General features: G+C 32.3%; 5 protein-coding genes across 8 annotated transcripts in view; 4 read left to right on the top strand and 1 right to left on the bottom strand.

The window, feature by feature from the left end:
* LOC143053985 (methyltransferase HEMK2-like) overlaps positions 1 to 8672 on the top strand; it is a 9010-nt gene extending 338 nt beyond the window's left edge. The window contains exons 2-6 of the mRNA XM_076226813.1: positions 402 to 488; positions 3533 to 3623; positions 4681 to 4764; positions 5572 to 5713; positions 8046 to 8672. Coding sequence (XP_076082928.1) covers positions 402 to 488; positions 3533 to 3623; positions 4681 to 4764; positions 5572 to 5713; positions 8046 to 8158 — 517 coding nt within the window. The 3' untranslated portion in view covers positions 8159 to 8672. The remainder of the gene's footprint in view (positions 1 to 401; positions 489 to 3532; positions 3624 to 4680; positions 4765 to 5571; positions 5714 to 8045) is intronic.
* Positions 8673 to 20504: 11832 nt separating this feature from the next.
* LOC143055345 (uncharacterized) lies at positions 20505 to 62556 on the top strand. The gene is made up of 9 exons (XM_076228475.1): positions 20505 to 20738; positions 43395 to 43457; positions 46871 to 46988; positions 54314 to 54556; positions 55131 to 55337; positions 56054 to 56196; positions 56933 to 56978; positions 57625 to 57753; positions 58405 to 62556. Exons 1-9 carry the CDS (start codon positions 20664 to 20666, stop codon positions 58566 to 58568), a joined length of 1188 nt encoding a protein of 395 aa, XP_076084590.1. The 5' UTR covers positions 20505 to 20663; the 3' UTR covers positions 58569 to 62556.
* Positions 62557 to 67457: 4901 nt separating this feature from the next.
* LOC143055343 (uncharacterized) lies at positions 67458 to 85354 on the top strand. 2 transcript variants are annotated; one of them, XM_076228471.1, is made up of 8 exons: positions 67458 to 67554; positions 72541 to 74525; positions 76331 to 76543; positions 78617 to 78741; positions 80942 to 81030; positions 81738 to 81821; positions 83410 to 83492; positions 84605 to 85354. In XM_076228471.1, the coding sequence occupies exons 2-8, from the start codon at positions 72591 to 72593 to the stop codon at positions 84920 to 84922; spliced, it is 2847 nt and encodes a 948-aa protein (XP_076084586.1). In that variant the 5' UTR covers positions 67458 to 67554; positions 72541 to 72590; the 3' UTR covers positions 84923 to 85354. The 2 variants fall into 2 exon arrangements, with proteins under 2 accessions (XP_076084586.1, XP_076084585.1); XM_076228470.1 differs by having other exon boundaries at positions 67458 to 67574.
* A 268-nt stretch (positions 85355 to 85622) lies between these two features.
* On the bottom strand, positions 85623 to 117751 carry LOC143055342 (protein smoothened-like). Its single transcript, XM_076228468.1, has 12 exons — positions 117735 to 117751; positions 108843 to 109713; positions 105509 to 105721; positions 100693 to 100865; positions 99620 to 99839; positions 98474 to 98597; positions 95997 to 96089; positions 95539 to 95647; positions 94672 to 94860; positions 93739 to 93875; positions 92336 to 92473; positions 85623 to 91690 (listed from the first exon to the last, which is right to left on the bottom strand). Exons 2-12 carry the CDS (start codon positions 109266 to 109268, stop codon positions 90600 to 90602), a joined length of 2913 nt encoding a protein of 970 aa, XP_076084583.1. The 5' UTR covers positions 109269 to 109713; positions 117735 to 117751; the 3' UTR covers positions 85623 to 90599.
* LOC143055344 (tRNA-splicing endonuclease subunit Sen2-like) lies at positions 117749 to 129573 on the top strand. Of its 3 annotated transcripts, none has more exons than XM_076228473.1 (10): positions 117749 to 117877; positions 118530 to 118742; positions 120456 to 120577; positions 121206 to 121324; positions 122615 to 123399; positions 124176 to 124229; positions 125088 to 125226; positions 126967 to 127127; positions 128069 to 128158; positions 129440 to 129573. In XM_076228473.1, exons 2-10 carry the CDS (start codon positions 118557 to 118559, stop codon positions 129503 to 129505), a joined length of 1722 nt encoding a protein of 573 aa, XP_076084588.1. In that variant the 5' UTR covers positions 117749 to 117877; positions 118530 to 118556; the 3' UTR covers positions 129506 to 129573. The 3 variants fall into 3 exon arrangements, with proteins under 3 accessions (XP_076084588.1, XP_076084587.1, XP_076084589.1); XM_076228472.1 differs by having other exon boundaries at positions 122585 to 123399; XM_076228474.1 differs by lacking the exon at positions 118530 to 118742 and having other exon boundaries at positions 117781 to 117877; positions 122585 to 123399.
* Positions 129574 to 144179: the final 14606 nt, after the last annotated feature.

Here is a 144179-nt window from a genome sequence, read left to right as displayed (position 1 = left end):
TAACAAAACAATGTTCATACTTATATAGTGTGACAGCTATAATAAAAACTCGTACAAATATATATAGGAAAATAGAAACATAAAAACTAATATTTTATTAACTGTACTGATAAACCATGAATGCTGCTGTATGAAGCATATTACTCAATTATTTTACAACTATAATGCAACAGTTTGATATCTACAAGGTGATAGATATTACATGTGTTACCATTATTTGACAAATTTTAATAAAACAGTGATATCTTTGGAGAAAGTAAAACTCCAACTAACCCTTGGTAGTACATGGTATAACATTGTATAATAGTAATAGATGAGGTTAAAGTTTCTTATAGGTGTAGATGGTAAATATATTTTTTTTAAACAATGAAATTCATTAATCGCACTGTTTTTCATTGTAGACCAAGTATTTGTGTGGAAGTAGGGAGTGGATCAGGTGTTTGTATTACATTCCTAGCTAGGGTACTTGGAGAGTCTGCAGTTTATTGGTTTGTATGATTCATTACTGGATTCTACTTGAACTTGAAAATCCATCCTCTTTTTTTTAGCTCCCTTGGCCCAAAGGGCAAATTGATGTTTTTCATCACTTGCCTTCCGTGTCCTGGTCAAGAGACATTTTTATGTCCCATTTTATGGGTATTCTATATGTTATCTGGTCTATGTGTCCACTAGCCTTGCGTTAGTTTGTTTGTTTGTCTGTCTGTCTGTCCATCCCACGTCAGGTTAAAGTTTTTGGTCAAGGTAGTTTTTGATGAAGTTGAAGTCCAATCAACCATAATAATAATGTTCCTTATGATTTATGATATATGATCTCTCTGATGTTAATGCCAAATAAGAGTTTTTACCCCAATTGCACAGTCCACTGAACATATAAAATGATAGTGCAAGCAGGGCATCCGTGTACTACAGACAAATTCTTGTTTATCATAACTTTGTCCCAATCTTTTTTTGCCTTGAAATGATTCTTCTTATAAAAATGTCACTTGAATTTGTTTCTATATATTGAATTTTATTTAATTTGAATAGAAAGGTGCCTTGTCATAATAATGCAGTCATACATAGTTATAACAAACATAGTATCAATAAGGTGCAATGAATAAAGTGTCAATATGAATTACCTGAACCAGAAACAAAGATAATAAAACAAATGAAAAAATATCAAATACATGATTAAATGTGACTGGAACCTGCCTCTCTTGCTTGAAACCCAGATGAAGTTAGAAGGGGGGCAAATCTACAACAAGGCATTATCAATTAGGTACAATAATTGAGAATGGAAATGGGGAATGTGTCAAAAAGACAACCAGTGATTTTGCTAGCGCTTGTCACTTTTGTAATTTACGAAACGATCTTCGCATTGACAAAAGTATTTCAAATCAATTTCGTGACTTAAATTTTGAAAGTTGAAAAAATATTTTCGTATTAAAATACTATTAATCTACCTGTCTTTATGTTTTTGACAAGTTTATGATCCCCAGGTAATTAACATTTGCAACAGGTGTGACAAGTTGTCATTTCAACTAATCAGCTTATCGCCATTGGATGGGTCACTAATCCGTTAATTAAACCTCATAATTGACCATCATAATTATTTTCCCAAGGAATATCAGTCAGTCGGCATTTAATCAACTAGGACTATAAAAAAAAGTTTCGTCATTTGATCAAAATCGATTCCGCCAGCCATTCGCATTTCAATTTCTCTCAAACGATAACAATTTGATGTTCGTTTGTCGTAGATTCGTCATTTGAACGCATTTTCGTCATACTTGATATAAATTTTTATCAAAAACTTTCGACAAATTCCATTTAAAATATAAAACTTTATTCAAAACAATCAGAAATGTTTTCACGAGTCAAACAGGTGCTTCCTGTACTGTGTGCTATGCATGCGTGAAAGTATTCCTTTGACTATTTATAGACAGCTAAAATGTAAAATACGAAATAATTTAGTATGAATTAAATGAAACGAATATATATCTCTAACTAAAGGAATTTAAATCAAAAAATGATAATTTCCTGATGAATCAATCCAGACTTGTTTTGAATTTATTATCCACGTGTCTTCTTCTTCTCTAGGAAAATTCCTCTGCAACGGAGCACCTTTGTCACATGGTAAAAAAAAAAGCCCTTATTTTTATTTAAAATTGTTTAAAAACATGGAACAGACTAGATTAGAATAAATACAATCCTTACAGAAATATTGTTGTCCTAAAATCATGTAGTAATGTAAAATCTATCATAAAAATATTTACACCTACTATTTTATGTTCATTAAGCATAAAATATTGTTAGTCAAGATATCTTAAAACGCACAGATTTAAAAGGAGTGGAATAGATATAATAGTAAGAAATAAAAGTACTCAGTTGAGTTTATTTATTTCTTGACAGAAATATAAAAGGATATCGTGTCACTTCCCGTTTTCATTTATTTTTAAAACTGAAAGTAGAAAACGTGATCTATTCTTGATTTGTGTACAACCTCCTTACACTAAGTTACAGTAATTATAATCGTTCCAAAAAGGATTTTATTCATTTCCATTGTAATAGAAATGATTTCCAAATATCGATTTAGACGTTTAATAAGGGTAATGGTTATGCAGTGAGATAATCATTGCAAGTTAATTTCTGCTGTGATTTCTTGTTTAAAAAAAATGGAATCTAACTTTTGTTGATCAGGAATGTCCTCTGGAACAAACTGTAGAGAAATTGTGAACTAAATTTCCAGATCCCATGTCAGAATCTTTCCTAATAAGAGCCAATACAGCCAAATCATACAATAACTGCCAATCATGCCTAAGTCCTGTAAAGACCCCTTTAAAATCTGACAAAGTTAAAGATCAAGCTAGTAATATACATCCGTTGGTCTTTTCTGTTGCACAAAATTTTTTAATAGTGCGCAAAAGTGACTTAAGTCCTCAAAATCCTAGCTTAAACCCTGGAAACAACCACCCGACCATAAAACAGACAACAGCAGAAGGTCACCAATAGGTCTTCAATGCAGTGAAAAATTCCTGCATCCAGTGGCATCTTTCAGCTGGCCCCCAAACAAACACATACACTAGCTCAGTGATAATGAATGCCATACTAAACTCCAAGTTATACACAAGAAACTAAAATTAAAAATAATACAAGACTTACAAAGGCCCTCCCCCATACCTCTAGCCAATGTAGAAAAGTAAATGCATAACAATACGCACATTTAAATTCAGTTCAAGAGAAGTCCGTGTCTGGTATAAGAAGATGTAACAAAAGAAAATAAACAAAATGACAATAATACATAAATAACAACAGACTACTACCAGTTAACTGACATGACAGCTCCAGACTTCATATTGAGTATACTCTCATTCTCTCAATATTGAATTTTATTTGGTTCCAATAAAATCCAAGAAAAGAAGAATTATATATATATGTAAATTAATAACAGAAAAGGAAAATCATTTGCCATTCAGTTTTAATAAAATATAGTATATACATGTACATGTATAAAGCAGATTAACATATATAAGTAATATGTCAATGAACATTGTAGGTCAACAGATATTAACCCAGTGGCTGCTAGAGTAACTAGAAAGACAGCAGAGAGTAACAATGTACAGGTGGAACCAGTCATCACAGATTTGGTAAACTTAAATTTGTTAGTAGACATAAGAAGATGTGGTATGAGTGCAAAGGAGACAACTCTCCATCCAAGTCACAATTCATAAAAGTAAACCATTATAGGTCAAAGTTCCATCTTCAACACAGAGCCTTGGCTCACACCAAACAGCAAGCTATAAAGGGCCCCAAAAAATTACTAGTGTAAAAACCATTCAAACAGCAAAACCTACAGTCTAATCTATAAGGAAGAAATTGTATTAAATATTTACATTTATCCATCTCCTCACATGTAAGGTAATAATTTTTCATTGTTTGGTTGTTGTTTGCTTGACATTTAGTTGCAAATATTTCATGGATGTTGAGGACAACTTTTGTATTGATATTCTAGCAGATCATGTCTGTGGTACATATATATATATGTCTTTTAGCTGAATATTTCTATTTGTGACAGCTTTGTCCAATCTTTCTTTCATTTATATTGCATGTAAATTAAGAAATTGAGCGTATGTTTATATTATTGTAAAAATTGCAATGAGATAGGTGTTTCACAAATAAAAACTCAAAATAATAAATACATGTAATTATTTTTTTGAATTTACAGTAAGCTAGATTAGAAGCATCAATTGCAACTGATAAAAAGTACTAAAAAATGCAGAATTGACACCTAATAATGTTTAGCGAAAGGTGCTTTATTATAACAATGCCATTGTATAGTTAAACCAAACATGGGACAAATGTATCAATAAGCGGAAAGGAACAATATGAAGCACCTGAACCTAATTTGGGTAATGATAAAGATAATTAAAAAAAAATTAAAATGAATTAATGAGGGAGGGGGACAATCTATTACAAGGGGTTATCAATTAAGTACAATATGAGAGTTGCCTCCCATTGTAAGCAATTTCCCTTCTATAGCACCTGTCTGACCTGATTTACAATATCTTGTTAACCAATGGATAATTTCTAAATTTGAGGTTGTTTTCCATGTACCGGTAGTGTCTTGTAGACCAAGCATGTTTTTTTTTACTTTTTGATGCTCATTCATGACTATATTTAAACAGTCTTATTTTACGTTTTCAGGTTACAGGATTACTACCAAGGCTATATAAGAGTGTAGATGTACTACTGTTTAACCCTCCCTATGTTGTGACCCCTCCTGAAGAGGTAATTAAAACTTAAATTATTCCTCTACAAATTTATGAATTGGTTTATTTCAATATATCACTTAGTCGATTTGAAAAGCTTACTAGCACTTGTGTTTATGTAGTTAATTGAATATCAACTATAAGGTTAATAAAACTTTAAATTGAATTGAGTTAATACAAGTTAGCACGACTGATATCAATTTTGTACAGACTGGCCTAATAAAAACATTGAAAAATGACCTCAAGTAATTCTATTGTTATTCAACAAAATTATAGGGAATTTTTATTGATTTACTTTAGTGGTTGAGTGTTTAAAATTAGTGTATTCTGATTTGTGCTTATTGGCAAGTTAAAATTTGTTATTTTATGGTTGATTAACTATACATCGCCATCAAACGTATAAAATAAATCAAATTATCTTTCAAATGCAGATCCAGGATTCTGGAAGAGGTTGGGGCAACTTTGATGCAGTATGACCCTCAAACAAGATTTACCATAAATTTAGCTCCATTGAGGGCTAAGCACCCCCTTGCCAAATGTACCTCTCTATATGTAATGAACCCTTATACAGTCTTACTCCTGATGATCTGATTCAGATTTTATATACAAGAATAGTAACATTATATAAAAGAGGATGTGGTATGATTTTAAAGTTTTGGGCTCTTTATAGCCTGTTGTTCAGTCAAGGCTATGTGTTGAAGGCCGTACATTGACCTATAATGATTTACTTTTATAAATTGTGACTTTAGATGGATAGATATCTCATTGGCACTCATACCACATCTTCCTATATATATGATTGTATGTTTGTTTGTTTGTTTGATAGGTTGGTAGTTACTCTATAGAAGCATCATGGGCAGGTGGCACTGACGGCAGACAAGTAATGAACAGATTATTTCCCAAGGTCAAGGACATCTTATCACCAAAGGGAGTCTTCTATCTGGTTATAGTTAAAGAGAATAATCAAGGTGCTTGCATTGTTTAAATACAAGTGAATGGGATTGTTGCAAATGATATATTTTTTGTGATTCCAAAAATACTGAACTTTAAAAGTCACAAATATTTTTTAAAACTTTGTTTACTGATCTGGAAAGTAAATATCTTTGAAAAAATTGATATACAAAAAATAAATACAGTTAACTCTCGTTGACTTGAACTCGGTTGACTCGAAATTTCAGATGAGTTGAAGTTTTCACATGGTCCCGAAATTTGTTTCATATAAATGTAAGTAATTCAACTCCTGATGAGTTGAAATTTTGGTTGAGTCAAACTAAATTTACAGTCCCAAGGTTAACAAAAGCATTCAAAATTCATTATCTATCTCGAACGAATACACATATGTCAAAAACATGAAACGTATGAAAATGTATTTAAAATGTTTACAAAGCAATTAATTGTCATTTACACTAAGGAGCTTGGGTGTGTATAAAGTAAGGATTATGACTTCCGTTGATGATTGATCAACTCAATCGACGTCTTGTTGTATTTTCTTTCAAAAAGAAAGAGTGAGATAAAACAAAATGAAGAGAAATCTAAATTTTCTAAAATCTCTTGTATCCCAGAATAAACAATTTTGTCAACTATAAACAACCTGAATAACGAAACTATCGATTGGAAATTACTTTCTCGGATAAAAGCCATCGGAAAAAATTGTAACTGAAACAATTGAATAAGTAAAAATAGATTTATTATAATAATGAAAGACTATCAATCTAATACCAGAATATCGATCCCCTTCTCATATTCACCTCGATTTATTTTAGCTTTACCAAGCTAAGCAAGAGTTGTGTCCCTTGGTTTGTCAAATTTCCGGTTTTTATACGCCCGTTGTCTTTTAGACGGGACATATTATGGTATACCGTTGTCCGTCTGTCCGTCTGTCCGTCGTCCACACTTCGGACAATAACTCAAAAACACTTTCACCAATTTCCATGAAACTTAAGTGAATTGTTTATATCTATTGACGTAAGCTCCCTTTGGTTTTTTTTTAATTTCAGATTTTAAGTTTTGGATTTATGGGGCTTTATTCATAAAAAAGGGGGGATTTTTTCAACACTTCGGACAATAACTCAAAAAGGCTTTCACCAATGTCCATGAAACTTTGGTGAATTGTTTATATCTATTGAAGTAAGCTCCTTTTCAATTTTTATAAATTTCAGATTTTAAGTTTTGGATTTATGGGGCTTTATTTATAAAAAAAAGGGGGGATTTTTAACACTTCGGACAATAACTCAAAAAGGCTTTCACCAATGTCCATGAAACTTTGGTGAATTGTTTATATCTATTGATGTAAGCTCCCTTTCTATTTATATAAATTTCAGATTTTAAGTTTTGGATTTATGGGGCTTTATTCATAAAAAAAAGGGGGATTTTCAACACTTTGGACAATAACTCAAAAAGGCTTTCACCAATGTCCATGAAACTTTGGTGAATTGTTTATATCTATTGATGTAAGCTCCCTTTCAATTTTTATAAATTTCAGATTTTACATTTCTGTGTTATGAATTTTTATGCTTAAAAAAGGGAGGATTTTCCAATTTTGGGACAATAACTAACACTTTCACAAAATTTTATGCAACTTTGATAAATTGTTTATATTTATTGACATACGCTCCCTTTCCATCTTTATAAATTTTAGATTTTACGTTTTCTTAAGTAATGAATTTTTATACTTAAAAAAAGGGGGATTTTATGAAACTTTGGTGAATATATTAATGTAACATCCCTTTTGATTTGTATATATATTTCTAGTTGATCATATAAATTCATTTAAAGCATAAAAGACAAGTTAAAAGAGCAAAGGGCGTATCATGCGCTAAAGCGCAGCCCTTTATTGTTTGAGTCGAACTATGTGTATCTCAAAATATTTCTCTGGTCTGGCTGACTTCGAGATAACGAGAGTCGACTGTAACAATAAAACTTGTATATTTTTTGCATTTTGTCTGATTGCACTTTGTGCTGATTTTTAAGCTAGTATTTTGTTTTACTGTGCATTCATTTGTGCATACCAATTTTTCGCGGATCAAGGAAAACTTACAATTTCTTAGATATTTAATTTCTTGGTTTTGCCAAAGTCTGCATATATAGGCATATCGATAATTTGGAATTCGTTGGAACATTTAATTTCGTGGTTCACCTGTCACACTGTGTCCACAAAATCCACGAACATTGATATCCAACGAATATTAATGAATCCACAGTATGAGCCTTCTTATTGACCCCCTGAAATAAAATCATATACGTTAATCTGTGTTCTTGCTATTTCTAAATGAAGTATATATTGTATTTTTCTTTTTACAGATGACATAGAGAAGATAATGTTGAATGAAGGCTTTAAAATGGAAAACATCCTTACAAGGAGAACTGGTCCTGAGTTACTGTCTGTGTTAAAATTCACTAGGTTGACTAGATAGTGCATTATAATAAAAGTGGAAGGCTCACCATGATGTTGTCAGAGATACAGTATTGCATTATAATCCAAGCGAAAGGCCTTGTCATCATAGGGTCAGAGTTACAGCCAAGAGGACTCACCATTACAGGGTCCAGAGCTGAGAATCCATTTATAATTAGGTACACTTCTCAATCAGGTTCTAGCAAACAAACCACTGGTGGTACAGCAGCTAAGTCCTGGCAGTATAATAAACATGTTCTGAGAAGGAAGTGCTGGATTTGAGATCTAAGTTTAAAGTCAGATTTGATAACATCTCACTAGTGTACTGGTTAGAAAATCAGTTGATGACCAGTATTTCTAAAAGCTGTTAAGCATAATTAGGCATAAGAAGAAAATTGATGCAGAATATCAATTCCCCCAACTGTTTTTGGGAGAGATTACAGCATTTATTGAACTTGAAAGTTGATTCTATCTATCATGACTTTGATAAGCTGATATTGAATGTACTTGTTTAATAAACTTGATGAATTCTCTTAGTAGTGACACTGAATTGTGCCAAGTTATTCAGATATTTTCAATAAAATCTATTTTAGTACACATTTAACATAGAGTTATTCTATGCGGTCAAGTTTTGCTCATTGGTGAAGGACGTATGGTGACCTATAGCTTTTAATTCCTGTGTCATTTGGTCTGTTGTGGAGAGTAGTCTCTTGACAATCATACCACATCTTCTGTCTCATATTCAATGTAAGGATAACAATGAAGAATGCAGTTTATTTTTCCTGTTGTTTCTTAGAAACAAACATGCAATATATAATCGGTAAGGCTACAGAATAATAAAAAGATCTACAAAGCTTATTTTGAATGAAATATGAGTAAAAAAGTATAGAAAACCATCATTTTGTTATAAAATTGAGAATGGAAACCAGAATGTGTCAAAAGTAGTGTTGTCAAATTGTACACTTTTTCCTAACCGGTTACTCGGATAAACTTTCGACCGATTAACCGGTTAACCGGTAGTTTAAGTTGGTGTTTGAAAGCTTTATCAATAGTAACCTACCCTTATATAAGATGAGGTATGAGAGTCAATTTGACAACCTTTCATCCAAGTCATAAATTTACGCTTATGGAATTGAAGTTTGTCCTATGGCATTATAAGGCTTGTCTGTGAGGATTCCTGCATGGCGAAGTTTGACTTCTAATAATCGAATACACCGTATCAACTATATAGCGATTGTACCAACTTCAGATTGAAAAATAAAAAATAAACTTCTTGATCTCGTAGAATTGAATATATCTGAAACCGATTATTCTTTCCTTTTCTCTTGTTGTCTCCGAAAATAATGTGGAGTGTTTCAATTTGAAATGATTAATTATTAAAATAAAAAGAAGATGTGGTATGATTGCCAATGAGACAATTCTCCACAAGAGACCAAAATGACACAGAAATGAACAACTATAGGTCACCGTACAACATGTTTCTTAACTTTGTTTACTTGTTTCTTTAAGTGCGTTACCCGTACTATCACGTATACATTGAGTACATTCACATTTGTTTGCATTTTACAATTTTTGAGTTAGTATTTCGTTTAAAATAAGACTAAGCCTAGCACTACGGAGGTTGCACATTTAGATGTAGGTTTACACAATATTAAATCAAAAACGAAACAATGAAGTAATTAGTCAAATTTAATCGCATCACTGATTTAAAGTTACGGTTAAAAAAACATGTATACTAATTATGTTTCTTTAAGATCCTGCCCGAGCTCTAACCAACTTTATGTTTTAAGGATTAACTATAGCAATCAATATACTGGGCAATTGATCTGTCAAATTAATTACCACGACCACATTTTTTAAATAAAACATAACTATTTATTGATTTCAATACAAATTTATATCAAATCTATCAAAATTGAAAATAAGTCTGGTTAACCGGTTAGCGCTTTTGGTATTCGGTATTTGGTCGTTCGACCGGTTAACCGGTTAATCGTTGACAACACTAGTCAAAAGGGTCAAAAGCTTGACCAAAGAGCAGGAACAGCCCAAGGCCACAAAAGAAAGGGTCACAAAAGTCACCAAAACTGTATTAGCTGAAAAAGAAATGCATGGAAACTTTACATAATATAGGAATTAAAACAGAGACCCTGTATTAAATAGCTGAACAACACGAGGGCATGTTTATCATATTTCATATAATTTTGTAAATACAAAGAGAAAAAGAAGAAGAGACAAAATGGGGAAGGGGGCAATACAATTAAACTACACCATGCCAAAATAAACAAAGAAAGATTTAAAGGACAGCAACCCACAATACCACACAAATACTAAAGATTGGCCAACAAAAACCCTCTTAAAAGCAGTTGGTGACCCAGTTAAAGCTTTAAAAGGGTCAGTAGATTCTTCTCTATTAAAACCCACAATGGTGTCACTAGTGATTTAATTCTAGAGCATTACAGATTTGCATTTTAGTTGGGTTTTTTTTGGGGGGGGATGGAATGACCTATGTAATAAGGTAGCTCTATGGAAATTTCTTGATCTGCCACTGGAATGTTTAATTGTTGCAATTTCCAACCATTACTGGATCGAACATAAGAAAAGATATTTTAAAATTTGTATTTGTTACTTTTCCAAGAGACTAGTATCTGTCAGGATAACAAACAATGACTGGTTGACTCATAGTCGGACATTTAAGTCAAAGAATGTTCAAAAGTTTTTTTGGCAGACTTTTACCTCTTTTAAAAACAGTCCTACACGCTATAATGCATTTGACTTCATTAGAAATGCTCAAAGCCAAATATTTGAATATAATGGATATTTTGTTAATTAAAAAATCTAAATTTAGATGCAAGATTTTAACGAATTAAGAAAAATTTCCATGACATATTTGCCACTGAACAGTAAACCAAGTGTATCAATCTAGTTGACAAATATTCTTGCACTTGTGTTTTTTTATCCAGACATCATTAATATCTTATTAAATTTGTAATGGTAATCTTTATGTAAGAATAATGTTTGGATGGCCATTTATTTAAATTACAAATACTATTTGATTCTAAATGTATAAATTCGTCTATAAACTACATGGCAATTTTTTGTTTTTTTATTGTACTAAGTGGGAAACCTTTTGTAATGATTGGTATAAACTTGTAGATGTTTTGGCATTGAGACAGCTACAAGACATGCATATTTGTTAACTGAATTTTAGAGAATACTAAAATCTGAATTAGTGATGGATGCGATTGTAAATATTGCTATCATGAAAGTATACAATACATTTCCAATCAATAAAATCCACCTCCCAGTAGTAATGTATTCTATTGTAACAGGAGAGCATGATTCTTAGACCAAATAAAAAAATATGTGTGGTTCCAGTTACCCTATCTACCCTTCTTTTTTGTCCTAATATCAGCATTTGTCATTTTCCATTAAGCACTGTTAAAGTCAGAATGTTGCTCCTATAGACTCAAGGTAAATAAAAAACATAGAATAAAAAAAAAAATCCCTACCTACCTACCCTAACTTTTTTACAGATGTAACTGGAACCACACATACTATTTTATTTGGCCTTATGCAGCAGTCACAATGTCTTCACCAGAACCTCTGTGCTACAAGGGGTTACTCTAATGGGAGTGTCTCATTGGCACTCATTCCACATCTTTTTATATCTATGAGCTAAAGAAGTGCTTCCCTAGCTCAACCGCTTACCGCTGGCCAAGTATCTACTACACATTCTAAGGGAAGCAAATCTGTCACACCAGTAACGCACTTTGATGACTTTGATGACTGCAGTGTGATATAAATATAGTGATAATAATACCCTTTCCTGTAAAAACATTTTTAGTATACTGCTGTTTAAGTAATTACAATTTATTTAGTCTTTGTTGAATTCACTGGCTTCTAACTACCATATTAACTCTGTTATCTAATGTGACAAATAGTTTAGCCTTTTTGGTGGAAATCTGCTCTGAGACCATCGGTTAAACTTGGAATGATGGGGATTAAATAAGTGTTATCACAAAGATATGTCTCACTTTTTTGAAATTTTGATAATTCAAATGTTGAAATAAAAATAGCAACACTTTAACATGCGAGTTTAGCAAATATTCAAAGTCAATGAACCATGACTGAAGGTACATGGCTAAACAATCTCGTTGGAAATGAGATTTGCCAATGCCTATACAAACAAACAAATATTTTACAGCTGCATATCAAATAGCATTGACTTATCATAAGAAGTTCGCTTTGACTAAACCTAAACACAAACTGATACATTAAAACCAAGCAGAATTTCAAAGTCAATAATCCATAACTGAGGGGGGCGGGTAAAATAATTTCCATGGTAATAAGATGTGACAATGCTAATACAACTGCATATCAAATATCATTAACTTACCACTAGTGATTCCTCATAAACTGAACTAATCACAAACTAATACATTAAAACTAAGCCAAAGTTTCAAAGTCAATAGACCAGGACTAAGGGATCGGGGCCAAATAATCTCCATTGAAATGAGATATGCTAATGCTTATACAACTGCATACCAATTATCATTAACTTACCACTAGTGGTTCCTCATAAACTGAACTAATCACAAACTAATACATTAAAACTAAGCCAAAGTTTCAAAGTCAATAGACCAGGACTAAGGGATCGGGGCCAAATAATCTCCATTGAAATGAGATATGCTAATGCTTATACAACTGCATACCAATTATCATTAACTTACCACTAGTGGTTCCTCATAAACTGAACTAATCACAAACTAATACATTAAAACTAGACACTGGCTACGGTTACATGGAAATGTAACAATAATAAAAATATTATTGTTACATAAGAGACTAAATGCCGGAATGCAAAGTCGGGTAAGGAACTGATTAATTACGAATGTAACAATAATTACTGAGGCTACGGGTACATGGCGTTATTGTTACATGAAAAACAGCAATATACGATGGGTCTATTAAAATGTACTAGATAATAAAAATTAAAGACATTTATTTTATATTTACAATACATACAATTATTAAATATTAATTCTTTAATTATTTATTTGCAATGACATTTTCTACATATCCAGTAAGTGGTTTTTGGAGCATTTCTGAGTCCGACACATTTTTGGTGAAACCACTCCAAGCAGCCATCACACACCAGTGAATGATGCCGCACTGTGAATGTCCGTATCACATACTGTACAGTTCCATTCTGCGATATCCCTTTTTGATGATAATGCAACCTTTAATGTTTGCCATGCTTCCGGTGAGAAATATTTTTTCACTCGAGCAATGTTTATGTTCTCATCTAATAGTTTGGTTGGAAGCATGTGATGTAGTTTTATGTCATCTTTCAGTATGGTCACATTGCCGTCCATAACGGATGTAAGGTTTATCTCGGATTTCAGTATCCAACTAAGTTTAATGATTGCTGTTTTTCATGTAACAATAACGCCATGTAACCGTAGCCTCAGTAATTATTGTTACATTCGTAATTAATCGGTTCCTTATCCGCCTTTGCATTCTGGCATTTAGTCTCCTATGTAACAATAATATTTTTATTATTGTTACATTTCCATGTAATCGTAGCCAGTGCCTTTGAAACTTAGGCTTAGTTTTAAAGCCTAAGTTTCAAAGTCAACAGAAAATAACTGAGTGTCAGGGCCAAACAATCTCCATGGTAGTGAGATGTGCAAATACTGATACAACTGCATACCAAATATCTTTGACTTACTACAAGTGGTTCACCATAAACTAGACCTAATCACAAACACGTACATTGTTGACGCCGCCGTAACCGCCGTTGCCGACGTCGGAAACAGCATACCTATGTCTCGCTTTTTTACTTTTGGTGTCTTTTGTTGGGTGTGTGCCACACTCTCTTTATGTTTCAAGGCAAAATTTCTGTACCAATTAACATTTCATCTATGCCCTCTTTTCAAGTAGCAGTCTAGTCTAATTAATGTATTTGCAAAAAGCACATGCATGCTATGGTAATCAAAACATATATTACACATGTATGACACAATGATAAACAGCAGAAACAACACACATCATACAATGTTAAGTAAGAATTTGAAATCTCATTTTCCATATTGCATTTATAAAAGATAATTACATAATTTTATAGTCGGAGTTTTATAAGCAGCATTTAACAAATTTTCTAGTTACTGGTAATAAATATTTGGCCAAGAACAAACTGAGTATTTTTTTAAATGATGCGACCTTTTTAGTCTCTTTGGTCGTTTGATTTTTGTCTCTTTTGACACGTTCCCCATTTCCACTAACCTTTGACAGTGGTGTAACAGTACAACATAAGAACACACTATACAAATCTATTAAAAAGGGATTAACTCATCAGATCGATACTAAGCAAGCCGTTCTCGTCAAAACTATGTTTAAACCATTTTTCGAAAAATTTACACACTGAGAATTACAACAAAGCACACTGAGATTTAAAAACTTCAAAACGCACACTGAGAATTGAAAATTACACACTGAGAATTGAAAATTACACACTGAGAATTGAAGATTACACACTGAGAATTAAAAATCACACACTGAGATTTCATAAAGACGCACTGAGATTACAAAAATGAAAAACGCACACTGAGAATTGAAAATTACACACTGAGAATTGAAAATTACACACTGAGATTTCAAAAAGACACAATGAGAATAAATAAACTGAAAACACACACTGAGAATTTGAAATTACACACTGAGAATTTAAAATTACACATTGAGATTTGTGCGCACTTTTTATGCGCACATATCTAATTAGCATACTTAATCTGAATCTATTACAAGCTTAAAACAACAAGGGGACATAACTCGTTAGTCCTTCGATTTGGTTCCAAATTATTAATAAAAAAAACTAGAAATACAAGAACAAGAAAAATACCCACTTACTCTTATTACAAAATATAACCAAATGGTGAAAAACTTTATTAAAATTATAAGAAAACATTGTAAAAATCTGCAAAAGAATGCAGTGAAATTTTTACTTAATTGTCTATATAAACGTAACAAAAATATGAAAGATTAACTAGCGAAATCAGGGAAACAGTTGGAAGACTTTTGAAAAGGGACACATGTTTAATTACTGGTAGTAATGATCTGAATTATAGGCAACAAACATATGAATATGAGCGATGTTAAGTCTTGAAATTTATAACGAATGTTGGTTGAAGGAATCGCATTTCATTATAATGACAAGAGTTCTTGAGATCAAGATATGCATCTGTTGAATGATTCATCTCATGAATATTCATTAGTAATTTGCATATTAATCTCAGTGTGTATTTTTAAAATCTCAGTGTGTAATTAACAATTCTCAGTGTGTGTTTTTCAGTTTATTTCATCTCAGTGTGTCTTTTTAAAATCTCAGTGTGTAATTTTGAATTCTCAGTGTGTGTTTTTTATTTTTTTAAATCTCAGTGTGTAATTTTGATTTCTCAGTGTGTTATTTTAGGTTTTTAATTCTCAGTGTGTATTTTTTTTCGAAAAAAGGGTTTAAACATAGTTTTGACGAGAACGGCTTGCCATATTATCGTACATGTTCTGTTAGTGGGGTCTTAAACCCTAGTAAGGTTTGATGAGATGTTCAGTATAAATTAGTTGTGGGTCCCTCGTTATTCTCAAAACCCCCCTGTAGTATTTTCTACTGTTTGTTCAGGTTTCTGTCCCTTTGACACATTCCCCAGTTCCATTCTTAATTTTATTTAGTAGACTGTTATTTATTCGTCGTTTTCCTCATTTGTTTGCCATGGTTTTATTTCTATTAGTTTTAGTTAAAACATTTTAATCGTTCCTTTGGTATCTCCGCCTCTTTTTTAATCGTTTAACTAATATAGTATTAAAGTTGTGACTACGTGCAAAATTGTTCGACTTGTTACATGAAATATGCATATTATTACATGTAATAAAACACAATTCCTCATTCATAAAAAAAACCAACTCGAATAAATGAACGTATTGTTCCGTCAGTTATTTTTTGCATATTTTAATCCGCTAGATGTCATTGATGAAAATAAACGTAACTGTTAAATCAAAGATTATATCTATACAGTTTGCAATATAATAAATAGTAAAAATTCTTGACATACATAAAGTTGTGATAAACATTAGAAAGGTTACACAAACGGGAACGTCAGTAAAAAAAAATGACTGAGAATTAGAGCTAATTTCCTAATGCTTGTAGAGTAAAACTTTGATTGTCTTGCTTGCTTTGTTTGTATAAACGTTTAATTAAGATTGCCATCTTGAAAAAATATATATAAGCCTATATAATATATTTGCATTTTATTGAAAGTTATTCAAATTATTGTACAATATACAAACAAGCAATCAAGTTAACCAAAGTCTTGCTCTACATGCAGTAGGAAATTAGCTCTAAACTTGTTGTCTGTCGTAGGATACCCTGCAGCTGTTTACATCTAAAACCGTTTTGGTAGATGATTGTCTCATTGGTAACTATGCTAACATGTATGTTTAACCCTGTCATATTCTGTATCTGCCTGTCCCAAGTTAGGAGCCTATAATTCGGTGGTTGTCGTTTTTGCTGTGTTATTTGTCTTTTGTTCATTTTTGTGTACATAAATTAGGCCGTATGTTTGAATTGTTATATTTGTCATTTCAGTGTCTTTTATAGCAGACTATGCGGTGTGGGTTTTTGCCTGAGACTACTATAACACAATGTGTGTTATAGTAGTTTCAGGCTTTGCTAATTATTGAATTCCGTACGGTGATCTATAGTTATTAATTTCTGTGTCATTGAGGTCTCTTGTGAAGAGTTGTCTCATTGGCAAACATACCACTTTTTTATACAAACTCTATATGTGTATATGTATTTCGGGAATGGTATGGTATTGGTATATGATTTAATTGGTCTAATTTTAGATTTAGAACCATCTTGAAACTTTTACTTTGGTGTATGGTATATGTGGTGGTCTGTAGGACATACACCATACAGTTACGAATCCAGGGGCGTAGACCTACGTACGCCTCTTGATCGCCAAGAAATTAAAAAACATCATGTTTTTCATATATTTATGTAATTTTCAGTATAATATTTGTCTTCAGAAATAACAAAATAAAAACCGGCTGCATGGCGCTATATTTTCAAAAATCAGTAGTTTTAAGAAAAACATGTTCCTTGTAGAACGAAATTTAGTTTACGTCATTAGGTTGCTAACAAGTGGAAATATGACCCACGTTTTATTTATTTAGATTGTTTTACCCTCAGATTGAATAATTACGGTGGAATTAAAAAAAGAGAGGCTAAGGATACCAGACGGACATTCAAACTCGTAAGTCGATAATAAACTGACAACGCCATGCCATTGGCAAAAAAAAAAAAAGAGCGCTAGACAAAGATGATAACAACAAAACACAAAATAGAAATCTAAAGACTGAGCATCATAAACCCCGCCAAAAACTAGGAGGATCTCAGGGGCTCCAGAAGGGGTAGCAGATCCTACTACACATGGTGCACCGGCATGTTATACAAACTTGTAATGACTTAATTACTTCTGTATATAGAATTTCGAGAGGGTGACTTCATTAACTTCAACACATTGAGCATTTGGTTTGATTGCTTCTTACGAGCAGCAAAAGTATAGCAAGCAAATCTTGAAAGGAAATGCAATCACTTGGATAGCGTATCAACTGGGAGATATATATATACTCCATATGCAGCTTCTGTTGCAATGTTGAAACATAAAAATGGAACGTTTGCAATCAATTGAGAAATTGAAATCATCTCTTTTTTTTTTGTAAAGTTTTGTTTTAAACCAACTCTAAAGTATAGCGGAAAGTGAAGTTCAATGATATTGCTTCTTCTTTGCATCATTACCAAGATGTTCCGTATGAAATCAGCCTCGAACAAAGAAACCGGTCGGCAAGAAGAGGAGCACAGTTGATTCTCATGGCAATGCTGATTGTTTGTTGAAAAACACGTCCTCCAGAAGTTAAACAAAAATGTTGTCAATCAAGAAATCAGGCAACTTGAAAATAGGATCACACGTTAAACGTTGATTTTGATATGAAGATAAGGAGATGTGGTATGATTGCTAGTGAGACAACTCGTATGCAGAGATCTATTGACATAAAAGTTTACAATTATAGTTCACTGTGTTGCCTTCAACAATGAGAAAACCCCAAAGAAGAAAAGAAGTAAGCAGTATCATTTAACTTTACTGTCCACTTTATCATTAGTTAATGTTGACTATGTTGAACATATATATCCCAGCGAACTTGGGATAAAAAGAAACAACAGATACAGTTGAGTCTGCCTCATATCTTGACTTACATCTAGAAATTGACAACGATCGAGGGTCTACAACAAAAACAAAAATTTAAGTAAAAACAAATGATTGTAGATTCATTATTGTGAACTTTCCATTTCTTTGTCGCAATATTTCTGCAGCTCCTGCATACGGAGTATATTAATTTTCCTATCATAATTATCTTAGGGGTTAATAGGGCAATAGGGTTGCTGTTAACAAGGAAGCTATTTAACCAAGACGGGTTGGTTGACTGTTATTACATCCAAGATTCTTTGTTCAACCATGCTAAAAGTCTTGAGTACTCTCAGTTACTAACAACTAGTTAAATGCCACTAACGACTAATAAAAAAATCATGCATATAAGACGAAATGTTTATTTAACTGATCTAAAATAGGTTGGATGTAAAATAGTTATCCCAATCGGGCTTGGTGTGTCAGTATGGGATAACTATTACTGGAATATCAAGTGAACTATCCGTTTCATGCACCTAATGTCGTTATAACTACAATCCCGTCCCCTCTTTCCGAATTTGACCTACCGAATCAGACTTCTACCCGGTTTGAAATAACATGAGCAATATGACGGGTGCCACATGTGGAGCAGGATCTGCTTATCCTTCAAGAGCACCTGACGAATCGGGACCTGAGACCCCAAGTTTTAAACAAAATTTAAAGTATGGAAAACAAAACATTACAAAAACTAAAAAATAAATAAAACTGCAATAAGGAACGTATTTAAACTTAATTCCAAACGTGACACTTTGACGGTACATGTATTGTGGACTCCAGGGATTTTATCACACGACAGTAAATAGACTACAAAAGAAAACAGTAGAAAGTTCGAACCAAAGCCATCCTGCATGTCTATGTCTATGTGAAAGACGCGTACCTGGATGATTCGTTGGACATGCAACCAATTCGTGCCAAGTTGCTTGGTTAATTCGTTCCAACTTTTAAAAGAATATTGTTTAACCATATGACTATCAAAATTACCTTATAACATTTATTTTAGTGCTATACGTAAACATGATGTAAATAAAATGTGTGTATTATATATAAATATATTAATTGATAATAAAATCAATGAAAAATCAATTTTGAAATGAAATAAAGGCTATATTATCAAATTCCAAATATTATTACATTCCATCATGGAATCTTTTTGTGTTATTTGTCGTCGTTTCAAATGCACAAGACAGATTATTTTAAATTATAAGTGAAAAAACAGATCACACAATTTATACGTTTTTTTTTTTAAAGAAACTTGAAATTGGTTATTGCAAAAACGTAGCTTTATATCTGAGACTACTATAAGTAGTCTCAGTTTATATGTAATAAACTGCAAAACATTGGAAGTGAAAATAACTTTTGCACTGGACACTGATATCTGTTAATATCCGTAGACATATACCCTACATAAAGAAAAATATCATTGACACATGGTTTAATTTCAGTTATATATATAACGAAATCATAAAAACTCTATTTGAACGAAGTTAACCATTGACTTGGACCGAATTGACCAAATCTTGGAAATGGACGAATTGACTTGGAACAGATTGGACTTGGAACGAACTATCCTAAAGATGCTATGTAGTAGAATGTCTGTTTGGTATCTGTTGGTTCATTTTTAATTTCAGTTTTTTTTTCTGGGATACTATCCTGTAACAGTTTGTGAACTAAGCCGTGGTCCAGGTTTTGTTCACTCCAAATACAATTTATTCATTAATTTTCACATACTTCAGTTCAATACAAATTCGTTCATAAACGTTTGTCCAATAAAGAGTTTATTTGATTATTATTGGCTGACGGGTAGCTTAAAAAATATTAAAATTGGGATTCCCTTTAGTTGTAACTTTTTCATGAATGACATTCCATCGGAAGTGCCGATTCGGTTTTTCACAATATATCTTTGTTTAATCCGCTATAATGTAGCTATTTAAACTAAAGCAAGAATTGAACATTCATTTCTAATTTTATAATCGTGTGCACGACAAAGTTATTTTAACTTAATTATTTTAGAAAATTGGAATCACATGACAGTAAATCGTGCAGTTCTAAAAATATCTACGCGGAGGAATATATACCAAATATTAATAGTTCCGGAAGCCATTGGGGGAAGTGTCGAGGGGATTTATACAAGTAACAATAAGTGTTTATTTCCGATTTGTTTAGGAATATACTTACGTGAGATAGACACAAGGGATCATCATTTTATTCTGACTATTGATAAACGTTGTGATGAAGTTACACAGTTCGTTGTGGATTACAATTTTTGGACTGTTTTTATTTGTGTCCATATCAAATTCTGAACAGGTAATACACAAAAATGTTGACGAATGTAATACACACGTGTAGATAAAACACTACGATCGACAGATCGTTTATTTAAAATTCTACTGAATATATTTGAAAATACTGTAACAAGAAGGGTCTTTTTGTTTATTATACTAGTCCAATAAACGCACAAATACAAGCACTCTGTAAACAAAGCATTTTTAGATGAGTCACCCATGGGGTGGTATATGATTTAGGACTACTCAGTGTCCATGTACCCTGAAAACAACAGGGATAGGTGCATTGTGCTCTCATTATAACCATGCTTTGAAGGATGAAATGTACATAGAGAATTTAATACACAGGTGGACTAAATGATGATCATTTGTAAAAGGAACAGAAATGTAGAAATTAGAATAAGATAAGAACTGTAAATCTTAAAAAACAAAGACCACTCTTCATCTTGTTGGTTATTTATTTGATTTTCATATACTTGGGGAAACTGCCTTTTGATGAGTGGGTGGGTGTTTAAAGTTGAAAATTTTCAGTTACAGTTGCTGAAAGTGAAACCTTTGTGAAGCCAAAATAAACCAATAACAAACATGTACTTACTTATTTAACTGTACAGGGGTTTCATTATCTTACATGTTGACTGGTACTTTCCACGTTTCTAGGTGGTACTTTTCAATTTTTTCCATGAATATCTTATATAAAAATTCCTACATTTAGGCGGTACTTGTGTAAACAATAGCATAGGAGGGTAAAAGTACCAGGTACCACCTCCTAATGAATGGCCTGCTGTAATTGCCAGATTTCAATTTCTTTAATATGTTCTAAATATTGATACAATTGGATGTGATGTTTAAAGGAAATCTATTCTTCTTTTTTCAATCTCATTTGCTCTCCAACTTTGTACTTTATTTGGCATTTTTTTTTATAACTTTTTTGGGTTTCGAGCATCACTGATGAGTCTTTTATAGACAAAACGCGCTTCTGACATATATAAAATTTAGTCCTGGTGTCTATGATGAGTTTATTTACATATTCAACATAATTGCGTTTCTATCTCTTTTTAAGGAATATTTATAATTTAAGTTTTGTATTTTTGTCTTTTCTATAGTGTCTATAGTGTATGTTATTAGTATAGTACTAGTGTTTAAATGAAGTAGATAAGCACATGAAGCAGGGGAACATTTTCTGTCTCTCACTCTATACATGTATTTGAACTAAAAGGCACACAAGTTGTTTGTGAAATGTTCTTAAGGTTGGCTATCCTTCATCCCATTCATAAAAAGTTTAAGACAGTATACATTTTGTATATATATATACATAAAATAATTTTTGTCTTTATTCATAAATGCAATTCTGAGATTTTCTCTCCCTAATGATAAAAAATAATTATGCTTTTATTCTGTAAGCCAGTACAAAACATGATTTAAGTGTTTTTCCAGAATCAATATAGAAACATAAAACATATTAACGGCTTATATTAGGAACCAATGCTATGTGCAACTTGTTTAATGTTAGTCAGTCATAGATTTCTAGGATGAAGAAAAGAAAAGTAATCTTGCAGATGTATATATTTACAATGTATATATATTTTTTTATAGCACTCACTAAAAAGTTCCTTTAGTTTAAAAATTTATAGGCATTTTATTAATGACAGATTTATATTCAGTTGTATACCATTTTGTATACTTTATTGGTTTGAAAATCTTGAAGATGCATTTGCACTTAAACTAGTATATAATGATATTCAACATTTTGCAAAATTATTAATTGTCTTTTCATTTTATCAAGTTTAGAGTAATATATCGATCACAATTTAAATGAAAATGAAATAAAATCTCTAAATGATTGATTACATTTGTAAGATTAAATGAAAGGTAGATTTAAAATATATTGGAATTCTGATTCACAAATGATTTTCCTACACATACAGGAGAAACCTATTATACACTATATTTCACACAGACATAAATTCAATTCAAAGAAATACCCCATAAATTCCATTGTTACCAGATATATCCGGTCAGAAACAAAAGTATTGAACACCCCAAGGTTTTTTAAAAACCAATCAAATAAATATATTTAAAAACATTTTCCTATTGACCCTAAACAATACTTAAATGTCTCAATTTAGGTATAGATTTGATTACACCCAAGTATGTGCTAAAAAATGGAAGATTACATATATATTTATATAGATATATGTAAAATTAGATCAAAAGTAGATTTAAAATAAGGATTTCTGATTCCAGATTGATTTTACTACACATAAAGGATATCCTTACCAGTTATATCTGGTCAGATACAAAAGTCTTGAGCATCCCAATGGTTTTTTTTTTAAACCAATCATTTAAAGTGATTTGAAAACATTTTCCTATTGACCCTGAACAAAACTTAAATGACTCAATTTAGATATAAATTTTATTACACCCAAGTAATATTATACTTAATAATCTTGTGAAATAATTGTATAAAGATTTTAATTATACGATAATAAAGACAATTAGATTGGTATAAAACTCCAATTAACCTTGCTTGTCTTATAAGGTTATGGTGTTTATTGGTAATTGTGTAATGTATAATAGCTCTACGAGATCAGTCTTGTGTTGTAAAATAAGATGTTTACATGCCCCCAAACACCTTAAACACATTGTTTCATCTTACACAAAACCCAAGGGGTGATATATGTAGAATGTAATATTTCAAATTCTCCCTATTCAACACATAAAACATGAAATGTACATTTGTACACTGTAATTTTACATTTTAGATACATGTAAGATTTGTTTGGTGTTTAAACATGTAATGTAAATATTGTTATTAAATGACTAAAGAATACATCTTTGTTTAAATGAAATGTTTAAGATTAAAAAGATTTATAAAATCAAAGTATTTAAATAAGTCAGATAAAAACTAGGGAGCGGCAGTACTGTAATAAATGCTGTATACATAAGAAACATATATACATATATACATATACATATATACATATACATAGGTGTGTTTATATGCAATAATAATAATTCTTTATGTAAAGAGGGTTAGTTACACAGCTATAAAACTAATCTTCCCTGGCAGAGGCCCCTCATGAAATTCATTGAACTTTAACAAGGAGTAACAGCATTGTTTGTACATATATAAATTCTGTTCCTCATTATTGAAGGCCATATAGCGACCTGCAGATGTGAACTTCTATGGCTGTTAGGAGAGCATTCATATTTTGATACATGTACATGTACTATACATACATGTGTTTTCATCTAATTAAGATAATTTGAAAACCAGAAGCTGCCCAAGCATTCTTTATGATACTTTGGGCGTTAAATAAAGCAATGCAGAAATTAAAGTAGTGTTAAAGTCATTAAACTTCCAAAAAACTGCTTTGCAACCTGTGAAAATTACATAACTTTCATAAATTGTTTAAGCCTGCTTTTTCTTTGATGTTTTGGAGGAACATGATTTAATAAACCATTAAGACATTGTTTCAAGTTAATTAATTTCTGATCTTTTGATATAATGTTTTTTAGCTGTTTTTTTTGGTTCATATTGAAGCCATATGTTATTGATCTCTTCAATTGTTTACAAAGTTATTTCTGGTGTCTTCAGTGATTTCTCACTATTTGAAGAGACAACAGATAATTTTCGAACGATTGATCAGTTTTATTTATATTGGTTCTGAGACTACTATAATGCACTGTGTTATATATTGTAGTCTCATATAGGTTCAACCATTCCCCTGTGTTTTCTGCCTCTTCTTAAAGGATACATAGATATACATATAGATATCTACATTTTTTGTACTTCAAGGATAAATGATGTGTTATCTCGCAAATGCTTTGTTTTGCTTTATTTCCAAGAATGGTTCGCTTGGGGAAAAAAAAATGCAATACCCATGACAATTTTTGAATTCAAATATTGGATTAACCGCCTAAAAATGGGTTGATGTAGTTAATCTAAATATATAGTTTATTCCCCTCCCCCTGTCACACACACAAACACTATTTCAAATATTTCAAACTGTACCAGTAAGTTTAAGATATATCAAAGGTTAAAGTTTTCAAATATTATAGATAGCCTGGGCCAACATCTATAAAATTATAAAACAAAAATCTCTTGGGTAAGCACAACTGTAAAAAATAAAGTACGTTGGTGTTATAAGATGTCAGGGAGAACACTGTATGGTAGATCTTTGTGTATGTGACTAGTCAGGGAGAAATTTTTTACTTTGTACAATGCAGGTGCACATGGCTCTGTAATTATCAAAATTTATGATCTTTTCACAGTGTTTTGTCAAGAGGGGGTTTCTTGCAAGTTATTTAATATACTGGAACATGTTCCAAGGGGAACCAGTTGATCTGATGTTAAATTATATATTGTAAAATTCAGAAATTATTGCAAAAAATGCGACAGGATTATAATCGCTATAATTTAAACTTGCATTTTGAAATTTTTAATATGTCAGACTTATTAAAAAATCACATTTTAAGACTAAAATGACAAAATTGCAATAATAAATGCACGCAATAATTTCTGAATTTACAGTATTATGAAAAATGATGTTTATGTCCACCATATTAAAATAGTATTCTAAAGTGTATGAACGACCTTAAATGTAAGAAATGAGGGGGAGTCGGAGGAGTCCCGGTACCGAAATCCCAGGCTTAAAAACATGAAATCCTGAGGTCCCAAATTTAAAGAAATTTAAATCCTGACATCCTGAAATTCGAAAAAGGAATTCCTGTATCCCGAAAGGATCAATCCCGAAATTCCAGCTTAAAAACACCTTATCCCAGAGTCCCTATAAAGGTCCATTCCCCCCTCAGAAATGATTCCAACTATTATCTTTTAATTATTTAGCCTAATTACAATTGAATTGCTCTGGAAAACGCTGTCTTGGAGACATTTATCTCAATTCAAATTTTTGATATGAATTTTTAACATTATTAACAGTGAGGTATTCTCAGATAACTGAAACATAAATAACATTTTAATTTGTCTTGTAGAAACAGACATCCTTTGTTATATAATACAATATTTTTTCTGTCATGTTTTAAAATGGCTTATGAAAGAAAAGAACTTTTTGTTTAAAAGTGCTAATGATATAGCACTTAAATGTAAACGCATGTAAAATTATTGATAATAAAAGTTATTTTCAAACCTAAAAACTACAACATGTATATTGATAGAAAATTTTTTTATGTTTTTAACCACAACTTTAAATTAGAGGATGCTTGATCCTTATTCCTTAGAATATTTAATAAAGGAAATTCCGTCGACAACTACATATGATTTAAGTTCAGGCAGTGCAACGTATATATATGTACTTCTTATGCGCACTAATGCATCTAATAAATGGTCGCTTCACTGCTACTTAAGTCTATTCAAAGCAATTAGTAACTTAAAAAAAATGAAGCATATTTTTTTCTACATGGCCTCTAAATTGAAAAATTGTTACATCACTATTGTCTTTTGTGCTAATTTCATTAAATTATTTCGGCCTGAATCTGAATCGTATCTTATTCATTGTACTCTCAAACTCGTGTTAATTATGAGTTTTAATGTCATAGAATGTGGAGAGCATTCAGGATTAAAGCCCAGCAGAGTTGAAATACAATCACATTCCGTGGGTTTTCAATGTTAATTTAGATATAATTGAATTGGTTCGGTCTTCAAACAGTCATTTTAAAAATAAATTGATTTGTTTTGAAGAGATTGTCGACGGTATTGTCATGTTGTCAGACGTGAACCTGTATTATAATAAGTGGAAATAATCTGAAAAGCTGAACGTGGTGTCACAGAAAATCTCATGGTTATTTAGTGTCAAGAGGGAGGGAAAATTACTTTTGTGTTTGAAAATCAAATTACAGCAAGAAGGTGGTATACATTTGTACATTGTATCAGTTTATTTTTTAGTAAACAATGACCGGCTGACAGTCTTTTAAACAGTTTTGATAGACCCAGCAATCTCTTAACTAATTTTAGTGACATGATTAATATTGTACAACAACCTTTTGGACTTTAGTTCCACAACACAAGGTATATGCTATTTTTGATGCATGTACACCACTTCTTAATTTTTATAGCATCCATGAGATGTAAACCCTTCTTTAACTCTAACTGTACCTTGACTTGCCCTGACTTATCCTGTACCCTGATTGTCATGTACCCTGATTGTCATGTACCCAGGCTTGTCCTACATGTATCCTAACTTGCCCTGTACAAGCTGTACCCTGAATTGCTCTGACTTGTCCTGTACCCTGATTGCCCTGACCCCTGATGACTTGCCCTGTATCCTAACTTTCCCTGTATCCTGATTTTCTTTGTTGATATGAAAAACTGATTTACATATTCATAAGTCACACATGTGTGATTGACCCAAATTGATATACCATTACACTGAGCCATAACACTGCTGGTAAAAGAGAAGTGCTTTGTATATTTTATGACTGTTAAGTGTTTATTTGTTTATGATAAAAACAGATGGGTTGAAGTGTGTGCATCAAATAGGTGTGATAGTCTTATTTACACTTGCTTGAAATCAGTCAAAAGAACAAAAAACAAATAGTATTTTTGAAAAAGATAAGTATGAAGATAAAATATTTGTTGTTTAGATTATAAAGGTGATAAAACATTTGGCGGATTATATATACTATAAGCTGCTTAGCAGATACAATGTTGTTTCTCAGTATGATACGAGAACATGTGAATTTCAACTATAACACCAGAAGAATCAAATATGTTAGATCAAAGTTTGACCCTTATAAATGTTACATTTTATGTTACATTTAATTAAAACATTTGACTTTTTTAGTTAGTGCTACATTGTAAACATGTAACTGTACATGTTATATCAGGTTTTTGGACCTTTGTTTTTCTTTGAAAGATCAAGGCACAGGATCTTTTTTTGCGCTTTACAGTCTGCACCAAAAACTTTTTCAACTACTAGTCCGAAGACCAATATTCTGACATTTTTCTTATTGGTCCAAACAAAATTTTGCAAAAACTTACTAGTCCGAATGAAATTTTACTAGTCTGGGGCATCGGACTAGTGGCTAACCGTGCAGACTGGCTTTAGAAAATCATCATCCTAGACATTTATATTATTGCAATACTTTGATGGACCAGATCATGAAATCACAGCCGATTTTGGTATACATATATGGTTAATGTATTTCAGTCTTTTGTTTTTCATGTACGTAGTGTTTGATGGACTTGTTTACCTTTTTTGAGTTTTTACCATATTCCTATTTTGCCATTATTATATTGCCTGCAGTCTCTCTTTGACTTATGAGTTTTGAATGAATCTTTGTTTTAATTTTCCCCCATCTTTTTTACTGCAGAATGCTAGAAAAGTGCATCCCTTAAGTGAGAGCCATGCTCATTTGAAAGATTATGTTGAATTTATGACGGGAAAGAATTTCCCTCCTAGTTGCGTAATTCTTCAGAAGAACTATAATGATTGCCACATGTTAGTTTGTGTATCATACTTTATCAACCATTATCTAAATTGCATACAATGTATGTAAGTATTGGAGATAAAACGGGGAAAATACTGCAAACAATATCCCATGTTGTTAATGGTGCAATGGTAAAGGTCATTCAAGGTCACTGATGTAGTGCATTGGAGGGAGGCGGATAATAAATGAAACCGTTTGTTGATGATTGTTTTTACAGACTTCTAATTTGGTTAATTAACTGTATAGAGAATTGAAGAGATGTAAACATGAACATAAGATCATCTACAATGTAGTATTTGTTTTAATTATTCATTTACTTTTAAATTACTTCATAGTCGAGAAGTACTAGTCAAGGTCGTTAAAGGCATTGAGACATCGTCCTTATAATAAATATTAAAATCCACACAAGGAATTAATGTTTTTGTCATTCAGTCCCTCTATAGCTATCTCAAATTAATTTTTTTGCCAGATCTTCTTCTAATTTGGATGAAAGTTTGTCTTCTGAATGTTGGTGGTCTCTCCACAAATAGAAACTGACCATCACAATATAGCCAATAATACTAAAAGGGGCATTAAACACAAACTAACAATGAATAAAGTTTTCACTAATTGATAATTTGTATTAATTAGCAATAATACTAATAATAATAAATTCTTTATTTAAAGAGGGTAAACACAGTTAGTTACAAATACTAATCTTCCCTGAGGCCCTCATATACATGTATACAATACAAAAAAAAAATAATAATAATAAGAGAAAAAAAGCAAACATACAACATATAAGCACAATTGTATAGACATAATAGTTCAATGTACATGTATCATGATTAAAAGATATAAAACAGTTACAGATTGCATGTAGTAAGTAGATATAATATACAAATCATTAAAATCATACATTCAAAGAGTAATAGTTGCAATCATTTCAGACTGAATATTGGGACTGTCTCAAGTATTGTTTTATAATTTGTTTAAAAGAATAAGTGTTTTGCACTTTACGCATTTCATATGGTAGTCTGTTCCATAAAACTGATCCAGAATAAGCAAAAGATTTTTTAAACAGTTCAGTTTTTGGCTTTGGAACTATCAAATTACCTTGAGTAACACCCCTTAATTAAGGCATAAGGATTATTAACAGATATAAGTTGAAACTTTTGAGATAGGTACTGCAGTGCTTCTTTCCGCATACATTTAAATAGCAATAAATATTTGTGGTATTTGATTCTGTTTTCTACTGTCATCCATCCAAGTTGTTTAAAAAAGGGGGCTGATGGGGATAATGGGTCTGCATCAAGAATTAATCTTGCTGCTCTTTTTTGAAGTTTTAATATTCTTACTATCCCTTCATTTTTACATTCTCCCAAAACAATACAGCAGTAATCGATGAGAGGCAGAATATACCCATTATAACATGCTTTCCTGGCATTAATATCCAAAAATTTCTTTAATTTAGAAAGAAGGTATATTCTTGATGAAATGTTAGCGCAAATTTGATCAATCTGATTTTTCCAGCTAAGTGTGCTGTCAATTTTAACACCTAATAATTTCTCACATGATGAATTTTGTAGTGTTTCTGAATTTATTACTAAATTTGGTTGAAAAGATTGGGTTGATAACTTCTGAATTGTTCCAGTAACCAAACATTTAGTTTTTTTGGTATTGATGAACATATTATTCATTTTGCACCATTCTTCAACTTTGCATAAATCTTCTTGAACATCATCATGTAAATTTTCTATACTTTTCCCGGATTTATGAAGAGTAGTATCATCAGCATACAAGTCTGTTTTACAATTTTTAATGCAAAGGGGAAGGTCATTTATAAATAAGAAAAATAATAGAGGACCTAGTATAGATCCTTGGGGGACACCAAATTTCACATCTTTTTTATCAGAATTAACATTGCAAATGTTTACTTGCTGTGTTCTATTACTTAGGTATGACCTAAAAAAACCTACTGCAGACTCACTGAATCCGTAAATAGCAAGCTTTGAGCAAAGAATGCCATGATCTACAAGATCAAATGCTCATAGGGTCTCAAAAGGTTTTGAATTTAAGTTAAACAGAAATCTTCACTTCAAATTTTGTTTTTTTTTAACAAATTATTTTTGAAATATTGTCCATTCATTTAGTGTACTAATTCTTTACCTGAAGTCATAAAAAACAAAATGAATTCATCTTAAAATTAATTAAAGAAATCATACATAATTATGATCAAAGTGAAAGTATTTAAGTGGCCGATTTCAGTTAGAATTCAGGTAACATTTCTGTGTACATGTTTTCCATGTAGATAGTCAGATTATTATAATGCCCAGGTGTGTTATATATGTTTTGCAGATGTTTACCTAGATCTAATTACAGGTACACCTTTGTACTGGGGGCCATGATATAATCTATAAGTTGGTTCTCTATAAATAATGAGAATTCTTAGGTCCGACTTTATGTGATTATAGTTTTTATTTCTCTTTCATTTTCGAATGAAATATTTTGGAATTTGAGTATAACTATCTTGTTATGTATATTTATGTTTTTATAAAAGAGTTCAGATTTGTATGGTTGTGTATTGAATGTGAAGAAGTCACGACACAAGATGTGGTATGATTACAAATGAGATCAATTAATGTAGATGAAGAAGCAACTTAAGGTCAATGTAAGACCTTCAACAATGATCAAAGTCCATACTGTATAGTCAGGTACAAATGTACCATAAAAGGCCCCTACATGACAAATTATTGCAGATTTTGTGTTCCACCTGACCTCCTCCTACAAATCTTCATCTACTAGAGACCAATTGATGCATATGAAGAAAGAAATCTAGGTCAATGTAAGACCTTCAACAATGATCAAGGTCCATACAGTGTAGTCAAAAACATAAAAGGCCTCTACATGACAAAATATTGCTCAGATTTTGTGTTCCACCTGACCTCGATCCTCCTTCAAATCTTCATCTACTAGAGAAAAATTGATGCATATGAAGAAAGAACTCTAGGTCAATGTAAAACCTTCAACAATGATCAAGGTCCATACAGTGTAGTCAAAAACATAAAAGGCCCCTACATGACAAATTATTGGACAGATTTTCTGCTCCTCCTTCAAATTTAAGGTTCTAAATGAAGTTATGGTATTGACCTTGTCTCAACCTTTATGAAGGTAAAAGTCATATTTTCTTTTGGAATGTAATTTGTATATATAGCAATAAATATATGTCTATGCCCTGAGGATAGAATAGTTGTAGGTGGGACTTACTTTGATGTAATATCGATAGTAAATTATATTAGCCATTCATAGAAAATGTTATACATTTATAAGATAATATAAAAAAAAATGTATCTGTCCAAAACATGATATTCTACTTCCTATAAATGTTACCTTAGTCACTTTCACATTCTACAGTTCTGTGACTGTTATTTGACTGTTGCAAGACAGAACTGTTAACCAATCTTTTTATCAACTTTTCAACTCATCTGGAAGAGTCTTCAATGAGCTTTTCTAATAAATTGGCATCTGTCATTGCCTGCTATCATTGTAAACTTTTACAGAAATCTTCTTCTCTGCAACTACAGACCCATCCCCCATTCGTCTTATGGTTGTGCCTTCTCATACCCCCATCTCCCCCTTTATACCTAAATTAAACAATCAAATCATTTGTCATCTGATGTTTTGATACATGTAGATAGATACATAATCACTTCTTGATGAGGTAATTACCAGTCTTAAGTGTTTCAATAGGATATTGAGTTACATATGATCTATCTCATCATTGCTTTGAAGTGTCATGTGACTTTCTTATTGTAAATATATCATCCACGAAGGTTCATCTTCATAAGAGTCTTACTGTTTTAATACTGTGTTATTAAAGGTGTAAACCAGAAATAAAAGGATGTTTTAATACTAAAACAACTGTTTCTATAAATCATTTAACTTTTGTTTATGAATGGAATTTTCTTGATTTTTTCATGTAAATGCACTTTAAAGAATCTTAATTGTTTTGATTTGAAATGTTACTGAGGAAGTTCTTGAGCGTCTCTGTTGATTTTATTTTCTGTTAGAGAGGAGTCTAATACAAGAACCTATTTATTGAAGATGTGATTTATCTTCTTCTAGTCTCTGTTGTGCCTCTTGGACAAGTTAGTCTTATCAAGATTTAGAAATGATCTGATACATATTTATCTATCAAAAAGAGTTCTTAAAATCTTTTTTCCTCTGGTGGTCCTTGAGGAAAATATCATAGTCCTCACTATTATTTCTATTGGCGTATTGCAAAATACTAAAATTGTGCCAGTCCTTTACACATTTTGGTGGTCAAATCCCTCGAACAACCACTTTTCGATTACTCTGATCAAAGTGCATAAAAATCATTCCAAAATCCAGGAAATTTTTCTTTGTTAAATCCATTTACTTTAACACTTCAAATGACGCATATACATGTATATATATATATGTATACATATTAGTATGGTTTAAGGAAAGACGATTTGTATTCTGATACTGACCGCTGTATGTTTAAATTTTCATACATAAATGGATTGTATGATCTCTATATTGATTTGTGAGTAAGGTCAAATTAGAATGATCTTGTCCAGTTCTGATATGAATCATAATATTTATGTTGTGTCTGTCTGATGGTTCATGCTGTATGTAGTGGTTCAAGGTTATTTAATTAACCCATGATATTGTAACATTCATTGTGAAAAAATACAATTATATTACTTCAATGTCTGTGCTTTCTATGATATTATTTGTTATAATGTTACTGCATTTTCCAAAATTAAAAAAAAAGCAATACTGAAATTATGAGGTCTTAGACCACTATATGATTGTTTTCTGGTATTGTGTCATACTCATCTTTCAGAAGCAGCCTCAGTAGCCGAGTAGTTTAAGTACATGTAGTAACTACTGTAATCACTAGCCAGTCAACACTGAGGTTGTGAGTTTTGAACCCCGCTTGTGTGGGTGCACTCGACTCCAATCTTAATCGACAAGCATTGTCAGTTATCCTATCGAAGGTTTGTGGTTTTCTCTTGGCACTCTGGCTTCCTCCACCAAAAAAAAACGCTGTAAAGAAATAAAAAAAAGCCGTGCTTATGAAAGTGGTGTTAAACACAAAGAAGAAAAAAATCATCTTTGAGAAAGCTCCACCTCTGCCTAAAAAAATCATCTTTGAGAAAGCTCCACCTCTGCCTAAAAAAATCATCTTGGAGAAAGCTCCACCTCTGCCTAAAAAAAATCATCTTGGAGAAAGCTCCACCTCTGCCTAAAACAAGAGAAAGCTCCACCTCTGCCTAAAAAAAAGCTGCTGTATTTCTGTTTTATACTTTATAAGAAATATTTCTTTCATGCAATGCTTTATGCTCATTTCAACATTGGTTGGCATTATATTTGTCAATTTTTCAATATTGAGCGTTCAAGCTGACCAGATATATTCATAATGAATACCCATCCTAAATTGAAATGAGTGCATTTCAAATTTATAAGGTACTTGTTCACTGACAATTTTATAACCAACTGATTTTAGTTTAAAAGTACTCCTTTGATCTATATATTTTCATGAAATAGTACAGGTATTAAGAATATTCCATGTTCTTAATCAAATTAATTCACACTGAATCAAAATTTCTAAGCTCACATGGTATGGTGGTTAAGAATGTATAACATGCAAGATTTTATACTGAACATGTTGGAAAGATTGCCCTCTGGAGTTTAAAACTTCAAGAATGTTAACAAATTTGTACATGATTTTATCCTTCAGCGTGCCCCTCTTTGTTTTTTTTTGTCAGGGTGTTGAAAGGCCATGAGAAATGTGATGTGTTGATAGTTTAGCTGTCAAACGTTACTTTATAACATACATGTAAATGATTTCATAATATGTTAGATAATTTAAACATTACCATATATGGATTGTTTTGTAAAAAGTTTGATTATAAAGTTCATTTTGTGAAATCTGGTATTAACTGGCTGACCAAGCCTTGAAGGACTTGGAATTGCTTGATTTCCTTGAAAGTTTCTCTAAGCAATCATGTTAATTTTCATGGAAACACATACATGTAGTTTCCCTTTATTTTAAGCTGATTTATTTAAAGTTTATTTTATTTGTTCCTATTACATTTCATTACCTATACATGTACTCTGACCTAGTGAAACAATTAGGTTATAAGGAAAAGAGATACTCTGATTTGACAGTTTCACTTTGTTACTTCCCGGTATTTTGATTTGCAAAGTTGATTATTTTTTAGTTAAAATTTCACAAGTTAATTCCAAGTCTTGAAGAGGATTTATTTTGATGTTTTCAAATCTTTGATTCTTATCTCTTAAAGATCATGCATGATCAGTTCAAGAACTGAAGGGGTAGTATAAAAATGTATTGAGTAATTTGAACTAATTGTAAAAATAAAGCTCTTGCTATAATGACTATGTACAGTATTTGTCCTGAAGACACTGGAGGATGGAGTGGGTGAAATATTTGTTGACAATTAGATAAGATGATCCTATCTGTTTACATTATTTATTGTATATCCATAGGTGATCTGTTGTCCTTGCCAAACATACATGTATACTCTTTTCACATTGATAATTCAAAACTATTGACTACACTCCTTCTCCCCTAAAAAATAGTTCTAGTAATTTCTTTTATTTTCCTGGCAATGCTTGTCACACAGTAAAGCAAAAATGGTCAAGTACTCTATACATCTGTTGGTCCCATTTCTGTTGCAAATTACAAATGTACCAGAATTGTGTTTTTCCTTTTTAAAATTTTTTGAAAAACATTGGACTTTTCTGAAAATCGGAATCTAAACTCGATTCATAAGTATTGTGCTTATTGAAAATTATTATGGTAGACAAAAAATAGGAATCATTATTTAAAAACAAATTAAATCTGTAATCAGTGTAATGTATTTTACATGTATTGTTTAATTAGTACACTTATCACGATATTCACATTATCACTTACAGAATATCACGAAGTTCCCTATGTATTTATAATCACAACTGCTATATATGAATATATAGATTTTTTGATATGTGCCGTCCATGCTGTCCTTAACATTTAAGTTGACACATTTAATAAAGACAGTTGATTCATTTATAATCGTGATTAACTAATTTCTGGAGATTTCGTAGCTTTAGGTGAATCAGTCCCAGAATTAAAGTGTTTAACAAAATATGTATCAGTCTGCATCCTATGCCCCAGACTAGTATTAAGTAAAATTTTATTTGAAGTAGTAAGAATTTGTAAAACTTTGTTAAGACACATATATAATAAGAAAGATATTTGAAAGTAGTGTACAGTTAAGGTCTTTGGGCATAACTAAATAACGTTTCCATAAAATCTAAATTTTAACATGTATGAAACAAGTAAATCCACAGTACATATATATATATATATACATGTATAGTTGATCTATGATATTTTACTTTTCACTGATCATGAGTATGCATGAATTTAAAAATAAAAAGTTTTAAATAGAGTTTATATATTGTACGTCAATAAGATTTAATATGAGCTTTATTGAAGTTTGGTTGGACAATAACGTACACTTGGCTAAAGTGTCAAATTATTGATGTCTATACATTGAAATGATATACCTGTAAAGTTTTTACCTGAGAGGACTATTTAGGTTACAACTTTACAAAGGCAGCCACGAGTTCTTTGTTCAAATAACTTCATAAACGGTTGGCTACCCAAAGTAAATTTTCAAGGATAGACTTGATGGCTTTTATAACATGGTGGATCTTTTATTACAAAAACTGTAGCTGATGAATTGTAACATTGTTTTTGTCCCCTAGAATCACATTATGATATTGTTTACAAGTACATGCAATGTTTGCATATTTAACAAGGAGAACATAGAGTTAGATGAAGCGGTGTTGTTTTATTGCCCGACAGATAGGTTTTATCGATAGAGATAGGTTTTATAGTTAAATATAGATAGGGATCGCTGTTTTGAAGACTTGTCGCAGGGTTTAAATGGGATTGTTTGCTTGTGTATAGGAGGTTAATAGTTGTAATCGTTTTAATGTCATTTTATTTTATAGTTTAGGGTAGACTTGTTAAAATAAAGATGGGGTAAATGTACCAGTTAATGTTTAGATTTTAGAAATAGATAAAAAGTGAATTATAGAGGTCTTATATTGTTTATGATGTATAACCCTTTTTTGAGTGGTTTGACTGTTTAGTGTGTATACAGTGAAACCTGTTTTAAGAGACTAATTTATAATTAGGGAGAACAATAAAAAAAAGTGTTATGACTGGAAATTAATATTTGTTTTGAATGGGAATAATTTTGAAAAATAGACAATGTGTTTACCATGTGTACATATAAAAAAGAAGATGTGGTATGATTGCCAATTAGACAACTGTCCTCAAAAGACCAAAATGACACAGACATTAACAACTATAGTTCACTGTACGGCCTTCAACAATGAGCAACGCCCATTGTACAGTTTGTGTAACTAAACTTAAGTACATGCCATAAATTTGTACAGTCTTTGAATTTTTAACATAGAAATGCGTATAAAAGTTTGGCTAACCCTACTTAGTTCGTGTATTAGTTTCAGAGATAAATCAATGAAATGGGGCTATATTATCCAGATTCCAATTTTTTTCTAGGTTTAAATAATTCCCTTGATTTTCTGTACACAATAGATAAAAATTTACTAAAAAAAGTCCATTTCGCAAAAGCAAAAAAAAAATTTTTTTTAAAGTGAAGAGAATTTAAGCTAGGCGTTGACTTTACAAGCCATTGATTTGTTATATTTTGACAATAGCTGTATTATTTCTCATACTAACATTATACAATTACTTGAAGTTTATCTTAGGACGATCTGTTACAAGTTGTTCAATTGGATTGCATGTGATATAGGAAGTATCTTGACAACAAGTCAAGTAGGTACATGTATATACTATATAGGTCCACATGTCAAAGGTTATTAGGGTAGTTATAAAGAATGACATATAGATAATATTAATAACTTATTGCAGCCATGTGCTCCACAGGGCCTCATATAGCACTCGGTCACCAGCCATGCACCATGGTACCATTATGCTTATATAAATGTATATAGTATTATCAGGGTGCTAACAGAATATATTTGATAATTGAATGTGTTATAAATATGGTGCTATAATTCTAAAGAAACAATACCAGTGCTATTTCATATCAACTAATTATATATTTGTAAATCCCAGTTGGTAACCTCTGACCTTTGTAAGACTTGTGTTCTTTTGGTCTTGTTGTGTCCTTAACGCCATCCCAGGACAATGTTTTGTAATTCGTATATTTATATATATTTAAGTACATAGACTCAAGAGTATGTTATGCTTAACATTGTTCCTAAAAGCTCTTAGTGCAAATTAAAAAAAATTCAAATTGAAGAATTTCTAAACCAATAAAGAAAATCTGTTATTTAGATATTGTTGTTGTAAAGATTTAAAACTGTCCTCGTTTTGAAGTATTTGGGTACATGATATAGTTTTGTATATATATTGATTTTAAATCGTACTTGTTTAGGAGTGAGTATTGGGGTACATGGTATATTTTTGTTGACAGTTTTGTATGTAAAGATTTTAAAACATTCTCGTTTTGAAGTATTTGGGTACACGGTATAGAGGTTTGTTGACAGTTCTGTATGGGTAGATTTATGTTAAAAGGAAGTTATGTCATTTGTAGGTCACACCATTCACTTTGTCAATAAGGGTATTAATGGTTAAGGATAAAACTGTTGACTAATTTACTTTACCACATTTTTATTGTGTGAAAATTTATTGGCAAATTGCATAACAGGAAAAATATTTATGAATGGGTGACAGGATATTTCGGATTGGTAGTGAATCTTAATCTTTTGAGAGCTTTAATATAACCTGAACTACAAAAGTTACGAAAATATTTGTTTTTCCTGGAAGTACTTGTGACCACTTCTAGGGACTTATCCCATAGAATATTTCCTGATCAACAAATATCCATATAATAACTCTTTTTTCCATACAAGTGGCCTTTACAAAATTTAATGGGTAGCTATTCCAAGAAACAGGAGTCATGCCAATTTACTGTAAAAAGTGGTTGACTATTCCAGGACAACAGGATTTGGCTATTCTTTTTGTGGGAATTTGGGTTTAGATTATCAGGACTCTGGAATTAATAAATACTTTTTCAGGATCTCAGATTTTTGAGTCCAATCTATAAACACGTATTGAGTCAGACCAACATCTTCTTCACCTCTTCTAATAACCATGGCCAGTGCTACATGTACATATATATATATATATGTCTTCTTCACCTCTCTTCTAATAACCATGGCCAGTAGCACTGGCCATGGTTATTAGAAGAGAGGTGAAGAAGACAGATCTATATATATAGCAAAAAATTTTAAAGCGAAAGCAAATTTACAGATCTAACATTGTTGGGTTGATGTTTAGACGAGTTGTATATATATTATATATATATATACGAGTCTAAATTGAAAACTACGTTTCTATTATATATATATAATGTCTGATAGGAAGTTCCTTCTTAAACAGATTTTATTGGCTGCAAATAGTGTAGGCACTGTTTTTCCAGCTTTTATTCTTGTGCAGCTGTCTTTACAAAATGTTTTCTTCAGAAATCATTAAAACGTCTTCCCCAATTAACTCGCATAGCTCTATAGACTTATTGACCTTGATCCCATTAGGGAAACATATCCTCATTGATTTTTTTCCAATTGACCTCTCTGGCTGCATCAATGTTTCATCAAGCCAATATTTATAATAACTTCAAAAGCTTTGGTCTTTATTCCTGATCATTGGTTTATATATAGAAACTTTACAATATAGACAATTTTAGTAGTACAATTCAGTATGACGTCCCTTATCACTGAGGTAGTATACACCTGTGTTTGGGGCTGAAGGACACCTCCAATTGCTAGATTTTCTCGCTGTATTGAACACCCATTAGGCATTCAGCTGCTTTCTGCTCTGTGGTCAGGTTGTTGTTTCTTTGACACATTCCCCATTTCCATTCCAAATTTTAAACATTGTATAATGTTACTTTAATGTACCATATGCTCATGAGACTGCAGGCCATGGTCATCAGCTCTTTAAAACAGATTGCATATATATGTATCTGAAAACTCGAGCTCTTTTCCAGATGACCTTTCAAGTTTGGGATCTATGTCTGATAGTACTGTCCTAAATATGTAGCTCATAATTAAGAAAAAAAAATTGACTAATTGTAAAAATAAGAATGTGTGAACACCTGTTAGGTTTTAGGTGTAGAATATAGTTTTACCTGACAAGTAGATGTTTATGATTTTAATTAAAACCTCAATGTTTTAATGAAGGAAGTGAGAACAGTGTTTCCGTTAGAAGAATATTTTTGCCACAGTTTGCTTAGTTTGTTTTAATTGAATTTTCCTTCTGTTTACGTCAAAGTTGATAGAATGAACTTGCACAGACTCCCTAAAGAATATTGGTACATAATGAACAAGTTAATGATTAAAAAGAATATAGTTGGGATACAAACATGAATTTACCTGTAATTATTCAATAAAATGGAACAAACTTCAAATAAATGATTTCCAATAAGTTTATAACTGACTAGCTTCAATTCTGATCTGGATGGTAAACCATTTTATTTAAAGGGCACTCAGGCAAATACCATCCATATTTACAAGGCTGGATGTGTTTGATACACAGTCAAGATGTAGAGTTCATATGTTCTATGTATTTGCATGCATTAAAGTCTGTTTTTTGTATGTTGAGCAAAATAACTTAGAAAATTCAAACAATCTAAACACTTGAAGTTTTCCAGGAATATATAATTGTGACTAATGGTGTCATTACAAGTTTTTTCAATTTAAAGGAAATAATAAAAACAACTCTTTTCTGTCACATAATTCCAATGATCTTGCTATACCCTCACTCTACTAGCATGACTAGTACCTTTCAATCACCTTGTCACCAAGTTCTCTTGCTCATCATATAAATATTTTCATCCCACTTTTCACAGAAACTACTCAATAGACAGATTTACCTCATACTTGGTCAAAAGATCAACAAGTATCAAGTGGTAAAGTGTGAGCACTTTAAGGATTTGTCACATACATGTTCTTATTTCCTGATTACAATTACTCAGGTACAGATAAAATGTACTTGAAATTAGGAGTAGTTGATGCTAAGTGCAGCAACATGCACATTATTGTTATTTTTAAAGTCAGATCAAATGATAAACAAAAATTATAATTGATTGATTGGTGTTGAACACCTGACATCAACACATTTAGGTATTTCATGGCAGCCAATTTTTGTTGGTGGCAGAAACCAGAGTGTTGCAAGAGAACTATCATTAAGATAGTGAAATGTACCACATATTTATAAAATAAATTTTTCTATATATTTGTAAAGTGACAAGTATGTGTTGATTGTTTAGGAAACTTGAGTTCATGATGACATGTAAAATGATGTAGGTGATGGAAGTGTTTCCCACTTATAACATGTATAATTAGGGCACATCATATCATATGGTACTAGTTGTTTATTATTACGAAGGGGAATTTTCTCAGGTTTTCCCTCTATTCTTTCAAACTTCATTGAATTATTACAAACAATTGTTTATGAAACCTTGTATTATAATACACTGCATGTCATTTTGTCTGTGCATCTCTTTGGACATTACAGGGAAATATATTGACCAAAAACTTTATCACAATATAGGATAAAATGATCTGAGTAAAACTCAATGGAAAAATATGTAAAGCTCTAAATTTTCATCACTCTTAAATGGTTGAAAAACTGAAGATTTTTAAAGGCTGTCTATAGTTGCTTACATCCACATCATTTGGAATATGTTGGTTACATTATGTAGTTGTCACAATGGAAAAATATAATTTACCTCCTCATCTTCCTAATGTCGAGCTTTTAATAACAAGTTGGCCTGAGTCTCAAAATGGTTGTCAATGAATTAAAACACTAGATAGATAGATAGATAATTTTATTAACCAATCATGGTGCCCAAAATTTGAGCTATACAATCAAATGAATTACAAAATAAAGCACAGAAAATGATTAGAATGATTAAATAACACTAACTACTTACTCAAAGATCTACCCATACCAAATACTCCAAATCACCAAAACATTAAGATAATTGTGAACATTTTTTGATCAAACTTAACCTCATGTACTTATATTAAGTGACAATTTTGCAGTTTTATAGGATGAGTTTGACAATTCTTTTTTTTTCCTCAAGTTTTTTTCTTAAATGATAGCTATAGTCATGATAGTAGATATTATGTTTTACCATTTAATTTAATACAGGAAAATAAAGATTTTAAATTCTAAGTAGTAATGAGTAAGAAATACAAGTATCAGTGACAAGGGTACCTTAACAACTTAAAATAAAGTACTTTCACTGTGGTATGACTGCATCTGCCATCATCTTTTAGTTAAGTACTTTAATAAATAACGCCTTTAATATGCAAAATTGTTTTGATGTTCATTGGACTTTGTACCCCCTACTGTCACTTCTATATAAACAGGCTATATAAAGTAAGATGAACTTTACAAGGATGGGATGTACAGAGAAACACGGAATGTTTTTAATTATTGTCGTGCTGATTATGGTAATGTTTTTGACTTGTTTATTTCTAATCAATAAACATCATTATACTAAGGCCATTGATAAAAAGTATGTGTTTTACTGAATATATATAACTGGTTCAGCAGTAATAGAAATAGTTCGGTAGATAGGAATTCTTTTTTTGTATTTTTACTTTAAGCAGTGGCTGATCCAGGGGAGGGTTCTTGGGGTTGCACCCCCCTTTTTTTTGGACGATCAATGCATTTGAATGGGTGATATGGTTCACCAATGTGACAAATGCAACTTTATGTGATAGTTTGGCCTTCTACAATGAGTGAAACTTTATAGTTTTATATAAATAAATGTGTATCAATTCTAATGGCCCTGACATATGAAAATGTGAATCAATTCTAATGAACCTAACACATGAAAATGTGAATCAATTCTAATGAACCTGACACATGAAAATGTGAATCAATTCTAATGAACCTGACACATGAAAAAATGAATCAATTGATTATTCTAATAAACCTGACACATGAAAATGTGAATCAATTCTAATTAAAATACCAACAGTCTGATATAATATATGACACCATGTGAAGATATATTTACTTCTATACATATTTTATTGAAATTTGATTTCCTATGGCACACATTTAATTTAGCATCTAAAGAACATTGAAATGTACAATATTCCTTCTATTGTGAACATGATGAAAATAATTGAACAAAATTATAGGATTCCTTATCTTCTCCAAGTAAAATGATTAACATAATCACCGGAATTGTAAATCAAGGATTTATCTTGAAGCTTGTCAAATTGTTCATTTACGTGTCCCGTTCATTTGGACCACCTATTTAATTTTAATATAATGGATTTAATCGATGTTTTAAACTTAAAGAGTAATGAAGACATTGATCTTCTAAGTTTGTCTTTAAAAGCCTTCTGTTGTTAAATAATGGAGGCAGATAAATCACATCAGACAGTGGTACAGTGTGTTACTGTGTTTTTACACTGTTCTTAGATCGCGATCAACTCCTTCTGTGTTTCATGTAAATTATAGATAGAAGGTGTAAAACGTTCATGAACATATGGAAAATTTAGATAAAACACTTCTGTGATCATGTTATTTTTCAATTATAAACTTTTCATGAATGAGATTATAAAGGGGAAATGAGAAATAGGAAGAGGAAGTACTATATATTTACAATCAACCCTCATAATATACATTATAATTTACATGGGAAAGTTTTCATTCACTGACTAAATTACAACTGAGAAGAAAGGTTAAAACCAATCAAACTCATGAAAAAAATCTGACAAAGCACATATTTGAAAACCCATAACAAATAAAATAATTTTCTTTATTGCCATTTTTGTTCATCTCAAAATCAAAGTGAGGCCTTCAACTCACAGTGGAGTCTCACTGGCCACGGCATGTATAATGAAAGTAGCCCCTGGAATTAGTTGCTAGCTGTATGATGATGACATTACTTTGAACATTAAATTGCAGTGATGACTACATCAATTTTAAACATAATACACTTTAATGCATGTTGTTAGCTTAAAGAAATATTTGCCAATTAGAGTTTTGACACATATACATGTAGCCTTACATGTATATCCTTTGCTAGAACATTGTATTTACATTTTATTTCTTTTATATTTTCAGTTTCCTGGTACATCATGGGGCACAGAGAAAAAGACATATATAGATATAGATACTGCACATAATGTAAGATTATAAGGTCATGTGATAGTCATGTGACTTCATTACATCTCATTTTAAAGTACATGTACAACAAATTCCTTTGTAAATTAACTCTTCTCAATTTCTTTAGAAAATAATTAGGTCAGACGTTCAGATGAGTTTTTAAAGCAGAAAAGAAAATGAACTTCTATCATGTTTCACTAAAGTTCATTGGTAATATGTATGATACCAGTATACATTTCTCTTACTAACTGAAAGTTCAGCAACTTTCTTCTTTTACAGTACTTTTTGTGGATTCAGCAGAAGTATGATGTACTTTTAACAATGTTTAATGTTGATTTAAGGTGATTCCCCAAAATTTCTGAAAAATAAATACATGTATGACTTGATCTTGTTAACATGTTTACATAAGGAGAACAGTTTATATCAAAATGTATAAGTCTTTGATAAAAACAACCTAATTTCGACAGATTGAAGTCTTTAACTTACATTTATAAAATCTGACAATATTGTTGAAAATTTAAACATTTCAGTAAAGCTTAAGAACAAGTTTTAATTGTTCAATTATGTTGTGAAAAGGGCAAGAGGTTTACTGCTAGGATTGAAAACCCCACACCTGGGTTTCCTCAACCAAATTTAGCTTCATTCAAAGACTTTCTGTGTTTCCTCAACAAAATATGTAGTATCATTCTATGATAGAACAATCCCCGTTTTCCTGCACCAATTCATATGGAAATAGATGATGAAGCATAATTGTAAAGTTTGCCTTTCAAGTAATTAAAGATAATCTTCAATACTTTTGCAATGATATTTGTCACTAATTGGGAAATACTCTGCCATTTACTTCAGACTCATTCAGAGTGCTTATGGTCAATTTAAGTAAAGCAGGCAAAAAGACGGGGAAACGATTTCCTTTAATTACTGCTGATTTCTTTTGATACAGCATTAAATTGATGATAAAACGAACAATTGAGTAGAACAGTACATTCACATAAGCCTAATCTATTCAGCGATAGAAACGGAAATATTCCCAAAAGGCAAAGTATCGATTTAATCCACGACTCATATCAAGAGATCAGAAGAGGATTAACCATTTAGAAAATATGTTTCATCAGACATAACACAGCCAATTCTACCGATGATGTAAATGTGTTAAGACTCTGTCAATATCATTATCGTCAAACAATTAACGTTTATTTCTGGTGCTCAGGTGGTTACTTAGGATGCCAATAAATTAAGGAGTATCAATATTTTAAAGGTGGAATTTATCTCAGAACTCTCCGCTGCTGTATATTATCTTCCATAACACTTTCCATACCATGTATTTTGTATAGATAGTGTTGTGCACGTCACAGTACATTCTATTGTAATTATACTATTTTAGTTGTAATAGAAAGTAATAGAACATTAAAATACTGATTTAACTTGGAATTTATTAAAAATTTCAAGCCCAAGGAATTATGCAAATTCCATAATGATGATAATTAAAAATAATTCCAAGTTGAAATAATAGCCTGTTGTTTATTTCTGGTGCTCAGGTGGTTGTGTTAAGCATGTTAAGAGATGCCAACAAATTAAGGAGTATGAATATTTTAAAGGTGGAATTTATCTCTGTTGCATATTTTCTTCCATAACTTTTGGCACCATTACAATCAAGATGAAATAGAATCGTGGAGAAATCTATGAAATGTTTTAGAAAAAGGTGACAGAGTTCAAACAATAATCAATTACTTTAACACTGCACAAAGTGCCACTAGTAGCTTTTTCTCTTATTTAATGGATTTTGTACTAAATTCTAAAACCTTTTCTCTTAAATGTTGAAAGTATTGATAAGCCTGTACAAGTGAATTAAGATTTGTTGTATGCCTTAATGCATGTTTATTGAACATAAATAGATTTGATAGGCAATTTAGCAATGTAAGGTTCTAATTTACTTTTAAAACCTGTAACATTGATTGAATCATTAGTTTAAGAATTATCTTCAATTTTGATGTGAATAATTACTGATATGGTAAATGCTGTTTAAACAAAGGTATACATTTATTAACCAAAATATATAGGTCACCATTGGGAGAAGAGAGAATTTACCTTTTGTGGGAGGTTACCTTTTGATTTCAGATTGAAAATATATAGGTATATATGTTACTTATACACCTTCAAGAAAAAGTGTGACCTTAAAATTGGGGCACTTTTGAAGCAGCATTGTTTGTATTTCTTTAGTCAGTTGAACTGTTTCCATTGCATTTTTTCTGACATTATCATTTCATTATGTCCAAAATGTTTATATGCAAATTTTTCATAAAAATAACATGGTTCTGTGTCGAGTCTTATTTTTTGTATCCATTTCTAGAATGTCCAAAATTTCAATGATAATTACTGCATGGTACAGATTCACGAACTTAAGAGTTCAGGAAACTTATTGATACATTTAATTTTCTTGTTAAAAGTAAACCTAAGAGGAAAATCAAACCCAAAACATTTGACAATTTTGTAAGTGCCAATATAGTGACAAATTCAGTGAAGAACAATTCTAAGGCCCTAGAAACTATTCCTAGCGACACCGATCCATATAAGAACTCTTTTTTCGTCAAGAGTATTCTACACTGGAACCAACTGGAAGACCGTATTGTATGCGCAGATACAGTTGAGAGCTCCAAGGCTGCTCTCCAACACCGCCAATAGGTGTCTCTCTCTCCCGTTGAGTAAAAGCCAGAATTGGTAATTGGTATCTTCAACGTATACATACAGATACAGATACAGATTAACAAGTTGATATAATTATATTGTTATTATGTTAATTACGGTTTTAGATACTGTTGTTATTTTATCGTATTCATTATAGTCGTATCTCATCAATACAAGAGAGATTGATCTCCTAATTATGGATCCTGATTAGTGACCTGGTGCAGGCATGTACTTGTATGTAATGACTGCTTAGTCTACAAGATAACATGTATCATAATATATCATGGTTGAAGTTTGGTATGATAATTTGAAGGGTTTACTACTAGGAAAAATTGTGTACAAAAAATGTAAGCTAGTGCATTGTACTACGTTGTTCTGCTCTTGTGCCAAAATACATCGTAGGGTGATGCGGTTGTTGTTGATGTCTTGTGTGTTTTCTTTTAAATTAAGGGAATAATGCAGTCTTCATGATCAACCCCAATTAAACTCTACAGCCCTTAAACCATAGAATTTCTTGGAAAAGAGAACTCACAAGCTATAATTATATTAGACTATTTTTTCTGTTGTAAGTCCAAAACTAAACATTCCTGTGAAGATTAATAAAATAGAAGTTACTGTTTTGAAAAGCAGAACGTTTTGTGGGTAGTTATAATATTGCCAGACCAGGCCATATGGCCATGATCGATTTGTTTTTGTTCTTATTGCATTCAATCCTTTTTAATTTGAACCAATAATAAATTTTGTGATTACAGGACTTTTTAGAAGATTCAGGCAGTGGTCATGAAAGTACAACAAAAGATGACACCACAGACGATGAAGATCTGATAGACTTTGGGTCAGGGTCTGGAGATGGATCTGGTGTGGGAAAGAGTAAGTACTGTACACCATAAAATAATCTGATAGACTTTGGGTCAGGGTCTGGAGATGGATCTGGTGTGGGAAAGAGTAAGTACTGTACACAATAAAATAATCTGATAGACTTTGGGTCAGGGTCTGGAGATGGATCTGGTGTGGGAAAGAGTAAGTACTGTACACAATAAAATAATCTGATAGACTTTGGGTCAGGGTCTGGAGATGGATCTGGTGTGGGAAAGAGTAAGTACTGTACACAATAAAATAATCTGATAGACTTTGGGTCAGGGTCTGGAGATGGATCTGGTGTGGGAAAGAGTAAGTACTGTACACAATAAAATAATCTGATAGACTTTGGGTCAGGGTCTGGAGATGGATCTGGTGTGGGAAAGAGTAAGTACTGTACACAATAAAATAATCTGATAGACTTTGGGTCAGGGTCTGGAGATGGATCTGGTGTGGGAAAGAGTAAGTACTGTACATAATAAAATAATCTGATAGACTTTGGGTCAGGGTCTGGAGATGGATCTGGTGTGGGAAAGAGTAAGTACTGTACACAATAAAATAATCTGATAGACTTTGGGTCAGGGTCTGGAGATGGATCTGGTGTGGGAAAGAGTAAGTACTGTACACAATAAAATAATCTGATAGACTTTGGGTCAGGGTCTGGAGATGGATCTGGTGTGGGAAAGAGTAAGTACTGTACACCATAAAATAATCTGATAGACTTTGGGTCAGGGTCTGGAGATGGATCTGGTGTGGGAAAGAGTAAGTACTGTACACAATGAAATAATCTGATAGACTTTGGGTCAGGGTCTGGAGATGGATCTGGTGTGGGAAAGAGTAAGTACTGTACACAATAAAATAATCTGATAGACTTTGGGTCAGGGTCTGGAGATGGATCTGGTGTGGGAAAGAGTAAGTACTGTACATAATAAAATAATCTGATAGACTTTGGGTCAGGGTCTGGAGATGGATCTGGTGTGGGAAAGAGTAAGTACTGTACACAATAAAATAATCTGATAGACTTTGGGTCAGGGTCTGGAGATGGATCTGGTGTGGGAAAGAGTAAGTACTGTACACAATAAAATAATCTGATAGACTTTGGGTCAGGGTCTGGAGATGGATCTGGTGTGGGAAAGAGTAAGTACTGTACACAATAAAATAATCTGATAGACTTTGGGTCAGGGTCTGGAGATGGATCTGGTGTGGGAAAGAGTAAGTACTGTACACAATAAAATAATCTGATAGACTTTGGGTCAGGGTCTGGAGATGGATCTGGTGTGGGAAAGAGTAAGTACTGTACACCATAAAATAATCTGATAGACTTTGGGTCAGGGTCTGGAGATGGATCTGGTGTGGGAAAGAGTAAGTACTGTACACCATAAAATAATCTGATAGACTTTGGGTCAGGGTCTGGAGATGGATCTGGTGTGGGAAAGAGTAAGTACTGTACACAATAAAATAATCTGATAGACTTTGGGTCAGGGTCTGGAGATGGATCTGGTGTGGGAAAGAGTAAGTACTGTACACAATAAAATAATCTGATAGACTTTGGGTCAGGGTCTGGAGATGGATCTGGTGTGGGAAAGAGTAAGTACTGTACACAATAAAATAATCTGATAGACTTTGGGTCAGGGTCTGGAGATGGATCTGGTGTGGGAAAGAGTAAGTACTGTACACAATAAAATAATCTGATAGACTTTGGGTCAGGGTCTGGAGATGGATCTGGTGTGGGAAAGAGTAAGTACTGTACACAATAAAATAATCTGATAGACTTTGGGTCAGGGTCTGGAGATGGATCTGGTGTGGGAAAGAGTAAGTACTGTACACAATAAAATAATCTGATAGACTTTGGGTCAGGGTCTGGAGATGGATCTGGTGTGGGAAAGAGTAAGTACTGTACACAATAAAATAATCTGATAGACTTTGGGTCAGGGTCTGGAGATGGATCTGGTGTGGGAAAGAGTAAGTACTGTACACAATAAAATAATCTGATAGACTTTGGGTCAGGGTCTGGAGATGGATCTGGTGTGGGAAAGAGTAAGTACTGTACACAATAAAATAATCTGATAGACTTTGGGTCAGGGTCTGGAGATGGATCTGGTGTGGGAAAGAGTAAGTACTGTACATAATAAAATAATCTGATAGACTTTGGGTCAGGGTCTGGAGATGGATCTGGTGTGGGAAAGAGTAAGTACTGTACACAATAAAATAATCTGATAGACTTTGGGTCAGGGTCTGGAGATGGATCTGGTGTGGGAAAGAGTAAGTACTGTACACAATAAAATAATCTGATAGACTTTGGGTCAGGGTCTGGAGATGGATCTGGTGTGGGAAAGAGTAAGTACTGTACACAATAAAATAATCTGATAGACTTTGGGTCAGGGTCTGGAGATGGATCTGGTGTGGGAAAGAGTAAGTACTGTACACAATAAAATAATCTGATAGACTTTGGGTCAGGGTCTGGAGATGGGTCTGGTGTGGGAAAGAGTAAGTTTAGTACACCATAAAATAATCTGATAGACTTTGGGTCAGGGTCTGGAGATGGGTCTGGTGTGGGAAAGAGTAAGTTTAGTACACCATAAAATAATCAGATAGACTTTGGGTCAGGGTTTGGAGATGGGTCTGGTGTGGGAAAGAGTAAGTTTAGTACACCATAAAATAATCTGATAGACTTTGGGTCAGGGTCTGGAGATGGATCTGGTGTGGGAAAGAGTAAGTACTGTACACAATAAAATAATCTGATAGACTTTGGGTCAGGGTCTGGAGATGGATCTGGTGTGGGAAAGAGTAAGTACTGTACACAATAAAATAATCTGATAGACTTTGGGTCAGGGTCTGGAGATGGATCTGGTGTGGGAAAGAGTAAGTACTGTACACAATAAAATAATCTGATAGACTTTGGGTCAGGGTCTGGAGATGGATCTGGTGTGGGAAAGAGTAAGTACTGTACACAATAAAATAATCTGATAGACTTTGGGTCAGGGTCTGGAGATGGATCTGGTGTGGGAAAGAGTAAGTACTGTACACAATAAAATAATCTGATAGACTTTGGGTCAGGGTCTGGAGATGGATCTGGTGTGGGAAAGAGTAAGTACTGTACACAATAAAATAATCTGATAGACTTTGGGTCAGGGTCTGGAGATGGATCTGGTGTGGGAAAGAGTAAGTACTGTACACAATAAAATAATCTGATAGACTTTGGGTCAGGGTCTGGAGATGGATCTGGTGTGGGAAAGAGTAAGTACTGTACACAATAAAATAATCTGATAGACTTTGGGTCAGGGTCTGGAGATGGATCTGGTGTGGGAAAGAGTAAGTACTGTACACAATAAAATAATCTGATAGACTTTGGGTCAGGGTCTGGAGATGGATCTGGTGTGGGAAAGAGTAAGTACTGTACACAATAAAATAATCTGATAGACTTTGGGTCAGGGTCTGGAGATGGGTCTGGTGTGGGAAAGAGTAAGTTTAGTACACCATAAAATAATCTGATAGACTTTGGGTCAGGGTCTGGAGATGGGTCTGGTGTGGGAAAGAGTAAGTTTAGTACACCATAAAATAATCAGATAGACTTTGGGTCAGGGTTTGGAGATGGGTCTGGTGTGGGAAAGAGTAAGTTTAGTACACCATAAAATAATCTGATAGACTTTGGGTCAGGGTCTGGAGATGGATCTGGTGTGGGAAAGAGTAAGTTTAGTACACCATAAAATGTGTGTGCTTTTAGGGGGGTTCTAATCTGTGGCAGAGTAAAAATTTTTTGAGGTCTTCCCTAACCTTGGGCAGTGTTGTAACATATACATCAAACTATGGAAATTAGTTGAAAGTTCACTTAAATCATGAGTTTGGATGTATGGCAATGTATGGGGAGAGGTTTAAGATTGTTGGAGTAAGCCTTTTCATATATAGATGGATTTTATGTGTAACAAAGTATCTATAAATATACACTTAAAATATGTGTGTTTGGGTGGAGTTGTCAAGATGTGTTGAAATCTGAAGAATCTTCAAGAGATGGATCTAGTGTTTCACAAAGTACATATAGTTACACTTACATAGGGGAGTGGTCAGTTAACTGTAAAATCTTTAAATGTTTTTTTTTTTTTGAAAATATATACAGCTACATACACCAGCAGCTCTGTTAATCTATGGCCTTTATTTGTTCCCTTCCTTTGTCTAAGTCCAGGTCATGATCAGGGAAATGCATACATACACGGGAAAAATGAATTTTCACAAAAGAGAACAATTTTAAGAGATCTATTTAATGTGTATCATAAGTGTTTATACTGTTAAGTTATAAATCTTTTAATATTTAAATTCTTGTTTATTGTTTTCATTTGTAGTCGCTGACCATTAAAACTTTAAACTTTGACGTCAAAATCTGACCATTAAAACTTTAAACCCTCATTGTACATCTAAATTGATAAAGTTACTACCCTAAAACATATATCCTTACAGCAACAACAGCGTGTTTTTATATCAAAATAAATAAAAATTCTTGTCCTCAATTGTAAAGAATTCATTTGAACCGTGACAAGTTTATTCATCCAAGTATTTCGGGATTAAAACTTTCAATTCAATATTACTACGACTTTAAATAAAGATAAAGTTGGCTGCTCAATTTTAACTGTATAATCCCTGATCTAAGTGTACTTGTGTGGTGGGGGCGATTTTCATTCAAAACCATTGAATTAAGAAGAAATGAATTTTATATTTGAAACTTTTTTGTGTTAGATTTTGATTCATTTATGTTGTGGCTGTTTTGTATTATTTTGATTGGTTAGTGATTCTTTATGCCATATTAGGGCAAAATCCTAAATTGTTATAGTGTCAATTATTTAAAAAAACGAAAAAGAATGTGCACTAGCGATCAAATAAAAATAGTCTGTAAGGTACTACAATTAGTTATGAGGTGGGTTAAAACTTATTATTAAAGTGTCGGGTTATTAAGTTTTAATTTCTTAAGACATGTATATTAATAATTTATGTTTTTGGATGAACAAAGAAGTAAACAAAATTTGACTGACTTTAATGGAGTTTTGTTAAGTGCATTTACAAGGCTATACTCACAGCTAAATACACGGTATAAACTATAAAGACATGAAATTAAGATTATATAACATATTAAAGTAATTATCATGACTCTTAAGCCCACACAACCAATAATCTTGTACACGCTTATAATTATAAATTACACCAAAGTAGGAATAATTCTTAAAAAATAGTGTATAATTGTGCTCATTCAGACTGCATCATGTATGACACTTCCACACAATCATCATGCAACACGCCATAATCGATTTTAAATGCTATACAAAAGCCATGGACTAAATTGTATTTTAATGGACCTATATAGGTTGTACAAGGACATGTATATTCAGATAATATAGTTATATAAAGATCGTAAATATCAGGAAACTGTCAATCACGGTAAATTACCAGCAATCAGATTCACCTTAGATCACATGTACAGCTCATCACACAACAAGAGCAAGGTTTAATTTGAACAAAATTAGCTTAAATGTACTGTACAATATTACGTACATGGGGGGAATATATACTTGCCTGCCCATGCCGCTAAACTTATATTTGCTTGAGAGCAACAAAAACATATCCATTGCCATGGCACATTTTATTTAGAAGAGACGGATTACATATGACCATACATATACATACATAACAATTAAAAGTCTAAAAATTGTGCACAGTTCAATAATATTGCTTATATTGCTGCTCTATAAATTAAGGTTAAATTGAAAGAAGTTATTTTGTGCATTTTTTATTGCAATTTTTGAAGAATAAACAAAAATACTTCATACAGATATGTGTATCATATATCAGATTGTGACTTTTTATTATTGTGATACGTTAAGTATCTCTTTATTTCATTTTCTAAGTATCTGTTTATTTCATTTTCACCAAACTTCTAAAGATCGGTTCATTTCTGATAGTGGAAGTTTTTTACAACCTTGTCTGGAGCTATACATTTCTAATTGTTAAGGACAAGCTTAAAAAGTATATTAGTGTACAGTCCTTGGTCTGACAGGTTAATTGCTTTGAAGGCTGAGAGAGAATCATTAAGAAAAGAGGGTGGTAAAGGGGGGGTTCTTGCACGAAAAAAAACATAGAAATAAGACATAATTTCACGTTGAACGTGAAATAATTTCTGTTATGAACGTTGCACGAAAAATAAATACTTTTATTTGTACCTTTGGTGACTGAGTCACTGTCTTCTTCTATATATGAACTCTTTGTTTTACTTGATATTCCCGATTTAGTATACACATTTATACTATAATTGGTTAACGGCTTTTAAAAAAGTATTTCTTGACTATCCCTGCCAAGTGTTTGAATTTTATTTGAAAAATACCGAGCACGCAAAATAAGACTTTGAAAATCACAATGCACGTAAAATTAAATAAGCAGAACACGTTGAACGAGGCACCCGTCTTGCACGACTGAACGTCAAATAAAAAAGTAAAAACATGTTGAACGTGAAATAAAAAACAGCGATCACGTTGCACGAAAATAACCCTTTACCACCCTCAGAAAACATAAGTCTCTAGAGAGTGCTAATCTATGGTATGACTGAAAACCATCAGAGTAAAACCAATATCATCCCAGAAAAAATCCACAGAAAACATTAATTACATAAAACACACATTTATACTTATCATGTGACAAACTTTCTACCATTATAGAGTAACCTTGGTTGTACAAAAAATTAAATTACCCATAATCCTCCTTATTTTTAAATACTAGTATCCACAGAAAACATTAATTACATAAAACACACATTTATCCTTATCATGTAATTACTTACTACCATTATAGTGTTAGAATGAGAAGTCGGAGGGAGTACCAATGATAGATATTTTATGGATAAGTCGAGTTTATTTTTATTTTATTGTAATTTTATGATACATTTTGGAGACTAGTATGTTGATGTGAAGAATAGAGAATTTTGCATTAAGCAATTTGCCACTTCAGACTTTGAAAAGAATTTTGAGAGATATTTTCTGAAGCGTTACAATTACATGTAGGCTTACAATTTGTTAACAAGGTGCTAATTATTAGATGCTAAACCACAGGTGTTAATAGATATATTTGAATTAGTGGTTTACTTGAACCCATAAAACCCACAAAAAATTGGTATACCAGAATAATAATGAATACACAGTATATATTTTTTGTGTGCATTGATATGTTTTGATTTGACTTCCAAAAAACAAGTTGATCAATTTAATCAAGATGGCGGTTAAAATGATACCTCACTATGTCTAATAAATGCACTTTGTTTCCATTGTAAATTATCTATAAATAAAATCTTTTTTTTATTTTAGTCGATCTTATCACAACAAAAGCTCCAACAACAATTAAGATGACAGCCTGTCAACAGCTACGATCATCAACAAAAACTTTCTCTTCTGATTTCTATATTCCTGAATGTACGATAACTGGTGAATATGAAAAACGGCAGTGTGAAGGGAAAGTTGGGTCTAAAAAATGTTGGTGTGTGGATTCTAAGGGAAGAGAAATACCAGGCTCACAAATGACAGAACCAGAGGTCCCAGATTGTCATGAAGGTAGGGGGACACAAAGTATTATTTATGTACATATAGAAATAAGAAGATGTAGTATGAGTGCCAATGAGACAACTGTCCATCCAAGTCACAATTTATAAAAGTAAACCATTATAGGTCAAAGTATAGCCTTCAACACGGAGCCTTGACTCACACTGAACAGCAAGCTATAAAGGGCCCCAAAAATTACTAGTGTAAAACCATTCAAACAGGAAAATGCATACATACCAAGTAAAATTGAGAACTCATCATTCTCATTATGTGGGTTTTTTTTTCTTTCTCTAATATGAAAAAAAAATTCAAGAAAGGTAGACCTTTTACACATATCATATAATTGCCTTCATCTAACTGTCAATGAAACCATTAGAGAAATTATTTCCAATTCTTGCAATTTGACATGTTTTAACAAATGAATAGTTATAAAGCCAAGAAATAGCCAATGGTTAAAATACACAAAAGTTTTTCATCTCATGGATTAGTTTATTGCTCTTTAACAAATTTAGGATCTCATGAATTTGTTTTATTACTTTGTACAAAATTTAAGAAATTATTACAAATTATTTTCCTTCTTTTCCAGGAAAAAATTTGAAACCTTGTGTTTTCGAACTATTAAAGACGAGTAGTGGATTATTAGGAGCACGACAAGCACGCTGTACATTTAACGGGGAATATGAAAAGGTTCAGTGTCATGTTAGAGAATGTTGGTGTGTTGACAAAAATGGAATTGAAAGAATGGGAACACGAGTATCCATGACAACCTGGCAGAAATCTCTTGCTTGTGAAGGTATTATTTATTTATTATTATAAGAAAGAATATTTCCTACATTGGTACTTCTTGGTTGAGTATACTTTGGACCACATTGATTTTAGATTTAGGGTGTTTTAAAACCATTTTTAAGCACTGCTTTTTGGCTACTTTGTGGCAGCCAGTTTATATTAGTGGAGGAAGCCTGAGTGGCTGGAGAAGACCACTGACCTTCGTTAGGAAAACTTACAATCCTAGTCAATTAAGAATGGAGCTGTCCTTACACAATAATGTTTTCTAGTTCAGCAGAAATGGATGTCACACTTTACTTTGAAAAATTAAATTTTGAACCAAAATAAAAAAAATACAGCAAGATATGTATGCATATTGTATAATCATTACAACAGTATATTATTGCTTTTGTTTAAGATTTCATTCAACAAATTTCAAGTGTCTAAGTCAGGTTCACACCACAAACTAATTTAAGAAATGACACATTATCACTGTAACTGATTAACAATTATGTGTCATCCATGCTCTAGATTATATGCAATTTTAAATATTCTACAATTCAGAAAGAAAACAAAATGTTGTTTGTATTCCATTATATACATCTGAAATATTTATTGTGTTTAGTGTCAATTTTAAAGGATAGTAAATTTTGTTTAGACCAAACAGATAGATTTTACTATTTTCTTGCAAATTCTTTATATGTTAAAGATTTTTAACAATGATTATATAATTTCTATTTTTAGAAACAATAAAGGGAACAATGGCTCCCCCATTACTGGAAATGACAAAGGCCCCAGAGACACCCTTCCCATATAATCCAGAAACTACCAAAAAAGTCATTGATGATAAACCAATATACAATCATGGTGACAAAAGTGACGAAACAGTAAGTCAAAGCATAACACCTTGATCATTCTTACCATTGGTTATAAAAAAAAGTAAAATCACAAAAACACTGAACTCCGAGGAAAATTCAAAATGGAAAGTCCTTAATCAAATGGCAAAATCAAAAGCTCAAACACATCAAACATATGGACAAGAACTGTCATATTCCTGATTTGGTACAGACATTTTCTCCTGTGTAGAAATCATGGATTGAACCTGGTTTTATAGCTAGCTGAACCTCTCACTTGTATGACAGTCACATCAAATTCCATTATATTGACAACAATGCCTGAACTAAACAAACCAACATTATAGGTTAAAAATCAAAAATACAGCAGTCAACATCATGTTATAATTTTAATCACTAAAAAAACATACAAATATGTAACAAAGAAGCACAAAATGGCATATAGACCAAGCATATTAGCAAAAATAATGCAAATTCAAATTCAATTAAACATTCTCAAAACACATTTTATACCCAAAAAAAGGAAATTTGATGAGTTTTATTTATCTGATTCTACTTCTATGTCTAGCAATTAGGAAATTAGAATTACTTTTTCTTCAGAATAATTTAAATTGGTTTTTTTTTTTTTCTCTCACAATTTCTGTTTTGCACTTATTATAGTTTTGTATTGTAAGCTCATAAATTGTTTTTATAAATGATAACAAAAAATAATTTCCAATTTGAAATCTTAATTAACTTGTAATAATTTGTTTACCCTCTTTTTCTCCAGGATACTGATGACAGAACACCAACTTCTGTTGATGTCAATATTGGAGGTAAGTCGCATATATTATGAAATTTGTATCTGTGGTTTGCAGGTCAGGGGTTCAAATAAATGGGTCAGATGTCAAGGACCTAACTTTTCTGGATGAAGTCTTTGAATTTTTATATAGCAGAGGTCAAGGACCTTCCATTCATTACATTGATGCTTTGACATTTAACTTTCTTATAGATGACCTTTGACTTAAAATTCAAATGGTTATAACCTTTCATCATTTCAAGCAAGGTGAACCCATGCATGAGGAAGAATCATTACACAAAAAGTATATTGTTGGATTGTTTATCCTTCTAAAATTCCATAGTTGTCCACCTCAAAAACTGGCAGAAGAATTATCTCAAGTATGGTTGAAAAATCGCAGTGACTTTAAAACAAATAGATAGAAATGACTTCAGAAATTAGATAACAACTTTCAGACATAAAATACCTATACATAGAGGAAATCGTTGTAAGGAAGGTTTCATTTGGATTGAAATAAGATCTCTGTTATGTTTCCTTATTTTACCCTAATTTTCAGTGCTGTTGAATTATGGTTGGGCAGATGAATCATTTATATACCACAATCCTTTTGTCAAATTTCTGGTGAGTTAGTACGCTATATAAATGACTTTTCCAGACACCAATATTGTTGATATCTTTTACAGGTGGTAAATTTGATACTGAATCTGAGGACAACACTAATATTGATAAATCAGAAAATATAAGGCCAGATAGACCAGAGGCTCAAAAAACTACATTTTTACAGATTATGGCTAGTCCAGGAATATTAGCAGGTATGTGTGAACTTGTAACAAAAATGATAATAGATACCTGCCTTTCTGCAAACATGCTTGAAAAAAATTTGGTAGTTAAGCAAATTTTTTTATGCCCCACCACTTTAACTTGGTGAAGGGGGCATTTAATGTTACCTTTTTCAGTCTGTCAGTATGTATACATGTCCCTAATTTGGTTTCTGTTCTCTAACTTTAAGTTTGTCTCAAACTAATGTTATAAAACTTAAACATAATGTATATAACCACAAAACACTGATCAAGTTTTGAATTTCAGTAGCAACACTTTTACCGTTCTATAATTACAAATTTTACGTTACTGTTTTCATACTTAAGTTTGCCTCAACCAAATGTTATGAAACTTGTACACAGTGTGTATTACCATAAACATGATAAAACACAGATCAAGTTTGAAAGTGTCGTCACTTTTATTGTTCTAAAAAAGTGGGGACATCATCTGGGTTTGGTCAATTTATGATTTAATAGTTGCTAATAATGTTATAATGGATAGGCTCTGCTTTGCCAGTAAAACTGCATTGACAGCCATCAAATCACTGACGGTGGCAATTCTTCAAACACATTACTGATATTCATGAAGTCTAATCAACACTGAAATTTCCATTCTCTTATGAGTATTCATGATTTGTATTCCAGCTGTGATTGGTGGATCAGTGGTAGGATTATTATGTGCCATCTTACTGGTCATGTTCATAATCTACAGAATGAGAAAGAAGGACGAAGGAAGCTATCCATTGGAAGAACAAAGATACACAAACTATTCATATATGAAGGCTCCTGAGAAGGAATTTTATGCATAAACTGTACACACTCAACTTGGTGCACTTAAAAACAATATGTTCTAAATATAGATCTGTTTTACGGGAAAGGGGACGTAATTCGTATAAAGGGGAAAATGTTGCTAATGTGATCATTTGAGCTTTAAATAGTTTGAATTTAAAACTGAGTTTACATACTAACAAAGAGAAAATTAGTGTTTAAAACTAATGTAATATTTATATTGGTACATTGTATATTCAGATGATGTAGCTATGTGTACTAATATTAAATATATCTTCTGTTTTTTTTCGATACATATAAATGTATGTTATTCATTCTACAGTATTTCGTTACTCAAAAAAGTGAAGTTGCTTTTTTTTATGCAGCATAACAACTTTATTAAACAAACTGTATGTTGATGTAGAATGAATAGTGGATATAATTTTACAAGATTTCACATGTAGTAGTTAATCAAATCAAATCAACAGTTGCACTCCATAAAATGTTGTAAGTAAGGGTTGAATTATAGGTCCTTTAATATTTTCAATATATATTAATGATATGATATGTTTTGTAATGCCATTTTATTTGGTCACAATGTGTGTAGTAGTTTCAGGAGTAGGAACTATAATAACTATCAGGGAGATTCATCAGAAAGAAAGATAAACCTTTATTTCATTCTAGATATGCTGTAAAGATATGCATGGACGTGCTAGTGATAATACCCATATTAGATATATGTGTGATTTTAGTAGATTGGAAATACACAAGATTGAACAAAGGGAAAAGTTTTAGAAAAAATTATGGAAAATGACGCCTTCATCAAACCATGATGAAAGCTCAAGAAAAAAAGTGATTTTTTTTAGAAAGACAATTTTTGTGTATCTCAATAGAAAAACAATTTTTACTTGAAAATTTTTGTAAATATGTAACAAGAGAGTAAGATTTTTAAATTGTATTTGTTTTAGTTTTATATTTATATGTTTTTTCATCATGTAGACATTGAAAATGTACAATATTGATCATGTATGTCATTGTATGTAATGTATTATTGGAAAATTGAAATTCAATGCAATGAATCAACCAGCTACTTTAAACTTTTAAATTTTACAAAAAAAATTCCAGAAAAGCAAATGTCTTTAAAAATTAAAATTCTGTCTTTGAAAAAACTCAGACCTCTTACATCAAATCAGCTTATGAGGAACAGAAGACAAGATAGCTATATATTGAAACAGTTTAACCATCATGATGGCAAAATAGCTTTAATGTGTGAAAATATGCAATGAATTTCAATTTTTTATATTGTTATTATAATGTATGAATAACATAGGAATCCCTATTTCCTCTGTCAAGGTGGTAACGGTTTAAACAAAAAATTCATGAACAAAAATTTATAGCTTTTAGAATTTTTTTTACAAACTCCTTTTACAAAACAATTGAATTTTACACAAATGTTGATATATTTTACAAGACGACTTTTTAAGTTAAAAAATGATGTTTTAATTTGGTTGTAAAAGTATGCAATGTGGTTTGTATCTTTAAAACATTTTTTGTGGTTTAAGGTTGTACCAAATTAGTTATATTTTTATTGAGTATTTTTTAAAATGAATGAAATTTTTACCATCATTGTTTCTTTTTAGACACACTTATTTGTTTAACTTTGATGTAATATTATACAAGCATACAAAAAAAACCATAAGAATATGTATTTTAACAATTGTAGAATAAAATTTTAACTTGTTTTCTTTTTTTTCATTTTTAGCAACATTCCAAAAAAGAAAACATTTAATTTGATTCATTTATTTTCGTTTGGATACAAAGTAAAAATACAATATAAATAGCAGACTATCTAAACAATCTTTATTCAGAAAAGTCGAAAGAATTCTTAAAGATTTTTTTAATGCACTTAATGTATTTTTTATAAGTTACTTTGTGCCTGCTTTAAAATAATCTCAGCTGTGATACTTTGAAGATGTGAAAGATCACAAGAATCTTGAAATTCTAAAATTCATTTATCAATATAATTTTTTCTCCAGATAAAAAAATACTTCATGATATCACTTATAAATAACATAGGTGATAATTATTTGTCATACAGCAATAAATATTTGATGTACATGTGGTTGCTGTATGAACTTTGAACTTCCTTTGAGGTAAACCACAGGATTTTAATCTGCTTGTTAGTCATATATAGACAATTATGTCACTTTATGAATATCTGTAAAAAAAAATCTCTCTTTTCTTCTTTACCTTAAAGATCTTAGGGGTTCAAATGAATACAGAATTATCAAAATTTTCAGAAAAAGACTTAGAAGAGTTCTGAAATGAAGCAAAACAAACTAAATCGTTGTTTTTATTTGTGATTTGACACAAGTTTTTATGATAGTGCTTAAAATATTTGATACAAACATAGAATGTACCCATAGTTAGATCTATTTATAGAACAGGGAAGTAATATTGTAATTTCGTTTGATTTATATGTTGACAGTTTTTCACTTGTATCAGAACAATAGTGAAGAATAGAAAGGACCAGATTATATTTATTTCTTGTAGAAGAGAAAATTTCAGTTGTTTATCATTTTGTACTTTGATATAGTAACCTTTTGTCAGACAATTGACACTCATAACTTTTTGGAATCTAGATTGCAACAAATTGATATATAATACTTGTGTTAAACAAAATTTTTGCTATAATAACGAAATCTTAAAAACAAAAAATCTTGAAAAATCTGAAAAATGTCAACATATAAATAATTTTAATTAGGGCAAATAATTTTTATGTATTGTTGTTTTAATTCTGCTATATTTTACCAAATGAACCATTGTTTAATAATATTTCAAAAAGAGTAAACTTAAAAGATTTGTATGTATATATATTGATAATCCCACCGAAAATTATTGGAGATATTTTTTCCTATAACCACAACATATCCTGTACATGAAAATGATAATATGATTTACAAAAGAGAAGAAAAATTAACAGCTTATCTAAAGACATCAAGGAATAGACTTTCAAAACAATAAAAAAAAAAATCCTCAAATAATAATTTTTGATGACCTATAATATTTTTTGAGCCTGTAATTTTGAAGAAGATTTTTTCAAGGAATACATAGGATTATAGGGAAATATATCTTCCAATAATCATGTCTTGTTTTTTAAAAGATGAACAAAAGCAGCATTTTTTTAACAGTTGGGTGGTTTTATAATTTCATTTCACACATCAACCATAATTGTTTTTAGTGAAAAACCTTATGAAAAATGTGAGTTATAAATACAAATTTTCTAAATACCAATATTTTATTTTGTGATATTATTTGTGTTGTTGAGTTACTTTTAGAACAAAGACAAAAACCTTCTATAAGGTTACCATAACTTTCCATAGAAAATCAGGTCCAACGAAGGTCAACATGGTCCAAGGTCAAAGTTGGTGTTTTTTATAAGTCTGACAGTCACAATTAATTTCCAGGACTTATGTCTTTTCAGTAAAATAACTTAAAATATGCTGTTTAAATAATAATAGAACACCAGTTTAGCTTGTCTCCATATGAGCCTCCTTTAATTAGGAGCACCACCATGAGTTATGGCGTATAAATATACTAATGTTTCTGTAAAAAAAAAAATGTTTACCAACAATGTAGTTTTCTATGATACTTATTTTTACTATGATGTCACATTTCTACATTAATGCATAAACTTAAAATATCTACTTAAATTTGCAATTTCCTTTAAGTAAAAATCTACTCCTACTTTATCGGTTAATGCTTTTAAAAAAAATTACAATTAGTGAAGACTTGTCACTAAAACCATTTTACTTAAAAATAAAGAGTTATAAGCAAGACATTTGAAATATTTACCAAAATTTGCAGTGTATAAATTATAGCATTATAATCTACCTCTTACCAATTGAGAATAACTATGTTGATCTTCAAACTTCATCTGTTCTGACGACCATTCTGTTCTTCCAAATATAGTTACCTCATTTTCATAAACTGTACATAAATAACATGAAATAAATGTCTTATTTTCAATTATGGCTTCTGTTTTACTTATATGGATATTTCAGGATGATACAAAAATAAGGAGATGTGGTATGATTGCCAATGAGACAACAATCCACAAAAGTTCAAATAAAGAGCATGTTAGCAATTATAGGCCACTGTAAGGCCTTTAACAATGAGAAAAACCCATACCTTACACAGTCAGCTATGAAGGGCTCCAACATGAAATAAAATATGAAACCATTCAATTGGAAAAAACTAACAATCTTATATATAACAAAACAATTTGAGGAAAACAAATATGACAGACATGAACCATTGGACTACAGACTCCTGACTTGGGACAGACACACACAGATGTCTGCATAGAAGGAGGCACTTATCCTGCTAACTTGCTTGGTCTTGCTCTATTTGGAGTTTATGCAATAAACTACATTAGTATTTTCATATTACTGACTTTTGACTCTGGATTATATAATTTGTCGACTGGTTACTTTGGACAGAGAATGCACACTGAATCAGAACCTCATGATACTACACACTGAATTAAAACCTCATGAGAATACACACTGGATCAGAACCTCATGAATGCACACTGAATCAGAACCTCATGAGAATACATGCTAGTTCAGAACCTCATGAGTATGCACACTGGATCAGAACCTCATGAGAATGTACGCTGGATCAGATCCTCCTGAGAATGTACACTGGATCAGACCCTCATGAGTATACATACTGGATCAGAACCTCATGAGAATACACACCGGATCAGAACCTCATGAGAATACACACCGGATCAAGACCTCATGAGAATACACACTGAATCAGAACCTCATGAGAATACACACTGGATCAGAACCTCATGAGAATGCACACTGAATCAGAACCTCATGACACTACACAAGGAATTATAACCTCATGAGAATACACACTGGATCAGAACCTCATGAGAATGCACACTGGATCAGACAGAACCTCATGAGAAGGCAAACTGGATCAGAACCTCATGAGAATGCACGCTAAATCAGAACTTCATGAGTATGCACACTGGATCAGAACCTCATGAGAATGTACACAGGATCAGATCCTCATGAGAATGTACACTGGATCAAATTCTCATGAGAATACACACCGGATCAGAACCTCATGAGAATGCACACTGGACCAGAACCTCATGATAATACACATTGGATCAGAACCTCATGAGAATGCACACTGGATCACAACCTCATTAGAATGCACACTGGATCAGAACCTCATGATACTACACTGAATCAGAACCTCATGAGATAACATACTGGATCAAAACCTCTTGAGAATGCACACTGAATTATAACCTCATGAGAATACACACTGGATCAGAACCTCATGAGAATGCACACTGGATCAGACAGAACCTCATGAGAAGGCAAACTGGATCAGAACCTCATGAGAATGCACGCTAAATCAGAACTTCATGAGTATGCACACTGGATCAGAACCTCATGAGAATGTACACGGGATCAGATCCTCATGAGAATGTACACTGGATCAAATTCTCATGAGAATACACATCGGATCAGAACCTCATGAGAATGCACACTGGACCAGAACCTCATGATAAGACACATTGGATCAGAACCTCATGAGAATGCACACTGGATCACAACTTCATTAGAATGCACACTGGATCAGAACCTCATGAGAATGCAAACTGAATCAGAACCTCATGATACTACACACTGAATCAAAACCTTATGAGAATACACACTTGATCAGAACCTAGTGAGAATACACACTGGATCAGAACCTCATGAGAATACACACTGAATCAGAACCTCATTAGAATACACACTGAATCAGAACCTCATGAGATAACATACTGGATCAAAACCTCTTGAGAATGCACACTGGATCAGAACCTCATTAGAATGCACACTGGATCAGAACCTCATGAGAATGCACACTGGATCATAACCTCATGAAAATGCACACTGAACCAGAACCTCATGATACTACACACTCAATCAAAACCTCATGAGAATACACACTGGGAAAGAACCTTATGAGAAAGCACACTGGATCAGAACCTCGTAAGAATGAACAATAGATCAGAACCTCATGATACTACACACTGAATTAAAATTTCATGAGAATACACACTGGATCAGAACCTCATGAGAATCCACACTAAATCAGAACCTCATGAGAATACACACAGAATCAAAACCTCATGAGAATACACACTGGATAAGTACCTTATGAGAATGCACACTGGATCAGAACCTCATGAGAATGCACACTAGATCAGAACCTCATGAGAATGCACACTGAATCAGAACTTCGTAATACGACACACTGAATCAAAACCTCATGAGAATACACACTGGATCAGAACCTCATGAGAATGCACAATAGATCAGAACCTCAAGATACTACACACTGAATTAAAATCTCATGAGAATACACACTGGATCAGATCCTCATGAGAAATACACACTGAATCAGAACCTCATGAGAATACACAATTAATCAAAACCTCATGAGAATTCACACTGGGTAAGAACCTTATGAGAATGCACACTGGATCAGAACGTCATGAAAATGCACACTGAATCAGAACCTCGTCATACTACACACTGAATCAAAACCTTATGAGAATACACACTGGATCAGAAACTCATGACAATGCACACTGAATCAAAACCTCATGAGAATGTACACTGAATCAGAACCTCATGATACTACACACTGAATTTGAACCTCATGAGAATCGCACTGGATCAGAACTTCATGATAATGCACAATGGATCAGAACCTCATGAGAATGCACGCTGGATCAGAACCTCATGGGAATGCACACTGGATCAGAACCTCATAAGAATGCACACTGGATCAGAACCTCATGAAAATGCACACTGAATCAGAACATCATGAAGAGGCACAATAGATCAGAACCTCATGAGAATGCACACTGGACCAGAACCTCATGAGAATAAACACTGGATCAGAACCTCATTAGAATAAACACTGGATCAGAACCTCATGAGAATGCACGCTGGATCAGAACAACCATGAGAATGCACACTGGATTAGAACCTCATGAGAATGTACGCTGGATCAGATCCTCATGAGAATGTACACTGGATCAGAACCTCATAAGAATACACACTGAATCACAACCTCATGAGTATACATACTGGATCAGAACCTCATGAGAATACACATCGGATCAGAACCTCATGAGAATGCACACTGGATCAGAACCTCATGAGTATGCACACTGGATCAGAACTTCATCAGAATGCACATTGAATCAGAACCTCATGATACTACACACTGAATTAAAACCTCATGAGAATACACACTGGATCAGAACCTCATTAGAATACACACTGGATCAGAACCTCGTGAGAATGCACGCTGGATCAGAACCACCATGAAAATGCACACTGGATCAGAACCTCATGAGAATGTACGCTGGATCAGATCCTCATGAGAATGTACACTGGATCAGAACCTCATAAGAATACACACTGAATCACAACCTCATGAGTATACATACTGGATCAGAACCTCATGAGAATACACGACGGATCAGAACCTCGTGAGAATGCACACTGGATCAGAACCTCATGAGTATGCACACTGGATCAGAACCTCATGAGAATGTACACTGTATCAGAATCTCATGAAAATTCACACTGAATCAGAACCTCATGAGAATACACACTAGATCAGAACCTCGTGAGAATGCACACTAAATCAGAACCTCATGAGAATGCACACTGGATCAGAACCTCATTAGAATGCACACTAAATCAGAACCTCATGAGACTACACACTAAATTAGAACTTCATGACAATACACACTGGATCAGAACCTCATGAGAAGGCACACTGGATCAGAACCTCATGAGAAGGCACACTGGATCAGAATCTCATGAGAAGGCACACTAGATCAGAACCTCATGAGAAGGCACACTAGATCAAAACATCATGTGAAGGCACACTGGATCAGAACCTCGTGAGAATACACCCTGGATCAAAACCTCACGAGAATACACACTGGATCACAAATTCATGACAATACACACTGGATTATAATCTCATGAGAAGGCACACTGGATCAGAATCGCATGAGAAGGCACACTGGATCAGAATCTCATGAGAAGGCATACTGGATCAGAACCTCATGAGAAGGCATACTGGATCAGAACCTCATGAGAAGGCATACTGGATCAGAATCTCAAGTGGAACACTGGATCAGAACTCTCATGAGAACTTGCTGAGACTACTTTAACCGTGACATATGAAGTATGTGCTATAATATGGTCTCAGGATATGGGCACACTAGACCAGAACCTCAGGTTTTAAAAAATAACTTTAGACAGACATATAACAAAACAATTTAGTTCTATATCTATATGTCTCTGCAGGGACTTTCTATATACAGGGACTATTTACAAGGACTTTACAGAAAGTCCCTGGCCAGCCTGTTTGAGATATATTACGACCTGACATTTTATAAAAAAAAAAATACAAAATTTAAGACCATTGATTCACAAGTTAGCTACCATTTAATTTGATTTTTAGAGAGGTGCTAGTCTAGGTTAAAAAATGTTGTTCTGCATTATTTTTTAGTTTTAATCTCTGTCCGGCCTTTTAATTTTTCACTCTATTTGATCCTGTTTTTTTTTTAATTCAGTTTTTTCATTCCCATAATGCATAGGTCTACATTCATTTTATGTTTTTTGGATGTAAAACCCTTATTTGATTTAGCCAATATATTTAAGTAGTAACAAAACCAATCATTGGTCACCAGTCAAAGAAGAAAACTTGAATGAAGCACCCATAGTTTATATTTAAAAAAATTATCTACAAATACGGATCTACATACCAAACCGTCATTTGTAACGAATTTACCATGCAGCATTAACTTCCGAGTTATTGAAAGGTAAAAAAAAGCAAAGTAAACATTGAAAGTTAATTTTCTTCAAGATAATACTACAGTTTAGATGTGCCGAAGGCCAAACATATAGTCCTATGGTACAATATTCAGAAGAAAGGTTTTCATTTCTATACATTTTAATTGCACACCTCCCCGGATAATTAACCTATTTACCAAAAAAATGATGACTTTCCTTCAAACCTTTGTCAGTCTTTTGTGGACCGTCTTTTGTATGATACTATACATGTTTCTGACTACTAAAGATGACAGCAGTATGTGCTCTGTATAAATGTCCAAAAATGCACCTCAAAATGTCAGAAGTGTAACATTTTCAAATACGTTTGTGTATTGTAACCATAGCCAGTGCCATTATTCACTGAACATGCTAAACAAACACCAGAATTACCTTTGACTCTGACCTCTGAGTTATTGTTTTGTATATATATAGAATAATACATGGCCAAATCTGTATCGCATGCTGTATCATCAGAAGAAACCTTCGGCCCTCAGGACTGATATTGGTCGAGTGGTGATACAGCATGCGATACGGATCTTGCCATGTATTATTCTGTTTATCATGTATTTTAAATAGAATCAAATTCATGGGATATTCATTTTTTAATTGTCCGAAATTATAAGCAAGAAAAGAAGTTTAGGATTTTCCTGTTTTTTTCCAGCTAACTCGTTTTTTTTATAGACTTCCTTATTTGCTTAATATCCACATCGTCCCCTATTACTTTATTGCATTATCAATATACGTTTAAGACCACGTATTAAAATGCATCCACTAACGATAGTATACTGTCCTATTTTTTCAGCTAAAATTAATATTTATCAAATAAATATCGCAAGATGTAGAAATGATTAAAGTTTTATTGTTTATTTGGCAATGATATCAGTCAGAGCTCAGACGTAAATAACTTTCACTCATAGAGGTCTAAATTTGTAAGTTTTAGGATTTGTCTCCCTTTTTAATGCAAGACAAAATACGACTTTAATAAGACAATAGACAATATTTTATTCGCACAAACACATTTACATTAAATGGTTATGGCATACAAAATTAAGACAATAAACTGACAATAGTTAAATTGATTATAATTATATTAGAGTGACAGTGGTATTCACAGCGAGGAAGAAAAAGGCTATAAATATCAACAGTTAACACATTTTTAATGTTCATGAACAATTAAAAAAAGAACACAAACAAAAATTAGGTCAAATATTGTTAATCAAGATTCTTGATTCAAGAAATATTTGACCAGAATCAAAAAGTTGCAAATATAGACTCCTACAAGTCGATAAGTGATCAAAATTGGTTAACTTCAAGACCCACGCATATTTATAAGGAGGTCATGCATCTAAATCAAATAATGACAACATTGAAAGACAATGCTTTGTCTACTAAATATGAATGAGTTTCTAAAGAATCGAAGATAATGTTAATTAACCTTACAATGCAACCACCTGGAACCACACTTAATGAGGTAAAACATCTGTGTTTAGTAAAGATGTTCAATTAGACAATTAAATATAGATAGCTCAAGTCCTTGTGAACTCTCAGACAGGTTTTTGCTGAAATTGGTGGTGTAGTTTGGCCAATAAGTGAAATTAAGTTTTTTCATCAACATAAATAGACCTTAACAAGTCTGTCATTTTCTGACTTCGATAAGTCTAAAATTGAAAACACATTTTTATGATAAATACATGTTTTGACTTCTTTATCTCAAAAACAAAAATCTACTTGTTTATGTCTGAGCTCTGACTGGAAATTATATATTCATGATCGTTTTAATTTTCTGACAAGGTGAAAACCAAGAAAAATATTTTTTGAAAAGTTTGCTATTTATTTTTACCCAATTACAATCGTAAAAAAATGCATTTCTGTTTTACCCATCAGGTAATGAAAACAAACTTCATGAAAATTATGACTAAATAAACTTTTGATATTTCTACATCTTTTGTGTCTTTTTTCGTAAATTATTGGGTAACAATTTTTTGAAAAATATCAATTTTAGCTGAAATGATAGGATATTTTTTTAGTGAGAACTCATTTTATTTTTTATGCCAGACAATACAGCCACTGCAAATAGGTAAAACGTTGACTTCGTAATTCAACGTTGATGTTATTCGAATTATGAGGTCATCCCAGGTATGCGATACAGGTTTTGCCATGAGATATATGGGGTATGGGATACAGGTTTAGCTATGCGATACAGGGTAGGTGATACAGACTGGGAAAAGAAACCTTTATTAGATACAAAATTACTGTATTTTTTACTAAATATATGATTCATGTAAATATTGTTCTTCTATTGTCCAAGTCAATGATGATAATTCAATACAATTCATATAGATTAATACATTGCAAAATCTGTATCACTTGATGTATCACCACAAGAAACCAATATCTGTCTGAGGGCTGAAGGTCCCAAGGGCTGCTTTTGGTCGAGAGGTGATACAGCATGCAATACAGATTTTGCCATGTATTATTCTGTTTATCATACATTTTAGTAGAACCAGATTCATGGGATTGGGATATCTGTTTTTTTCAAATTGTCTGAAAAGTTGTCAGAAAGTTTATGGGGGCAGTACTAGTATATGGAGGAAGAAGCAGAAGATATAATATACTGTATGTAAGCAAGAAAAAAACATGATTTTCCTGTATTTTGCCAGTTGATCGTCAATATACTTCCTTATTTGCTTAATATCCACATGGTTCTGTCCCCTATAACTTTATTAGTATATTACATTCTCAATATACTTTAAAGACACTGTATTTAAATACATTCACTAACAATAATGTCCAAGGCTAACATTTCAACGAAAATTAATATTTTTCAAAAAAATATTACCATATAACAGCATGACTGATTAATATCAAATAAATATCATAAGATGTAGAAATGTTTAAAGTTTTATTGTTTATTTGGTGATGATATTATTCATGGTCATTTTAATTTTCTGACGAGGTTAACACCAAAAAAAAAAATTCTAGAAAAGTTTGCTATGTATATAATTTAACCAAATTAAAAAAGTATGATCAGTACGGGCAGTATAACATCTTATTGCATCGATTTTATGAAAATCGGTTGTACATTGTAAAGTTAATTGCTGGGTAATAATTTTTTGAAAAATTGCAATTTAAGTTGAAATGATAGGACATTTTTTTCCTATGCCAGCAAATACAGCTACTGGGCGTCATAGGTCAAACATTGACATCATTCGATTTATGACATCATGCCAGGTACAGTACCTGGCCAAATGTATTTGTCACCTGCAATTTTTTGCTATGTATATTACAAATAGAAACACATTTTTTCAAAAAAATATTTTGAAGGCATCTATGGTTGGATTTTATTAAGAAGGCCTTAAAAGACGCAGAATTGTGTAAAGTATGTTTGTTTATTTGGTTATAGTTTTGTCTTCATTTGTTTTTGTTTTCTCTTGATGTGAACACATACAATAAAATTTTATAATTTAATTTGGTTGAATATATATATAGTGAATTTCTGAAAAGAAAATAATATTTGTGTTTATCTTGTAAAAATTAAAATGATTCCCCCAAAAAATTATAAACAAATAAACCTGTGACAATTCTGCTTCTACCATTGTCTATTGGTACCAATTGCAAGTTGCTTAAAATCAAACAAAAAATGACCCCAAAATATTTTTTTGAAAAAATGTAGTATTACATGTATATACAATACATGTACATGTATATAGTGAAAAATCTCAAGTGACAAATACTTATGGCCACATTCTGTATGTGATACGGGTTTAGCTATGCAATACATAGAGAATATCATATGGCTTTTTCAATATCGCATCCGTATCAACCCGAGACACCAATATAATCCCAAGAGCTCTGCTCGAGGGATTATATTGGTTGAGGGTTGATACGGTGTGTGATATTGAAAAAGCCATATCATATACACTTTATTATATACATTTACCTCAAGTAGATGTTTTTTATGTGACATGACGTCATATAGATAAGGAGTTTTGAAATGACGTCATACAGATAAGGAGGATTGAAATGACGTCATACAGATTATAGGTTTGACATGACGTCATACAGATTAGGGATTTGATAAAGCTTTGCAACAGTGACTGCAATTGATGACGTGACGTCATACAGATTAAAGGTGTGATAAAGCTTTTGCAACCGTGCTGATATCGATATCATCACGGGTGACTGATACAGCACGCTTGCCATTAATTGTATTACACATACAAATTATCTGTATTTACTATTAAGTATATATAATAAAGGGTATATATGCCATACAGGGTAGGTGATACAGACTGGAAAAAAGAACCTTTAGATATACAAAATTGCTGTATTTTGTACTAAATATATGATAAAATACAATACAGTTGTTACCTGAGAGTGAAAGGGAGCATCTCAAAGGTTCAAGTTACCTGAGAGTGAAAGGGAGCATCTCAAAGGTTCAAGCCATTGAACTTTGTTTATTTTACACCTTCTGAAGGAACAGAAAATAATTCCCATCAAAATACCACAAAAAGGATTTCATCTTTCTGAAACACAAAGTGCATCTGTAACTTTTAAATATTTATTGGATGTGTCATACATTGTATCTTAAACCTTTCCCAAATGCTCAGGTTTTATTCTTTACTCAGATGAGTATTATATATTGAGGTGTAAATACACCCATTTTTGTTAAGGTTGATCATTATAACCTTTCAGCTAATATTATTGATATGACCGTATTAACGTCACACATTTTACTCTTAGTGTACAGACAAACCTGTGCAAATGGAAAAAAATTTTTGAAGTCCAATCAACTGGAAACTTAGCATATATATATGTTTCCTATATATATATCATCTTTGCTAGCCAAGGGTTACGATCCACTCTCGAGCGAGAGTGGATCGTAACCCTTGGCTAGCGAAGATGTATATATATATGATATGATCTTTCTAATTTTAATGCAAAATTAAGAGTTTTCACTCCAATTTAATTGTCCACTGAACATAGCAAAACAGTACAATTAGGGCATCCATATTCTATCAATGGATACATTCTTGTTTAAGAATTAATTTATATTTATTCATTTCAGTTGCAAGTAGAATGTAAGTCTCTTACACCTGAATCCAATGATCTTTGATAATGTCCAGAATAAATATACAAGTAGGTGGACATAGAGATACAGTTTTAATTACACTACAATCCTTCCAACAAAAAGAAACTCTATGTGATGTCACTATTATAGCAAAAGATGGACACGTTAAAGGCCACTCTGTAATTCTGGCATCAGGTGCAAGTACAGTATTATGCAATCAAGTATTCACTCAAAGAAACAATGGTATGAATTCTATCGTCTATATTAACTGCCCTGAGTTCACAAGACGGGATGTAAATTCTGTATTACAATTTCTTTACCTCGGTGTAATTAACATAGATATAGAACAGGTACCAGGCTTTTTAGCTTTATGTTCAGCATGGCAACTACAGGTGGCTGCTTCAATGTTGGAATATTATTTGAAGCAAAACTGTATTGATTTATCTAGGCCATATATTTCAACCAATCAACTGTCTACAAACAACAGCCAATCAGGAGTCAGTTGTAATGTTTCTGCATCACTAGGTGTAAAACCAAATTTAATTGACCCAAGACTAAGAGGATCAACAAATGGAACATCACAGCTGCAGACCACAAACAGTCATTTACAACATTTAACTTCCAATGAAACAATGGTGGACAGAGGATCCTTCACATATATAAAACCAAAGGTTGCTTCCTGTACAAACCAAGTGTCTTATAATGGACCTTTGTCAACACAGATGCCTCAGGAGTGGCCCCTTCCTCTGAAGGATGGTTTACAGTCAGTTGAGACTTTGGATCAGTACGGTAAACCTTCAGTACTAAAGAAAGATGGTACCCATCTCAATACAAACAATCATGCTCAAGTACAGTACAATCACAGTGCTACAAATATATTTACAGATGTTTCTCCAATACACACAGTTTGTCACGAATCGGAACAATGTAATATACCTTCAGATATAAAAATTCCTCTAGGAGAACCTATTTGTACTGAACAATTAAACTCTGATGAATCAACTGTAAGTTCACCAAATTCACCTCTTTTACAATTACAATGTGAAGAAGATGAACCATTTGTGAACATGAAAGATCATGAACCATTTGTGAACATGGATGAAGAACATTGTCCAGGATACTCTTCAAATTCACCATTAGTTCACACAAAGGAAGATAAATGCCTAAAGGGAGATAACTGCTTAGAAAAGGAATTTACTCTGAAGGAAATAATGCTACAGAAAAATGATATTCAAAAACAGGCTGAGCAAATGACAGTTAACACAGACAACTGGTATGAATCAAGTCACATCCTGGACCAGAAACCAGTCATTGATGATTTAAATACTTCAAATTCTAATCAGGATCAAGACCAGATTATTGAAAATCCATATAGTTTAAATCATATTAAAGAGGAGGCTCAAGATATTCCAGATCAAAACATGTATATTGTTGATGGGGGTGACCTAGCTTTTGTGTCAGACAATAACATAAGTGTTATGAACCAAAAAGACGGAAAAAATAACACAAAACTTGAAGAAAACAATAAAAAATTAAAAGATGGAGCAAATATACAGAAAAACCTCATAAGAAAAAGAAGAATTACAACTAATGGTAAAAAAGAGGAATCTGTAAAGAGAAGAAAAACTAAAAAGAAAGTAGAAAAGGCTACCTGTGATCCTACTGAATCAGCTATCAAAATGGATGATACAAGTAAGATCTCCCTGGAGTTAACTGATCATTCTGAAAACATTGATAATATAGATCTAGCAGGACAGATAAAGATAAGAAAACAGAAATGTAGAAAATGTGACTTTCGTTATACTTCTGGAGACCAATCTTATAAACAACACTGGCTGGAAAACCACCAAAATCAACAACAATGTGAACTTTGTGATTGGGTGGGACCATGGAAACGAGATCTGGCTAAACATATGTACAGAAAACATGATGAAGCAGTAGCTTGTCCTGATAGATATCCATTGCAGAAATGTACATTTCAGGTATAATGTGTTAATAAATATAAAAAAATGTGGTATGAGTGCCAATGAGACTACTCTCTCATCCAAGTCACAATTTGTAAAAGTAAACAATAATAGGTCAAAGTACGTCTTTGACACAGAGCCTTGGCTCACACCGAACCGTAAGCTATAAAGTGCCCCAAAAATGACTTGTGTAAAACCGGTTCTGTAAAACCCTTCAAATGGTGAAAAATGATAAGTTTTCATTTAAAGAAAATAACCTTATAAATATTTAATAATAATAAATTTATTTTATTATAGTGTCATATATATATTGATTGACATAATAAAGTACACAATATACATATCATCACATAAAACATTCAATCAATACCCAGCCATAAAACTTACTTATGAGACACTTTTAAAACTCTATATTTACACTAAATTCTTATAAAAATCTGTATTTACACTAAGTTACAAACACGTTATCTGTTACTTTTTAGGTACTATAAATTCAGAAAGTATTGCATCAATTTATTATTGCCATTTTAATTTTTTAGACTAAAACGCAATTTTAATTTTTGCGATATTGAGAAAAATCCTGTTTATTATTTGTTTAGACTAAAATGTGAGTTTAAGTTATTGTGTTTATAAATCTGTCACATTTTCCATAATAATTAAAAATATTGCAATAATTTCTGAATTTATTGTTATCATCAAGTTGGTAGCAGAGTGGTTTAAATAGTCAATGACTGTTAACGTTTGACTAGCTTGTCAACATTAAGGTTGTGAGTTCCAATCCCACACAAAAGTCACATGATATTAAGTGTGGTCCACTTCAATCTTATTTGATAAGAATCGTCAGTTTTCCACTCAAATGTCAGTTGTTTTGTCCAGGCACTCCAGCCTCGACTGTGCTGAGGTTGTTATAAAAAAAGGAAATGTGGTTTCATTACCAATGAGACAACTTTCCACTAAAGTTGAAATGAATTGGATGTTAGAAACTATAGACAACCATACGGCCTTCAACAAGAAAAAAATCTACCATATAGTCGGTGTAAAAGTCTCTGACATGAAGAATATGAAACAAATCACTAGAGAAAACTAACAGCCAAATTTATAACAAAACAATTTATGAAAAACAAATATTACAGACATAAAACAACAACAACCACTAAACTACAGGCTCCTGACTTGGGACGGGCACATATAGAACACGTAGAATGTGGCTGGGTTTAATTGGTTAGAAGCCACCAACCCTTCCCTTCTTACAATTTTAATAAGAAATGCACTTATTATTTCTGAATTTATAGCATATATCTTTACTGCCAGGGCTGTCCCAGAATATACTATGTTCCCCCAGGGAAAGCTTTTTATTTTTGAAATTGGTATGTGGGTGGTTGTATTTGAAATACCAACATGCAAATATAAAAAAGAAGATGTGGTATGATTGCCAATGAGACAACTGTCCACTAGAAACCAAAATGACACAGACATTAACAACTTTAGGTCACTGTATGGCCTTCAACAATGAGCAAAGCCCATACCGCATAGTCAGCTATAAAAGGCCCGATAAAGACAGTTTGTTCTAAAAAAAAATCTGGGGGTTACAAAAGTGTCATCCCTAGTGTGTGTGTGTGTGTGGGGGGGGGGGGACATAGTATTTTTTGGAACAGCCCTCATTATCCCAAGTGTTGACAACAGCAGTTTTTTTCTTTATTACAATGTATAAACAGCAAATTGGATTTTTGTGTGAAAATGATATTATTATTTTTGAACAGGCCTGCAATTATACAACTCTTTGTTTATTTATGTATATTCATGTCAGATATTTTTGTTAACAGGGCTGCAATTATACAACTCTTTGTTTATTTATGTATATTCATGTCAGAGGGCATGTTGGAAAGAAAGAGATACAAAGAATGTGTGAGATTTGTGGAGCATCGTTGGCTGGCGAGCATTCATTACAGAGACATATCAGATTACAACATTCAGGTTCTAAAGTCAAAACATGCAGCATTTGTAATAAGATATTTGAATGCAAAATGGAATTACGGGTAAGTGTATTTTATTGAAATTATTAAGAAACTAAGGTTTCAACTCCTTCAGGTAAAGTTTACTTAAGATGAATTTGGCTATTTATTTTAGGTATTTTTGTTATATCGATCCTCACATAGCTTTTCAACGATTTTCGATACTTATTCATCCTCGGATTTCAAATGTTTGGCTTTGAGCGTTCCTGATGAAGGTAAATCCAGAAAAGCGCTTCGGACCCAAGAAATTATTAAACGTGTTATTTTCAATTTTTTATGTTACCATCGAAACCATAAGAATTCCATAGTAGATTGAATATTAATAAGATGTGCTATGTATGCCAGTGAGGCAACTATTCATCCAAGTCACAATGCATAAAAAGTTTGGGATTATAGTGTTACGAAGTTACAAGAATGTTATAATTTTTCTGATTTCTGTATGAATTTTCCCATTTCGATCTTTTTATGGTTGAAATCATCCTTTTATCCTTGGTTGCTATAAGAATCATTACCTGTACAGTTGTTGCTAGGGTGCTCTCTTCCTAGTTACTAGTATAAATAGTGGGTAGCTATTCAGGTAAAGTTGTCATAAATTGTATCAAAGAGGGACGAAAGATACCAGAGGGATAGTCAAACTCATAAATTGAAAATAAACTGACAACGCCATGGCTAAAAATGAAAAAGACAAACAGTCACAATCAATAGTACACATAACACAACATGGAAAACTAAAAATAAGCAACACTAACCCCACCAAAAGCTAGGGGTGATCTCAGGTACTCCAGAAGGGTAAGCAGATCCAGACATCCGTCAAACCAGATCAACATTGTTGGATAGGAAATAGTTTAAAGCAGGCAGAAGGTGTAATTTCAGTGGAATGAAGTGTTTGAAACCTGCTGTCAGAATATTGAAAGGCTGAAATTGTCCAAACAGGGCTGGTGCTAGGGTTTTGCATTACACATCTCTCACTATTGCACTGAGTGTTTGCCGACACACCATGCCTTAGTGCTACCCTGTTGTTCTGACAGTTATATACATGTACATTTTTTTCAACAAGGTTTCATACGAAATGTTTACATAGTTTAAATTTGTTTCATATATTAGTTTTCTAATAGGTTCCATACATTTAGTTTCAGCCCAGTTCCATACCTTTAGGTTTCAGCCTATAGCTCTAAACATTTCGTTTTGACAAGTATCAGACTGAAAGGGTTGTAAATGGTTTTTAAGCTTCCAGGTTTGGGTTAGGTTGATTAGTGTTGAAATTCATTATTTGTAGTATTTGTTTAATATTTGTTAGTATTGCATAAACTTTTTGACTTTAGAAATTCTGCGTAGCTCTTCAAACCCCAGAAAACTGAAACATACTTGAGGATAAAAATATTAAAACGTCCTCGTCTCATTACACCTTACAATAGGTCAAAGTATGGCCTTCACCACAGACCCTTGGCTCACATCAAACAGCATTCTATAAAGAGGCCAAAATGACGAGTGTAAAACAATCAAATAGGACTAACAAATTATTTCACCATAATGACAAAGATATTTTATTTTAAATATTTACTACTTTCTTGAATGTTCTTTTCACTCGTGCCTGAATTCTTGGTTCTCTAAAGAGACTAATGACAAAGTAATTAACATTTATAAGTCACTGTATGGCCTTCAACAATGATCAAAGCCTATATGACAAAGTGAGCTGTGAAAGGCCTCGAAATGACAAAGGTAAAACAGTTCAAAGAAAAAAATAATAGCCTAATTTATGTTTTATCACTAATTATTATATCCATAGAAATTTATTTCAAATTCAAATTCTTTATTACCTTGAAGTTCATCGGTGTCAATACAAAATTTCAAAGTCAAAAAGTAAACAGACAGAGTATGTTCGTGTTATGCATGTTATGATATTGTCTCTGACTTTAAATGCAGTAAAAATGTATTTTCCTAGATTGGTTAACTGTTTGTTGTTTTTTAAACTTAAAAGTTCAATGAATTGGAACACACTTGGTCTGGACCAGTAATATTTCTTTGTAATTGTTGATCTAAGTTCCTCATATTTTGACACACTAAGATGAAATGGAATCCATCTTCGATACATTTCAGAAACATATGATATCTACACATGGAAGTCCTTTTGTTTGCCACTTATGTCCTTACAAAACAGATTCATCTTTCCATTTGGATTTACATCTACACAAGAAACATGGTATTGAAATAAAACAGAAAAAGTAAGTCAAATTATTTAAAGATAATAGAAAAATAATTGAAATGTGAATTATGACGTGAGAGTGCCTTTTGGTGTAAAATTTCTACAGTAACTGTAAAATGCATCTGTGGTTTGTTAAGCATGCAGCATTTTGGAGAAAATAAAATTGAGGATGGAAATGGGGAATGTGTCAAAGAGACATGTACAACAACCCGTCCATAGAACAGACAACAGCAAAAGGTCACCAATAGGTCTTCAATGCAGCGAGAAATTCCCGCACCCTGAGGTGTCCTTCAACTGGTCCCTAAACAAATATGTACTAGTTCAGTGATAATGGACTTCATACTAAACTCCAAATTATACACAAGAAACTAAAATTAAAAATCATACAAGACTAACAAAGGCCAGAGGCTCCTGACTTGGGACAGGCACAAAATTGCTGCGGGGTTTACGAGATCTCAACCCTCATTAAAAATCTGCTTGCCAGTCTAGTAAAAAGCAGAGTTCCATTTCATGTTAGCATAATTATTTTTGTCTTAAATATGCATTTAGATTGCCACTGGATGTGATGGGGTACTGTTCAGGGATTGACCACTGCATTTTATTGTTTGATCCTACAGCCTAATATTTGATTAGATCATGAACAAGTCTTGATACTTGGAAATGTTAGGCAATCATGTCATGTAACAGAGTAGGAACATTGTGTGTTTAGGTTTATTTGCATCAATCAATCAATAAAAACACACAACTTCATTAGGGGAAGTCAGTTAGAATTAATAGCATGTTGTTGACTGTTTAAGTTACAGTCCATTTATATTGATATCATGTTGTCTGTTTAAGTTACGTTCCGTTTATATTGATATCATGTTGTCTGTTTAAGTTAATAAAAAAAAGGATGTGGTATGATTGCCAATGAGACAACTATCCACAAAAGACCAAAATGAAGTCCGTTTTCAATGATATTATATGCTGTCTTAGTTAAAATTAAAATCTGTTTAAATTGATATCATATATTGTTGTGTTTTAGTTTAGTCAGTTTTAAATTATATTATGTTTTATACTGCAACTAGTTGTGTTTATTTCCTAAATATAGTGACACAGCTATATTTTGTGCAACGTCAATTTCATCATGGATCACTTGTGCTACGATTTAAAAAGGTACTGTGAAAGTACTTTTATTCGTGGGGTACCAATTTTCGTGTATGACTTTATCCACGAATTTAAGTGTCCAACGAAATAAAACAACCATTGTCCAAATCAAGACATGAAAATATCCCCAATGGTAGGTTTGACTACTGATATGATCTAGAGAATATATTGAATAACGCCAAATCTGAGAATACTTTAATAGCAGTCACAGAACTACAACCGCATGCAGGATTATAGCCATTTAATCTTTTATAACCTAAACTGTACAACTTTTGATCTTTTAATTCTCATAAAAAATATTTTTGATCAATGAAAGTTAAATTTCCGGTATTGATATGCCAGTATGATAAAGTGTTAATTTTATATCCTCATAGTTCTCGTACATATGGGAAATAATAATTTCATGCCGGGCTTGATTTTGATAAGAATTATTTGACAATTCAAGATACGTTTAAAGAATATGTTTATTTAACTGTTTTTCTTAGGTGACATGTTTATGGCCTAATTAACACCTTTGATGGTCTTAAATCTGTTGATCACTTTATCATGGGTTAATAAGTGTTATCACTACGATTTACACGGTAGTCAATGTTTACTTTGCAATTTCCTTCAATCAAGACTATTAGAAACCTTGGTTTCTAAAGGCTTTAATTTTTCAATTTTTGTTTTATTAGAAAACTAAAATCCACGAATTTAAAAACCCACGAACATGTTAATATTTCGCAAACCACGAAAATTGATACCCACGAATTAAAGAACTTTCACAGTATTAAAGTATTAATTTGATTTGCAGTATAAAAACAATATTAGGTCAATGTCATAAAAATATAAACTTTTTTGTATTTGGCATGAAACTGGGGAAGGGCTCGTTAAAAACCTCGTCCTTCCCAAGTTTCTTAGCCTCATACAAAAATGTATATATTTTTCTTTCATAGACCTAATATTGTATATGTCTGTCTTAGTAAAATCTGCTTAAATTGATATCATATTTTGTTGTCTGTTTTAGGTTATTCAGTTTTAAATGTCTGTCTTAGTTAAGCCAGTTTAAATTGATATCATATTTTCTTTTTTAGGTTGGTTTGTGACCAGTGTGATTTTTATTGCTTCATAACAAAGCAGCTAAATGACCACAAGTTGATACACAATACCAGTACATTAGAATGTACGTAATTTTAAAATACACACACACACACAGTACATTGAACATGTGTGTAATTGATACAAACACACAGTTCATACACATGTGCAGTGGCTGATCCAGCCATTTTAAAAAGGGGGGGGTTCCAACTATATGCACCCATTCAAATGCATTGATCGGCCAAAAAAAAGGGGGGGTTCCAACCTCCAGAACCCCCCCTGGATCCGCCACTGCATGTGTGTAATTAATACACACTTTGCTTGTGGTCCTCTTTTTCATCATTGACAAAACTGTTTACAAAATGTACGAAATTGATCTACACACAAACAGTACATATGTTTAATATTGATCCTCACTAATAGTTTATTAACATAAAAAAAAGAAGATGTGGCATGATTGCAAATGAGAAAACTCTCCACAAGAGACCAAATGACACAGAAATTAATAATTATAGGTCAACGTACGACCTTCAACAATGAGCAAAGCCCACACCGCATAGTCGGCTATATATAAAAGGCCTCAAAATGACAATGTCAAACATGTATATTATTAAAAATTTTAGCTTTTAATATACCATATTTCTTCATAAACTATCAAAGTTTCAGCCATCTGGGTTAAGAAGAACATTAAAAAAATGTCAAGTTGCATGAGAGTTTTCTTTCAGAATTATACGTATTCTTTTAGGGAATTGATTATAAGAAATTCATTGCAACCTTTTTTTGTTTTTGCAGTGGAACAGTACAAATGTTCACAATGTGAGAAGACATGTAAAAGTAGTTCTAGTTTACATCAACACATACATACTGTGCATTCAGGTGAGTAGATAGATTTTACCATTTGATTTTTTTTTGGAGTTTTTATTGGTGGAGGAAGTTTGTGTACACGTAGAAAACCACTGACCTTCGTTAGGAAAACTGACAATCCTAGTCAATTAGGATTGGAGTTGAGTGCATCTGCATGAGCGAGGTTCGAACTCACAACCTCAGTGTTGACTGGCTAGTGATTACAGTAGTAACTACTTTGGCCCCTAGATTTTATGACTTTAAGTTTAAAGACAAAGTATTGAAAGTACTGACAATGTAGAATTTTTATGTTGAGTCAACACATACATACTGTACATTTAGGTGAGTCTCCAACACATACATACTGTGCATTCAGGTGAGTCAACACATACATACTGTGCATTTAGGTGAGTCAACACATACATACTGTGCATTTAGGTGAGTTAACACATACATACTGTACATTTAGGTGAGTCAACACATACATACTGTACATTTAGGTGAGTCTCCAACACATACATACTGTGCATTTAGGTGAGTCTCCAACACATACATATTGTGCATTCAGGTGAGTCAACACATACATACTGTGCATTCCGGTGAGTCAACACATACATACTGTACATTTAGGTGAGTCTCCAACACATACATATTGTGCATTTAAGTGAGTCAACACATACATACTGTGCATTCAGGTGAGTCAACACATACATACTGTGCATTTAGGTGAGTCAACACATACATACTGTACATTCAGGTGAGTCAACACATACATACTGTACATTCAGGTGAGTCAACACATACATACTGTGCATTTAGGTGAGTCAACACATACATACTGTACATTCAGGTGAGTCAACACATACATACTGTACATTCAGGTGAGTCTTTAGAACACATACATACTGTACATTCAGGTGAGTCAACACATACATACTGTACATTCAGGTGAGTCTCCAACACATACATACTGTGCATTCAGGTAAGTTAATAGATTTTATGATTTGATTTTTGGTGTTTTAACACCACTTTTGAGCAACGCATCAAGGCTATTTCGTGGCACTAGCAGTCAGTTTTTATTGGTGGAGGGAGGTTGTGTACCTAAAGAAAACCACTAACCTTAGATAGGAAAACTGACACTCCTAGTCAATTAAGATTGAAGTCCAGTGCACATGCACGCTCGAAGTTCGAACTCACAACCTCAGTGTTGACTGGCTAGTGATTACAGTAGTAACTATTTAGACCACTCGGCCTACGAGGCCCCTAGATTTTATGTCTTTAAGTTTAAAGACAAAGTATTGAAGTACTGACTATGTAGAATTTTTATGTTTGGATATAAAAAGAAAAGGGTATATGTCAATGTAACATCCAACCAACACACTAAAAAGTTACAAGAGGTCTTTTATCAATAGACAATTGTGTTCAGGATTTTCACTTGCCACAAAAACTAATCTACAGCAATGGACAGGGGTGTTCATGGCTTTCACTTGCCACAACAACTCCACAAATTTACAAACTTACCTAAATCCATTATCGATATATATAAATGAATTCAGGGTAAATAGAAATGTTGAAATTGTACATTGACATGTTTTGAACACGGAATGGTTTATATTTGTAGCCAAAAGATATAAATGCACACTTTGTGACTATGAAGGGAAAACCAAGATAGCTTTAAAAAGACACATGAGCAACAGACATTCTGTGAGTATTATCTACATGTCGGCTTTGACCACTGAATTATGAAAATGAGGTCAAGGTCATATGACACCTGCCAGTTGGACAGGTACCGTACACCTTACAATCATACCATACACCAAATATAGTATACATATTGCTTATAGTATCTGATATATGGACTTGACAATGAAATCTTAACCTTGTTCACAGATCCATTAAATGAGGTTGGGGTCAAATGAAAACTGTCTGTCGGGCATGAGGACCTTGCAAGGTTCGCCCAAACTAAATATAGTTATCCTTACTCATAATTAGAAAGAAATTAACATTACAACAAATCTTATTTATTTTTTCAAGTAGTCACTGAACCTTGAAAATGAGGTCATGGACAATAAAATTAAGAATGGAATTGGGGAATGTGTCAGTTAGATAACAACCAGACCATAGACATTTGACATATGACAGACTAAAACTTCATAACATAAGGCATCTGTATACAATGTATAAAGCATTCAAGTATTTCACCCTCTAAAATATTAAGCTTTTAAAAAGTTAGCAAGCGTCAGATCACTATCCCTATGTCAAACTTTCTGCCACAGAAATTGCAGTCTTATCAATAACCTCACAATTTGTAAATCCAAGCTGCAGCCATAATTTTGTGGTGAGAACTGCTCAACTGCTTCCCTTCTTGGTAAAAGTATGCTGAAGTAAGTATGCTGAAGCTTGCCTCCAGGTGTGCAAGTTTCTCGCTGCATTGAAGACCCATTGGTGGCCTTTGGCTGTTGTCTACTCTTTGGTCAGGTTGTTGTCTCAGACACATTCCCCATTTCCATTCTCAATTTTACAATTTACTAAAATGATTGTGTTGACATCATATATCTCAGAAACTATTGTTAGGGTAGAACTTATTTTGCATGTATGCAACTCCTTATAGCATCACATATATTTAAAAAGTTAAAATAACGGGAATTTCACGGTTGAGTGAATTAAAGGTTGCTGTTATTGTAAATGCATGTAGTAAACACTCAGACGAAAAGAGAAGACTTTAATAATAGAGAGTGGATTATAGTCAGCAATTTTTCATGATCCTAATCTTACGGTTAAAACTGCTCAACTTGTAAACACTTGTTATTTTACAGGATGAAAGACCATTTGGTTGCCATTTATGTTCCTACACATGTAAAGTAAGAGAGAATGTGCATAAACACTTAAAACATGCTCACAAACTGAAAGTTGTTACCAGAGCCTCAATGTTTAATAACATGATCAAAACTGGCAAAGGGTTTGATCAGGTTAAGGAAATGGACAAAAATGGAGCACCTCTGTTGATAATGGAACCTGAAGGAAACATAATGGAAGCAATAGAAACTAAGGGTAACCTGGATAATTTGGACACAGAAGGAACAGAAGAAACAATGACAGGGATGCAGTCTAAATCAATCGTTACCATGAAATAAATTGACATGGAAGGTGAAATCAGTTAAAAATTAGCAATATAGTGTCGAGCATAAAAATGGAGCACATCCCTGAAAAAGGATACTGAAGGAAATAGCGTGGAAGCACTAGAAACTAAATTATCCAGAATGACTTGGACACAGAAGGTACACAGAATATACATTGACAGGGATACAGTCAAGTCAATTGTTACCATAGGAAAGTAAATCCAGTCGGTAACAAGCACATCAAAGATGATTTCAGTGACAGGGAAAGTGAAACCGGTTCTAACATTGGCAATATAGAGATATTCATAAGTAAAGACATTGTCAAATGAACAGAAGAAAACAATTGTAACTATGGAGACGTGGATACTAATGGTAACCAGAACATCACATCTAATTACAAGGGAGAGTGAAACCAGTTTTATAAATTTTAATAAAGAAATACTTAAATATGATTGTAAAAATTGACAGATACAAATGTACCTTTACACTTTCCAAAGTATATGTGGTATGATAGGCTATGAGACAACAATCCACAAGAAACCAAATGACATTGATGTAAACACCTATAACCATGTGGCCTTCAACAATATACATATATGTATTTTCAAACATACAAACACTTGATTTCCATTTCATTACACAATAAATAACTTTTTAGCACAAAATAGTTGACTATTTCCAGATAATACTATTGGAATATAAAAACTAAAGAAGGTTTATTCAAATTTTATTTTATTTTAAATCTGTTTTTGCATAGTTTCATTTTTAAATCTATATATATCATGCTTACAAAAATAAACTACATAAAAGTATAAACTAAAATTATACAACCATAGTTTTCAATAATAGCAATGAAACATAAAGATTTGGACAGTGGTTATCATTTTATACTGTAAATTCATAAAAAGTAACATTATTCCTTATAATTGCAATTTGGTAAATTCAGAAATTATTGCTAAGTTTTTATTCATGCTAATAATGTGACTGGGCGAGTTTTGCAATAATAAGAACTGGCATTTTGATAACTGAAACATAAATCTATATGTAGATTTTTTTAAATCACATTAGTTAAACTCGCAATTTGGTCCATTTGTGAAAAATCACCATAATAAATGCACCCAATAGTTTCTTGAATTGATATTAGTTGCAAAATCACATTTTAAATTTAAAAGCATTGTTATATGCAGCATTTTCTGTCCCTTGTTAATCAATACACACAACGATTTTCTGAATTTACACTAGTTAACTATTGTCTCCTGATATAGACTTAGCTATCAATGAACAAATTCAGAGTTATTTTCCCTGGTTGTCTTGATTTAAAGCAAAATGGTTTATTTTCTCATTTGACTAATCAAATTAAAACATTTTATCTTGATTTAGAGTAATTTGATTGGCTGATAATGTCCTAATAAATTTTAGTACAATTTTTTATTACGTCAATTGAAATTATCTCCCTTATTTATCACATCAATTGAAATTATCTCCCTTATTTATCACATCAATTGAAATTATCTCCCTTATTTATCACATCAATTGGAATTATAACCATTATATCATTGACCTAATAAAAAAAGAATCAATTTGAGTTGCTTAGTATTCCCAATATTTTTAATTTTTCACAGTTTTAGATTAAATATCTAAAATAATTTGGTTGATATTGTCCTAATATTGAATTTGAATATAATAATATGCAATATAACAAAATCAGGATAAATTTGTTACACAGTGTTCAATTGTCTTAAATACTGAATTTATTGGGTCAATAAATTCTCGTATTAGGACAATCGGTGCTTTGCTTTTGCGCCAATTAGCATTTCATTTCCGCCAAAAAAATCTTTCATTTGCGCCACAAACAATATTTCATTTGCGCCAAAATAAAACCTTTCAATTGCGCCAATATTAAAGGTAAATACAGGTGAATAGTTTAAAACATATATTATAAAAAAGACTTGATAATAAAAGATTTTGTTTGCAAAATAAAATATATTATTTAGAAATCCGTCGACATTAAACCACACAAGTAATGTTAAAACTTTAATGAAACACAGTTCTGTTATAAATAAACGTGATCATAACACCTAATATTAAACATGAAAGAAAACAGTTGACACTGGAGTTATTCTAAACATGATACACTATTGTAAAGTTATACGTCTACCCTGGCACCAAACTTGTAAGCGACGATCCTGATGTATTCATCTCTGGATCATTCCTCCTCTCAAGTGCATACATATTGATAAAAAAAGATAGTCCGTTTTTTCATGAACTGCAGTCCATTTCAGTTTCTATACTGGCTTTGCAAGGTTTTATTTATTTGGGGTACCAATAAACGACTTGGTCCCCATTTTTCAGAACGTAGGATCTGATAATAAACTAAAAGTGTGGTCATCAAATATTACTAACTTAATTCTCCTGTTTTATGTCTAAATTGAAAATTTCCATCTAGACACCTAATGTGGCATTGAACTCGTCCCATTATCCAGAGAAATACTGTAGAGAAAAACCTTTTAGAGCAATGAATATTTAACGCTTCCATTATTGCTTGTAAAATGGCCTAAATGAAGTTTTTATTTTTTGGCGCAAATGAAATATAACCTTGTGGCGCAAATGAAAGATTGTAATTTTCAAAAATTGGCGCAAATGCAATGCGCCCAGGACAATTGCACACTGTGTAACTAAAAGTACAAGCATGTTGGATAAAAGATTCTGAATAGATTGTTAAGTCTTAAAGCAAGTAAAATTTCTCCAGAAATTTTGTTGTTGTCTAAAGTGGAAAAAGCAATTAACTCTTCAAACTAAGTCAATTGAAAACTAACTGTAGAAGCACCATACCAAAGGATAATTATAACTCAAACCTCAACTCAGAACTGACAGAAAAATAAACTGTTGACACAGAGAGATATTGTACCTATCAGTATAAAATTCAGAAAAGACAATCCGATGGACAGCAAAAGTGCAATTACTTGTATCTGAACTTATAATAACAAATCAACCATATAATTAAAATGATATGTGACCAAATACATTTAGACGGAGGAAAAAAGACACACTACTACAACTAACATTTATCATATGTAAAACAAGTTAACACAAAGTAATAATATTAATGACAAAGCATGAAGTATATTATATAAATACAGCTTCCTACCAATGCACTTTTTCTGTACAATAAGTTCTTGCAAAAACTACAACAAATACAATACTAATGTAAAATATATTTTTATGCATATGTCTGATCAAGAATTTGAAAATATATACAGTATATAGACAAATAAATGAGGTTACTCAGAAGAAAAGAGAAGACTTTAATAATAGAGAATGGGTTATAATTAGCACTTTTACATGAATTTAAAATAAAATAATAATCCTGAAGATCTTCAAAAATTACAACCAATAAAATATATAACTAATGTAAATTATGTATCCAGGGGGTCAAAATGCTCTTCAATGGGGACATATGGTTGGAACCCACTTTTTATCCTGGGTTTGGAACTCCCCTTTCAAAAATGGCTGGATCCATCCTGAAATGAGGGAGAATTATAAATGCACACCATTGTTTCACAATTTACATTATACTGCCTTACACAAATATAGACACTCAAAGAATAGAGAGAAGACTCTAAAAACAGCAAACAGGTAAAAAATCAAATTAAGACATGAACAATTAAAAAAAAAAAAATATTATCCTCAAATTCTAAAAAAAAAAAGTACAACCCATAGGATACAAAACTTAACATAAAATGAATTAGTGTATTTGATGGACATTATCTTCCAGAAAATGTATACTGTAAATTGAGAAACATCAGCTGTTTGTAATTCAAATGTTTGCAATGTCTTTATCATTGGAAAGAAACATCCTGAGATAGGTGTATATAGTACCAGTATACAAACTTAGTCATCTATAGGTAACAATTAGAAGAAAAGATGACTTTAATGACAGAAATTGGGTAAAAAATAACATTAAGACATAGAAAATTAAAATTAAATAATAATCAATAAATTCGATTTTTTTCTTTCATATGATATAAATCTAACATATAAAGACAATGAAATAGTGTGTTGATGGAGAATATCTATTTACAGATTTACACATACAGTAAACCATACGATACAAATCTAACATATAAAGACAATGAAATAGTATGTTGATGGAGAATATCTATTTACAGATTAACACATACAGTAAAATCTCAGCACCATATGTAAAATAAATGGCACAAATAATGAACAAAATTGAAGTAAAATATTTAATACAAGTAAAATCTTGATATGCATATAATTTCATAATGCTTTTAGAAAGCTCAAATCTCATTGCATATTATGCATTTATTATTGCTTAAAAATTCGCTCTGTAATTGAGAAATACAGATTGTAAACATAAAAATAAAAACATTTTGAGGTAGCACTTTACCATAATGTAGGTACACAACTAATATTATTGATATGATGAAATTCTCTTAATTGATTGGCTAAATAATTGATCAGATATGAAATTCTCTTCATTGATTGGCTAAATAATTGATCGTAAATGAAATTCTCTTCATTGATTGGCTAAATAATTGATCGTAAATGAAATTCTCTTCATTGATTGGCTAAATAATTGATCAACCAAAGGCCATCAATGCATTATTTCAAGCAACAGTTTTACATGCATTATATCTAAAAAAAATATTGAATAATTCTCTACAGCTTCAAACAGACATGATTTCATCAAAGATGTAACCCCTTTAATGAGTTAAGAAATACAAAAAAAATCTCATTTTATAAACCACAAAATATCAAACTTGTAAAAAGTAACAATATCAACCTATTAAACATGAATGAAACATGTTTTGTACTTTTCACAACGATAAAATATCTTATAAAAGACTAACAATTAAAAATAAAACAAATGTTCTAACACATGAAAAATATTAGCACTTTATCATACAGCACTTTAATTTACAATCAATAAAAATACCTAACAATATTACAGCTAAACTATAATGTGTAATGCCTGCATTAAAATTAATGCAGTCTGAAAACAAAATGCCCCTTTTAAAGGTAGGATAAAAATAAATGAGATTCTTACACCAATTATGCTTAACATTTTTTTCACTTAATATCATATGACAGATTTAAAAAAAAATCATGTAGGTAAAATGCAATCTTAACAAGATAATTATAAAAACAATTATCTACTGAAAACTAGGACTCCTATGCATACAAATGAAGCTTGTTGAGGATGAAAAAAAAAAATTTAGATGTATGAACCATACTGGTTTTTTATATAAAGCAATAAAACAGAGAATGAAAATGGGGAATATTTCAAAGCAACAAAAACCCGACCAAAGAGCAGACAAAAGCTGATTGCCACCAATGGGTCTTCAACATAGCGAGAAAATCCCACACCCGGAGGTGGTCCTCAGCCAGCTGGCCCTCAAAGTACATTTGAAGTACATGTACGGAAACATTGCATGTAAGGTTATTTTTTTACTTATTAAAATGGTAAGTTTAGAAAGTACTCATTTATTTGACAATTTTGAATCTGCCTAACATTTTTAGCTTTAAAATATATACATTGTATTAGGCAATCTTTAACCTGATACAGGATGACACAAGAAAACACACATTTTGAAGAAAAAAAATGCCCCTAGTATCGTAGACAGAGGGCATCTGGTTTCCATAGAGACAATGAGTGTTGACTTAACATTTAATCTAATGACCCTTGAGAAATGTAATCTTCATCTATCTGAACCACAGTTGTTTCCCCTGGCAGTTGTCTGTTAGCTGACAAAATGGATCTATTTGATGTAGCAGATGACTGGCGGGTCCCTCTGCTTGAACGACTACTTGCAGAATTTGCTTTTCTATTTGTCCTTGAATCATTCATTTCAAATGTGTTGTTCATATGACGAGAACTTGATGCGCTGCCTTGACGTTGATTTCTGGTCATTTCTAATGATACAGCTCTTTGGCTGAAACTAGAAGCACTCGCATGTCTTGAATTTATAGAACGCATATCAATGGCAGGGTTTCTATGCTGCATGCTAGAAGCACTGCCTTGCCTAGAATTCATGCCAGCACTACCCTGTCTAGAATTCATGTTAGCACTACCTTGCCTAGAGTTCATGCCAGCACTGCCCTGCCTAGAGTTATTGCTATTACTGTGGACTCTCTTTCTCCCGCCTGCTTGCACAGATCCACTATTATTCCTAGTTCGTCTGCTACTTCTATTGTTTCTCATGCTGCCGTTATGTCGGACTGAATTATTATCACTATCATCATTAATCTTTGTTTTTAATTCTCCAGCATAAGCGCTAGCGGTAAAAATAGCAAAGTTTGTGGTGAGACTTTTTGGCGGCATAGGCATGGTTGCGTTGTCACAGCTCTCTTGGTGAGAATAAGAGGCTATGGACATAGCCTCAATGCTGTTTCTCTCAAGGTTTATATCAACACCTTGAGCAGAAGCACGACTCCCAAGGGAACTTTTACTACTCCTCCTCTTTCCACGTCTCCTCCCACCATAAGCTGCTGCAGCCATTTCCCTAGTAACAGGATTTAAAACAGGAAGAACTCTATTTTTGTGACTTTTACGTTTCTTCTTCCTCTTTCTCCTCCTCTTACCCCGGCCATCACCGACTCCAGCCCCACCTACGCCACCCCCGATCATGTTCGGTAGATCTACGTACTCCTGATCAGCATCCTCATCATCACTGTATTGGAACTGTCCTTGTGCTTCACTCAATTGGGAATCTAAGGACTGACGTCTAGAGGCCATCTTAGAGGCAATAGACCCAACATCTACAATAAGTCAATATTATCATATATTAGAGGCAATAGACCCAACATCTACAATAAGTCAATATTATTTTTCTTATATTTTATATTGCAGTATTAAACTTACAGTTATCTATGACTATGTGGTATGGGCTTTGGTCATGGTTGAAGGCTGTACAGTGATCTATAGCTGTTAATTTTTGTGTCATTTAGTCTACTTTGAAGAGATGTCTCATTGGCAATCATACCACAACTTCTTATTATAGTTAGTAAAATCATTAGGAACTAGATTCCAGTGCTACCTGTTATATTTGGTATAGTAACTCCTAATTTAACCAGTTAAAGTTATTTACATGGCAGCATGAAACATTTGTTTTGCTAAGAATGCAAAGCCAATAAAACATTGTATGTCAGATTTGTATAATCTTTTATATATTTTGTTATTTTTTTTTTTCTAGTTTCAAGAATTATATCTTATTACAATGACAATATCATAGGAACACCAATTTGTGTAGGATGATGAAAAATAACATTCTGTTGTGTTTTTTATAAAACTTGTATTGTTTTATCTGTCTGTGATGAACAAGAAGGCCTTACCCGAGTCTGAATATCTACGATTAGTTCCTGCTGTTGGCGCTAACATTCCTCCCCTCCTCCTAACTAACTTACCTGAGTCTGAATATCTACGATTAGTTCCTGCTGTTGGTGCAAACATGCCTCCTCTCCTCCTCACTAACTTAGGCATGGCATTAGCAAATGTTGACGACATCTCATGTGAGCTTACACTGTTCAAGTCAAACTTCATACCTACAAAAATATCAAATACAAAGTTAAACACATGATACAGTTAGTAAAAATGCATTAGAGCTAATTTCATAATTCTTGTAGATTAAGACTTTGGTTGGATTACTTGCTTTGTTTGAACAAATGCATAAGCGTTTGCTCAAGCATTGTAAATAAGATTGCCATCTGCAAACAATACAAATCGGGCAGAGTTAAACCTTACTAGCATTGTCTTGTAATGTTTATATGTACACTTGGTTGTTCCGAACCTCCAATACAATTTATGTATAATGTATACAGGTTTAAATCCACCTATTTTATATTGTTTGCAGATGTCAATCTTAAGTACAATGCTTGAGCAAACTTGAATACAAACATGGCAAGCAAGCCCACCAAAGTCCTAATCTACAATAATTGGAAATTAGCTCTAAAACTTATTTGATTAGAATAACGTGGGTTCATATACTGGGGATTCATTATTATTCGTTGGATACCAATTTTCGTGGGTTTCATGGGTACAGGTGAACCATGAATTCAAATGTTCAACGAATATCATATTGTTCGATAGGCTTTATATAACAGAGATTGTCTAAACCACAAAATCAAATATCCAGGAATATGCAAGTTTTAAGTAATCCACTAAAATAAATTAATCCACAGTATTTCTATTAGTACCAATTTTTATGGACTGACAGAAATTTGTGCATTCTTGGAAACAAGATTTCTACAATTTCTTCATGCATAATTACTTCCACAAATCAAAAATTTTGTTTTAAATATTTTAATAAATTCTTATACCAACAAAAGCCAAGATAATTTTGACCCTATAAATAGAAATCACTCCACCCTTAACCCTTACCCAATGGATCATCATGTGTACTCCCAAAACTTATAGACAATCAGCCATTGTTAATGTCCGTCATCCTATCAAAAGTCAAGCCTTACCCAATGGATCATCATGTGTACTCCCAAAACTTATAGACAGTCAGCCATTGTTAATGTCTGTCATCCTATCAAAAGTCAAGCCTTACCCAATGGATCATCATGTGTACTCCCAAAACTTATAGACAGTCAGCCATTGTTAATGTCCGTCATCCTATCAAAAGTCAAGCCTTACCCAATGGATCATCATGTGTACTCCCAAAACTTATAGACAGTCAGCCATTGTTAATGTCTGTCATCCTATCAAAAGTCAAGCCTTACCCAATGGATCATCATGTGTACTCCCAAAACTTATAGACAGTCAGCCATTGTTAATGTCCTTTCTCCTCTCAAAAGTAAACCCTTACCTAAAGGATCATCATGTGTACTCCCAAAACTTATAGACAGTCGGCCATTGTTAATGTCCTTTCTCCTTTCAAAAGCCCTTGCTATCATCTTGTGTTTCTTTAATTTTACTGGCTTGCTGGAAGGTCTGTTGAAAATTCTGAAAAATAAAAGTCAAATATAAAGTCAGGTCATATAATAGCACTTACTGCCAGGCAACTCACAACAGTATTTTCATAATACTTCACCAGTTAATGTATTAATTTGTTATTCATTTAAATGCTCCGTTTAAAATCCCGTTGCTAGGGGGTTTGAGGGGTTGTAAGAACCCCGCTTGAAAACAAATAAGCACTGTTAAAGTCAACAATCTGTTTAAATTGTAACTGTTGAAGTTGAGTATGATTGTATCGACCCCCTTTGGAAATTCCTAGCTACGAGCCTGCTATATTTTCATATCTTTACCTGATATCACTAAATATCAACACAATCAAGCAATACCTTTGATGCAGAAGTGTAAGCTGTCTTATATTTTCTTGGAATTATGATAATAGAACAATTGCAATATATTTAGGTATTAGATCCTTTCATGATTTTTTTTTTTTTAACCTAAAATTCTTGCAGAACTTCTCCATGTCCTTTCAATTTAGTTGAAATAATGTTTCACATACAAAATAAAAGTTTATACTGTAAACCAAATAATTTTCCTGAGCGATTCATGACTTTCACTGGTAGAAAAATATAACGTGAATATAAATAATTTAATTTTGTGATTTTCAAATTAACTTGATGTGTAATAAGAAAAAAATCCCAAGTTTTCATATTTGCATACAGTGATTCAGGTTAGAAAGCGCTAAATGTGAAATAAAGTATCCATGAAAACAAGATGGTAATCAGCAATGATCAGTAACACTTTGGTGTAAACTCTCCTAAATCATTCTTTTTAATTTGAAACTTACTTCCTGACAAACCGTTCCCATGACAACAGAGAAGCTTTGGTCCACGACCAACTGCTCATCAATATACCAGCACCAAAAAATGCCAGGATGTGGAAATTAACAGCAGCCACACTGGGTCTGTCTCCTAGGGAACATACTCTATTAGATGTATTGTATACACTGGTTGTCACGGTAACATTTGCTTGGCAACTGAAACAAAAACAATGTCTTTCTTTTAGCACTGACAACTCATACTGTAGATTCATTATTTTTCGTTGGATACATATTACCATGGGTTTCATTGGTACACTTGAACCAAGAATTCAAATAATCAACATATTTCAAAATTTGTATGGGCTTTGTATGTAGAAATAGGCAAAATAACGAAATTAAATCTCCATGAAAATGCAAGTTTTCCTCAATCCAGGAAAATTGATACCCACTAAAATAAATGAATCCACAGCATCAATAGGTATATAATCATAATGAACTAAACTTATTGTCAATAGTAGAATTTCAGTCTCCTTTCAATATATACCTCCATGCCACTTCACTCATAACCAGGAGAGTAATAGATTACTTATCACAGAGTACTCTCTGTTTTGTAAATGTTTTATACATTTTCAACATAAAAGAGATTGTCCTAAATGACATACCAATATTTATATATATGCAGTGTATGCATGTTATGCATTACAGTTAAATAGATTTGACAATATCACTGGCAGATATACCGAAATAGATTTGACAATATCACTGGCAGATATACCGAAATAGATTTGACAATATCACTGGCAGATATACCGAAATTCAGATGTGTATTGGCTGCATTTTGTCTCTCTCTAAAATAAAGATTGCCATTTAGGTATTATAGAGTACTATACTTACAATATATAGTCTTTTAAATGCTTTTCCCATTCAGTTTCATTTGTAAAGGTATATAGATGTACACTGAATGTTATAACCACAAACACACAGGCTAATGCTGTAAAGATGGCTGCAAATAAAAATTCAAATTAAAATTACATAAAGTCTTTAAATAACTTTATTTCGAATAATAGGAATATAGTATGTAAAGGGATGTTTAAATTTGTCATATATATAATACTAATACCATTAAAACATATATACAGCAACATTTTTCTTAGAGAATCATTCATATGTCCACCGGAGCTCATATCAAACTACCCAGACATGATAATAAGATTACAAACCAGAGGGTGAACACAGGTGCTCCAGAAGAATTAGAAGATCCTGCCAGACATGTGACACATGTACAGACACTCTATCACACTGATACATATTCTGGTGATATTTACATGCATTACTTCTACATATTTACTTACCTAATCTGTATATAGTCTCCTTGATTTTGGCCTTGGCTTTGTCACTGATAAAATCTGGTGTATCTACCTTCAGTGCCCATAATGTCTTAAATGCTGAAATAATTAAAGAACCTTAGTGAGCGCGCTCACATACGCCATGTCCCCACATTGTCATTGGAGAAATTAAATAAGTGTAAGAAAAAAAATGAATCATAATTTCCTGTAAATATGCACATCTACATAGTATGTCCTTATTATCTACAAAATTTCATGAAATTCTGTTGTGTGGTTTCGGAGAAGTTGAGATGATAAACTGTTGCAGAAATACATTGAAGCAAATAAGTTCAAAGCGGCGTAACTCTTATAGTCAATTTCCTGTTGATATGCACAGCTACGTAGTATGTCCTTATTATCTACAAAATTTCATGAAATTCTGTTGTATGGTTTCAGAGGAGTTGAGATGACAAACTGTTGAAGTAGTACCTTAAAGCAAATAAGTTCAAAGGTGCATAACTCCTAGAAAAAAAATTGAATCATAATTTCCTGTCGATATGCACAACTACATAGTATGTCCTTATTATCTTAAAAGGTTTCATGAAATTCTGTTATGTGGTTTGAGAGGAGTTGCGATGACAAACTGTTGTAGTAGTTCATTAAAGTAAATAATTTCAAAGGGGCATAACTTCTAGAAAAAATATTGAATTTTAATTTCCTGTCAATATGCACAACTACATAGAATGTCCTTATTATCTGAAAAGGTTTCATGAAATTCTGTTGTGTGGTTTGAGAGGAGTTGCGATGACAAGAAACAGGACTGACGGAAGGACAGACTGACGGACGGACGGACGGACCAAAAACATTCTACCCTCTGCAACTTGTTGCGTGGGTATAATAAACAATACTTCTACTGAGGTCTCCTTGAAAGAACCAATCATTTTATACAAACATATATATAGAATGCACTCATCTACTTCTTTATAAAAGCAAATAAACAACACTTCTTATACTGCAGATGTGTTCATATTAAAGGGTACCAATTTTAGTGAAGTGAGAAAAGTCTAAATTTGTATTGAGACTGTGGATTCATTGATTTTTTGTTGGATTCCAATTTTCGTGGATCAGTTGGAACAGGGAAACCACCAATTTAAATGGTCAATGAATAACAAATGTTTCATAGAAAGATATACTGCCTAAAGCAAAACAACGAATCAACATATCCACAACAAGAGGCTGTCAGAGCAACAGCAAACCAGATTTATTCATATTTATTTGTGTACTGGCATTTTTCGATATCACAAGAACCATAACTGATGAACGGGGAAAGTGAAAATATTCAATATCAGACTTGACCTCAATTTTGTCATCAGTAACAACATATTAAAATTTGAAAAGCTTTGGTTGAATGGTTCATAAGTAAATGCATCAACATGACTGGTAACATAATTTTTCAATCTTTCAAGAACCATAACTCCTGAACAGAAAAAGTGAAAATCGCCATTATTGAACTTGACCTCAATTTTGTCATCAGTAACAACATATTTGAATTTTAAAAGCTTTGGTTGATCAGTTCGTGAGTAAATACACGGACACAACTGAAAACACCATTTTTCAATCTTTCAAGAACCATAACTCCTGAATGGTACAAGTCAAAATCGTCATTATTGAATTTGACCTCCATTTTGTCATAAGTAACAACATATTAAAATTTTAAAAGCTTTGGTTGAACGGTTCATGAGTAAATGCACGGACAGGACTGGCAACACCATTTTTCAATGTTTCAAGAACCATAACTTCAAAACCGTAAAAGTCGTTATTGAACTTGACCTCTGTTTTGTTGTTAGTTAAAATTTTAAAAGTTTCTGTTAAACGGTTCATGAGTTAATGCAGGGACACTATTGGACAGGACTGAAAACACCATTTTTCAATCTTTCAAGAACCATAACTCCAGAAACGTAAAAATCAAAATTGTCATTATTGAACTTGATCTCCATTTTGTTGTCAGTAACAATATATTCAAATTTTAAAAGCTTCGGTTGAACGGTTCATGAATAAATGCTCAGACAACATTTGGCTGCTGCCCGCCCGACCACCCACCCGACTGCCCGCCAAATCAATAACCGACATTTTTGTCATAAAAATCCTGGTTAAAAATGGAAAATTTCCTCAATCCACGAAAAATAAATGAATCCACAGTTTCTGGTTTTGATTAATTTTGTTCATGAGCCCATGGGACATTTTTATTTTTTAGAACACATTAATTTGCAGTTCACAAATAACCACAAGTTCCTGAAAGTAAGTAACCCATTAATGATAATGAACACACATTATTTTTATTATTATAACATTATTTTCTCTTCATTCCAGTTTGAAATTACCTTAAATAAGGAATAGACTAGTCCATTTCTATCTTTAGACCTTTATTCCACAATGAATTCAAACTGGTCCCCTACCTATCCATAGTATTACATATATCTAAAGAAGGTCAAATAAAATCTTACCTTTTACAAGAAATATCATGCCTGATATGAGAACCAGTATAATAGGAACTAACAGGAAACCAGCTCTGTATCCTTTATTCTGATAACCAATCATACAAATACCACTGACAGAATCACCATCAATCTGGAGAAAATAAGACATTGAAATATAGGAACAGAAATTATTAGTTTTCATCATTAAGTGACAATGGATAAGTGAGAGAATATATTTACAACTCCTTGCCCAGTCAAATTTCTTGAATTTCCCCTCTAAGGTTCATAGTACAAACTTTTTCCATTATACTACTGTCTACTGACCAAATCATGTGCTAACAATTTATGTACGAAGACAATCAAAATGCTGCTCAATCTTTTATGAATGCTAAACGAAGCATGTACATACTACTTTATATACAATTCATCATATGATGTCATAAATGCTCATTCTGTGTACGTTGTTTTGTTAAGCACTTGTCGTATCATTTATATCAGCATTTATGAAAAACATTCTAAAAAGCATTCCTAATAGGTTATGTCTATCATTTACAGTTTCAAAGACAGAAGGCAAACACATTTTAATGTGTCAAAAATATAATTAAAGGGCAGTAACTCCTTTAAGAAGTTAATAACGTTTTCAGTCATATTGATCTTTTGGTGGAAGTTATTTCCTGATTATTTTTGCAGATAGTTTCATTCTATCTATTTAACTATTATTACAAGAAATGCTCAAAAGATTTGAGGGTAATAAATCTAATAAGGTGTCATTTATTTTATAAAAAGGTTGAGGTCAAGTGAAAACTGTCTTTTTATATAATGGGCATGAGGACCTTGCAAGGTATGCACATACCAAATATAGTTATCCTATTACTAATAATAAGAGAGAATTTAACATTACAACAAATCTTTAACTTTTTTTTCAAGTAGTTACTGAACAATGAAAATGAGGTCAAGGACATTGGACATGTGACTGACGGAAAGTTCGTAACATGAGGCATTCATATACAAAGTATGAAGCATCCAGGTCTTCCACCTTCTAAAATATAAAGCTTTTAAGAAGTTAGCTAACGCTGCCGCTGCTGTCGGATCCTTATTTCTATGTTGAGCTTTCTTTTTGTCGCAGGCTCGACAAAAAATCATCACCTAAAAATAGATTAGGCTTGGCCTTACCTCAGAGACAGCTAAACTAACAATAGTTAAAACTAGGGGTATGCTCCAGCTGGCAAGATGGAAGTAGGACGTTTTATTGGAGAGATCATCACGTGGAGTACCCAGAGCTTTGAATGTCAGATGCCAGGCATAGGCCAACATGACAAACCAAACAGCACCAGCCATGAAGAAATAGTAGACTAGTATAAAAACAAATGTACAGGATGCTGTTTCTCCTGTCCTGTAAAGGAAGAAGAAAATGTTAGTTAAACGGAAATCAAAGGGGCATAATGCAGTTGCTCCTAAAACAATGGTTAAAGGGAAACAAAGGGGCATAATGCAGTTCCTCTTGTTCTGAAAATGAGGAAAAGTTGGTAACTAGGTAATACAAAGGACATAAGACAGGTTCTATGGTCCTGAAAATGAAGAATAAGTTGTTGATAGGTGAAACAAAGGGACACTATCCAGCCTTTTCTGTCTTTAAATAAAACAAATTATAGTAGTATGGAAATAAATAAAAGAATTATTAAATTGATAGTCCAGACTCACACTTAGGAAAATTTAAATCTTGCCTTTGAATATTATTGAACATTGTACATGTATGTTGACATCTAGATGTCTTTTGGTGGTGAATGTGTTCAAGTTAGGATCTCAGTAATATAGATATTTATCCTACATTTATTTCTATATATATCATAAAGATAATGTTGTACCCTGCTAACCAAAAGAAATGGAACAAAGTATAACTGACTTTAGTGCATCATTAATAACAAATAAAATTCTGGATGGGTGATTTCATTTCTGTATAATATATTCTTTAACATTGTGTTTAAAATAGTTTTTTTTTCATTTTTTTTTATTTTTGTATTCCATTGTTCTATTTTCTTTATTTTTTACACATTTCTCTGGTTCAATCTTCAATATCTATTTTTATGATTGTAGAGTTGAAAGATAACTTTGTAAATATAAAACAAGAAAATGTGGTATGATTGCCAAGGAGACAACTCTCCACAAGAGACAAAATAACAGAAGCTTAAAATTATGAGAAATAATACAGCCTTCAACAATGAGCAAATTGATAAAGACTAACTTACAGTGGTCCACCTTCACGAATGGTGCCATCACTCTTACAGACGATGTCAGTTCTAGCCCCACCAGAGAACTGGGCCATCCAACCAATACTGGACAGGAAGAAACATATGTTGATGAAGAATAGGATCAGAGCTGGATACTTCTTAGAATTTTTCCAATCAATCAAAAAAGTTAACTGAAATATATACAGAAATGTCACTATAGTAATTATGTTATTATTTTATTGCATGTTTCTAGTTGTATTTCAGCCTTGTTCTTTCTCTGTTAAAAAAAACCAGTAAATATTGCAGTGGTAAAGAAATCCACAAGCCTGACACTTGGGACTATTGAAGTATTTAAACCTCAAGTGCTAGTGAGCTGTAACAATATTTCTTAACCCCTGTATTGTTTCAGAATTTTCTGTATTTTGAAGGACCTTTCAGGCTTGTTGGACCTGCTACATTCTGTGCCTATTTTCCAATACATCCAGGACCTTAACTCCTAATCAGTAAAGGTTATAAACATATATATTAAACTTTACTGCGGGGTTTGTTACTCGTGCTGTGTGGATTTAGTAGAATGTGTCCCGTGCCTGTTGTGTATGCCCTTATATTTTTACAGTTAGGGTTTTTTTGCTTGTGAGAGAGTTGTCTACTTATTCCATTATCATGATTAATGGTCTCTTATGGAGAGTTGTCTCATTGGCAATCATACCCCATATTCTTTTTTTATATTAAAATCCATTTTGTCAATAATAACATATTTAAATTTGAAAAGCCATAGTGGATTTCTGTTGTTCACAAGTATGCAAGTAACTGCATTGAAACAACATAAGCTTTAAGTGCCTGTTCAAATATATCAAAGACCTGCATTAGTCCTGTCAACAACAAAAATAAAATTAGTCAAAATATAACTTCACCTCCATCTTGTCTTCAGTAACAACCAATAGAATTTTAAACATTGGCTGAAATGTTCTGTGATAAAGACCGCACTTTGACCTATAATGGTTTACTTTTACACATTGTGACTTGGATGGAGAGTTGTCTCATTAGCGTTCATACCACATCTACTTATATCGTTATTAGTTATTTCATAGAAACTGTTGTCTTCACTTTCTGAATATTAAATACACCAGAAAATGTGCAAAAGGTCAATTAAAAAGTATTGCCATGGAATTGTGCACAAAACATCAATAACAAAGTGAGAATCAAAGTAATAGTTAGAAATAAAAACTATATTGTATTCAGGGAAAAAATGAACAGATCTTTCCAGTAAAATGTCTCATCACTTGTATTTTACATTTAACAAATGTTTAAAACCAAAGCAACCGGTCCTCGCTAAACGATTTGTGATTAAGGTTTTGTTACAAAAATTACTAAAGAGTCTCAGTACAGAGGTATAAATTAAAGTTAAATTTTTGGCCTTAAAAGTTTTTGATTACAAACACGCAAAGAAAACTTAAGGTGCTTTTATTGCTGTCTTCTCAAAAGTTTATTTTAAACTACAATATAGTTATTATATCCTTTACCTTCAGAAATATTCTGTTCATGCTTTTTTTATTTGAATAACGATTAAAATGTAGTCGTAAAAGGGTCTGAAAATGTTCAAGTTTACAAAGTGATAGAAACAAGATAGGGAATGGGAAGTACATACCTGCTTTTATTATCCTGTGTGCATGGTAAAGATATAATATATATGATTCTAAAGCATTTTGTACACAAATACAACTTAAAATTCAGAATTTTTACAATGGTTCTATAATTTTGAAAATTTGCGATGTGGAGATAACTCTTTAAAACAACTGGTTTATTTGTCTCAACAATGATGTAAGGGACATAATTCTTTAAAACCACATGTTCAATTGTCTCAAGGGAAATAATTCTTTAAAATCACTGGTTATTTTGTCTCAACCATGATGTAAGGGACATGTATAATTCTTTAAAATCACTGGTTCATTTGTCTCACCCATGACATAAGGGAGATAACTCTTTAAAATCAATAGCTAATTTAGCGCTATAGAACCAGGTTTAATCCACCATTTTCTACATTTGAAAATGCCTGTACCAAGTCAGGAATATGACAGTTTTTGTCCATTCGTTTTTGATGCGTTTTGTTATTTGATTTTGCCATGTGATTATGGACTTTCCCAATTGATCTTCCTCTAAGTTCAGTATTTTTGTGATTTTACTTTTTGTGTCAATAATGACGTAAGGGACATAACTCTTCAAAATCATTGGTTCATTTGTGTAAACTAAGACAAAAGGGAGATAACTCTTTAAAATTAATAGTAGATACAAATTTCTTGTTTTGGGTTACAATAATTCATATTTTGTGAAAAATCACACTGAATCTCCCAGAAAATATACAGAAGATGATATTATCAAAATGCTGGACTTTTTGATCGACAATATATTTGTTGAGTTTGGAGGATTTATATTTCAACAGACAGTCGGTATTCCAATGGGTACTAATTGTGCACCCCTGCTGGCTGATTTGTTTTTGTACTCGTATGAAGCAGAATTCATTCAGAACCTTCTAAAAGACAAAAAGAAAAAGCACCTTGCGAAATTCTTTAATTTTACTTTCCGATATATTGATGATGTTCTATCATTGAATAACCCATATTTCAGCCAATACTTACATCTCATATATCCAAGTGAACTTGAAATTAAGGATACCACTGATACTAGAAGGACTGCTTCATACCTTGATCTTTTCCTCAATATTGACGTAGATGGACGACTTCACACGAAAATCTATGATAAACGGGACGATTTCAACTTCCCAATTATCAATTTCCCATTTCTTAGCAGTAACATACCCTCTGCCCCTTCGTATGGTGTTTACATATCACAATTGATACGTTATTCACGTGCTTGTTCACACTATACGGACTTCATATACAGGAGTGTGCTCCTTACGCAGAAACTGCTCCAACAAAGTTATGAGGAGGACAGATTAAAATTGACACTCCGTAAATTTTATGGACACCATCACGATTTGGTGGATCCATACGATGTTTCGTTGACCAAACTAGCTAAGGACATTTTTACCACATGGTAGATTGTGTTTTGTCATAATGTCGTCTAATCTTTTAATTACCAAACGTGACTTATTCCCGATTGTGACTGTTTTGCCGAGTGTGAACTCACATTACTATAAGACGTGGTACGGTACTTATACATCCCAAATTCATGTATTTAGTTTAAATGTTTAATGTTATATTTGTAATTCTCATCGGATTTTGTCAAATGTGTTGACGTCTTTTCTATTATATTTCTGTGTTATGGTAAAGAAAATTAATCACCGCCTTCATTTATCAGATTTGATTTCGTTCAAAGTAATCAGTACGATATTTTACGTTTGAAGTTAGATTCATAACAAACCTGACATAGTTTTATAATATAGTTAATTGCTACCTCAGTTTTATATTAATAAGAATTAAAATGTGCTTTGTTATTAAATGCAATATCAGTATTTAGTTCAAATATATAATCTTAAATTAATCCTAATTCTAATGACGTCATTTTTTCGTCATTTTTCATTTTTTGATGCTCTGTTTTACTAATTCTAATGACGTCATTTTTTCGTCATTTTTCAGTTTCAAATAGGACGTCACTTGGCGTAGAGGTTTAAACGTATTCGGATGTGTCTACTTTTGTGTTTCAAATGTCTGGTTATGTAAATGTATTTCAGTTGTTTCCTGTAATTAGTTAATACTTCAGCTTTATCATGTACATCTTTTGAATATTCATTTTATTAAATTTACTGTTTGCAAAAGTATAAATTACTCTAAATTATAGGGATTTTCTGGTAACTTAACGGAAAACCCTTGCCGTTTTTGGCACAACCTTTTTGATCTTTTGGTCCTCGATGCTGTTCAACTTTGTACTCGTTTCGGCTTTCAAACTTTTGTATCTGTGCGTCACACATAGGTCTTGTGTGGACAAAATACACTTCTGGCGTATTAAAATTTTAAACTTGTTGCCTTTTGTTGGCTGTTGTTCGTGTGATTCTTTGTCAATTGTGTTCTCCAATTTATTTATATTGTAGTCCTGTGTTGTCATTTTGATGTTATATTTCATATGGCCATAAAAGTGCGAGGTTTGGCATGCCACAAAACCAGGTTCAACCCACCATTTTTTCCTTTAAAAATGCCCTGTACCAAGTCAGGAATATGGTCATTGTTATATTATAGTTCGTTTCTGTGTGTATTACATTATAACGTTGTGTCGTTTGTTTTCTCTTATTTTTGAGTGTAAATTCACATTGCGATAAGACGTGTCACGGTACTTGTCTATCCCAAATTCATGTATTTGGTTTTGATGTTATATATATATGTTATATTTGTTATTCTCGTGGGATTTTGTCTATATGTGTTACATTTTAGTGTTATGTCGTTGTTCTCCTCTTATATTTAATGCGTTTCCCTCGGTTTTAGTTTGTTATCCCGATTTTGTTTTTTGTCCATGGATTTATGAGTTTTGAACAGCGGTATACTACTGTTGCCTTTATTTATTTGTGTCAACAATGACGTAAGGGACATAAGTCTTCAAAATTAATGGTTCATGTGTCAACCATGACATAAGGGAGATAACTCTTTTAAATTAATAGTTTATTTGTGTCAACAATGACGTAAGGGACATAAGTCTTCAAAATCAATGGTTCATATGTGTCAACCATGACATAAGGGAGATAACTCTCTTAAATCAATAGTTAATTTGTAACAACAATGACATAACGGATATAATTCTTTAAAATCGCTCCTTCATTTGTCTCAACCTGACAATTAATTTGTAAATAACGGATATATATTTCCTATAAACATTATAAACCTACCACAGTAAACAGTGTACAGACTAAACATATAGAACCAAACACAGCAATGATAGCATGAACTTGGTCGTGTTCTGAGTCTGTGTATAATGGATTTTGACACTGGACACCACATCCCTCAGCGTAATCATACCAGCTCTCTGGGTCCTCTGTCCTGACCAAAGGAGATATACAGGATCCTTCTGTGTTGAAATCTAAGGAATCATATGCTTGTGACTGAAATGGAATAAAATAGTAAGTCTGAATTATAAATTATGGAATAAAATAGTAAGTCTGAATTATAAAGTATGGCAAATAAAAATAAAATAGTAAGTCTGAATTATAAATTATGGCAAATAAAAATAAAAAAGTAAGTCTGAATTATAAATTATGGCAAATAAAAATAAAATAGTAAGTCTGAATTATAAATTATGGCAAAAAAAAAAAATAGTAAGTCTGAATTATAAATTATGGCAAATAAAATAGTAAGTCTGAATTATAAATTATGGCAAATAAAATAGTAAGTCTGAATTATAAATTATGGCAAATAAAAATAAAATAGTAAGTCTGAATTATAAATTATGGCAAATAAAAATAAAATAGTAAGTCTGAATTATAAATTATGGCAAATAAAATAGTAAGTCTGAATTATAAATTATGACAAATAAAAATAAAATAGTAAGTCTGAATTATAAATTATGGCAAATAAAATAGTAAGTCTGAATTATAAATTATGGCAAATAAAAATAAAATAGTAAGTCTGAATTATAAATTATGGCAAATAAAAATAAAATAGTAAGTCTGAATTATAAATTATGGCAAATAAATAAAAATAAAATAGTAAGTCTGAATTATAAATTATGGCAAATAAAATAGTAAGTCTGAATTATAAATTATGGCAAATGAAAATAAAATAGTAAGTCTGAATTATAAATTATGGCAAATAAAAATAAAATAGTAAGTCTGAATTATAAATTATGGCAAATAAAAATAAAATAGTAAGTCTGAATTATAAATTATGGCAAATAAAAATAAAATCTTGATGATTTGACCCTAGTTAATGTGTGCTTGTATTGCTTCTACATCATTTGCATGGTCTCTGGTGGAGAGTTGTTTCATTGGCAATCATAACACACCTTTTTATTTTTATATTGATGGATTTGTCCCATACGATGTGTGCTTCTACATTTACATTATTTGGTCTCTGGTGAAGAGTTGTTTCATTGGCAATCATAACACACCTTCTTACTTTTATATTGATGGATTTATTTCATACAATGTGTGCTTGTATTAATTATACATCATTCAGTCTCTGGTAGAGAATTTTCTCCTTTGCAATCATACCACATCTTCATATTTTTATATTGATTTATCCCATATAATCATGATAATGTGTGCTTGTATTAATTATACATCATTCAGTCTCTGGTAGAGAATTTTCTCCTTGGCAATCATACCACATCTTCATATTTTTATATTGATTTATCCCATATAATGTGTGCTTGTATTAATTATACAACATTTGACCTCTGGTAGAGAATTTTCTCCTTGGCAATCATACCACATCTCCCTATTCTATATTGATTTATTTCATACAATGTGTGCTTGCATGACTTCTACATCAGTTGTTCTCCATATATATGGCTAGTTGAGAGTTTCCTCTTTGGCAATAATACCACATCATCTTATTTTTATATTGTACCAAGTCATGAAGGTCAAGACGTTCTGAACAACACATAGTTTAATCTTGAATTTGCTATTCTTTATAATAAAGCAACCTGCTTATTCTCTATTCCTAATTTTTTGGTGCTATTTTTATCAATTCTTTTTTTTTCTGCCTATTTTTCTGTATCATTATTACAATGTTTCATTTGGGCTCTGTTCTTTATGACCCTTATTCTCTATTAAGTATACTCCATCCAGACCCTCATGTAGTCCTCAAGTAAAAACAACGGTCTAAATTTTAATCTAAAAAGTTGTAATATAAACTTTATAAGAGACTTTAAAGAATTGCTCATTAATATTGCTAAATAATAGACCTTTAAAAAGAGAATTTTATCTATGCAAATTTGGTTTCTGTTGTGACTGTGAGTGTTATAAAAATTCAATTTCCATCAATCTCTTTTCAATCTGAATCTATATTTACAGGTAAATTTCAAAAATAATAATTTACCTATAAATATCATAAATTTAAATGTCTTTTAAGACCACAAAATATTGGTATTATTGTGTTTAAAAATAGCCATGTTAGTAACTATAATGTGTATATGAAGCACTGAACCAAACACACCATTGTAAAAATATGAGTCATCTTCCTAACTGGCATTTAAATCTTTGGAAAAAGACATTTTAAAATGCACTTGAAAACATAATACTTTATTAGGACATTTCGGTTTTTCTTTGTGTGTTGAAGAATTTTCTTCACCTTTAAACCATAATGTTTATAATCAAAACACTAAGCATGAATTACATCAAAAGTTACTCAGTATTAATTTAAACCATGTGTGATTTTGTTCTTTCTCATACTTCCTATTCTTAATATTCCAGCGTACAGTAATTGTTATACAATGTATCAGCTGATGGCAAAATTATAACCACATGATTTATGAAATAAATGTTTAGTATAAAGATAGGATAGGTTTCACAGGTGTGTTTAGAAAAGTTCTTAGCTACTGAAATTGTGACGGATTATATAGCACCTGAAATTGTGAAGGATTAGACATTTTATAATAGGAAGGAAAACTATTTTCGTATTGATTTCTCATTTAACAATGTTTAAATAAAACTATAATACACAGATTTTAAGTTAGTGTTTCATAAATCAATTTAAAATTTTTGAATAATTCTGAATATTAATATTTTATTTATCCATCACAAAAATATGCTATTAAGGACACATTTATAAGGTGTTGTGTTAATGTTTTATGTTCAGTACAAAAAATGTAACTCATTTATTAAGTTATTGTTTTATGTAATAACTTTTACTAATATCATGAATATTACAACATGTAACTTATAAATTCATCATAAAATATATAGCACTCTTTGGCTAAATCATGATATGCATGATAAAATCTTAAAAACTTAGATTTCTGCATATATATACATTAACACATATCATTTTGCAAACTGTAAATTCAGAAATCATTGCGAGGTTTTTATTAATGCGAATATTGCGAATGGTGATGTATGACAAATAATAAGAACTCGCATTTTGTTGCCTGATACATATATCTGTATGAAGATGTTCTGAAAATCGCAATATTTGATCTCGCATTTTTGTCCATTCTATAAAGACGGCAATAATAAATTCACACAATAATTTCTGAATTTTACAGTATGTAACATATAAACTTACTGGACAGCCCGTCTCAAAATGGCTTTCATCACAGTCTAAGAAATCAGGCCAGGCTCCATGGTAAATCTCAACAATTTTACATGGTGATTTTATCTTCTTACATAATTCTTTACTAGGCAACTCCACCTGCCCACCATCACATTTAGGCAAGTACACTGAACAAAGAAAGGGTTGAACCAATGACCAGCATTCGGGAACATATTTCAAACCCTCCCAGAGTTTTAATTTCTCGTTTACTGAACTTAATGTTGAAGAATCTATGAATTCCAGCGATGTATTAGTGAAGGTCAAGGTAACACCAAGACATGTGGTTGTAGTTCCGAGTGACTGGCACGTTGTATTTTTGTAACAAGTCTTACCAGATGAAATACCTACTATCAAAAGTAATAATAATGCTGCCTCTCTTAACACCATTTTGGAAAACATTGAAGTGAAAATTCAAAGACACAACAATATGAAACCAAAACATTTAAGCTTTATCATGTTTAAAAGAATCACTTTAACTAAAAGGTGTCAAAACACTGTTAATTGTTTTAAAACTGGCTTTTCATAGAATGTATCTAGAGGTTTATTTGAGTATCCAAGTATATTAATGTTTGTGCCACATTTCCATACTAACAAGAATATCATTGGTCAATGTTGGTTCCAGTTAAATGATGTGTTCATATAAATGATGATGGAACAGTTGTTGAACTTTTCCATATTATCTTGCAAAATTGTTATTGTAGTTCTTCATCTAAACGCTGTGACAACTAAATACAATGTGAACTTTTAACCCAACATCTTCTCTGTACATGTACCATGTATGTTTGAAACACGTTGGGATGAAACAGGCACCATTCGTTCTCCCATCCTTCAGAAATTCTCTAACCTGTAATTGAAATTATTGTATTATTATAAGGTAAATGGAAGATCTAAATTCTATAGGTAACAAATATTTACAATGTACCACATTTATATCTCGAATCCAGATGTCGACTTTCTCTTATGAATTGTCTCACATTTTGACATACCAGGGTCTTTAACAGCTTACTACATAAAATGGGTTCCATTGTTTTGCTCAGTGTTGAAGGCTGTTTTGTGATAAGTTAGTCTCATTCTTTGGTCTCTTGTTGATAGTTGACCCATTGGTTGCAATCATAAAACATCTCCTTATTTATACATTAAGTGTATCAAATTGGATGCAGATGTCTATCCTTTATTCTATTAAATTAAGCTTAAAAATACAGAACAAAAATTTAAACTGTGACAAATGATAATAATTTAATTTTGGATGTAAAGCTTCTTCTGATTGGCTGACGTTATTTTGTTCTCAGCCCATAGACATAATTTAGTCATGTGACTGTGACGTTTTTTCATGGTTTTCTACGGTTTAAAATGGAATTTAGAATTAAATTATAAGAAATGATATTTTTTTGGTCTATTCGAAATAACATAAAAAATGTGGTACACACTGTTAAATAACTCGCTACGCGCGTTATTCAGTGTGCACCAAATTTTTAATTGTTATTTCTTTGTAGACAGAAATAATATTACAGTCATTCCTTAAATAGAATAATTGTTTCACTTTTATGATTATAACGCACTTAAAGATTCAATTTGGTTCCTTGACTCAAAAACAATAAAATGAAGTTAAAATATAAATTGGAAATTCAAAGTAAAATTTTTAGTTTGTAATATTTAAATGCAGCTCTAGATCTGATCAATTGAAGTCAATGTTACAGATGATCATGAGATAAAATTAAGTTACTACAACATCTAAGGGTAAAATCTTTAATTGTATCATTTTTTTCTTATAAATTTCTTACCTTTAATTTTAAAATATAAAATATAAAGAAATCAAATTTCAAATCCACAGAAAAGTCATGTGATACGCTTTTTAAACTATATTTGTACAATGTAACTGTGCTATCATTTTAAATTACAAAGCAAACAAATTCTGGTTAATCTTCAGTAAGTTTAATTCAAATGTATCTGTTGGATTTGTAGCAATAAAGAGAAGAACATATTCAAACAATTTTAAATGCTAAAACACCCACTAAAATATCAAATTTCAAAAACGTAAAAAATATTCAACATGTTCAAAGAGGCCAAAAAATTGACAAGTCGTTCATCCAAAAACAGGCTTTAATCAACTATCATATCTATAATGCAAAATATGACAGATTTTATGAATGAACTTCTCTTTAAACTTTGACCCTTGAATATGACACTTAAATAGATATAATTACTGATTGACTGATTGCCAAATACTGGGTGCCTCTACGTTATGACCTTTTGGGCACTTAAAAAAAAATTGTCATCAGGACATCAATTCAAATTGTTTCAATTGTTAAAGAATAGATATAACTGAGAATTTCAAGTCTTCAAACTGACTAAATTAGAAATGAAAACACACATACATTAATAAGCTGATGCTGCAGTTCACGACTTCTGTCTTTGACAGTGAAAAAAATATTCAACCGATTTTTAAGTCCTACACAATTACCAAAATAACAAGAAAACGAAGTACATGTATGAATCCAAAGGACAGCTTGTGATCATTCTTGACTAACATGACTAAGGGGAGCAATGCCAGACTTACCATTGGAATATTTATTTTGAATTAATGAAATGAAACATTGAACTCTTATAAAAAATTATGAGCTAACTTGAGAAAAATTGTTTAATGCATGTTCTTACACCTCAAAACTTACAAAAGTAAAATTTTGAGAAAATTAAAGGGAGATAATTCAAACATTATAATTAACTTATATCAGTTTATAAATTATTATTTATTTCTACTTCTTCAAGTAAATACAGATTACTTGTACAAGTAGTACCCCTGACTGGCTAATAGTTTCCTACAAAAAAATCTAGATATACACTGAACTCCATAAAATTTGACAAATCTCAATTCTCAGATATATTTTTTTGTAATCATGGTAATATAAAATCAAAGATCCTGGAAATTTGGGTTCAAATGTTTTTTAAGAGTTTGGTTTGTAAATTTAGTTTAGGCCTAAAAAAAAAATGTTGTGTTTCGGGTCACCCGACCGACCGTCCTTCAGACCCCCGACTCAAAAGTTTTTAAAGCTGATGTGGGGAAAAAATAATTTGTATACCTACCGACCGTTTTTTCTGAAAGAAAATAAAAATTTTTAAGTCCCTCGATCTTTTTATTGCCCCAAAAGAAAACAACGCTAATTTTAAACTCGAGGCTTATTTTTAGAATGTACTGGAAAGTGGAATCTTCTTGGCTAATTATATATGCGGGAGCATGCGCAGTAGTTATTTTCGTTTGTCAGTGTTTGAACCTGGCAGCACAACGCGTCCTATTCAATGTTCAACGCGGACATTGTGTGACCATTTCGCGGAGAAAAAAATATTTCTAAATTTTACAGAAAGTAACACCTTTTTTGACGTTAGCAATGAAATTCATCCAATGTCTAACATCGATGAAAAAAAATACACAACACAAATTTTGTGCTCGGCCACCGGCAAAAATGACTGGACCGAGATTGTTGACAATAACACAACTGTTGGAACAATGCAATCTTTTGGAATTAAATTTATCAAATTTTCATGCCAGACCCTTCTTCAAAATAAACCTGATATTAATCCATCTGAAACTGGTCAGACAATCAACGCTTTATAGACATTCTGATGAAAAGCCGCAGATGCTTTGCCAAAAGAAAGTGTCCTGCCAGGGAACAGTGTATATATTATATTTGTCTATCTGTAGGTTTGGGATGATGTTTGGTTCATGTTCCTATAAATGAATCTGCCCCACATCTTCTCAATTTCTCTCTCTGACAATCCCAAACTTTTGGTCCTGAAATAGGGGAATTGGGTTTAAAAAGCTAATTTCCTAGGGGAAGTGCTGCCCAATTTTTTTTTAGGTTTGGACTTTTTTTTTTTCAGGGGTATTTTAAAAGGGGGTAAACTAAAAGTTATTTCAGGGGGATTTTAAAAGGGGTAAACTAAAAGTTATCTCAGGGATATTTTTAAAGTGGGTAATCAATCTCTTTCTATTAAATCCCAAACTTTTGTTTGGTAACTGGAAATTGAGTTTATATAACTTAAGCTTATTTCATAATATTATAAAAAAAAAAAAAAAAAAAAAATCCCTACCTACCGTCCCTTCAAAATTTCAAGGGGGTGATCGGAAACACAACATTATTTTTTTTAGGCCTTAGAATACTCCCTAAGTGAAACCATTTGAAAAAAGAAGTAGGTTATCATGGTTATTGTCCTCACTAATGGAACTCTAACTTATTTTATCACTACTTTTGGATATTTCTAAAAATACAAGAACACAATACATGTAGGTATAGAATTTTTAAATATTCTAATTTTTCTTTAATCATTCACTGATGATTATTACATTGCAAAATTAAGAACAAAATTTCTATTAATGTTTATCTGAAAATAATAATATTATGACATCGTAAGAGGGCAATAATTATATTACGACATCGTAAGAGGGCAATAATAATATTACGACATCGTAAGAGGGCCACACTGCAAAATTAAAATTATGTCATATCTAATTATCAACCTTTGGTATATATATATTTATTAATCATATTTATTGATTGATGTTTAACACCACTTTAAGTGCTATTATGCTTAGTCCAAATAAATATGATGTCTTGAAATGCTATTTTATTCTTTTGTTTTGATGTCCATACATCTACATTTATACTATTGATCTGCAGTGGAAATCCATACTGAGCACTGTGCTCTGCAGGGAGGATTAATAGCAAAAAAAGAAGTTTATAATTAGTCATTAACCAGTCAAGGGTCTAACTTAAATAAGTTATCAGTCTGCACCGTTAGCCACTAGTCCGATGCCCCAGACTAGTAAATATTGATTTGGACTAGTGAAAATTTTCCAAATTTTATATAGTCTGATAGGGACAATTTTTTATATTTAATTTACGGACTAGTAGATGAAAAAGTTTTTGGCACAGACTGAGTTATCAGAGAAAAATAATATGCATGTGTTATTACAGACACTTTCATGAGTTGTCTACTCTTTTTTCCTTAATCTGTAATAACATAATTATGTTTGTTATCAGTTAAATATATCATAAATATTTTATCTTTAATGGGCACTTGGGAATTCTTAAAACTTTGCACAGTAGTTTAATATATTTCCTTGATAACTAATTTTTTAATTCCATTAATACAATTTTGATCAACCATGGTGAATCAATGAGACAAGGCCTTTAAGGGAAAACTAAGCTGTAATAACAAGGCTTAGTTATTACAAGCATAAAACTTACAACATTGTATATGAGAGTAAATGAGACACTTGGAAACTTGCACAGTGCCTCATTACAAGCTCTATCATCATTTCTTACAATGAATTGAAATACATTGTTATGCAAGCCTGTAAAGAGATACAGACATGATAGAGAAGCTGTAATAACACCCTTTGGTTATTGCAGGAATATATTTTCTGTAATAACATAGGTGTACTATGCATGATTTCTAAACTATGAGCTGTTATATCTTTGCAAAGGTTTAAGTATACTTAAAGAAAATTATAATATCAATAGAACTGGAGAAAAATTTAACAAAATAAAGGTTGTATATTGAATTTCCCCTTTGAAACATGTAACATACATATGTTATCACAGTTTTTTGATATTTTAGCTCACAATAACAACATGTATGTTATTTTTCTCTAATTAGACCCTTGACTGATAATATAAGGCACTGGCTACGGTTACATGGAAATGTAACAATAATAAAAATATTATTGTTACATTGGAGACTAAATGCCGGAATGCATGGTTGGATGAGGACCTGATTAATTACGAATGTAACAATAACTATTGAGGCTACGGTTACATAGCGTTATTGTTACATGAAAAACAGCAATGTACGATGGGGACTTGTAATATGTACTAAATAATAAAAGTTTAAGACATTTATTTTATATTTACAATACATACAATGTCTTTATTTTTTTTATTTACAATGACAGTTTATAAATATCCAGTAAGTGGTTTTTGGAGCATGTTTAAGTCCGACACATCATTTTGACGAATCCACTCCAAGCAGCCATCACACACCAGTAATAAGGGGGCAGGACCTTTTTCGGGATGCGGGATCGGGTGTTTTTTTAAGCTCGGGATATCGAGATTGATCTTTCGGGATGTCGGGATTTATTTATTTTTTTAATTCGGGACCTCGGGACTTCATGTTTTTAAGCCCGGGATTTCGAGATCAGGACCCCTCCTACCCTCCGCTGTGAACGTCTGTATCGCATACCATGCAATTCAATTCTGCGATATTTCTTTTAGAAGATAAGGAAATCTTTAATGTTACAAATGGAAGTTTTTAACGACCTTGACTGGCTATACAGCCCTTGCACGGTCGGTCTTTAATGTTTGCCATGCTTTCGGTGAGAAATACTATTTTACTCTCGCAATGTTGATATTCTCATCCGATCTTTTGGTTGAAAGCATGTGGTGTAGTTTCATGTTGTCTTTCAATATGATTGCATTGCCGTCCATTACAGATGTTAGGTTTACCTCAGATTTCAGTATCCAACTTAGCAGTTAACAAACTTTGCTTCAGTTGATGTATCAATTTTTTAGAGTTGCTTTTGTATAGAGCTATAGCTATAGAGCTGTCATGCGCGTAGCTACGTTTACGTCAAAACGCCCGGGCGTACACTTGAATTTGGTAAAACAAAATATTTTCATCTAGATATTATTAAAAGAATTGGTTAACAGTACATCAACCTTCTAAGTCTTTCTTCAATTGCTTGTAATTGAGACTACTATAACATAGTATATAGTAGTCTCAGCTTGTAATTTCGAATAAAAATGACAAAATTGGTGTCATATTTGTATATTTATTCATTTTCTGTCAAAGTCTAAATCTTCCGTGATTTCTATACTCGCTTTCCTTTTTTAAAAGAATGTCCTTATGTACATGGGGTTTGCATTTGTTTTTATTATAACTGTGTGGTTCAGTATGTGGTTAAAATTTTAATATATCAATAGCTATTTATGTCAAACTATCGCATGATTTTGCGATAGCTGAACAAAAACTGTTTATGGTCAAAAGAGTATCCAGCGCATCATGACGAAATTATATAAGATGAGTTTTCTGTAATTTATGGATGTTTAAAAGGAATTTCTTGAACTTGATTTACATTCTGAGGTTAAAATTTGGTGCATATAAATTATTTGTAAAACCGTGGTCAAAGTTAATGAAACTTTCTTGGAGGAAAACACGTATAGCACAAGAATAAATTTCCATCCTGGTAATTATGATGTCGAGTTAATTTACATGATTAATTTATAAACCTCCATATTTTGTCATAAAACCTGTGCAGAAATTAAATGAAAATATTTCATTTGTTTAAATCCTGTAATGGACTGATAAATAAATATCACTGAAATTAAAAATTTCAGGCAAGAACCAGGTTTCTATCTACACATTTTAATATTGCACCTGAACAACTCAGAAAATTAATCATTGCATGTTCATTTACGATTCTAAATATACAATGAATAGATTAAACATAAAAAAATAACCATTTTCAATCTACAGAATGTTGTTATTGATATGAGTTTTCAGTAACAGAAATGGTATGTCATTCTCAATAACTTTAAAACTTCCGAAGGCTTAGCACCCGCCCATCTACTACCAGCTGGTTCATTGGCCTGGATCCAATAGGGGCCTTTAGGCCCTGACCGAGGTTCGGGCGTACACTTGAAAATTACCTAGCTACGCCACTGGCTGTATGAAATTTGTGTCTTGATATTGTTTCATTTTCGTTTCAAACGCATCCCAAGTTTTTCATCCAAAACTAAATTGGTAAAATAAATCTCTGCATCCAATTTGTTCAAAGTATATAATGACAGTAATAAGAGAAGGTGTGCAGTTAAATACTTCAAAAAGTGAACACTTTATCAGCCCCAGTTCTCAACAACAAACTATATTTTTCGCATTCATTTTGACACTGCTAATCTGAGGTATTTTTATTAACTTTAAGATTAATATGTAAAACTACTTAAACATCATTTGTATAATAATAATACTTATTAATTATCATTATTACAAGTATTAATTAGTACATATGAAAGAATTAAGCAACACAGCTAAAGAAGATTTAAATTTAATAAATTTAGCGTACATTGCTGTTTTTCATGTAACAATAACACAATGTAACCGTAGCCTCAATAATTATTGTTACATTCGTAATTATTTGGTTCCTTGCCCAACTTTGCACTCCGGCAATTAGTCTCCGATGTAACAATAATATTTTTATTATTGTTACATTTCCATGTAACCGTAGCCAGTGCCTTAATATAATTCTATATTGTGCTAGCTATTTCATGGGGTCAGTTTTCATCCTTGGAGAAAACCAGGGTACAGAGAGTCATTGTATTATGAACATTCGTAGGTAAAATTACTAACCCTGTTTTAGAGCCAAACTCACAACCTCAATATTGACAGACTAGTGATACAGTAGACTATCGATAGAGACTAAGAAGAGTATACCCTTATTTTCTATTTTTTAATTTTTTTAATTGAATAACTTCACATGCATGACATGTGATAACACCCTATTAACATAAAGAACTGTCAGTTTCTTTTGTGTTTTTAAATGTCTCTTTTCAACTCATATTTGCATCAAGCAATACACAATAGTAGTCATAGCTTCTAGATTTTTGAAGTTGTGTGAAAATCAACAAAGACCAAGGTGAGGTCAACCATACATTTTTGGTCAGTTTCTCTACTTTGTACTCGCTTTCAAATCAAACTACCCGCCATTTACTAACATAAGATAATATTGATTGTAATCGATAATCTGTTAAACACTTTGACTATGTAAATAAGTCAATAAAATGTTGATAAGTAGCCAACAACCTGTGTTCTTACCTGACCTAAATTAATCCATTGATCACGTGACAATGCTGACATCCGTTCTCAATATTAACCTCTACATGTGCAATGAGAAATATTGGTTTGATAAACATATGGCTAAAGAAAGCGTTCTAAATAAAAACAAGGAGATCAATTAAGTAATAGAGACAAACTTTTCAATATAATTATGATTTTTGATACATTTAACAAACAAATAGTGCTTATTAATAAAAGGGGAAGGGCTATGTACATATTAAAAAAAAAAAGAAGAAAAGCCAAGTACAGAAAAAAATTAAAGGAAAATCTACAATGTTACATGATGACATGCTCTTCATGAGTTTACCATCTAAACACGTCAGGTGTACTTTATATAGTATCTTTTGTTATTGGGATGTACAAGTAGTTGAAGTACCAATTAGACTATGATGACTTTGTTTTTGTAATATGTATTTCTATTTGTATTGAAATGATGAGTTAAGCATTTTCAACTGATTTTATAGTTTATTCTTATGTTGTACTGTTACACCACTGTTTTAGGTAAGGAGAAGGTTGGGATCCAGCTAACATGTTTAATAAGGCTGTTAGTTTTCTTGTTTGAATTGTTTTACATTGTCATTTCGGGGCCTTTTATAGCTGACATCCATGGGATATGGGCTTTGCTCATTGTTGAAGGCCATACAGTGACCTATAGTTGTTAATTTCTGTGTCATTTTGGTCTCTTGTGGAGAGTTGTCTCATTGGCAATCATACCACATGATAAAAAGACAAACAATAATTTTCCAAGCATAGTAACTATTGCTTTCTATTCAGGTAAAAAAAAAGTTTCTATTTGTTGGTATGGCATTCTCTAAGCTGGTTAATCCAAAAAAGAAGAAAAGAGTACATGCAGCCAAAGAGTCACCATTTCCAGTTCCCATAGCAACAGAACAGTATGAGAACACATGGTTCTACTACACAGGCTATCTCCATGACAACCACATAGAAATCAAACATAGTGGAGATATTGACAGACTGTACAAAATGGTGAGATCCTAAGTAAAAGTTTTACACTTATTGTGTGTTCAAGCTGCATAAATATATTGTGCAAGATTTGTTCCATGAAAGGTCCTTGAAGGACCTTTATATTCAAATAAGGAGATGTGGTATGGTTGCCAATATGACAACTATCCACCTGAGTGTATTGGAAGTAGATATAAACTTTTATCATAGGTTTGAGTAGTAAATACAGTAGTTTTGAATATTTGATAAATGGCCTGCTGTTTAATCCATATCGCGCAACTTTGATGCGCAACCTTTATGGCTTACCCTTTATCACACCCCTACCCTTTATCGCATACCCTTTATCACACCTTTACCCTTTATCACACCCCTACTTTTTTTTTTTACATAAAGTCACTTTTTATAATGTAAACTTAAGAAATATTTTTCCTCAATATAGGTCAAATAGAACAGTCAATCTGGCGTGACCCAATTTATTGAATGACGTCATTGTTTGGTATGTACATGTGACGTCACGAACGTTAAGTTTTCATATTTTTTGGCACTCTAAATGAAACTATAAAAAAATTACAAAACACACAAAAAAATACAATAATAAACAAAATATTTTTAAAACCACAGCACGCAAATTGTAAGGTAACCCAGGTGTATTGAGCAGTTCTTTTAAGGCTTCTAAAACAAGACAAAAGTAGAATATTGAAGGTAACCCAGTGCTATGGATCAAAAATCAGTTCATATAATATAACTCTCCTGTTGAAATATATGATAAAGCGTATAAAACATTGCAAAATCTGTATCACATGCCGTATCACCTTTGACCAATACCATCCCTCGGGCCTAAAGGCCCTTGGGCTGATATTGGTGTCCCGGGATGATACGACATATGATTCTGATTTTGCCATGTATTATTCTCTATTAATTGGCCACTGTACAGACATCAACAGAGAAAAAAAACCAAAGTGATGGCTGCTCAAGGGTTTCGATATGGAAAATGTGTATCAATACAAATAAATGAGAAATCTTTTTATAAGTACAAAAACAATGTACATATAAAAAAGAAGATGTGGTATGATTGCCAATGAGACAACTATCCACAAAAGACCAAAATGACACAGACATTAACAACTATAGGTCACCGTACGGCCTTCAACAATGAGCAAAGCCCATACCACATAGTCAGTTATAAAAGGCCCCGATAAGACAATGTAAAACAATTCAAACGAGAAAACTAACGGCCTTATTTATGTAAAATTTATATACATGTACATCTACATATAACACTTGTATTAATAATAATTGTTTATGGCATAAAGTTGTTATACAGCATCCCTTAAAAATCAGCTTCACTATTTTTTTATTTTTTTTTTCAGGTAATTAAGGTTTATTATTCAACAGAATTTAGAGATGTTCCTTCTTAACTTGACCAACTGGTCAAAGTCATTTTCTATGTTTAAACATAGGTAAACTGTTTAAATACTGTAAACAGTCGGGCAACTAAAATAATTTAAATATCTTAAATTTAGCTTTGAAGAACTTTCCATAATCTTCAAAGACTTAAACACTCTCTACCTTATTTGGTTACTAATTGATTTATTGCATACATTTAATTAATGTCATTTTTTAAAATGTCTCGTGTACATTCTTTTTCAATTGACAATTTATGTACAATTGTCTCCCTTTCTTATTCTTGAATTTTTTTACAAGTTTTGTTCAAAGGATTTGAATCTTTACTTTTAGGGATTTTTTGGAAAAGGTACTTTATCCAGAAGTAAGCCAGAGTTTAATCAGCGCTTCAAAACATTGGCCATTCCAAACAAAAAAGGGGAGACAATCATTGCAAGAATTATGAGTAGGAGAAGGTAAGTAAATGTCAATTACTCAGAAATATCAGAGAAGGACCTATTATTGTAGTAGTTTATAGTTCCAAAACTGTTGATTTTTGTAATGGAAAATTCTGTTATTTTAAGGAATTAACCTTTGAGTGAATTTTGATGAATTGTCTCCCATGAAGACTCTTTTAACAGAGAAAGCTAATTATTTATTAGTCCCCTGCTGATGAAGTTGAAGGGGACTTAAGGTTTGCACTCTGTCAGTCTGTCTGTCCACGCATCAGTCCAGCAATTCAGTTTTCCAGACTTTTTTTCTTCATGCTTGAAGATATTGATTTGATATTTAGTGTATTGTTTTATCATGACATTACAGGTCAAGTTCAATTTTCACAATTTTTGCTTTTCTCCTTGGTCAGTTAAAGCCCTTTCCCTAGAATTTAATTTTTGATGAAATACTTATTAATTACTAGATTTCTGTTCAAAAGGGAAATAAACTCATTTTTAAAAGATTTGTAAAAGACATTGTTTGAAGACTCAGAGTTAAGTGGTAGGTTTGTTTTTTGATCAAGTTAGAAATTGGTTCCATTAAAATTAATTTTAACCGGTAGGGGACTATGTATTGCCATGCAATACTCACAGAATGCTTGTTTCTTTTCAGTTATGTACACAGACTAAACTGGTACTTAGAACAAATAAAGGGGACATCAGGATGCAATACAGAATATGATAGTTCTGAAGAACTCAAAGAGGACTCAGATACAGAAATATCTAAGGATGGTATGTAGATATACTTCATGTGTTATTTCTTACAGCAATATGACTTGAGTGTGTAAGTATAGGTAATATATTTGGTTAGCTTGCTTGCTAGCTTAACTGTGAAGTCATTATTAGGTCTGGTATACTACCCTCCTTTAAGAGTAGACTAGTCTAACAGATAACCAATCTATTTGTCTGTAGGACTAGACTACTCTGAAAAGAGGGTAGTATAGTTAACCTTATAATGATAACAAGGTTCACCTAACAAACAAGCTAGCCAACAATATTACTTTTACCTACAGACTCAAGTCATTTTGCTGTAAACTGTTAATCTTATTGTAGACCATTTATATTTTCTCCTTTGATTTTGTTTTGTTTAGTGAACTTTCATTTGATCTTGAAATCTTTAACTAATATAGTATTTGCCATCTCAGGAACTTATTAAAGTCTTATAAACTTGAGATTTTTTATTTATCTAATACATATTTTTTCTCGTACATTTGACCTTCCAAATAAGACTTACATGTATCACCAGGTTTGTACTTGGGCAACACAATGGGTGCCTTTCAGCGCAAAAGAAGTCCTTTTAGGTGTGTCTTAGGATTTTGACAACAGTAAAACCGTAAATAATATCTTGTTTTTATTCAAATACTATATATACAAATGTAGATATAAGAGCTTATTTCCACAAAACATGGTGGGATAGAATATTTAAAATATTCAATATTAATATAGAAATACTCTGTATGTTTCTAACCCCTGCACACGAAAATATGGATCAGAATTGGCAATTGTACATGTTAGAAGCAGCATTTAATTAACAAGATCAATTGTAATATTTATATCTTCTTATACCATTATGATTTGATCGAACTTACATGTGTGACATAAATTTTTATAATTTGTGTCTAATACTGTGTTATGTAGTTTCACATGTTTCGTCTTGAAAAATACAAAAAATACAAAAAAAAACACAATTGGTGCTACATGCGGAACAGGATCTGCTTAACCTGCTGGAGAACCTCAAATTTTGGTTTTTAGGAAAAAGTTGTCTTATTGGCAATCATAGTGATACCACATAACTATTGTATATAAATTAATGGAACATTTTGCTTTGAAAAAAGTTTGTAAGTAAGGTAAACACCAACTGATTTTTGGGAAAGGGTTTATTTCCTTTTCAATAAATGTGGAAACTTTTCCTGGAAAAGTTTCCCCCATATGAGTATTTGTTATTATATATATCAATTATTGATAGATCACATCTACATTAATATTTTGCAGGGAATTCTGAATTAAAATTTTCTGTTACAGTAACAAAAGACGAAGAAAACACATCAAATCCAAATATTGATGATGGCAATAAATTATTTCATTCACAAACAAAACCCTTGAAGGCAATGCCTACAGACTTGTGGGCAGAACCAGTAAGCCAATGGGAAACCAGTAACACAGGAAGTAAAGAGGACTTATGGGAAGAGGATGCTGATTTCTGGGGAGATGAGTCTTCATCTGCCTCAGTATCTGGAATAAATAAAACTCAAAACATTGCAATGTATAAATCTGAGGATATTTGGAATGATGATTCTAAAAAGAAGTCTGAATTACTAGAGGTTACTGAGGTTATGGACAATGATTCTTCAAAAAGAAAGAATGTTATATCTCAATTGGACAAGTATTCTGAGAAAGAATCCATTTCAGGACATGAAAATCATGGAGATGTAAATAAATTGACCAAAGAAACACAATTTAATCAAAGAGAAGCCATTTCAATTGACAATCCTGAAATGAAAATGAGTGTTGAGACTGACAGCAAACAAAACGATTTCCAAAGTTCCCAAACAAATATGTTGGATAATGTTTTACCATTAAAAACTGAAAAATCTAAATTGTTGAATACAGAAAGTACAGATAGTGATTTCGACTCTCTGTGTAAGTCAGATGATACTGAGGGTGAATTATTTATAGTTGATGATTCTGACAGTGAAGCAGAAGTTTGGAAGAGAAGAAAATTATCTAGGAAGAAAAAGAAATGGAGACCTGTTTTAAAAAAGGATCCATTCTTTGTTAAAGAAAATCTTCATTTGTCTTTTGAGGAGGTAAAATTAACAGCATATTAGCCATGGCATTGGGAAAACTTATACTGTGGATTCATTATTATTCGTTGGATACCAATTTTTTTTCAATTTTGTGGGTACAGGTGAACCACAAAATTAAATGTTCAAGGAATGACAAATTGTCTATAGGTTTGTATGCAGATTTTGACAAAATCACGAAATTAGCTTTCCACGAACTCATGTTTTTTTCTTTCATCCATGCAAATTAGTATTTACGAAAAAATAAATGAATCCACGGTATTCAATTTAACATGTCAAAGAAACAAAAATTAAACCACTCTGAAAAAATGTAAAAGAACACATAAAAGAGAACAGAGAAAAATTATGTGTACTTGCCATGGGTTTTTTCAGAATACTTGAGAAAATTGTTCAGCAATATTTATTCTTTGTTTTCACATGTTTATCCTTTGAAAGAGATGTTTTTAAGATTAATTTGTTAGTAATTGTATGCAATACACACCAACCAAACATATTGATTTAAATCATCCAAAAAATGTCTTAAACCACTTGACAAAATTTCATCAATTTCTTGATTACATGTAGATATACATTGTAAGAAGATGTGGTATGATTGCCAATGAAACAACCATCCATCCAAGTCTCAATTTGTAAAAAGTAAACCATTGTAGGTCAAAGCTTTTTTACACAAAACCTTATATTATAGCTCACACAAAACAGCAAGCTATAAAGGTCCCAAAAATTGACTAGTGTAAAACCATTCAAACATGAATACCAACAGTCTAATCTATGTATTTCAGGCATTTTTCCTGTCCTATGGCCTTGGTTGTCTAGTTGTAAAAGATGATAACGAAGTAAGTTTTTACTAAAATAGAATCTTTTGTAGGGAGTATAATGGAACAGCAACCAAACAACTTTATAATATTATCAGTAAAAGACATTTAGAAATTAATGTTTTTTACTGAAAGTCCTAATTATTTTATAATTTTGCAACATTTGAGTTGCCTCAGAGATTGAAAATAAGTTTATTTGGTGTGGTTATTACAACGACACAGATTGAATGGCAGAATTATCAGCTTGTGTATCTGTCACAAATCCTCTCAGCTTTCCAACTTTTATATGCCTTAGAGTTGGTAATGATACTTGACATAATTATTTACCACTATAAGAAGGCATGTCTCTTATAAGGAAGAAAACCATTCAATGAAGGTCAAGGTCAAAAACTCATTTAAACATTTTTATAGTTACATGAGGAGCAGGATGTGCTTACCATCCCAGATAACCTATAGATGACCCCAAGGTTTTAGATGGGGTATGTGTTGCTCAGTTTTTATTTTTCTGTCTTTTTTTGTATAAAATTGTTTGTCTTTTGGCCTTTTATTGTCATGGTCCTGTCATTATTAAAAAGCATGAGGAAATAAATCAACTAAATAATGCATGTAGATATAAATTTCAACCTTCTTCAGATTTTATGTGTAACATTATTATTCGAGGGATACCAATTTTCGTGGATTTCATGGGTATTAAAGGGTGAACCAAAAATTAAATGTGTAACAAAGTACAAATCATCTTTGAGCTGGTGTGGAGATTTTTGCAATACAATGAAATTAAATATCCATGAAAATATGATTTTCCCTCAATCCGTGAAAATTGGTTCCCATACAAACCAATGGAATCCACAGTATTACCTTATTATACTTTCTGTGTTTCAGAGAACTCCAGATTTAACAGAGATGTGGGAGACGTTCAGCAGTAAACAACAAACATTCATACCTAATTATATAGCTTATCATTACTACAGGAGTAAAGGATGGGTACCCAAAACTGGACTCAAATTCGGCTCAGATTTCAGTAAGTTTTGTGTTACTCTTTTGGAAAAGATCAAAAACTGGACTTAAATTCGGCTCAGATTACAGTAAGTTTTGTGTTACTCTTTTGGAAAAGATCAAAAACTGGACTTAAATTCGGCTCAGATTTCAGTAAGTTTTGTGTTACTCTTTTGGAAAAGATCAAAAACTGGACTTAAATTCGGCTCAGATTTCAGTAAGTTTTGTGTTACTCTTTTGGAAAAGATCAAAAACTGGACTTAAATTCGGCTCAGATTTCAGTAAGTTTTGTGTTACTCTTTTGGAAAAGATCAAAAACTGGACTTAAATTCGGCTCAGATTTCAGTAAGTTTTGTGTTACTCTTTTGGAAAAGATCAAAAACTGGACTTAAATTCGGCTCAGATTTCAGTAAGTTTTGTGTTACTCTTTTGGAAAAGATCAAAAACTGGACTTAAATTCGGCTCAGATTTCAGTAAGTTTTGTGTTACTCTTTTGGAAAAGATCAAAAACTGGACTTAAATTCGGCTCAGATTTCAGTAAGTTTTGTGTTACTCTTTTGGAAAAGATCAAAAACTGGACTTAAATTCGGCTCAGATTTCAGTAAGTTTTGTGTTACTCTTTTGGAAAAGATCAAAAACTGGACTTAAATTCGGCTCAGATTTCAGTAAGTTTTGTGTTACTCTTTTGGGGAAAGAATATTTTTACCTTACAACTTTTACTGTGGATTCATTTATTTTCGTGGATTGAGGAAAACTTGCATTTTCATGGATATTTGATTTCATGGTTTTCTGCTTAAAAATCTCATAGTAAAGGTGTTATTAGTTGAACATTGAAGTTTGTGGTTCTCCTTTATCCAGGAAACCCACGAAAATTGGTTTCTAACGAATAATGATTAGTCCACAGTAACTCAATAACTTGATTTCATACTGTTGTAATGTCTTCCATAAATGAATAAGACAGCAACTTAGACAATAAAACAAAACTGAAGCCTGGCGATCAGCATTCAATCTTCAATCTGGAACTTGTGTCCATACCAAACCATTTTCCGATTGTCAAAATTCAATACTAGTTCTAAATTAATTCAAAAGAGTCCATTAAAGATCTACCATCATAATCGATGTACAAAAGATATATTGGGAAGCGACAACCATTGAACATGGTACATGATCTTGCAGATTAGAATTAGTTTTGTAAGTACTCAACAGTAGAGGATCCAGAGAGGTGGAGACCCCCTTTTTTTGGGATGATCAATGCATTTTACCCTTTATTCCCCCCCTTTTGAAAATGACCCTGCTCAACTTTTTTCCTTTATCATTATCATGATTTGTGAAATAACATAAAGAATGGCAAATGTTCAGTTAAGAAAAAAGTACTATTTTGTGATATTAATGTAACTTGCCCATGCCACTACCAATGTGTACAACATGTACAAAAGAATTATTGATTGAAAATCAGAAAATTAGAATATTTTACTGCTTGTTTCAGGATTATGTTAAATTTCTCAAATCCAATATTCAGACTTCTCCTGAAAGTTGTCAATAAACAAATCTTTATTATGTATGTTGCCCTTATCTTTGAACTGACAGAACATCATTGATTAATTTGGTTTAGAAAAAGTTATTTCTATCTGACCCCAATTTCATGGTCCACTGAACATAGAAACTGATACCATTTACTAAGGACACATTTGAGTTTCTGGTATGAAATTATACCAGATTTGACACAAGGGAAAGTTTTTCATCAAGGAGCATATATTTTTTTCAGTAATATACAAAGAAGGACCAGCTTTTTATCATGGTAGTTACTCAGTGATAGTTAAGATGGTATGGGAAGATTCTTTAGAGGAAGTCCCTCAATACCACACTAGAGACCTGACATGGACCAATCTGGCAGGGCTTAACAGACTTACTGAACAAGTATCTAAGGTATGTAGTCCCTCAATACCACACTAGAGACCTCACCTGGACCAATCTGGCAGGGCTTAACAGACTTACTGAACAAGTATCTAAGGTAAGTACCTGACGGAAAGGAGAAAAAAGTTATTATTATTACATTGGTTGCAATTGAGTACATTGATTTCCTAAGAAGGTTATTTCAATGAGGCTTGACAATTTTGGATAGTCGTTGCTTCTAAGGTACCACAATTGTTTTATTATACCGAACTAACAGTGGAAGAACTGTTTTAAGCATTGAAAAACACATACTTCACTTTAGACTTTACTCTTTAGTAACAAACACAAGCCAGAAGTTGATGTTTGAAAACACATTTATCTTTTACAATTTCTCATATGTACGAAAAAGGTAGAATCTTTTTGTAAAATATTGATGGCCCTGAAAAGGACTGTTTGGGTTGCATCACTATGTTGAGTTATGCCTCTTTATAATGTTTTATGTAACTTGGGGCACCATCTGGGTCTCCATTCATTTCTTTCTGGTGTTATGCCTCTTGATAATGTGAAAAAGTAGGCCTGTGTCAAATCGTTTTAATTTCAAAATGTTGAAAGTTACCAGTAAAGGATCAATACTCAGATTTATAACAAATGTATTCACACTTTTGGTATTTTGCTGAATTTTGTTCTCTGAATGACCTTAGATCTGCTCAGAATAACCTTCTGACGTCAAACAACTATCAATTTTTGATTGTGACGTCAAATTTTTAAAATTGGGATATCAAAGTTTACGTGAACTTGTGTGATTTTATGTAACAGCGTACAAATTTGACTACAAGCTTAAATATGTCTACTTGAGCTTACTTTTTAACAAGAATTATGCATACCCTATGTTAAACAGAAAAGTAGCTAATTTTTGGGTTTTTGCAGAATAATTAAGTAAACCTCCTTATTTGTACATTTTCTTTATTCAACAGGAAGTCTTGATATGTCATGTGATTAGACCAAACAGTTTAACAGAGGAAGATCTGTTGTCACCTAAATGTATCCCACAATTCAAAGTTAAGGTTTGTACTGCCATTGACATTCAATTAGATATTTTGTTTATCAGATAATTAGTTTAGATTTGAAGAGAGTAGACATTTAGAATTTATAATTCAAAACTAATTAAAAAAATCAGTATAAGGGAACAACCATTTAACTTCAAGGGGGGAGGGGTTATGTTTTTTTCTCTATAAAAAAATATTCTGATCCCCAATTTGATGAAAAAAAATATTCTGGTCAAGCAGATTACAAAAAAAATATTCTGAATGCAGATTTCCCGCAAACCTGGTTAAATTGAGAAAAAAATACAGTAATTTGATTGATAGTGTAGAAAAAAACTAAATTAATAATTTCTCACTCAGAAAAAAAACCATACACCCCTTTGAAGTTAATTGGTTTTAGAACTTAAATATTGAAAATTCTCGATACCCTTTTATTTTATTCAAAAGACATCTAGACATTAAGACATGTGTCCACACTGTATGTAAAACAAGGGGACCGTGAAGTCAAAAGAGAAATCAAACATCAAAGAGTTTTTTAGAATACAGCTGCATATTTTCATTATACAATGCAGTTTATAAATATGATGCAATATCATATTCCATAATATTTATTTTTAATTGTTAATTTGTACATTTTCTCTTTGATTCTACTGTCTTTTATTTTAAAGTTCAAGGACAGGACATGATTCTTGATGTAACATGACAATGTAGCAACAATGTGCTTTCATCTCACTCATCTTCAAGTTATCAATGAAATGCATGCAATGTTGTTCTTACAGCTGATATACTATCACAATGCTTTACATGCATAAATTTGTTTTACTTACTATTTCATGTAATATCATATTACTGCTATTTTACGAAAACTTTCCTTTGACTGATTTTCCTATAACAAATTATTGCTAGAAACTAAGGGCATATGTGCCGTTGTCAATCAAATTAACAACGTCATCATAGTTAAAATATCAATAAACAGATTACCATTGGTTATTGCATCTCAATTGCTTTTCTCAATTTTATTGTACCAGCTCAAACAAGAAAATCTATCTCGTTGTGATTACCAATGATAATCTATAAATCTAAACCGAAAACACATAATATTGCTAATACAAATTGCCAAGAATAGTTGTCTAGATTGACAGTCTTCCTGAAAATGGTCAGTTTCATGGCATTTTCCTTTGATCTATTGTTTTTTCCCTTTGATCGTTACAATTTTGGCTAAATCACGCAATTGGTTCATGACAAGTTGGCAGAACTGCATTTTTCAATAAGGATTGTAAAAACATCATATTTTCTTCACAGGAAGTGGTTATATCAAGATGGGTGTCATCACAAGAAAGAGAGAAACATACTGAGGAAATACCTTAACCAGAAAACATTTATAAACATTTTATTTATTCTGAAATAATAAATTTTTAAGAAACAAACATTGTATGGTCAATTTCTTTCAAAGTCAAATGTAGAAATGGCTTTGAGTTGATGTTTTGTTAGTTTGACCCAGCAAATAGGTACACAACCATAAAGTGTTTTACCGTATCTGTCGTTCTGTCATTCTGAACAAACAGTTATATACAGACCCACATATTGAGCTGTTTTTTAGTCAATATGTGAGCCTTTCAATTTCATGATCAGTTAAAGATAGAGTTGGTTCTGCGCTATGCTGGTTTTTTTCTGAATTTACAGGTTCTGGACTTAAAAAAATCTTGTTAGAATGATAGTTATACCGTTATAATTATATCAACCTTTTTTTGGGAGCTGGACCATTTGTGTCCTTCGAACTGTTGTTTATTATGAATTTGAGAAGTCCACATGCTTTTAATCTAGTCATTTGATGACTGTTACTGTTATAATTTGACTCCATCATGTGTGTATGTCTATATATAGATTCTATATTGGTACCAGTGGGTTATTGAATTTATCGAATCAAGATAGTTAAACTATCGAATTTTAAAGTCAGGGCCTCGGCAATGACTTTAAAAAAGTAATTCAGCTTCCAAGTTACTATGTAAAAATAGTTACTATGTAAAATATGTTTCCCTTTTTAGCTCACCTGGCCCGAAGGGCCAAGTGAGCTTTTCTCATCACTTGGCGTCCGGCGTCCGGCGTCGTCGTCCGTCGTCCTCCGTCGTCCGTCGTCGTCCGTCGTCGTTAACTTTTACAAAAATCTTCTCCTCTGAAACTACTGGGCCAAATCAAACCAAACTTGGCCACAATCATCATTGGGGTATCTAGTTTAAAAAATGTGTGGCGTGACCCGGTCAACCGACCAAGATGGCCGCCACGGCTAAAAATAGAACATAGGGGTAAAATGCAGTTTTTGGCTTATAACTCAAAAACCAAAGCATTTAGAGCAAATCTGACATGGGGGTCAAATTGTTCATCAGGTCAAGATCTATCTGCCCTGAAATTTTCAGATGAATCGGTCAATCGGTTGTTGGGTTGCTGCCCCTGAATTGGTAATTTTGAGGAAATTTTGCTGTTTTTGGTTATTATCTTGAATATTATTATAGATAGAGATAAACTGTAAACAGCAATAATGTTCAGCAAAGTAAGATCTACAAATAAGTCAACATGACCAAAATGGTCAGTTGACCCGTTTAGGAGTTATTGCCCTTTATAGTCAATTTTTAACCATTTTTCGTTAATTAAAGTAATCTTTTACAAAAATCTTCTCCTCTGAAACTACTGGTCCAAATTAATCCAAACTTGGCCACAATCATCTTTGGGGTATCTAGTTTAAAAAATGTGTGGCGTGACCTGGTCAACCAACCAAGATGGCCGCCACGGCTAAAAATAGAACAAAGGGGTAAAATGCAGTTTTTGGCTTATAACTCAAAAACCAAAGCATTTTGAGGAAATCTGGTGTGGGATAAAAATGTTTATCAGGTCAAGATCTATCTGCCCTGAAATTTTCAGATGAATCGGTCAATCGGTTGTTGGGTTGCTGCCCCTGAATTGGTAATTTTGAGGAAATTTTGCTGTTTTTGGTTATTATCTTGAATATTATTATAGATAGAGATAAACTGTAAACAGCAATAATGTTCAGCAAAGTAAGATCTACAAATAAGTCAACATGACCAAAATGGTCAGTTGACCCGTTTAGGAGTTATTGCCCTTTATAGTCAATTTTTAACCATTTTTCGTAAATTAAAGTAATCTTTTACAAAAATCTTCTCCTCTGAAACTACTGGGCCAAATTAATCCAAACTTGGCCACAATCATCTTTGGGGTATCTAGTTTAAAAAATGTGTGGCGTGACCTGGTCAACCAACCAAGATGGCCGCCACCGCTAAAAATAGAACATAGGGGTAAAATGCAGTTTTTGGCTTATAACTCAAAAACCAAAGCATTTTGAGGAAATCTGACATGGGATAAAAATGTTTATCAGGTCAAGATCTATCTGCCCTGAAATTTTCAGATGAGTCGGTCAATCGGTTGTTGGGTTGCTGCCCCTGAATTGGTAGTTTTGAGGAAATTTTGCTGTTTTTGGTTATTATCTTGAATATTATTATAGATAGAGATGAATTGTAAACAGCAATAATGTTCAGCAAAGGAAGATCTACAAATAAGTCAACATGACCAAAATGGTCAGTTGACCCCTTTAGGAGTTATTGCCCTTTATAGTCAATCTTTAACCATTTTTCATAAATCTAAGTAATCTTTTACAAAATATCCACTGAAACTACTAGGCCACAATCATCTTTGGGGTATCTAGTTTGAAAAATGTGTCCGATGACCTGGCCATTCAACCAAGATGGCCGCCACGGCTAAAAATAGAACATAGGGGTAAAATGCAGTTTTTGGCTTATAACTATGAAACCAAAGCATCTAGAGCAAATCTGACAAGAAGTTTAATTGTTAATCAAGTCAATATCTATCTGCCCTGAATTTTTCTGATGAATTGGACAACTGGTTGTTGGGTTGCTGCCCTCCAATTGGTAATTTTTAAAGAAATTTTGCCGTTTTTGGTTATCTTGAATACTATTATAGATAGCGATAAACTGTAAACAGCAATAATGTTCAGCAAAGTAAGATCTACAAATAAGTCATCATGACCTAAATGGTCAATTGACCCCTTAAGGAGTTATTGCCCTTTATAGTCAATTTTTAACAATTTTCATTAATTTGGTAAATTTATGTAAATTTTTACCAAATATAGTTCTCTGTTACTAATGGGCAAAGTTCATTATAGATATAATTGTAAGAAGCAAAATCTTTCAGTAAAGTAAGAACTTCAAACACATCACCATCACCAAAATACAATTTTGTCATGAATCCATTTGTGTCCTTTGTTTAATATGCACATAGACCAAGGTGAGCGACACAGGCTCTTTAGAGCCTCTAGTTAATTTTTTAAGAGGCAAATAGGTTCAATTGTCTTCCACTATCCAAAAGGTTGTCAATTTCATTAACAACTGTAAGCACATTTTGAATCATTCAATGTGCTAATAAAAGTTATGACCTGTAAACTCTTCCAATTATTTCTTAGATAATTGGTATCAAAGTATGGGTTAAATTTTGTTATACAATGGGCACAGACAAGGTTTCAATTGCCACAGAAAAATATTGAAAGAAAAATCTTCCATGAAATTTATCAGCCAGTGTAATTCTTGTTTCTATTAAATGATAAACCAATTCAAACCAACATGTCTTTTAAAAAGTCAGCCTTTTTTACAATTAAGGAGGTATTAGTTACTCTTCTTACAATGGTATCAGAAGTAGATCCAGATCATGTGAATTGTGCTTAATTGTCTCTTAACACATTAGCTCCAAATAGAGCTTTCGTTAGTAGAAGCCATATTAATGATGTGTATCAGCGGGGGAAATGTAAAAGCATATAAACATTAATCCATCATTCTGCCTCTGATGATGGTCCATTTTGGACCGAAACTGGTTAGGCTAGTATGAAACATCACCAGTATAGTATAATTTAAGTTGTTCAAGTTGAACAATATTTGATCTGCTGACCTTACTAATTGCATGGTTGGTTTTTCCGACGTAGTCGGTATAGTTTCGGTTTGTGCCCTTTGAACTTGAGGACGCTTAACTATGGCAACAGAATACGCATGCTCGAAAATCCTTTCTGTGATTGGACAAAATGCTGTCATGGTGGGTGATTTGGTTGTGTTTGAAAAAAACTTCTCGTTAATTATATTGTGATGGAAAGCAGTTGAAAAACTATAAATTTTTGAACTAGATCTTACAAAGATTTATATTTTTATTAAAATAATTGTTTCTCCAAGAGCTCCTTGCATCCATGACAGCTGTTTATTCGGGACAATTATATAATTTTTAATGTAAACTTTGTTGTACAAACGTACATGACTTTAAGAACGCACCTACGCATGTGAGATGTCCGCAGGGTTTTGGTGAATGTAAACATTCATCTTATTTGATATGTACAATATATTTTAGTTTTTGTAAGAACAATGACTGAAAGCAAATCAAAATATTATAGTTGAGTGCTTCAGCATCTTGGAAGCTTCTACGTATACTACCAATAGTTTCTAGCTTTGTTAACCATGAATTAAGTTTAATGTAAACCGTAGTAAATGTATATTTGTTTCTTGTTATTTGCGCTGACTTTTTTGGCAAATAAATCTTTTAGGTGTCATCACAACATTCTTATATATTATTGCCTTAATATAACCAGACTTAGTAAAGAATTTCTTGTAGTTACATTCAGATGGAGATTTAATTAAAGAGGTCCTGCATCATTAAGTCATTGTGCTTCTGAAGGTTATCAAAATGATAGTTTTAAACATATACTCAAATTTAAATACGCCTTTTTAAAGATAGTTATTGTCTCTAATGAATTTAATAATAAAAAAATATATTTGTCATTTTCAATTCTACAATCCATGTCCCTTTATACTTTATGTACTTAAATTGTTATGAGCTCTTCAACGTTTGCATTATGTTCTGGATTTTATAAATATTTTGGCCTCTACTATTACTGAGGAAACATTGGCTGTCGACTCGATTGATGATTTGAGACAATAAAAGTGGAACTATTATCTGCTACTTGGTATAAGTTAATGACTTTCATATCCCTGATTTTTCCCATCACTTGGCGTCCGGCGTCCGTCGTCGTCCTGCGTCAGTCGTCGTTACAAAAATCTTCTCCTCTGAAACTACCAGGCCAAATTTTACCAAACTTGGCCACAATCATCATTGGGGTATCTAGTTTAAAAAATGTGTCCAGTGACCCGGTCAACCAACCAAGATGGCCGTCATGGCTAAAAATAGAACATAGGGGTAAAATGCGGTTTTTGGCTTATAACTCAAAAACCAAAGCATTTAGAGCAAATCTGACATGGGGGTCAAATTGTTCATCAGGTCAAGATCTATCTGCCCTGAAATTTTTAGATGAATCGGACAACCTGTTGTTGGGTTGCTGCCCCTGAACTAGTAATTTTATGGAAATTTTACTGTTTTGGTTTATTATCTTGAATATTATTATAGATAGAGATAAACTGTAAACAGCAATAATGTTCAGCAAAGTAAGATCTACAAATAAGTCAACATGACCGAAATGGTCAGTTGACCCCTTTAGGAGTTATTGCCCTTTATAGTCAATTTTTAACCATTTTTCGTAAATCTTAGTAATCTTTTACAAAAATCTTCTCCTCTGAAACTACTGGGCCAAATTAATCCAAAATTGGCCACAATCATCATTGGGGTATCTAGTTTAAAAAATGTGTCCGGTGACCTGGTCAACCAACCAAGATGGCCGCCATGGCTAAAAATAGAACATAGGTGTAAAATGCGTTTCTGGCTTATAACTCAAAAACCAAAGCATTTAGAGCAAATCTGACATGGGGGTCAAATTGTTCATCAGGTCAAGATCTATCTGCCCTGAAATTTTCAGATGAATCGGACAACCTGTTGTTGGGTTGCTGCCCCTGAACTAGTAATTTTATGGAAATTTTACTGTTTTGGTTTATTATCTTGAATATTATTATAGATAGAGATAAACTGTAAACAGCAATAATGTTCAGCAAAGTAAGATCTACAAATAAGTCAACATGACCGAAATGGTCAGTTGACCCCTTTAGGAGTTATTGCCCTTTATAGTCAATTTTTAACCATTTTTCGTAAATCTTAGTAATCTTTTACAAAAATCTTCTCCTCTGAAACTACTGGGCCAAATTAATCCAAAATTGGCCACAATCATCATTGGGGTATCTAGTTTAAAAAATGTGTCCGGTGACCTGGTCAACCAACCAAGATGGCCGCCATGGCTAAAAATAGAACATAGGGGTAAAATGCGTTTTTTGGCTTATAACACAAAAATCAAATCATTTAGAGCAAATCTTACATGGGGGTAAAGTTGTTAATCAGGTCAAGATCTATCTGCCCTGAAATTTTCAGATGAATCGGACAACCTGTTGTTGGGTTGCTGCCCCTGAATTTGTGATTTTAAGGAAATTTTGCTGTTTTTAGTTATTATCTTGAATATTATTATAGATAGAGATAAACTGTAAACAGCAATAATGTTCAGCAAAGTAAGATTTACAAATAAGTCAACATGACCAAAATGGTCAGTTGACCCCTTTAGGAGTTATTGCCCTTTATAGCCAATTTTTAACAATTTTCATAAAATTTATAAATTTTTACTAACATTTTCCACTGACACTACTGGGCCAAGTTCATTATAGATAGAGATAACTGTAAGCAGCAAGAATGTTCAGTAAAGTAAGATGTACAAACACATCACCATCACCAAAACACAATTTTGTCATGAATCCATCTGCTTCCTTTGTTTAATATTCACATAGACCAAGGTGAGCGACACAGTCTATTTAGAGCCTCTCGTTATAATTCAAAGAAACCTACGACTCCAAACAAGCAAATAAAATGTTATATATAACTTACTGACTTGGTGCAGACGAAACCACTGTTATTTATCTTACTGAACTGTAACATGCAAAATAACTATAAAAAGTCTGACTTAAATATCCTTAAATATTGAACAACTTGAATTATCCTTTTGACTTCATCGCCAGAACAAACTATTTTTTAAAACAACCTATCAAACTTTGAAATCCAAAAAGCATAAAATTAATTTGAACTTGGACAACTTGTCTATCAGTTCGGACAGGATCTTAATTAAACATAATTAGTATACATGTTTTTTTTAACAGTAACTTTCAATCAGTATAAATCCGATTTTTACAATATACTTTTTTTAATGTAATATTGTAGAGACCTACGGTACATCTGAATGTACAACCTCGCTCGTGAAGGGCTTTGTCATACTTTAAACGAAATGACAACTTAAACATTTTGACACTCTTTATTATTTCAAATTGAAACACTCCACATTATTTTTGTGACATCAAGAAAAATGAGAGAATCTTCGGTTTCAGACATTTTCAAGAAGATCGTTGAATATCCTCAATCAGAAGTTATTTAAAACACTATGATAGGATACGGTAGTATTATATTTATTACAGCCAAACTTCGCCAGGAATCCTCATAGATTTGTAAGGTACCTTCCATAAGGTCTTCAAACATCAACTTAAACTATCGGTTAACCGGTTAATCGGTCGAACGATTATCCGAGTAACCAGTTAGTCAATAGTTGTACCCCATGCAACGAAGATGCGGAGGGTATAATGTTTTTGACCCGTCCGTCCGTCCGTCCGTCAGTCCGTCCGTCCGTCAGTCCGTCAGTCCTGTTTCTTGTCATCGCAACTCCTCTCAAACCACACAACAGAATTTCACGAAACCTTTTCAGATAATAAGGACATACTATGTAGTTGTGCATATCGACGGGAAATTGCGATTCAATTTTTTTTCTAGGAGTTACGCCCCTTTGAACTTATTTACTTTAATGTACTACTGCAACAGTTTGTCATCGCAACTCCTCTCAAACCACACAACAGAATTTCACGAAACCTTTTCAGATAATAAGGACATACTATGTAGTTGTGCATATCGACGGGAAATTGCGATTCAATTTTTTTTCTAGGAGTTACGCCCCTTTGAACTTATTTACTTTAATGTACTACTGCAACAGTTTGTCATCGCAACTCCTCTCAAACCACACAACAGAATTTCACGAAACCTTTTCAGATAATAAGGACATACTATGTAGTTGTGCATATCGACGGGAAATTGCGATTCAATTTTTTTTCTAGGAGTTACGCCCCTTTGAACTTATTTACTTTAATGTACTACTGCAACAGTTTGTCATCGCAACTCCTCTCAAACCACACAACAGAATTTCACGAAACCTTTTCAGATAATAAGGACATACTATGTAGTTGTGCATATCGACAGGAAATTACGGTTCAATTTTTTTTTCTAGGAGTTATGCCCCTTTGAACTTATTTGCTTCAATGTACTTCTGCAACAGTTTGTCTTCTCAACTCCTCTGAAAACACACAACAGAATTTCATGAAATTTTGTAGATAATAAGGACATACTATGTATATTGACAGGAAATTATTATTCAATATTTTTTCTTATACAATTTTTTTTCTTATACTTATTTAATTTCTCCAATGACAATGTGGGGACATGGGGTATGTGAGCGTGCTCACTAAGGTTCTTTTATTATCAAATGTACCAGGATTATAATGTAATACGCCAGACGCGCGTTTCGTCTACATAAGACTCCTCAGTGACTCTCAGATCAAAATAGTTGACCCCTTTAGGAGTTATTGACCTTTATAGTCATTTTTTAACCATTTTTCGTAAATCTTAGTAATCTTTTACAAAAATCTTCTCCTCTGAATCTATTGGGCCAAATTAATCCAAACTTGGCCACAATCATCTTTGGGGTACCTAGTTTAAAAATGTGTGGCGTGACCTGGCCAACCCACCACGATGGCTGCCATGGCTAAAAATAGAACATAGGGGTAAAATGCAGTTTTTGGCTTATAACTCAAAAACAAAAGCATCTAAAGCAAATCTGACATGGAGTAAAAGTGTTTATCAGGTCAGGATCTATCTGCCCTGAAATTTTCAGATGAATCAGACAACTGGTTGTAGGGTTGCTGCCCCTGAATTGGTAATTTTAAGGAAATTTTACTGTTTTTAGTTATTATCTTGAATATTATTATAGATAGAGATAAACTGTAAACAGCAATAATGTTCAGCAAAGTAAGATTTACAAATAAGTCAACATGACCAAAATGGTCAGTTGACCCCTTTAGGAGTTATTGCCCTTTATAGCCAATTTTTAACAATTTTCATAAAATTTATAAATTTTTACTAACATTTTCCACTGACACTACTGGGCCAAGTTCATTATAGATAGAGATAATTGTAAGCAGCAAGAATGTTCAGTAAAGTAAGATGTACAAACACATCACCATCACCAAAACACAATTTTGTCATGAATCCATCTGCTTCCTTTGTTTAATATTCACATAGACCAAGGTGAGCGACACAGTCTATTTAGAGCCTCTCGTTATAATTCAAAGAAACCTACGACTCCAAACAAGCAAATAAAATGTTATATATAACTTACTGACTTGGTGCAGACGAAACCACTGTTATTTATCTTACTGAACTGTAACATGCAAAATAACTATAAAAAGTCTGACTTAAATATCCTTAAATATTGAACAACTTGAATTATCCTTTTGACTTCATCGCCAGAACAAACTATTTTTTAAAACAACCTATCAAACTTTGAAATCCAAAAAGCATAAAATTAATTTGAACTTGGACAACTTGTCTATCAGTTCGGACAGGATCTTAATTAAACATAATTAGTATACATGTTTTTTTTAACAGTAACTTTCAATCAGTATAAATCCGATTTTTACAATATACTTTTTTTTTTTATGTAATATTGTAGAGACCTACGGTACATCTGAATGTACAACATCGCTCGTGAAGGGCTTTGTCATACTTTAAACGAAATGACAACTTAAACATTTTGACACTCTTTATTATTTCAAATTGAAACACTCCACATTATTTTTGTGACATCAAGAAAAATGAGAGAATCTTCGGTTTCAGACATTTTCAAGAAGATCGTTGAATATCCTCAATCAGAAGTTATTTAAAACACTATGATAGGATACGGTAGTATTATATTTATTACAGCCAAACTTCGCCAGGAATCCTCATAGACAAGTCTTATAAGGCCAAAGGACTAACTTCAATTAATCGTATTACTAAAAACGTACATTTGTAAGGTACCTTCCATAAGGTCTTCAAACATCAACTTAAACTATCGGTTAACCGGTTAATCGGTCGAACGATTATCCGAGTAACCAGTTAGTCAATAGTTGTACCCCATGCAACGAAGTTGCGGAGGGTATAATGTTTTTGACCCGTCCGTCCGTCCGTCAGTCCGTCCGTCCGTCAGTCCGTCAGTCCTGTTTCTTGTCATCGCAACTCCTCTCAAACCACACAACAGAATTTCACGAAACCTTTTCAGATAATAAGGACATACTATGTAGTTGTGCATATCGACGGGAAATTGCTATTCAATTTTTTTTCTAGGAGTTACGCCCCTTTGAACTTATTTACTTTAATGTACTACTGCAACAGTTTGTCATCGCAACTCCTCTCAAACCACACAACAGAATTTCACGAAACCTTTTCAGATAATAAGGACATACTATGTAGTTGTGCATATCGACGGGAAATTGCGATTCAATTTTTTTTCTAGGAGTTACGCCCCTTTGAACTTATTTACTTTAATGTACTACTGCAACAGTTTGTCATCGCAACTCCTCTCAAACCACACAACAGAATTTCACGAAACCTTTTCAGATAATAAGGACATACTATGTAGTTGTGCATATCGACGGGAAATTGCGATTCAATTTTTTTTCTAGGAGTTACGCCCCTTTGAACTTATTTACTTTAATGTACTACTGCAACAGTTTGTCATCGCAACTCCTCTCAAACCACACAACAGAATTTCACGAAACCTTTTCAGATAATAAGGACATAATATGTAGTTGTGCATATCGACGGGAAATTGCGATTCAATTTTTTTTCTAGGAGTTACGCCCCTTTGAACTTATTTACTTTAATGTACTACTGCAACAGTTTGTCATCGCAACTCCTCTCAAACCACACAACAGAATTTCACGAAACCTTTTCAGATAATAAGGACATACTATGTAGTTGTGCATATCGACGGGAAATTGCGATTCAATTTTTTTTCTAGGAGTTACTCCCCTTTGAACTTATTTACTTTAATGTACTACTGCAACAGTTTGTCATCGCAACTCCTCTCAAACCACACAACAGAATTTCACGAAACCTTTTCAGATAATAAGGACATACTATGTAGATGTGCATATCGACAGGAAATTACGGTTCAATTTTTTTTTCTAGGAGTTATGCCCCTTTGAACTTATTTGCTTCAATGTACTTCTGCAACAGTTTGTCTTCTCAACTCCTCTGAAAACACACAACAGAATTTCATGAAATTTTGTAGATAATAAGGACATACTATGTATATTGACAGGAAATTATTATTCAATATTTTTTCTTATACAATTTTTTTTCTTATACTTATTTAATTTCTCCAATGACAATGTGGGGACATGGGGTATGTGAGCGTGCTCACTAAGGTTCTTTTATTATCAAATGTACCAGGATTATAATGTAATACGCCAGACGCGCGTTTCGTCTACATAAGACTCCTCAGTGACTCTCAGATCAAAATAGTTGACCCCTTTAGGAGTTATTGACCTTTATAGTCATTTTTTAACCATTTTTCGTAAATCTTAGTAATCTTTTACAAAAATCTTCTCCTCTGAATCTATTGGGCCAAATTAATCCAAACTTGGCCACAATCATCTTTGGGGTACCTAGTTTAAAAAATGTGTGGCGTGACCTGGCCAACCCACCACGATGGCTGCCATGGCTAAAAATAGAACATAGGGGTAAAATGCAGTTTTTGGCTTATAACTCAAAAACAAAAGCATCTAAAGCAAATCTGACATGGAGTAAAAGTGTTTATCAGGTCAGGATCTATCTGCCCTGAAATTTTCAGATGAATCAGACAACTGGTTGTAGGGTTGCTGCCCCTGAATTGGTAATTTTAAGGAAATTTTGCTGTTTTTGGTTATTATCTTGAATATTATTATAGATAGAGATAAAATATATACAGCAAAAATGTTCAGCAAAGTAAGATTTACAAATAAGTCAACAGGACCAAAATGGTCAGTTGACCCCTTTAGGAGTAATTGCCCTTTATAGTCAATTATTAACCATTTTTCGTAAATCTTAGCTATCTTTTACAAAAATCTTCTCCTCTGAAACTACTTGGCCAAATTAATCCAAACTTGGCCACAATCGTCTTTGGGGTATGTAGTTTCAAAAATGTGTCTTGTGACCCGGCCATCCAACCAAATGGCCGCCAGGACTAAAAATAGAACATAGGGGTAAAATGCAGTTTTTGGCTTATAACTCTAAGATGGATCGGACAACCGGTTGTTGGGTTGCTGCCCCTAAATTGGTAATTTTAAGGAAATTTTGCCGTTTTTTGTTTTTATCTTGAATATTATTATAGATAGAGATAAACTGTAAACAGAAATAATGTACAGCAAAGTAAGACCTAAAAATAAGTCAACATGACCAAAATGGTCAATTGACCCCCTAAGGAGTTATTGTCCTTTACAGTCAATTTTAAAGAATTTTCCACTGAAACTACTGGGCCAAGTTCATTATAGATAGCGATAATTGTAAGCAGCAAGAATGTTCAGTAAAGTAAGATGTACAAACACATCACCATCACCAAAACACAATTGTGTCATGAATCCTTCTAGTGCTTTTGTTTAATATTCACATATACCAAGGTGAGCGACACAGGCTCTTTAGAGCCTCTATTTTTTTTTTTTTTTTTTTTTTTTTTTTTATAAAAGTCATTAATAAAGACATAAAATAACATATTTAGAAGGTTGTTTCCCTGTCGGACAATATTGTACACAAGGGAACCGGTTTGTTTCAAATCTGTGAACAACAATTGCATGATATGTAATTTTAATTGTTAAAAATTGTTTCGTTCATATACTAGTATAATATATTTGGAATTGATCAGAACTGATTGTTAGATTAGTCAGAGATGTGACAGATACTTATATTTGCCTGAACCAAGTTGTTCAAATTGTTGATACTGTTGAACATTTATTCGATTTTAAACATATTTCACTTTGAACTCAATATATTTGTTATTCTCTTTAACTGTTTAATCGTGTAACTGTTTTATTACCTAGTAATAAATGCGATTTTCTCTTTGAAGCACCGATTTTACAAATCGACACAGAGAAACTCAGTTGAATGTGCATATAACATTTGTCTCAATGTCTTAAATCCGTGCAATGACGAGGTGAACATGGAATGTACGCTTTACCTTAGGCTGGATAGACTTCATTATCAAATCATTTATTGAATGTTGATGCTGCTTCGACATAGTAAGGAATATGCATACCCGACCACTCTTAGTGACACAAATAAAAATTCAGTGGAGCTATACAACTAATGTCAATCTATTTCACACAGTAGCACTTTTCCGGACGCGTAACACGTGACAAGAAATTGATTAGTGACATGATGAAATCGTATTGTCCATGGAGATTGTACTCCCAAAGTCTCACTCGGTATCACACGGATTAATTTACCATCGTTTGTAATTTGATGAATATTTTTAGAAACAAATCCAGCGATGTATATATTACCCTCACAGTCTATTCCAATTCCTCTAGGACTATTTAACTGCGAACTTGAGTATGTAAAACTTCTTGTTTGTCCAACTACACGTGACACTGAATTATCACCATCACCACAAATACAGCCTTCCTTGTCTGATGTTGATACAAAAAACGAAGAGCCATGGGTTTGCATCGCTTTTATTTTCTGACCCGATGATGAACTTGTCCAAGTCAATGTTGATGAACAAGCTACAATAAATTGATCATTATCAACAAAACATAATCCATAAACAGGTGTATCCTGCAAATTTAATGACTGTAATAACTTCAAGTCTGTACCGTCGACTATCAGCACTTTCCCGTTTATTGATGATGATGAAATAGCAACTTGACTCTGATTAACGTGGGTAACATCAGTAGGACCGCACTCGATTGCTAACGAGGCGAGAAAGTTTCCATTGATGCTATATTTTTCAACCGCGTTCTTGTGCTTATTTGCTGTAATTACATAATCACGAACGAATATTGCGCTTACCTGTCCAAAATTGTCAGCGATAGTTCGTACTACCTTTATAACTCCAGTGCGAAAATTGACAATTTTATTCAGTAACGTACTACTAGTACTAGTTCTTTCCAGACACTGTTCATGAATCTTAAAACTCCCTAATGACCCTATACTGCTTGTTACTTTTGTCATCTGGTCAGATGGTACGAAACGAAATGAAACGTATTTTATCCTTTTGACAGCCTCATTCATTTCTTCTTCGAGTGCAGTGAATTTTAAACCAATTTTGTTCACTTCCAATAGACAGTGTTGGTCAGATCCACCTCTTATAGTGCCAAGGAGCATTCGTTCCCAATTATTTACCATGCTTTTATAATTGGAAAATTTGTCAATTTCATCGGTCAGTTTAAGATCGACTTGCTTTTTAGATGAAGACATTTCAGATTTTATTTGTTCTTCTATTTTATTTAGGTGTTCAATTGCCCTTTCTTTTAGTTTTGATATATCTTGGAGAATATTTTCATATTGAGTTTGAATACTGTCCACGGTCTGCTTTTGATTTTGAACAATTTCATTTATTCCCATACCCTTTTCCTTCAGCTTTCTAACCAATTCATTGGTTTGATTGGATTGCTTAATATCAATTGCAGCATTTTGAATCGATATAACGTTTTCACATTTCCGATGTAAGTGTTGCGCATAAGGTACAACAAGGCTTCGAATGATCCACGCAGAAAACTTCTACGATCTTGTCTGCATGATCTTCGCAACTCAATGCCCCAGTTAACTGGTAACTAGATTGGTCCGACTGAATTTTTTTAACATTAATTACTGTATGTTTTGATGTAATCTTAAATGATTTGTGATATTCTTCACACTGTCCACAGAACGCCTCCTGACA

The sequence above is a fragment of the Mytilus galloprovincialis genome, chromosome 12 (assembly GCF_965363235.1).
Source record: "Mytilus galloprovincialis chromosome 12, xbMytGall1.hap1.1, whole genome shotgun sequence".
Taxonomy (NCBI): Eukaryota; Metazoa; Mollusca; class Bivalvia; order Mytilida; family Mytilidae; genus Mytilus; species Mytilus galloprovincialis.
The sequence above is the reverse complement of the archived record's forward strand: the minus strand, read 5'-3'. Positions and strand labels throughout refer to the sequence as shown.

Excerpts from the sequence above, each read along its gene's own strand:
- LOC143055345 (XM_076228475.1), top strand. The coding sequence starts at position 20,664 with ATGAAGTTACACAGTTCGTTGTGGATTACAATTTTTGGACTGTTTTTA. Across the intron at positions 46,989-54,313 it reads TGGATCTGGTGTGGGAAAGA|TCGATCTTATCACAACAAAA; the intron begins GTAAGTACTGTA and ends TTTTTATTTTAG. Across the intron at positions 55,338-56,053 it reads GAAATCTCTTGCTTGTGAAG|AAACAATAAAGGGAACAATG; the intron begins GTATTATTTATT and ends TTCTATTTTTAG.
- LOC143055343 (XM_076228471.1), top strand. The coding sequence starts at position 72,591 with ATGTCCAGAATAAATATACAAGTAGGTGGACATAGAGATACAGTTTTA. Across the intron at positions 76,544-78,616 it reads AATGCAAAATGGAATTACGG|AAACATATGATATCTACACA; the intron begins GTAAGTGTATTT and ends GATACATTTCAG. Across the intron at positions 78,742-80,941 it reads ATTGAAATAAAACAGAAAAA|GTTGGTTTGTGACCAGTGTG; the intron begins GTAAGTCAAATT and ends TTTCTTTTTTAG.
- LOC143055342 (XM_076228468.1), bottom strand. The coding sequence starts at position 109,268 with ATGTTTTCCAAAATGGTGTTAAGAGAGGCAGCATTATTATTACTTTTG. Across the intron at positions 98,598-99,619 it reads TTAGTTTAGCTGTCTCTGAG|ATTGATGGTGATTCTGTCAG; the intron begins GTAAGGCCAAGC and ends TATTTTCTCCAG. Across the intron at positions 93,876-94,671 it reads TGGGAACGGTTTGTCAGGAA|AATTTTCAACAGACCTTCCA; the intron begins GTAAGTTTCAAA and ends TTTATTTTTCAG.
- LOC143055344 (XM_076228472.1), top strand. The coding sequence starts at position 118,557 with ATGGCATTCTCTAAGCTGGTTAATCCAAAAAAGAAGAAAAGAGTACAT. Across the intron at positions 125,227-126,966 it reads CAAATTCGGCTCAGATTTCA|TAATATACAAAGAAGGACCA; the intron begins GTAAGTTTTGTG and ends TATTTTTTTCAG. Across the intron at positions 128,159-129,439 it reads TCCCACAATTCAAAGTTAAG|GAAGTGGTTATATCAAGATG; the intron begins GTTTGTACTGCC and ends TTTTCTTCACAG.